At 49.1% G+C, this 140513-nt stretch overlaps 5 protein-coding genes and 2 pseudogenes across 8 annotated transcripts in view; 4 read left to right on the top strand and 3 right to left on the bottom strand.

The window, feature by feature from the left end:
* Window positions 1–19125: 19125 nt before the first annotated feature.
* On the bottom strand, window positions 19126–54839 carry TCEANC2 (transcription elongation factor A N-terminal and central domain containing 2). The gene is made up of 5 exons (XM_043962579.1): window positions 54734–54839; window positions 46305–46457; window positions 41125–41266; window positions 33303–33496; window positions 19126–22861 (listed from the first exon to the last, which is right to left on the bottom strand). The coding sequence occupies exons 2-5, from the start codon at window positions 46404–46406 to the stop codon at window positions 22673–22675; spliced, it is 627 nt and encodes a 208-aa protein (XP_043818514.1). The 5' UTR covers window positions 46407–46457; window positions 54734–54839; the 3' UTR covers window positions 19126–22672.
* Window positions 52878–54632, bottom strand: LOC122754537 (annotated as a pseudogene).
* A 509-nt stretch (window positions 54840–55348) lies between the features above and the next one.
* On the top strand, window positions 55349–76933 carry TMEM59 (transmembrane protein 59). 2 transcript variants are annotated; one of them, XM_043962577.1, is made up of 9 exons: window positions 55349–55670; window positions 61810–61845; window positions 63448–63553; window positions 65270–65364; window positions 68239–68391; window positions 69784–69868; window positions 70561–70645; window positions 71346–71454; window positions 76286–76933. In XM_043962577.1, the coding sequence occupies exons 1-9, from the start codon at window positions 55473–55475 to the stop codon at window positions 76439–76441; spliced, it is 1023 nt and encodes a 340-aa protein (XP_043818512.1). In that variant the 5' UTR covers window positions 55349–55472; the 3' UTR covers window positions 76442–76933. The 2 variants fall into 2 exon arrangements, with proteins under 2 accessions (XP_043818512.1, XP_043818513.1); XM_043962578.1 differs by lacking the exon at window positions 61810–61845 and having other exon boundaries at window positions 55350–55670.
* Window positions 76934–90694: 13761 nt separating this feature from the next.
* LDLRAD1 (low density lipoprotein receptor class A domain containing 1) lies at window positions 90695–97335 on the top strand. Its single transcript, XM_043964635.1, has 6 exons — window positions 90695–90715; window positions 91249–91306; window positions 93123–93254; window positions 95339–95476; window positions 96156–96281; window positions 97094–97335. The coding sequence occupies exons 1-6, from the start codon at window positions 90695–90697 to the stop codon at window positions 97240–97242; spliced, it is 624 nt and encodes a 207-aa protein (XP_043820570.1). The 3' UTR covers window positions 97243–97335.
* An 8234-nt stretch (window positions 97336–105569) lies between these two features.
* Window positions 105570–121792, bottom strand: LRRC42 (leucine rich repeat containing 42). Of its 3 annotated transcripts, none has more exons than XM_044004866.1 (8): window positions 121531–121792; window positions 114330–114816; window positions 113318–113449; window positions 112792–112910; window positions 108841–108929; window positions 108569–108682; window positions 106621–106699; window positions 105570–106045 (listed from the first exon to the last, which is right to left on the bottom strand). In XM_044004866.1, the coding sequence occupies exons 2-8, from the start codon at window positions 114800–114802 to the stop codon at window positions 105771–105773; spliced, it is 1281 nt and encodes a 426-aa protein (XP_043860801.1). In that variant the 5' UTR covers window positions 114803–114816; window positions 121531–121792; the 3' UTR covers window positions 105570–105770. The 3 variants fall into 3 exon arrangements, with proteins under 3 accessions (XP_043860801.1, XP_043860802.1, XP_043860803.1); XM_044004868.1 differs by having other exon boundaries at window positions 105830–106045; window positions 108595–108682; XM_044004867.1 differs by lacking the exon at window positions 106621–106699 and having other exon boundaries at window positions 108595–108682.
* Window positions 115300–116606, top strand: LOC122754539 (annotated as a pseudogene).
* An 11649-nt stretch (window positions 121793–133441) lies between the features above and the next one.
* Window positions 133442–140513, top strand: part of HSPB11 (heat shock protein family B (small) member 11) — an 8764-nt gene continuing 1692 nt past the window's right edge. Inside the window, exons 1-4 of the mRNA XM_043962512.1 lie at window positions 133442–133722; window positions 136762–136868; window positions 139023–139091; window positions 139996–140039. Coding sequence (XP_043818447.1) covers window positions 133625–133722; window positions 136762–136868; window positions 139023–139091; window positions 139996–140039 — 318 coding nt within the window. The 5' untranslated portion in view covers window positions 133442–133624. The remainder of the gene's footprint in view (window positions 133723–136761; window positions 136869–139022; window positions 139092–139995; window positions 140040–140513) is intronic.

Here is a 140513-nt window from a genome sequence, read left to right on the forward strand (position 1 = left end):
TAAAGCTGCCTTATTTAGCATTTTCCATATATAACTTATGTAACTGAGCTGGAGAGTTAACCCTTGTGAGCTGCCTCCAGAATCTTGGAATGTCAGGGCTGGGAAGGATCAGGGACAGAGAAAGGTATGAGGGAGGATGGCAGAACAGATACTGTTAGGAGAATGGAGATCTGGGAGGGACCTTGGAACAAAGAATATTAGAATGCAGGATGCCAGAATTCAAAGGGCTCCTAGAATAATAAGAGAAAATAATAGCTACCACATGAGAATTCCAATGAGGTTTATATTTTGCCACCAGCTGCTCTGCTATTGTCTTCATCATGTCCCTTCACAGGGTACTCCCTCTGACACCCCCTTCTTGGCTTCCTTTTGTACAGTCTCTTCCCCCATTGGATTATAAGCTCCTTGAGGGCAGGGGTTGTCTTTTCTTATTTGTATATTCATCACATAGCACAATGCCTAGCACCTAGTAAGTGCCTAATATATGCTTATCATATCACATAGATTATCTCATGTGCTCCTCACAACTGTGATGGAAGTGCCATTATTGTACCCATTTTACCATTGAGGAACCTGAGGCCAAGAGAGAGCTTGAGTGAAACTTGTCCAAAGTCACACAACTAGTAAATGACTGAGGAACTTAAGTCTTCCTGACTCTTAAGTCCCATGCTCTATCCACTGCCTCCACCCAGCTGCCTAATTAACCAACAAGTAGTTATTAAGTGCTGGCAATCTGTCTGTCCAGCCATCCATCTACCTACCCACCCATCCATGCATCCATGCATCCATCCATGCATCCATCCATTCATTCATTAATCCATGCATCCATACATATATCCATCCATCCACCCTTCTATCTATCCATCCATCCATCCATCTATCCATCCATCCATCCATCCATCCATCCATCCATCCATCCATCCATCCATCCATCCATCCATCCATCCATCCATCCATTAATCCATGCATCCATGCATCTATCCATCCATCCACCCTTCTATCCATCCATCCATCTATCCATCCATCTATCCACCCTCCCACTCATCCACCCATCTATCCATCCATCATGAGCCAGACACTATTCTAAGTTCTGGGGATATGAAGTAAAAAATTAAATAGTCCCTGCCCTCAAGGAGCTTATATTCTATTGGAATGCCATAGTTTATGGGACAGATGTTCTTTTGCTGCTTTTCTGGCTATGCTTTTATTAAGTGACTTTGCTTTCAGTTAATTGTACTCTGGCAGACTAGGAAAAGTAAGCACATTGGTGGGGGCTTACAAGCTAATTGTTGTTGTTGTTGTTGCTGTCATTCCTTAACAAGAGGCAAACCCACAGAGTATCTTGAATCTGGGATAAGTTTTCTGGGAACTCCACAGGTAAGATGGGGCATCCCATCAGCTACATTAGTGTAGGCATTCAGAACATGATTATGAATTGCTCTTTGCTCTGAGAAGATTAATTGGACAGTAATGTGAAGCACTGATCCAAGGAAGCAGAGCACCAAGGTTAGGAGAAAACAAAATTAAAGAGACAGAGTCCCAATAGAAGGTCCTTTGGAAACCCTGTAAGAAGCAGCTCATGTACATGACTAACTTCCAGAGCCTGATGTTGAGCAGAATTTAAAATGCATGTTCCCAAGAACCAACCAATTAGTCTGTCTTGTCAAAGGACCTTAGGACCCATAATGAGTTGGGGGTGGGCAATGGCACCAGGGCCAGGGGATGAGAGTTGGGAAGCTCAGGTGCCAGTCACCGCTCTCTCCTCTGACAAATTCTGATAATGACGAGGATGAGAGCCACCTGTGACATTTATCTGAATGCTTCCCACTCCACAAACCACCTCAGAACTTTATCATAGCCCAGGAATGAGGTGACTCGCCCAGGTCACCCAGCTAGTTAAGGTCAGAGGCAGGATTTGAACTTGGGTGACCCTGACTACCACAGCCACAGAGGGTCTGGAGACAACCAACAGAGGGAAGACTCTGATTAGGGGGGGAGGGATCCCTTCTGGCAAAAGGTGGGGTTTTATCATGGAAGCCAGAAGGTGGAGAAGAAGAAGAAGGAGGAGGAGGAGGAGGAGGAGGAGACATTCTAGGCATGAGCACAGCCAGAGAAAAGTCAGGAGATGGAGGGTCTTGTTCAAAGAAAAGCAAAGAAGCCACTGCTTGTCACTGTGTGACAGAGTCTTAGCTGGGTGAGGGGTGGGGATGTGAGATATAAGAACTGGGAAGGTAGTGGGGGAAGGGAGGAGTGATTTAGGATGAGGGGATCCCAGGGCTCACCTAGTCCAACTCCCTTGCTTTACAGGTGGGGAAACTGAGGCCCAGAGATGGGGGATGATTTTGCCCAAGCTCACAAAAGAAGGGGGCAGAGCCAAGATTTGAACCCAAGTCCTTCAAGGGCAAATCCAGCCCTCTTCCCACTATACTACATATTACCAAAGAGCATTTTGGGGGCAGGCAATCAGGGTTAAGTGACTAGCCCAAGGTCACACAGCTAGAATCTGAGGACAGATTTGAACTCAGGTCCTCTTGACTCTAGTGCTCTATCCACTGAGCCATCTAGTTGCCCCTTAATATCAGCAATTGACAAAAGAGCTAACTGAGGCCCAGGGAAGAATATGGCTTACCCCAAATCACACAGCTAGCAAGTGACAGGATTCAAACCTAGTTCCAAAACTTCAGTTTAGTGCTCTCTCCCCTACACCACACCACAGCACTACCTCCCTCCCAGAGAGCCTTGTTAATTCAGTTCAGTTCCATTCAATTCGTTTGATTTGATTCCATCTAATTCAATTCAGTGCAATACATTTCCTAGGCTACCATTAAAAGCAAAGCACCATACTTAGGGCTGACTTAAGAAGCAACACATTATAGTAAAAGACTTTGGGATTGGGACTTAAAGGACCTGTGTTCAAATTCTGGCTCAGGCGCTTACTTCCTCTGTGACCTTGGGTAAATCATTTCCCCTCTTCTGGGCCACAGCTTCCTTCTCTGTAAAATGAGGAAAGTGGGCTAGATGACCTTCTGGTCCATCCCAGCTCTTATTCTTACAATCAAAAGATGCCATCAATCTTGGGCTCAATGGAAGTGAAGAGCTGTCCATGTAGAAGGAATTGTTATTATCATTACTATTCCACACAGGTGAGGGCCAGGGTCTGGTGCAGACACAGGGCTTACAGGGCAGCAGCTTTGGGGATGGGGATCATATGCAGAAAGGCAGGGAGATTTCCCAATCCAGACTCATCCAGCATCACTGGTCCCTGGGGAAGCAGCTGAGCAGCAGAAGCTGCAGGACAGTTTGTCCTGAAAATAATTCTTGGCAGCATCACAGATAGAACCCCAGCATCCTGAAGTGGCCCAGCATCTCATCATCCATAAATATTTTGTACACTCTATTGTAGCAGGAAGAAATATAGAATTAGAATGGCCAAGGCCCAGGGAAAGGTATTAGTATATAGACTGTGGAAGTTGGGAGGGTCCTTAACACTTAGACTGTTAGAACTGAGAGGGAGCTTAGAGCAGAGAATATCAGCTTGGAGGGAGCTTAGAACAGGGAATGTCAGGGCTGGGAGGAGCCTTAGAACATGGAATGTCTGTATACAGTATCATCAACATTGAGTGTTGATCTACTGTGATGGACTATATTCTTCTCACCAATGCAATGGTACAGAAGAGTTCCAGGGAACTCATGATAGAAGAGGATCTCCAAATACAAAAAAAAAAAGAATTGTAGAGTATAGATGCTGAACAAAATTTCTTTTGTTTTTGGTGCTGTTGTTTTTTCTATTTTGAGGTTTTTCATCATTGCTCTGATTTTTCTCTTATAACATGACTAATGCAGAAATAGGATTAATGTTATTATGTGTGTGTGTGTGTATATATATATATATACAACCTATATCAGATTACCTGCTGTCTGGGGGAGGGAAGGGAGGGAGGGAGGGAGAAAAATCTGAAATTGGAAAGCCTGTATAAAGAAAAGTTGAGAACTACCTTTACATGTAACAGGAAAAAAAATAAAATACTATATTAATTTTAAAAAAGAACATGGGGGCAGCTAGGTGGCGCAGTGGATAGAGCACCGGCCCTGGAGTCAGGAGTACCTGAGTTCAAATCCGGCCTTAGACACTTAACACTTACTAGCTGTGTGACCCTGGGCAAGTCACTTGACCCCAATTGCCTCACTAAAAAAAAAAATAAAAAAAAAAAGAACATGGAATGTTAGGGCTGGGAGGGGTCTTAGAACATGGAATGTCTGGGCTGGGAGGGGTCTTAGAACATGGAATGTCAGGGCTGGGAGGGGTCTTAGAACATGGAATGTCAGGGCAGGGAGGGGTCTTAGAACATGGAATGTCAGGCAGGGAGGGGTCTTAGAACATGGAATGTCAGGGCAGGGAGGGGCCTTAGATATCAACCAGTCTTTCCCACCCCTTTGCCCATTTTACATCCAATGGCTTATGAGAATTAGACACTATCCTAGGCACAGATCTCCCAAAGGAATGATCTGCTCAGGTAGAAAACCTGGGAAAGTCCTGACTCCCTATTGGCTATGTGGACTCTACCCCTACAATTTCTCCCTAGTCCTTCCTTTCTAGTCTTTTTTTTTTTAATTTTTTTTTTTAAATTTTTGCAGGGCAATGGGGGTTAAGTGACTTGCCCAGGGTCACACAGCTAGTAAGTGTCTGAGGCTGGATTTGAACTCAGGTCCTCCTGAATCCAGGGCCGGTGCTAGTCTTTTTTATATCATTCTTGTTTCTTTGTTTGTTTGTTTGTGGTTAACTGACTTGTCCAGGGTCACACAGCTAGTAAGTGTCAAGTGTCAGAGGTTGGATTTGAACTCAGGTCGTCCTGAATCCAGAGCTGGTGCTCTATCCACTGCGCCATCTAGCTGCCCTGAAACTCAAAAAAAAAAAATTTAATTAAAAAAAAAAAAGTGGCAAGAAAACACAAAAGAACTATACAAGAAAGTTCCTACCATCACTGATAACCACACCATTGTGAGCCAGACATCCTGGAGAATGAAGTCAAATGGGCCTTAGCAAGCATTGCTAACAATAAGGCTAGTGGAAGCAATGGACTTCCATCTAAGCTCTTTAAAATCCAAAAAAATGATGCTGTTAAAGTGCTTCACTCAGCATGCCAGCCAATTTGGAAAACTCGACAGTGGCCACTGGATTGCAAAAGGTCAGTCTATGTCCCAATCCTAAAGAAGGGCACTGCCAAGGAATGTTCAAATTACTGAGGAATTGTGTTCATTTTACAGGTCAGCAAAGTCATGCTTAAGATTTTGCAAGCCAGGTTTCAGCAATAGGCGAGCTGAGAATTACCAGTAGAGCAGGCTGGTTTTTGAAGAGGCAGAGGAACTAGAGACCAAATTGCCAACATTCACTGTATTATGGAAAAAGCAGGGGAGCTCCAGAAAAAACACCTACTTCTGCTTCATTGAACACACTAAAGCCTTTGTGTAGATCACAACAAAATGTGGTATGTTCTTAAAGAGATGGGAGTACCAGATCATCTAATTTGTCTCTTGAAGAACCCATATGAGCATCAAGAAGCAATAGTTAGAACTGAACATGGAACAACTGATAGGTTTAATATCAGAAAAGGAGTACAGCAAAACTGTATATTGTCAACTTATTTATTTAACTTATATGCAAAGCACATCTTGTGAAATGCCAGGCTGGATGAATCAAAAACCAGAAATAAGGTTACCAGGAGACATATCAACAATCTCAGATATGCAGACAATACCTCTTTGATGGCAGAAAGTGAAGAGGAATTAAGATGCCTCTTGATGAGGATGAAAGAGGAGAGTGTAAAAGTTGGCTTGAAGCTTAACATCAAAACAACTAAAATCTTGACATCTAGTCCCATCATTTCCTGGCAAATAGAGAGAGAAGAAATGGAAGCAGTGTCAGATTTCATATTCTTGGGCTCAGAGATTGCTGCAGGTGGCCACTGCAGCCATGTAATTCAAAGATGCTTGCTTCTTGGAAGGAAACTATGGCAAATCTGGACAGCAGACTAAAAAGCAGATACATCACTTTGCCAACAAAGGTCCCTATAGCCAAAGCTATGGTTTTTCCAGTAGCAACATAGGGCTGTGAGAGTTGGACTATAAGGAAAGCTGAGTGATGCAGAATCGATGCTTTTGAATTCTGGTGCTGGAGAACACCTTTGATAGTCTCCTGGATAGCATGGAGATCAAATCTGTCAATAGTTTAAAAAATTAATTTAAAAAAAAAGAAGAAAAGAAGAAAATTAATTCAGACCATTCACTGGAAGGTCAAATACCGAAGGTGACACTTAAATACTTTGGCCACATAATGAGACGACAGGATTCATTGGAAAAGACCCTGATGTTGAGAAAGATTGAAGGCAAAAGGAGGATAGGAGAGGATGAGATGGAGAGAGATCCATGGAAGCAATCAACATGAACTTGGACAGACTTTGGGGGACAGTGGAAGATCGTGTGCTGTGGTCCATAGGGTCACAAAAGAGTTGGACATAACTGAACAACAACAATGATGAACCACTCTGACCATCCTCTGCTCAAAATCATTGAATGACTCCCCATTGTTTCCAAAATAAAGCTGAAGAATCTCACAGTTGGAAGGGAGCTCAGAGGTCATTTAGTCAATTTATCCAGAAAACCAACCTCCTGACAGGGAGTGATGGACTAAGGATGAAGAGAGAGACTTCTTTCAGACATAGTCCAAGCAAGAATTTGTTTTATTTGCCTCTCTCTCTCTCTCTCTCTCTCTCTCTCTCTCTCTCTCTCTATATATATATATATATATATATATATGTGTGTGTGTGTGTGTGTATACACATATATACACACATGTATATATATACATGTGTATATATATGTGTGTATATGTATATACACACATATACATATATACGTATATATATTTTTTATGAGTTTTGTTTTCTTTTTTATTTTCCTCAATAAGGAGGAAGGAGGGGTATAGGAGAGAGAGAAAATAGATCTTTGTTCATTGAAAAAGTAAAATTTAAGTTAAAAAAAATTAATCAAGTGTGGTACCTTCCTTTGTTTATTTGCTAGTAAACTGAGAAGGGAAAAAAGTTAAGCAACTGCCTACTGTGTGACAGGCATTACTAATCAATGGGCAGGCATTGCTAATCAATGGAGATGCAAATAAAAAGTGGAAACAGTCCCTGTCCTCAGGGAACATACATTCTAATGGGGAAAACATTTCCCCAAATAGGAATATACAGGATATAATCCACTCCATTTTTTTAAATGGGAAACTAAAACAAAAAACCAAACGCACACACACAAAAGAGGAAACTGAGGCTGACTGGTTAGGTAATTTGTTCCCAGTCACATCGTAGCAATCAGGAGAATCAGAATTTGAACTGGGATTCCGAATCCAGCCCATTTTCCCTTTCTGAGACCTCAGACTGTGTTCTGGGAGGGAAGGAAGAGACCGTAGTGTAGTTTGTCTGGAGTGCAGAGTGCCTGGGAGAGAGTAGCATGAGGCTAGATTTAAAGTTGTCGAAGCTCTTTGGCTTCATTGTCTCATCTGGACCCCACAACATCCCTGGGAGGCAGCTACTATTGTTATTTCATGCCCATTTTATAGATGGAACACCACTGTAACCATTCTGTTTGCTTTGTGACCTTGCCAATTAGCAATGAGAGGTAGGAGAAACCTTGATGAAGCATGAGGCAGGAGGAGTCCTTGGCTTTATCATGCCAGCAGCAGACTCTAGACTCCCCCAAGGCTGGATTTGGGACAGGATGAAGGACAATCTCTTCCTGCCCACCCTAACTTCCTAAAGCAACCTAGAAATGCTTGGCTACTTAAATACTATCTGATGAAGGGCCTGGAAGGATGAACCCACCTAAGAGAGCCGCTCCCCCGGCCTGAAGGTGGCTTTTCCACCTGGGAAGTGCTGGGAGCTCTCCCAGCCCAAATGGGTGTAGATCGGAAATGTCAGAGGACAACGCAGTGAATGATAATCCCCTGTCCCGAGATGCTCTAGACAACAGGCCTTTATGCCTTTGGGGGGTCCCAAGGAGGGCTCCCAGGTCATAACAAGACACAACGAGTTTGTCCTCATCCCAAGATTGAATCTTAGCCTCTTCATTTCCCTGGGTCTCAGTTCCCCCCCCTGTAAAAAAGTATATTGTCTCCCTCATTAGACTGGGAGCTCCTTGAGGCCAGGTATGTACCCCCAGCACTTAGCACAGTGCACACAGTAGGTGCTTAATCAATATGAGCTGTTTTGTCAGTGCTTGTCGATGATCACCAAATTCCTGTCCAGTTCTGACACTCTAAGTTCTAAAGTTCCTTCCATCACTAAGCTTCAAAGGCTGGTGTGTTCTGGGGCCCCTCCCATGACTAGTACTCTAAGCTCCCTGTTCTCAGGGTCCTTCCAGCCCTCACATTTTGTTTTCAGTGTCCTAACAATCTCTGTCTGTGACCATGGGGAAACCTTTGCCATTCTCCAAGCCCAGTGTCTTATTATACAATCACAAGCCTGTCTCTGAACCACCAAATTACCCAAGGAACATCCGTTTCCCAGCAGAAAAGCCCAAAAGCATCAGGGAAGAGTGGGGTGGAAGGGAACGTAACCAAACTCAGAGGGGCTGGAAAGATGTAAACCACATGGAAGAACTATTTCAGCGTGTTCGTGAGGATATAAATACTGATTATGTTTACTAGACGTTCCTGCTATTAGCCTCTGGGTACATTTTCCAACATAAATAAGAGAAGACAGCCTCCACCATTAAGGCTTATGTTCTATTCAGAGACAACAAAATACCTGGGCATTGATCAACACACAAACATAATCTCCTTCCCCTACCTAAGGAAGGAATAGTGGAATATCAAGCTGTAATGATAATAATGAATATTAATAATAATAATAATAATAATAATAGCTGACATTTATATAGCTCTTTAAAGACTATAAAACACTTTATTTACATTATCTCATTGGAGCCTCACAAGTACCCTAGAAGACAGGTGCTGTTATTATCCCCATTTAACAGATGAGGAAACTGAGGTATGGAGAGGCTAACTGACTCAATCGTGGTGGCACAACCAGTAAGTGTTGGACCCTAATTATGTTTCTGAATGCCAGTTCCACATCACCCACTACTTGATGACTATTTCTACTTGAAAGTCCCATTGGTATCTCAACTTCCCCATATCCCAAATGGATCTCATTATCTTTCCTTAGGCATTCATCCCTTCTGCATACTCCCCTATTTCTCTTTTTATTTATTTATTTTAGTGAGGCAATTGGAGTTAAGTGACTTGCCCAGGGTCACACAGCTAGTAAGCGTTAAGTGTCTGAGGCCAGATTTGAACTCAGGTCCTCCTGACTCCAGGGCCGGTGCTTTATCCACTGTGCCACCTAGCTGCCCCCCCCCATTTCTCTTGAGGTATTCCCTCCCACCCTCCCTTCCTCCCCTGCCCCAGAAGAAACCTTGCCCCTTCACCTTCCCTATTCTTTGGTCCAGGCTCTAAATCATCAAGGTCAATCTCTCTGCCCTTAATTCCACCCTTTACCATCTCTTCCAGGACTATGATCCTTGGTCATTCCCTCTCTCCTCCCTCCCTCCATCCCTGCCTCTGCGTGTGCGCGCGCACGCGTGCATGTGTGTGTGTGTGTGTGTGTGTGTGCGCGCGCGTGTGCATGTTCCTTCTTTGCTTCCTTCTAACATGCCCAGATCTCCACCCTTAAAAATACACAACCAAAAAACTCCATTTGACTCTGCCATCCATCCCCTCTAGCTTATTTCCTCTATCTCTCCTCCTTTTCACTGCCAAGCTTCTAGAAAGAATGGTCCTCTTCTTGCTGCCTCTGCTGCCTCTACTGCCTCGCCTACCTGCTTGCTACAGCAAATGCAGACTTTTCAAATGCTGTGGATAAGTTCATTCACCTTGGCAGTATGATTTCTAGGGATGTACACATAGCTGATGACGTTGATGACACATGGCCATGGCTAGCTCAGTGTTTGGGAGGCTCCAAAGGAAAGTGTGGAGAGAAGAGGTATTGGGCTGCCCGGCAAACTGAAGCTCTACAGAGCTGTTGTACCAACCTCATTGTTGTACACCTGTGAAACCTGGGTAATCTACCAGTGCCATGCCAGGAAACTGAATCGCTTCCTTTTGAATTGTCTTAGGAGGATTCTGGAGATCAATGGGCAACCTAAAATACCAGGCACTGAGGTCCTTTCTCGAGCTGAATTGCCAACTCTGAGGGGCTTGGCCACATTGTTCAAATGCCAAACGTAGGTTTTCTTGCAAGATTTTTACAGAGAGCTCACACATGGCAAGCCCTCACACTGAAGTTAGAAGAAGCAATGCAAGGACACTCTCAAGGTCTCTCTGAAGGAAGTGATTGTGAGACATGGGAGACACTGGCAGAGGAACATCCAACATGGTGTGCTCACATCAAAGAAGCTTCTGTGTTCTATGAGCAAAGCAGAAATGCAAGAGCTCAGGGCAGCTAGGTGGCGCAGTGGATAGAGCACCGGCCCTGGAGTCAGGAGGACCTGAGTTCAAATCCGGCCTCAGACACTTGACACTTACTAGCTGTGTGACCCTGGGCAAGTCACTTAACCCCAATTGCCTCACTAAAAAAAAAAAAGAAAAAGAAAAAGAAATGCAAGAGCTCAAATGAAACATGAGTTGCACCAATTTAGAGATACCTCCACTCCAAAATTTGTTCACATGAATTATTTGTGCCTGACCTGTAGTAGAGCCTTCCAAGCTTACACTGGTCTGATTAGCCATGAGTGGACTCACCGTACCTAGACCTGACACAGTGATGTCATCTCGGTCCTTCTCGAGAACAAAGGACAGCGACCCTCTACTCCCCCACTCCTTTGGGCTTCTGAGCCCAGCACTGGAATGAGGCTGCTCTCTCCATAGTTACCAATGAACTTCTCCATCCAATTGGCTTTTTTCAGTCTCACAGTTTTTGAGAGTTTCATCCCTGGTCTTCCTGAATGCTTTCTCCTGCCTCAGATCTCAGGACATTGTCTCCTGGTTCTCTTCCTACCTCTTTGAAGGCTTTTCCCCCATCTCCATTACTGTTCATCTTCCATCATCTCCCGCCTCACAGATACTTATCTGTGTCCCTTGGGGCTCTGTCCTGGGTCCTCTTTTGTCTCTACCCCATTTCACCCTCATTGATCCATTGATCGCATTAGCTCCAATGGGTTCACTCTACATAGATGACTTCCAGATATAGTCAGCCAGCCCTAATCTCTCTTTTGAGTCTAATTACCAACTGCCTGCTAGACATCTCCACCCATCTATGCCATCAGTTTAAACTCAATATGCCTCAAACAGAATTAAGCATCTTTCTTCTAAACCCATCCCTTCTCCAAACTTCCCAATTTCTTTGGCATGCACCACCATCTCCCCAGGCACCCAGGTCCACACCTTCATAATCATCTTTGCCTCTCCCTTCTCCCTCATTTCCATAGGAAATCTGCTGTAAATTCTTGTCATTTCTACTTCCACACCTCTCCTACCTGTCCTCTTCTCTCCACTCCCACAGTCACTTTAGGGCTTCCTCACCTCTCTCCTGGACTGTTCCAATTACCTCTTTCTGGTCAGCCAGATCTCTGGGTCAGCCCTCCACTCCAGCCTCCACACAGTTTGCCAAATTGATACTGCTCATCATATCACTCCCCCAATAAAAAACAAATACCAAAAACAAAAAACAAAACCTTTTAGTGACTCCCTCTTGCTTCTAAGATAAAAGACAAAAACTTGGCCTTTAGTCCTATTTCACCTCTTTCGGACACCCGATGTTCCAGTCTAGACCGCTAGCTATTCTCCAGCCTCCAATCGTTTGCACATGCCATTCCCTGTGCCCGGGATGCCATCTCTCTTCAATTCCTTCCTTCAGAAGTTCTATCATCTTCCTTCTGAGGTCCGGCTCAGGCTGTACTTTCAGTGAAGGCATTCTTTTTTTTTTTTTTTTGGAAATTAACTAGAAATAGTTTAATAAACTTTATATAAACTAGAAATGTATATTCCTATTATTTCAGATGATAAATTCTGGCCAGTCTGTTCAATTATCTTTTTCTAGAGTTTATGGCCATGTATTACACATATTCAGAGCAGAAATCTTGCTTAGTACCATAAATTCTTTCCTCAGTGAAGGCATTCTTGATCCTCAGCCTCCTTCTGCGTTAGTGCTTCCTTTGTCCTCACATTATCTTCTGCTTACTTATCTAGGAACCTGTAGTCTCCTGATCTCCTTCAGGGCACGGGCTTTTTCATTTTTGACTTTGGACCCCCAAATGTGAAAAGCCTCTCCATATTGTTGTTGTTGTTGTCGAGTCATTTTTCAATCATGCCTGACCCTTCATGACTCCATTTGGGGTTTTCTTGACAGAGATACTGGAGGGGATTGCCATTTCCTTCTCTAGCTCATTTTACAGATGAGGAAACTGAGGCAACAAGGGTGAAGTGACTTGCCCAGGGTCACACAGCTAATGTCTGAGGCCAGATTTGAATTCAGGAAGAAGAATCTTCCCATCACCAGAACTGGCTTTCTATCCACTGTGCTGCCTTAGGCCTTTCCAAAGTAGGTGATTAACAAATGGTGATTTGAATGGAATTCTTTGATGCCACCTCAGTTGTATCCTTTCTTAGCATTGTGCCATTCATACATTTGATATAGCTAGGTCCCCCAGCCCTGCCCCAGGGCTACAAAGTCATACGGCCCAAGTGGTTCCCTCCTTTGCTTTTGGGACACAGAACTGAAGAGGTTCCGAATGAGTCAGCTCCCCATGACTGTCCATGTTGGTGTTACTAAAATAAATGGGATTTCCAGAGCCTCATTTAACGGATCGACTGCTTCTCATCTCAATAACTGGCAGTAACAAACCAGGCCCTCACCCTGGTCTGATTGTGACAAACTCTTGTGTAAAACAAGTTACAAATCTCAAAGTGAGGCTCCTAAGGGCCAAGGCTACAACCAAAGACAAATGGGGTGGACAGGAACAAGTTTAAGAACTTGATTTTCTATAAATGAAAAAATCCGGCTGCCCCATCTTTCACCTGTGAGCAGGGGAAATGCATTATCAGTGACTCTTGGCATTTTTCAGATCTGAATCTCTGGAACAATATTTATCTGCTCAACTCGAACCATTATTTGTTAAAACAAGAACAATAACAACGAAATGCACCTCCTTAATTTATTGCAACTCAAAGGTTTTATGTGTGCGCTCATGTGTGCACATTAGGATGCTTAATTACCTAATCTGCCCAGAAGATAGAGAGCTTTGGTCCCTGCCCAGGTCTTAGGAAACTTACAGTCTAAAGACCACAAAGAAAGCTGACCTGTGTGGTTTGGGGTAATACATTGCTGGGCCTTAATTTCCTGATGTGTAAAATGAAGGGAGAGGAGGGGACGGACTCCAGGGACCTTTTCAGTTCTGGATTTAAGATTCTATGATCATACAATAAGCCAGAAGGCAAATAGCCTCTTGGGAATCAGGAGATTTGGATTCCGGCATAAGCTCTGTCATTTACGAACAGAATGACCAGGAGCAATTTCACTTCCCCAGCCTGAAACCTGGCTTCCCCACCTGCCGGGTGATGATAACAAGACACTAGCTCCTTCATAGAGGGATTGAAAGGAAAGTACTCCAGGGAGCTATAAACTATCAATGGAGTGCTTTCTATTTAAAAAAAAAAAAAGTTAAAATGTATTTCAGAGGAAGAGAGACCTGGAACTTGGGTTCAAATCCTAATTTTGTCTGTTTACTGTGTGGGAATCTTTTCCACTATAAAATCAGGGTAATGATGCTGGTACTACCTACCTCTCTGGACTCTTCTGACAGAAATACTTGATAAGCTATAAGAAAATCTGCAAATGGTAGCTTTTATTTTGTTCATAAAAATAATAGCAGTTAGTATTTATATATTATTATATAGTATTTATTATATTATTATATAGTATACTATATATATTATGGTATTATATAGTATAGTAGTATAGTTTTATATAACTTTTTTTTTTGGTGAGGCAATTGGGGTTAAGTGACTTGCCCAGGGTCACACAGCTAGTAAGTATCAAATGTCTGAGGCTGGATTTGAACTCAGGTCCTCCTGAATCCAGGGCCATTACTCTATCCACTTCGCCACCTAGCTGCCCCCATATATAACATTTTAAGATTTGCAAATCACTGTACAAAATTTTGACTCATTTAATCCTTATAATAGCCCAATGAGGTAAGTGTTATTCTTTTCCCCGTTTTACAAATGAGGAAACAGGCTGAGAGGTTGAGACTTGCCCAGGGTCACACAGCCAACAAGTTGTCTGAGGCAGGATCTGAACTCAGATCTCCCCTGACTCCTTGTCTAGCGCTCTATCCATGGTGCCATTTGCTTTCTCAAGTTTCCCAGGGCACCGTGGAAAGAAGATGGAATCCAAGTGAGGCAGCAGAGCCCTGAGGTTCTCTGCAAGGGCAAGGACTTTGGGTCTGCCAAGCCCTGTCCCAGATGATGTCCACTGTGCTTAGAGCCAGGCTGCTGCTGAAAGCTGCTTGCAGTTAAATACATGTATCAGTGGACTGGCCTCTTTCCCTTCCCTGGGATACCCTGAAGGGCAGACATCCTGCACATGCATCAAGGGGGAAGGAGCCACAAATAACGGGCAGACAGCTTTCTAAATCTCAAAAGGCCATCTTGGCAATCACTCCCCGTCCGAACCATCACCCCTGAAGGATCTCGGCCGGAGAGCAATTTGTCTCCGACATAACTGAGGCTTCTGACTTCGGGACCGAAGAGCCCCCTCCCTGGCTTCCTCAGAGCTTGGCTTGCCCCTCCAGGAAGACGAAATAAGCCAAGGAAGAAATGAAAGAGAGAAGGGGTCTCTTCTCTTTCTGTTTTCTACTCAGGGACAGGCAGGAGAGGATGGGAACACAGTTCTCATTCCTACCTGCTTGGGAGTTTTAGAATTGGCTTTCATCATGATTATCATGGGGGCTCCCGATTCTGTTCGACGGATGTATCATCTACAACATCTGCGCCTTCGTTCAGGACGCTGAAATATCGAGCAGAATCAGCTCCCGGGAAGAACTCTGTGACATCACTTCACTGCAGGTTCAGGCATTCCACCAACCCCCAAATCCAGCCGACTGTTCACACTCGAGCTCACACCCTCAGCACACATTTGGGTCCCAGAGACATCCCGGGAGCCTTTGTTAAAGGCCTCCCTGAAACCCAGAAGGAATATACAGATGCCCCTGCTCTCGAGATGCTCACATTCCATCAGGGTAGATAGTACAACATGACAATGCCCAGTTGTCGCAGCCAACCAGCATTTATTCCTTACAGATCCTGGAAAGCAGTTATTGTCACTGTCTGTCAAAGAGCATTTATCAAGCGTTTGCTATGTGTCACTGTGCTAAGCACCGGGGATACACAGACAAATATTAAACAGTCCTTACCCCCAAGGAGCTTACAATCTAATGAAGCAGGCAACATGCAAACCATTTGGTATCTAGGATATGCATATATATGTATCTATACGTGCATGTGTATATAGTATAATAGAAAGATATTTCCATAGGACATGCACTGGTGGTAGAGGAAAACAACTGGAATGACTGGAATGACGCCACCTGCTGGAGACTTACTGTAGCAAGGCTCCACCATGAGGAGAAGGTGTCTGAAGGCAAGACATGCAGCTCTTTGGCGTCAGAAAGTGACGTTTGCATGGGGGAGGAAGAGGGGGCAAGGCTGGTGCTCTCGGGCTCTCTTTCCTGTGGACTCTGGTGGAGAGCGGAGCGAAAGATGTGCTCTCCCTTTAATAGATAGGAATCTAGGCCTTTCTTTCTCTCTTTACCAAATTCTTATTCTCCTTAATAAATGCTTAAAAGACTAACTCTTCTAAAGCTTATAATTTATTGGCGACCACTCATTAGATATTTTAGACGGACTAGCTAGAATTTTAGCCCCTTACACAACCTTAGATGTTATACTTCCATTTTGGGGGGAGCAGGGAAAAAGGGAGGACTAAGAGATAAGGAAAATGGAAATATATGATTAAAGGATAGGCTGTCTCCTGAAAATTTCAGATGCTAATAATATTAGCTGGGCTTTCTATAGTAAAGTGTTTAACATGCATTATCTCATTGATCTTCACAACCAGCCGGGCAGGTAGGTGCCATCATGGCCTCCATTTTATAGCTGAGGACATAGAATGTTGGAACTGGGAGGGATACTAGAACACAGAATGTTAGGACTGGGAGGGATACTAGAACACGGAATGTTAGGACTGGGAGGGATACTAGAACACGGAATGTTAGGACTGGGAGAGTTACTAGAACCCAGAATACTGGAAATGGAAAAGACTTTTAAAGTATATTTTCAAAGTTGTAGAGACGCTTTAAGCACTGAATGTCAAAGCTAGAATGACCTCAGGATACAGAGTGTTAGAGCTTCAAGGGGCCTTAGGACACAGAAGACTCTAGCATCTCTATGACTGCACTGTTGTCCATGTTCTGAGTATACACTAGTCTGCTTCCTTTTTTTTTTTTTTTTTTTTTTTTAGTGAGGCAACTGGGGTTAAGTGACTTGCCCAGGGTCACACAGCTAGTAAGTGTAAAGAGTCTGAGACTGGATTTGAACTCAGGTCCTCCTGACTCCAGGGCCGGTGCTCTATCCACTGCACCATCTAGCTGCCCCACTAGTCTGCTTCCTAACAAGGGAAAACCTCTGCAGACTCCAGATTCACCTTGCCCCTCAAATAAACAAATGGAGATTTTAATGGGGAAAAAAAGGGTCTGATATGACAGAGGCAAAATGAAGGAAAGTGAAGGTAGGAGAAATGTCCCATGGAGGACCCTAAAAAACAGACTTGAGACTCTTCCTAAAGAGGGGAGCTGGCTCCTTAGAGGAGGAAGCAGTTGGTTCTCCAAAGAAGGATCCTTAGGTAAGATCATATAAGAGGTCATTCAGTAGGGTGGGAAGAAGAGTTGGAGTGGTCAGCAATGCCCCATTGGGGGATACTGAGGCAGTGTTTTGTCAACCTAACAACAGCAAAGGAGTGGTCTGTTGTCTTCCTGGGACATGTACCCAAGAAATAACCTGTCAAAGTGAATGATTCCTTCCCACTTCTAGTGATTCCCTTGGGCATCGAGTCACATGATACCTAAAAACTAAATATAGCTAAAGATAATGAAGTCTTGAGCAAGAAACTCAAGGTCCACCAGGTACGGGTTATTTTTTCCTGACTGTTGGACACTGAAGATAAGGGGTGCACGCAGGGGAGAAAAGCTGATTTGGGACGAGGGAGAAAACTGCTGAGGCATATCCACATAGAGAGACCACAACGAAGGAAGAACAGCAGGAGTTGTTACAACTACAGTCACAAAGTCAGACCAGGAGGGAAGGGAAACTCCTAAGATTTAGAAGACACAAGGAAACAATTCTAATGAGGACAAAAATGAGAGTTTCTGAAGGAACTGCTACGGATGCACCAACCAATTCAGATCTGTATAGTCATAATAATAGCTAGCATTTATGTAGCTCTTGAAGGTTTGCAAAGTGCTTCCCAAATTATCTCACTTGATCCTTACAACCACCCTGGGAACTAGGTGCTATTATTAGCCCCATTTTTACAGATGAGGAAACTGGGGCAGGGGATAAATGACTCGTCCAGGGTCACAGTTATTAAATACCTGAGGTATGATTTGAACTCAGGTCTTCCTGACTCCAGGTCCAGTGTTCTATCCATTGAGCCACCCTAGCTACCAGAAGACCAAAGAAAGCCCTAACATCATGAGATATGGCAGGATGAAGTACTATAAAAATGAGCAAAAGCTCAGAACAAATCAAAGATAGAAAATAAAACTAAGGTCAGAAAGGATTTTTTTAAAAAATAAAAGTATTTTATTATTTTCTAGTTACACGTAGAGATAGTTTTCAACATTTGTTTTCATAAGATTTCCAATTTCAAATTTTTCTCCCTCCCTCCCCCCCTCCCCAAGACAGCAGGTAATCTGATATAGGTTATATATGTATAATAACATTAAACATATTTTTGCATTGGTCATGTTATAAGAGAACAATCAGAGCAGAAAGGAAAAACCTCAAAAAAGAAAAACAACAGCACCAAAAACAAAAGAAATAGTATGGTTCAGTGTATCCATATTCCACAGTTCTTTTTTTTTTTTTTTCTGGATTTGGAGAGCCTTTTCTATCATGAGTCCTTTGGAACTTATTGTACCATTGTATTGGTGAGAAGAATCTAGTCTATCACAGTTGATCAACACATAATGTTGATGATACTGTGTACAATGTTCTTCTGGTTCTGCTCATCACTCATCATCAGTTCATGCAAGTCCTTCCAGGTTTCTTTGAACTCCTGCTCATTGTTTCTTACAGCACAATATAAATTCCATTACATTCATATACCACAACTTGTTCAGCCATTCCCCAGTTGATGGGCAGCCCCTCGATTTCCAATTCCTTGCCACCACAAAAAGAGCAACTGTAAATATTTTTGTACATGTGGGTCCTTTTCCCTTTTTATGATGTCTTTGGGAAAAAGACCCAATAGTGGTATTGCTGGGTCAAAGGGTATACACAGCTTTATAGCCCTTTGGGCATAATTTCAAATTGCTCTCCAGAATGGTTGGATCAGTTCACAGCTAGAAAGAATATGTTTTTAAAAAGCTATAGCAGGGATAGAGCAGGACCAAAGCAGGGATGGGACTGGTGCTTGGGGCACATGGGACAATGATAACTGACATGTGAAGGCAGAGCCCTTTGATCCTATTTCTCTGTTGATGAGAGTGACCTTTGAACTAGAAATGACTCACAGGAAATTGATACCCCACATAAGAAGATAGGGAGAGCCCACTTAGCCACTGGCCCAGATGTAGGACATGCTTGCATCCTCAAACAAGTGGCAGCTGTGATTGCTGAGTCACTGGCCAGGATATTTGAAAGATTGTGCGAAATGGAAAAGTTACTACAAGACTAAAGAAATGTCCTGATTTTTTTTTTTTTAAAAAAAGGGAAATCAGGGGCAGCTAGGTGGTACAATGGATAGAGCACCAGCCCTGGATTCAGGAGGACCTAAGTTCAAATCTGACCTCAGACACTTGACACTTACAAGCTGCGTGACTCTGGGCAAGTCACTTAACCCCAACTGCCTCACCAACCAAAAAAAAAAAAAAGGGGAAATGAACAGAGTTTGCTTGGAGCTTGACTTTGATCTCAGGGAAAATTAAAGAATAGCTCATTAAGGTCAATCAGCATTTATTAAGCACCAACTATGTGCCAGGCACTGTGCTAAGCTCTGGGGAAACCAAGAAAGGGAAAAAACCAATTCCTGCTCTCAGGCGAACCGCTTCACATTGGGGAGATGACATGCAAATGACTAGACGGGATAAACTGGATGTAAAAGCAGAAAGACACCAGCACTGGGGGATCTGGAAAGGCTTCTTGTTGGAGATGGGATCCTACCTGGGCCCTGAAGGCAGAGGTGGTTAGGTGGCACCTTGGAAAGGAAATTGTCAATGTGGTTACATCAAGGACAGACCATATCAAACCAACCTTATTTCCCCTTTTCACAGGATTATTAGCCTGACAAATGAGGGGAATGATAACTTTTATTTGATAAAGTATCTCATACTCTTCTTGTGGAAAATAGAAGAGGTAGACAAGAAGACTGGGCCGAGGTCATGCAGGTGTTCTGTCATGTTGTCCTTTGTCCTGGTCAGTCTGCATCTGGAGGCTTGTGTTTGCAGTATCACACTTCAGGAAGGACTGAACTGTGGAAACCTGGAGAGCATCCGAGGAGGCTGACCAAGATGGCAGAGGGCTTGGCGATGGGGGCATAGAAAGAACTAGGCATGGTGGGTGCCCTGGAGAAGGCTCGGAGAGCACGTGAGACATCTCTGCCTAGCTGGAAGGCTCTCATGTGGGAAGCAGACCCACCTTGTCCTCTTTGGCCCAGAGGCTGGAGCTAGGGGCAAATGAGTAGAAGTTGCAAAAAGGGAACTTTCGGCTTGAAGTCAGGAGAAACTTCCCACCCGTTATCCAACTGTGGGCTGAGCTGCTGAGGGATGCGGTGGGGCCTCCCCTAGCTGGAGGCTGGCTGTGATTTTCATGTTTGCTTTAGTGGGTGTAGGTGGGACTAAGTAGCCTCCGAGGTCCCTTCTAAGATATCAAGCTTCTGTGACTCATCTAGTCAAACACATCCATTTTACAAAGGAGGAAACTGAGGCCCGGAGGCATTAAGCCACTTGGCCAAAATGACCCAAGCAGTGAGTAGCAGAGCCTATGCCCTCTGGGTGGTGCACACCCAGTGCCCTTCCCATCACAACACGCAGCCTGTCGACTAGCCCAAGCTTTACCTGACACAAGAATCCCCTCCCTTAGCACCATTCCTGGCGGCTGATTTTTCAGGCTCTCCGGAGGCTGCCTCAACTGCTCCAAGATTCCCCCGTACACAACACGCCACTTCCTCATTTATATAAAATAGCTTATTCCTTAGATTCTTGAAGTTCTGGGCAAAGGTCATGAGGGGCCTCTGGTGAGATAAGCTTGGGCCCGGGCAGCCCAGGCTACTCCACATACCCTGTTTGGCTTGGTTGCCTTCCTAGGGCAGATGTTATCATGGGGACTCTTTCAGAAACATCTCAACCATATGGTGGCTGTTTGGTATTGACAACCCAGAAGGAAAGTCAATTATTGGCTCACATCCATAATCAACACAGTTATGAGTCACCCTTGGCCCAGCAGCCCTCGCCTCCCTAGTTTCAGCCTCTTCACAAAAGGGTCACTGATAATACACTTCCGAGTGTGTGTGTGTGCATATGCATGTGTGCGTAGGCGCGTGGACATGTGCTGGTGACCAGCTGCATCTCTGAAGCCAAGAGGAAGTGGACAAACTATAGCCGGAAGGGCTGAAGTTGAGACACAAAAGACAATCAGAAAGCAGCGCCAGGCAGGCAGCAGAAGAAAGGCTGGGACTGGGGTCCTGAGACCTGGATCTGAATATTGGATTCAGGACTCACTGAGGACCTCAGGGTCTTCATCTGTGAACTGGGGAGTAGGATTCTTGTGAGATGCGGGCAGTTGTGAGGGGAGTGGCTGTGGGTGTTAATAGATAAATTCGAAGAGTTAGGTGAGGACTAGATGAAGACATCCTGGTAAAGCTCTTACATAAATGCTAGCCGCTAACAGCCTGGCACAGTGGCTCGAGTTGTCCTCCAAACCAGGAAGAGCTGGGTTCAGGTCCTGCCTCTGACACTGACTGGTGACCCATAAGAAGTCCCTTCAGTTGGGAGAGGAAACACCTCACTTGAGTTCCTTAAACCAATGAGATCTGAGTCTAGGCCCTCTCTGTATCCTATCTGAGAGGAGGGGGGAGGGATGGAGAGCTCCCCAAAGGAATCCTGGAGTGGCACATCCAACACACTGGTTCCACCTTCAAAGAGAGGTGCTCACATTAATCAACATTAGAATCAATGTGACCAATTCAATGTGATTGGAAAAGCATTTATTAAGCACCTGCTCTAGGCAAAGCAACTCGACTCAAGGGAACCCAAATCACTTCTGCATCTGGAAAAGATCCACAGGAAGGTTGTGAGAGGCACCTTGAGAACCCTCCAACCCAGACCCGGTCCCCAGCCTTTGTCCTCCCGTCCCAGGAGCCTATTTTGGCAGTGTTCAGGACGGTCTTTCTGCAAAGCTTTAGAACTACACAAAGATTCTCACTCAAAGAATTAAAAGCAAATCTGAAGGTGAGCCCCCAGTGTCCATTCTCAGTCCAAATGCTTCCCAAGGAAAAAGCCAATGCTTCTGTGACTTTAAACCACCTGGCTTGTCATTATACTCTTAAAAAGGCAAATTACATTTACATAATCACTCAAGGAGGCTGTCGTCCAGTCATCATTTGCTAAAATAGGTTTTCCCTCAACCACCATGTCAAGAGAGAAACTTCCTTAGCCGCCTTCTATATCTCGGTAAAGTCTCATAGACAGGCATTCAAATAAAGCACAAGGTTTGGCTGCTTGAGGCCACACGCTCATTAGAAGCCCCAGCACGGGGGCTTCAGAGAGCAGCACTGAAGACCTTCAAGGGAGAGCTGAAACCTTCAGATAAGTACAATCAGGAACAAGGGGGGCGTTGGTGGGCTCCTGCAGGCTTGCCCCTGGGGTACAGTAAAGGGAAGACAGATGGGTGAGTTCTGAGAGCACCGGGGCTATCTAAACTCTGGGGGACGTCACCAAGGCCTGGCAGTAATTGAGTTTCAGTTACCTGCAGGGTGGTGGAATAAGGGAGCGGCACTATTGGCCCATAGGAGAAAGGAGTTGCGAGGCCTCCTTGGCAAGCCCACAATAAGCCCCATCACCCTCCTGGCCTAGTTTTGTGACCCCAAACCTGGCGCTCGAGGGCCCTGGGGTGCCATTGATGCTTTTTGACAGCGGCACTTGTTATGGATAATGATGTCGGGGCCCATCCCCTGTTGTTCTTTGTGCCCTCCTTCCTTCAGAATGAAATGGTACTTGGAGAAGGCCGAGGGGCCGGGTCTCCCCCTCACCCACATTCAAAGGGGCCTTTGAAAAGAGGGAAGCGGCCGGCGTTCAGTGGGCCGGTGGGCGCCGCTCCCTGGGGCGGGGACGACTACGAAGGTCACTTTTTGTAAGTCCGCACCAGTGCGTTGACTGGGAGTGAGCAGCTCTTGACCTGAGCTCGAATCTCAGCTCGGTGCTTTAATGTAAAGACCAGGGCTCTCACTGTCCGCCGATACGGCCCATTAATGAGACGGGAGCAGAGATGAAAAGCTTCACGCTCGATATTTTCAACCAGTGGGTGATCCATCTAAAAAAAAAACACAGCAAAATTATCAAATGAGGACCTTCCGCTTCGTGAGGATTAAAAGCGGCGGAGACCAGAGCTTGGGGGCTCAGAGGCCTTCATTAATCAACTCAAATTCAAGGAAATCTACTTCCTGTCACAAGAGAAACAGGAAGAGCAAATTAATTCCACCCTGGCAATTAAGGAACAAGACCATGTGCTAGGTGACAGGGACCTCATTCCCACCCCCAGCTGGGTGGTAATATTCGCCATTATAACAAGAAACTTGCCTGAAGTAAGTAACTGGTGCTGAGGCCTGTCACTCTGCAGCTCAGGAAATTACAAAGGAGAACGAGAAACCAGGATGACGCTGCTGATCATCAGGAGATCGGGGTCACTCGGCCACAGGGACCGGGGTGGGGGGAGGGTGAAATACATCAAGGTTGATCTGAGAGGCCGCTCGGTCCGCCTAGGCCCTGCCCAAGAATCCCCTCCCCAACACCCCAAGGGGCAGCGGCCTTTGCTGGAGGACCTCAGGAGGGGGCCCACTACAAAGCCTGACAAGAATCACATTTCTGGGGTGCTCTCAAACTGCAAAGTGACTCCCCACAAGAAGTCTGAGTGGGAGACCTTGCAAGTGCTATCGCTGCTCTATTTCGGGTGAGGATCCCAGAGTCACCTGCCCCAAGGAGCCTCCTCTCCTGATTGGTCCTCCAAGTCACCTGCACTTCCAGCTCCCGTACAGGTGCTCACCTCCTTCCCAGCACCTCCATACGCACTGCCTTTCCTCATCAGAATGGGAGCTTCTGGGGGGCAGGGATGGCCCCCTGGCTTATTTCTATATCCCTGGGGCTCAGTACGCCCAGTGCCTGGCTCATAGGCACTAACCTGCACGCTCCAGCATCACATTTATGAAGTACCTACTATGTGCCAGGCCTGGTGCTGAGCCCTGGGGATACAGAAAGGGCAAAAGACAGTCCCTGCCCTCAAAGAGCTTACAGTCTAATGGTGGAGATGACATGCAGGCAGGACACGCAGAAAAGGCTCTGGCATTGAGGGGGACTGGGAGGAGGAAAAGTTGTTTGTCCTTCTTTCTGCTAGAAGACCGTGACATCAGGGTGATGTCAGGACTAGCAGTGAATTGGATTGAAGTGAGAAAGGGCTGTTCAAGGTCACCAACATTGCTCTCTCTCCTCCAGAGCCATCTGGGTCCAGTGGCAAGATGTACATCAGGATGACTGGAGATGGCCCCGGATGTTTGAGGCAATCGGGGTTAAGTGACCTGCCCAGGGTCACACAGCTAAGTGTCTGAGGTAAGATTTAAACTCAGGTCCTCCCAACTTCAGGATCTGTGCTTTATGCACTGCATCGCCTAGGAGGGAGAGATTTTTATTTATTACTTTTTTGTGTGTGAGGCAATTGGGGTTAAGTGACTTGCCCAGCATTTGAACTCAGGTCCTCCTGACTCCAGGGCCGGTGCTCTATCCACTGCGCCACCTACCTGCCCCTTGAGGGAGAGAATTTAAAGGAAGCCAGAAGGTAGAGATGGTTGGACATTGGGGACACTCATTGAAAACGGGAGTCAGGAGATGCAGTGTCATGTATGACACCTCTCTCTCTCTCTCTCCCCCTCTGTTCCCCTCTCCTTCTTTCCCCTCCCCTCCTCTCTTCTCTTTCTCTCTCTCTGTCTTCTCTCTGTCTCCTTCTCTCTCCTCCCACCCCTTTCCTTCCTCTCCCTTTTCCTCTTTTTTTTCATCTGTCTGTCTGTCCATGCACCCATCAATCTATCTGCTGGACTTAGTTAACTACTCAGTCCTGACCTCAGGTTCTATGCCTTTTCCTGGATTTCACACAGACATCTTCCTCCTTCTTGAACCATTTTGTTTCAAGTTTTGTTTTGTTTTGTTTTTCGGGGGGAGGCAATGTCACTTTAAATTAGGCCACAGTCTGTCTTCCTATAAGGTCTCCCTGTTGCTTTGATTTCTGCCCTCAGAATGAGACCTCCCCTCCCTACACAGAAAGGGTCAGGAGGCCACAAGGAATCTTGCCGCTCTTGAACACCCAAACACATGACTGGGATGTCATTTTCTAGATAAATGTGATTTGCTATTTAACATTTCACAGGGGAAGCATCACCACCATAGACAACTGCTCACAGAACCTGAACCCTTCCTGCACGAATGCCTGACTTGTGGACAATTCTGCTCTGCGTGTTTGTGCAAATCAGAGCCTATTGGTCCTAACGCTTGGTCACTTTAGAAACCAGTGCAAGGCAGGAGCCCAACGTGCTGCTTAAGTGATGCTGTTCCCAGCCACTCCAGAAGCTGTCTGGGCTGGGGCAGGGGAAGTCTGGGGGCCCCTGGATGGCCTGGCCTTGCTCTCTGTGCGCCCTGAGGGGCTGGGCCAGGACTGGGTGACCGCGGCGCTCCTCCTGCCTATGATCCACCCCAGGTCTGGCCTGCAGGACCCTGGCCCTCGATCTCATTCTCCAGTCTGGCCAGACCTCCTCTGGCTGTTCCAAACCAACGGAGACCAGAATGCACTCAACCCCGCCCCCACTCCCCGTTCTGACACCTGGACCAGCTGACAAGGGCAGCCCTAGAACTGAGCAATGGCACGGGAGGGCCCTGCTCAGCCTGGCGCTCACACAGCAGCAGACGCCGGAGAGCCCTTCCCCAGGGACTTCTTTTCAGAAGTTCATGTGATCACAGGCTCTAGGAATGGAAGGAAGCTTAGTGACCATCCAGGAGGCCTGAGCTCCAGCGCTGAGTCAGGCAAAGGTGGTCAATGATCCTGGGCTGCATCCTCCTCCAGGGCCCAGTGAGAGACTCACACTGTGAACTCCCCCCCCCCCCCCCCCCCCGTGCACTCACAGAGTTCTCCAGGTGACCCAATGAACGAATCTGGAGCATTCAGCAGTCACTAAGGGAAGAGGCATGTGCATGCACATCCACACGCATGTACGTGTGTGCACATGTGCTGGCATGACATGCACACTGTGGCTCCCATGAGACAGGAGCTCACTGTAATGGGGCTTGGTGTCAAATGGTGATCCACAAAAATGTGGAGAAAACATCTTAGAAACATCACGAGAATAAAAGGATGTGTTTTATAAACAACAAAAACAATAAAAAATGTTCTGGTTCCTGGCCCTCCTCTGAGAAGCTCTCTTCCCGCCCCCCAAGAGCTCACTGAGCCTTCAGAATGCTCACCCCACTTTTCTAGGCTCACCCCACTTTTCCTTCACTTAGCTGGCAGTGCTTCTGCTTGGCCTCTTGAAAATGGCTTTGCAATTTCCCAACACTTAGCACAATGCCTAGCACATGGTCTGTGCTTCATAAATGCTTGTTCATTTATTGAAGACGTTCAAGGCCCCCGTTCTTGCTCCTGCTCAATCCTTGACCTAATTCGTTATCCATTTATGCAATCTGCCACAAATATAGACTAATGGCTGAGCTCCGGAAGCTGCCCATCTAACTGCATGTCGCAGATGGGGCAACAGCAATTTTTCATCCACCTGGTCTTTACTGTATGGATAGTCAGAGTGATGACGGCTCTTCTCCGGGAGGCTTTGAAATGTTGTGGGGCTTGACGTCATCCATCAAGAGGAGCATCTGGAGAACCTCATCATCCAGTGAGAATTTCTGTCACTCAGGACGCCTCCAAACACAGGAGCAAACACTCTTGGCAGATCTCTATCAGCTCTCTGCTTCAGATCATGCCTGATGTTTATGATCAGAGGGTCACTGAATACGCTTGTTTCTGCTGTCCTGTCATCATGGCATCTCCAATGATTCTACTGTATGGAAAACACCTTGTTGAAAAACAGCCTTTGGTTCCAATCAAATGCTTTCACAAAATCAACAAACAGGAAGTACAATAGGATCTTGTCATGTTATTATCTTCAGTCAATTGTGCAATGGCAAAGATGATGGGGCAGCTGGGTGGTACAGTGGGTGGAGCACTGGCTCTGGAGTCAGGAGGACCTGAGCTCAAATCTCACCTCAGACACTTATAAGCTGTGTGACCCTGGGCAGGTCACTTAACCCCGATGGCCTCAAACATCTGGGCCATCTCCAGTCCTCTTGATGTCTATCTTGCCCCTGGACTCAAATGGCTCTGGAGGAGAGAGTGAGGGTGCACAGCCTTCCCTCACTTAAATCCAATTCAGTTCAAGTCATGACATTGATCACAGTCCTCCTGGAGAAGGAAGGACAAACAACAACTGCAACAATGGCAAAGATGTGATCCACTAGAGAATCTGCTGGCTTCCTAACAGCATCATCATCTAGGATGCTCTTGACTCTTGTCTAGTGACTCTCATAAAGATTTTGTGTAGGTGGGAGAGGAGGCGTGCGGCTCAGTAGTTACTGATGTTCTCTTGGTCCCTAATTTTTTTTTTTTGTATTAATGAATCGATCCTTGATGACAAAACCAGTTTGTAATAAAAAAAATCTCTGCAGATCTTTGCTATCTTTCTTGTGTTTGTAGTCTTTCTTTCATTTTTATCCTCAGATACCCTGAGGATGACTTTGCTTTCTTTAAGGTGGTTTTATCCTCCAGATTCTCTCTCATTTACGAAGCGATGCTACCCATAATCACCTGGCATCCTTTTTCAGAGCAATTTAGAAACAAGTTTATATTCTAAACCAGTGTTGCCTTTTGTGGCCATTTCTCCTTTTTTTTTATGATTAAGTCAAAAGTTTGCTGACTAAGGAGCTTTTTAAGACTATTTGGCTTCCTTGTGATAGCAATTGATTTTTTATCAGTTAAACTTTTCTGTAAAATCATTGGTGTCAATGTCCTTTCTGCTGTCTATTATTGTCAATGGCTTCATTACATAATTTGGAATTGAGTTGCTTCAGTATTGTGCTATGTTTTTCTCATTCTTTTTTCCTCGATACTGATTCTTTTTTTTTTTTTTTTAGTGAGGTAATTGGGATTAAGTGACTTGCCCAGGGTCACACAGCTAGTAAGTGTTAAGTATCTGAGGCCTGATTTGAACTCAAGTACTCCTGACTCCAGGGCTGGTGCTCTATCCACTGTGCCACCTAGCTGCCCCTCGTTACTGATTCTAATTCCTCTTCTGATGAGCCAGAGATCTGGACATACACAAATATCTGACTCAAAGATGATTCCCACACCAAGAGTCTTTTCTTTTTTTGTTTTTGTTTTTGTTTTTTTTGTGGGGCAATTGGGGTTAAGTGACTTGCCCAGGGTCACACAGCCAGTAAGTGTTAAGTGTCTGAGGCCGGATTTGAATTCAGGTCCTCCTGACTCCAGGGCCGGTGCTCTATTCATTGCGCCACCTAGCTGCCCTAAGAATCTTTTCTTGTCTACTAAAATATAACCAGGGCAGCTAGGTGACACAATGATATAAGAGTGGGCAGCTTCTTTGGGTCTTTGGCCTTTCTTATTCCTTCGTCATGATTAATGCTTTCTCCTGTTTTTTGGCATCTTCAATTTTGCATTGAAGTCCCTTCATGGTGATTTAATTTGGGGAGTCCTACTGAGTTCTTCATAGAATTTCTCTACCTCTTCATCCTGTGCACCTGATGTTGGCTCATAAGTTTCAATTATTTTCATGGTGTTCTTTCTGCAAATGTTTACCACAAGTACTGCAACATGAAGAGACCAAATGTCAACTCCAGTGTTTGTCTTTGAGTGTGGGATAAAAGTCACTCCCCTCGAACACCTTTCTCACAAGGATGACCTATGAGCCATCCTTCCATTGCCCTGCAGTCTCCTCCTTCATTTCGATTTTGATCATGTTTGGAATGTTAAGGTTGATAGAATCGGCTCCACCTCCCAGGTTTCTGGACAAGGATCAGCTAAATTCAAGTGAAGCCCTGGAGATGGTCTAAACATGTTGGCTCTTGAGCCCCTCTTTGGCTGCTCTGACTCTATCACTGCCAAAGCAGAAGTGGGCTGCCCAGGATCAGGCATTATCTACTGCATGTCTGTGGGTACAAGGGTGACCATGGCCAAAGGACGTATTGCCATGTGGCCAGCCTCCTGCTTCTGACGGACCTCTCTGTACTTGGCTAGGCTGGGCCTTAGAAAGCAGACCCACCCCCCCAACTCTCCCTGGAGCTTTCCAGCATGGTGGAACATGCCACAGCTTTTTTTTTTTTGGGGGGGGGTGTTGAGGCAATTGGGGTTAAGTGATTTGCCCAGGGTCACACAGCTAGTAAGTGTTAAGTGTCTGAGGTCACATTTGAACTCAGGTCCTCCTGACTCCAGGGTCAGTGCTCTATCCACTGCGCCACCTAGCTGCCCCATGCCACAACTTTTTGAACTCAGGGTCACCTCCATGCCACAGGAAGCATTAGAGGAGGGCATGGTGGATGCTGTTTTTAAGAGATACGTTATATTTGGGCATCTGGGCTACAACGATGAAAATATACATACCCCATACAGACAATGGGAATATTACAAAAATACAGAAATGAAAATACATGCACAGGTTGAAAATAAAAACATGTGTGATGTAGTACAGTGAAGCAGCAAGCAAGAGAGCTAGGGTTCGAGTCCCAACTTGGCCATTAATTCCTCGTGTGACCTCAGCAGGCAACTCTTGGTTGTGCCTCAGTTTCTTCATATATAAAATGAGGTTGTCCTTGGAGGGATGACTTCCAAGGCGCCTGCTAGCTTGAAAATTACAGCTCTTTGAAATTTGGGCTAACATACCGATACTTGGCTAAAATATGAAAATGATATATTGCCATTATAAGCCACGAGGGGTATCTGTCTGTGGCCAGCACCGTGTTGACTACATGGAGCTCACCAATCCCACATCTTGGATGAGATCAAATATCACCAAAAGAGCTTGACTGAACTATCCGTTCAAAGCTAAACGTGGGGGAAAAAGATGCGTATTGTCCGGATTGTGGCCACAGTTGGCCAGCCTCTGGCCCTTACCCATCAGGAAGCATTGTGGCTATCTTAGCCAGACACTGCCAATGGGTAATCAGCTGGGCCCAGAGTTAAATAGGAGGACAAAGAAGAGGAGCTAGATTGCCTTTGGGAGATGGGAATTTTCTTTCAAGGGTGATGGGGTCACAGATTTTAAAACTGGAAGGGATCTCAGAGCTTGTCTAGTGTTAATGTGCTCACGTTACAGATGAAGAACCAAGACCCAAGGAGGCTATGACCTGCCCAAGGTCACACAGATAACAAGGGGCAGAATCAAGGATTTGAACCCGGGCCCTCAGACTCCAAGTCTCATACTTTTCCCAGTGCCTCTCTGCTTCATGCCCCTAGTAGCTCCCTGAAACAAAGTCATCTTTTTTAACCCCAATATTACACACGTCTTGTATGGCGACAAGTCATAAGGAATGCTATAGCCTTTGAAGGCCGTGAGTAGCTGGTGATACATCACACTCAGGGATGACCAAGGAGAAAGAATGCTTTCTGACTGACTGGCTGAGAAGACCACAAGAAAAGCCCCAACATGGTGGGAGGACACTCTGCAGCAAACTTAGAGAGAGACAAGGCCAAGAGCCACTGCGTGGGGCCAGGATGGATGAGTGTCCAGCTGCATTGCCGGAAGGAATCCCCCCATGGGTGAGAACACACATCCATCTGAATACCTGAACAGACCTTTCTACACGGAGATGGCATGTTCTGGAGCTTGGGCACACATCTGACCTCAGGCCTTATTGTGCTCACGACCAACAGAACCAAACAAGCCCCCACAACGGGGGAGAGAGCGATGCCCAGAGAAGCAGGAAAGCCGGACTCAAGCCTCGCCCGCGCTGGGTCCCAAGCCTGAGGCCTCAGGAAGGCCACAGTGCAGAGCCCTGGTCTTCACTCAGCAACCATCCATGAAGCAACTACTGTGGGTCCCAAGGACAGAGTGTCTGCCCTCAAGAACCCACGCATGAGCAGAGGTGGGGAGAGGAGGGGCCAGAGAGGGGGAGAGCGGACGGGTTCCTGGGTGCCCCCAGCTCCTGCAGCTTCTCTTCTGACATCCTCCCTGCACACGAGCAGAGCCTGTGGTACATGTCTAGAGGGGGCTGGCCCAAGTGGAACAAAGCGGAGCTGGTAGGCCCATGTGGGGCCTGCTCCTCTGACCCTGGTCTCATTAGCACCAGCCGCTAACCAGCCACGCTGTTTCTTAACGCCGACGATACAGGCTCACTTTTAGAACCACATCGTGGGTTTGTTTTTTTTAAATGATCACAGGAGAGAGGTGGGAAGGCGAGTGGATAATGAGGAAGGGGAAGTAAGAGAATGACCCAGCAGGAGACTTTCATATGAGGAAAGATCTAATAGGTACGAGAGAATAAAGAAGAGAAAATAAAGGAAGAGAAAGCCAGGGCCGTGAAGACGGGTTTTCTATTCATCTCTTCTACATTTTGGAGAACAAGAAAGCAGTCACTGACGCGGAAAAGGAACAAATTTATATTAATAAGGGATGTACTTTTTTGGTGGCATGTATATTAACCTGTAGCAATCACAGCAACAGGATGCGGCAGAGATGAGCAATGTAGAAACACTCCTCACGACAAGAACAAACAGCATCTGTGAGAATACTGGACCGAATCAAAGAGAAAGGCTTTGCAGTCCTTGGGCTGAGAACTGATCTCAGGGGGGCGTGCTCCGGCCTGATTAATTACCTTTATGGAGATCTGGCGTCTGATTCAGACAGACTGCATGCTGGTTACTGTCAGAGGCCCCATGCAAGACTGGAAGGATCACTGATTCATGCCAATGTAGAAACACCGCAGATGAGAAGAGACGCCAAAGTGTTTGTGTCTGTATTCCGTGACATATGAAACCGATGAAAATACGATCAAATGCTCTTTAGGCAAGAGAAACAGATTGAGACCGGTTTGCTTCTCACCGAGGATCAGCCTCAGATTCAGACTTTTAATTTTTAAAAATTTGTTCTTTGGAAACTAATCCATTCAGTTCTGCTGAATATGATCTTTCCCCCCCCCCCCCCATTAAACTGGAAAGTGTGAACAAATGCATAACTTTTTTAACTTTGCTTTGTAACACTTGAGTGCTGAGCACTTGATGTGCCATTTAAAGGATAATTAATGGATAAACTAAAAGGATAATTATTATGGAGTTTAATATAGCAGGCAAACTGCTCATTAATCCTTACAGCAAGGCTTCGTTATAATCATTTACTTAAAGAGATACCACAGGGAGCTGATATTTACCACCACATTAACGATATATTATTCACCCCTCCTGTACATTTCTCTGATCAATTTTGATTTATTGCAAAAATACACTTTGTCTAAAATACCAAACAAGTCTTGTCAGCTAATCGATATCCCAGAAAATTAGACAGACACTGAACTTCCAAGTGATTTGATCTTCCTTCTACATGTGTCCCTATTATAAAAGACATCTTGCGGAACGCTCAGCCCATAACGAGTATTCAAGAGAACCCTGGGACTTTAGGGCGGGAATGGCCCTGGAGAGTGTCAAAGCCCTAGTGTTACAGATGGGGAAGCTGAGGAGAAGCCCGCTCAAGGCCACTGAGTAAGTGATGCAGGGGCAGGGCCGGCAGCTCCAGAGTTCTCCCAATGGTGCCACCATTGTCAGACGCCAAAGAATCCACCCCAAAGTCATCACGGACTCTCCAGCCAAGTCTGCCCTTCATTTTGCATTACCCCTACCAATGAGTGAGGTGGGCCTTGTCCGGCTCCACATTAGGGGCCAGCAGCAAAGCTGAGCTGCAGACCCTGGTCCCCAGTCCCCTGTTTCTGGCAGAGGAAGAATGAATCAGAGGCATTCAAACACCTCTTCCAGGATACTCAGGGAATGCAGGCTTCCTTCCACCAGGGGTGCCTCAGACCATCACCTTCATGCCAGCCTCATGCTACCCCAGGCCTGCTACGAGCTACTTAATGCCCTGCATGCCTTACCAAGCTAGGGAGAGCTGTCAATATGGTCCAAGCAGCCTACATTTAGACACAGTCTCCCCTCTCTATTAGATAACTAATGTCTAACTCAGTATTTCCAGATAACTGGGCATGGAATGCTTGTGGGCATGAAGCATTACTGATGGAACCCCTAAGTGCTGGTCCAGGTGGGGAAGTCTTGGCCGGCAGCATGAAATCTCCTTGGCACCAAGGTAAAATGTGCAGGATATTAAGTCTATTTTCACACCCAAACTGCTGCATCTGATGACAAGGCATTTCATATGTGATATTTAGAGCCACAAGTATCTTAATCATTGGAATATTCTCCCAGAACCCCGATCCACATTCCACAGACCACCTGATCTGGATGCCACCTGCAGAACATGATTTAAGAAACAGTGGACGATTCTGTTTTGGGGAACTTGTGCCTTTCTTGAAAGCCCATTTCAGGGTGCTGGCTACAAATTTATGAAGCTGCCTGTAAACCTCAATGTCAAGCAAGCACCCCAGGGCAGGGCTGCGCCTTGGCACCAGCTGCTGCTGCCCAGGGCTGGGTCGAACCCTCCTGGCAGGAACATTACCTCCAGCTCCAGTGCTTCAGAAAGCAACTTCTGGGCGTTTCTCCGGAGTGCTTCAGTCTGGGGGTCACTGCGGACTTCAATGGAGGGCTTGTCTGAATGCTCTTCGATGAACGTTTTCCATTCAGTGTAAATTTCATTGGCAAGATTGGCCACCTCTCCGTCTGAATGTTTGCGCATCTTGTTCACGGTGTGACCTAGAAGAAAATGACAAGTCCAAGAAGCAGGCCCAACATCCAGGCACACGACCAGAGAAAGTCACTTGGATATCCTCTATGCCACCTTTTTGTGGGTATAGAGGGCTCCAAGGTCAATTGGTTGATATATGGGACCCCAATCACCCCAGACCCATTTTACAAAGAGTAATCACCACTCTAGGGAGTAAAAGTTTCAATGGGCTGAAAGCACTCTTGGACAAATCCATGAGCAGGACTGGTGTGCTCATCTACCACTGAGAAGCACTTCATCTGAAAGCAGGGAGCCTGGCTCACCCACATCACGGGCCCCAGGCACTGAGGCTCTGAGGCCCTGAAAATCAGGCTTGGGGCGTTTAGCCTGCTTCATCGCTCCTTTTCAGTCCCAGGTGCAGGCGATGGAGTCCCTGGACCCAGGAGGTCAAGTCATAAAGACCTTGGAGCCAGGATTCCTGGCCAGATGTGTCTGCTGATTCAGCAGGGGAGTCCTGAGAAGCCAGGCTGCTGGGAAGCAAGTTCAGAGCTCGGGGAGACTGATGCTATCAGAACCGAGCTCAACTGTGAACCTAACCCCCAGCCCTGGAAAGAAGCAGGGCAGGGGAGGGTGATGCCTCCAGGTGCTGGGAAGACTATCTGTAAATATTTCTATCTGGGTCTCTTTCTAGGGACTAATTCTTGGAAGGGGGAGAGAATCCAGATATTTGATATCATCTCCAGTGATCACATTTCAAGTCTTTGTGGAAAACATTTCTAACCTCAAGAGATGTGTCCATGAGGCCCTTTCATAATTCAGGTGCCAACACCAAACTGTACTTGACCTAACCAGGAGGAATAATCTGAAGTCTGCCAGGAGTGCTGCCTTCTGGGAAGTGAGGAACACCATGATGTGTGAAGAACTGCATCTCTGGTGTCCCAGGAAGCAATGAGGAGATGTGCGGTGGTGACTAGAAACAGACGGCAGCCATGATCAATCCGACTGACATAAAACATAAGTAGCGCACAAGACAGCATGGAGAGCACTACGTGGGTGGCCTTGGGTCTCTTTCCTCAGCTACTGGCCTTCATCTGGGGTGCTCCCGGAACAAATTATGATAACGACTATGATGGAGTCCTACTGTGCCAGATGAAACCATGAAAGAGAGAGTTTCAGAGAATCCTGGGAAGATGTCCATGAGCTGATGCAGAGGGAAGTGAGTTGGAACATTTTATAGTAAACAACAACACAGAATGAACCGGGGCTTCTTCAACTCTTTCTACTCGCAACCCCTTTTCACCTGAGAAATCTTTATGTGACCCCAGGTATAAAGGTCTATCAAACAGGTCTGCATAACCTTGTACTGTTACCAAACCTGTTGTGACCCCCTCGTCCCGTTATGTGACCCCACACAGGGTCTTGACCCACAGCTTAAGAAACTTTGTAATAAACAAATAGGTAGGGGGCGCCACAGTGCCACAGAGCACCAGGCCTGGGGTCAAAGAGCTCTGAGTTCAAATCTGGACTCACACTGACTAGCTGGGTGTCTCTGGACAAGTCACTTCACCGTTTGCCTCCGTTTCCTCATCTGAAAAACTGCTGGAGAAGGAAATGGCTGAAACCCCTCCAGCATCTCTGCCAAGAAAACCCCAAATGGGGTCACCGAGAGTCAGACACGACTGAACAACAAAATAAACCGACAACTCTGATTTACACGATGACTGACCCTGATTCAGAGGACTGATGTTGAAGAGCACGCCCTGCCTCCCTACAGAGAGGGAATGGACTAGGTTTTAACACGTCCAATGCCGTCATTTGTTTGGCTTGGCTTGGCATGTTAGTTACAAGGGTTTTGGTTTCCATCTTTTGCTTTGCTTTGTTTTCAGGAGAAGAAAAGGTGGGAGGAAGAAAAAAATAAATGTTTACTAACTGAAAAATGAGTATTATACTTAAGAACCAAAAGATGGAGGGATTTTAGTGGACTGAGAGTAGGATGGGAGCCTGCCCTGCCATGTGCTGTTCCACAGTCCTCTGTGGCACTGAGAGGCACGGAGCATGGCACAGGGTGGGGAGGAGGGCTGGGGGGGGCCGGGCTGCTTATTGTTGGCTCTGCTCTGGCTCAGGTTGTGGACTCCGCCTGATAGGAAGGGTAGAAGAATGATGGATAGTCAACAACCACAAAACTAAAGTTCTAAAGGCCCTAGGGGCGCAGCAGGATCCTCACACTTCCTCAGCCTGGGTGCTTGTCTCTTCTGGGAGCAGCCACCCCGCCCCCAACCTGCCTCCTTGTCATTTCCTTCTCCTTGGCTGCCAGGCTCTCGGTCCCTCCCTCTCTACTCTCCCCCTCAACACGTCCTCAGTCTCCTTCTCGCTCCTTGACCGTGGACATTCACACGCCCTCGCCCTCGGTTCTCTGTTCTTCTCTCACCTGGAGAGAATACTGACTTCCCTTTCTGCCCTGAGCACCTCCCCTGCACCCCATTACCGTGTGGACGACTCCCAAGTCTACGCAGCCAGACCCAGTCGTTCTCCTGACATATCCCTAACTGCCTCCTGGGTACCCAAATTCACAAGCCTAAGATCAGACTCCCCATCTTCCCCCGGCCCAGGACCACCACTAGAGCCTCACAAGCCAGTTCCCCATGGCAGCTGGCTGGCACCGTGGATTGAATGCTGCGCCCAAAGGCAGAAAGAACTGAGTTTAAATCCAGCCTCCAATCACTTGACCTCTCTGTGCCTCAGTTTCCTCACTGGTAAAATCGGGATTTTATGTTTTTCTACCTCACAGGGTTATGATGAGAATCCCGTGAGATGATATTTGTAAAGTACTTAACACAGTGCCCGGCACACAGTAGGCTATCCTTCAGTCGTGTCTGACTCGTGTCTTGGCAAAGACACCGGAGCGCTTATTCTCTTATTCCCCAATGTCTCCCAGGGATAACATCGTTTTTTCCAGTCACTTTGCCTGGAATCCTCAGAGTCATCTTGTTTTCCTCCCTCTCCTTCACCCCTTTTCTGTATCTAGTCATTGTGTGTGGGGGGGGAGTACTCAGGGAAGACTAGCCCCTCTGGTGTGAGGGCTGCCCGTCCACCTTTGGTGTCCACTGCTCACCCAGCTCTCACCGGTGGCTCTAAGAAGCTGTCACATGCCCAGCAGCCACAACCTGGCACACTGTCTTGGCAGACGGGCTAAACCAGGAAAACTGACAGGGATAACGGGAAAGGGAGTCCAAGCACAGGAAGACGTTCCCTGATAGAATGGAAACATGAGGACAGTCTGCTCCCGCGGCCATGAAGGCAGCTGAAGCTGGTGCTGTGGGGTGCTCAGAGCCTGGCCTGACTCCAAAGACCCCAAGTTCATCCCAGGCCATGGCCAACTGTCCTGATGTTTGTGCTGCCATGGACTCTGATGACTCAGGAAGAGAGAGGGAGGCTGCCCCACTGAAATCCAATTCCAGCAAGAGTCGGGCCATCACCTGTGACGTCGCTGGTCCACAACCCGAGCCGTCAGCACCTCCCCCCTCCACCTGGAGGATTCACCTTCTCCCTTCTGTCCTTTGCCAACTGCTAGTCCCGCCCCATCGCCTCTCACAAGGGATATGTGAGGGCCTCCCAGGCTGGGGCTCAGGCTTAGGAAGATAAAATGTGGGTAATGTTCTGTCCTCCCACTCAGGGAGCTCAGGACAGAGCAGCAGCACCTGTAGCTGTATTACAGATACTGGGCGGTGCCTCAGGGCTTACAAAGCCGAGAAATCCTGAGACACAGACAGGAGGCAGGTAGCGCTGTCCCCATTTTGCAGATGAGGAAACTGGTTGTTCAAAGGCAGGGGGCAGATTCCACTCTGCTCCCATTCATTCATCCAACATCTCTTAACCACCTACTCTGCGTGGGGCACGCAGTCAGCTCTTCAAGAACCAGACAAGACGGCTGGCCCCAGCCCTCAGAAGAGCCGCCAAAGCTCATTACAGCCGCCCTGTCCCTGCACCTCCCACGAGTCTCCTCTCAAAAATCTCTAAAAACTCGAATGTTGGAAATCTGGATTCCATCATTGTTTGGTCTGTTTTTCCCAGAGCGACAGCAGTGACTGATCTGTTTGCTGGAAGGGCGGGCGGCTGTGCCCAGGCCCCATCGTGTGATTTCCAAAGTGCTGGGGGGACTCCTTGGAGTCCGTCCCAAAGCCTTCAGGGTAGGTGGGACAGAGAGGCCTGTCCCCCCTCACGGCTCACAGAGGTCAAGTGTCAGGAGCTGGATGTGAGCCTGAGGTGGCCAGATCTCTCTGGAAGCAAGAGGAAAGAAAGGCCTGAGTACAGGAAAAGGAGCTGCTTGGGACAAGAGAACTAAGCGGTGAAGAGGCAATGTGCTATTCTGACCTTTCCTGGGTGGATGCAGCCCTCCCTTGGCGGGGTGAGAGGTCAGCTAAGGGAGACTCACACTGACAAAGTGCGGAAGCTCCTGATGCACCTGGGTCTGGGCAGGAATCCCTTCAACAACACACCAGAGAAGGATCAGCCAGGCTTGGCTGAAGACCTCAGCTCCCTCCCTCCTTCCTGAGGCAGCCCAGCCCATTGGTGCAAACTAACAGACACCTGCCCCTCTGTAATTCGACCCTCAGCCACGTGGGCAGTGATAATCCCAAACCAACCATGTGACCAGGGGGCTTTCGGATTGGCCAGGACTACACCTGGGCTTGGGGACTAGGAAAATGACTTCCCTGCAGTGTACCCCAAGAAGCTCACAAGCTTGGCTTGGGGGTGTTTCTGTTCAGTTGGGGAGACCTCGTTTTCTTCTGGGAGCCACACAAGAGCAGTCACTTGGGCCTAGGGAGACTCTTAGGGAGCCCAGGGACCAGAGGCTGAGATGCCAGGTAGGATCTAAGGAGGACTGGGGAGCTGGCAAAGCCTAATATCTCTGGCTGGATCCAGCCCAGGACCTGTCCAGCCCTCCCTGGTCTCAGGTCTCACAGCTGGGCATCCAGCCTAGCTCACGTGCCCACTTCACAGACCAAGCCTGGGATTCTGCTCTTGGCTACAGTCCGCAGGACAGGGCTTGGCAGGCAGAGCTATGAATACCTGCAGGCAATTATTCCAAAAATGTCTCCAGCCCAGTATCTGCCAATAGGACCCAGAAACCCCAGACTCCTCCAAGCCTTAAGGGGCGAGGGTGGGGGTTGGGGGATGAGAGGCAAGGTGTGAGCCAAGGTCAAGGCCTTGCCCAGCGTCCAGCCAACACTGGGGCCTCCTTTTCTTTGAAGTGAATTCCCAGAACACCAGACACACCCACATCCATTCAAAATGGCATTCCTGAATTAACCCCAAAGACTTTTAAGAAATGATCCTGAGGGTCAGAGGCGGCCCCTCCTCCCTGAGACCTACCCACATCACTCAGAATTGCGCCCCAACACAAATCCCGGGGTACCCCCTCTCCTGGGCCAAGGCTTCACCTGTGGAGGCTGGCCGCCCCCTGGTGGCCACAATGCAGGACAGCGGCATAGGCCAGTCTCCCTCGGCCCAGCTGCGGGCCAAGGTCCCCCATTTCTCAGCTCTGGTTCCTACTGAGAACTATAAAATTTACTGAGAACTGATTCCCCACCCAGTCCCCACTTTCCCAGACAAATGAACTGCCTGGGGCTGACGGTCTTTGTCATTTCCAGACTCTTGATGGACTTAGGGACCTTCCCCCAAGCAACTTATCCCCTCCCAAAGTTCCCCACCTGACTCCCAGGACTTTAAGTTCTTATGTAAAAAGGGTCCATCTACATTAACTACTTTCTATTCAGTCAGTAACACCTATACTTAACTTAAGAGCAATTCTGTTATTTCTGTTGTCAAAGGTTCATTTACATTAAGTAGCTGTAGTCACTCTGGAGCAATCTTTTGGTTCCCTTTTTGTTGTTACCCCATAAAAACCCGTCCTCGGTTCCCATCTTTGGGTATTCCTAGCTTCCGAGCTCTGTGATACCACAAGCTATAGTTCCTCTGCCCCATGAAAGACTTTATTTCTCCTATATGGATTGTTTCCTTAATTTCCAGGTTAACACTACTAAAGGGGAAGATTCTTGAAGCCCCAAGCAGAAGCCGCGTGCAGCACCTGGGCTGGACCCACTCAAATAAAAGGGAGCCACGCCCTGGGGGAAGAAGGTCCCTGTGGGGAGGTGTGGGCACATCCCATTGGGGCCCCTCCTTTTACAGAGGGGGACATGAAGGCCCAGAGATGGGCATGCTGAGGTCACAGGGCAGCACTGGAGCTCAGAAGGCCTGCCTCCAGCTCCAGAGAGCTGGCCCTCCGCCTCCCCTCGCCCTACACCTTAGCCCCCAGCCCCTTCCAGGTGAGCCTGGCCCCTGTCTCTGGCTGTGCCCCCTGCCTGGAACCCCCCCCCCTCATCTCTGCCCCCCACCCCCTTAACGTTAACACCTGCCCTCTTTAGGCTGTCCCATTTATCTTGTATCTGTCCGGATGGCACGGAGTTATTTAGAGGTGGTCTCCCCCCTTAGATAGGGAGCTCCTTGAGGGCAGGGACTGTGTTGTCACCTGTCTCCACAGAGCTTAGCACTGTCCCTGGTGCATAGCAGGCACTTAATCAATGCTTGTTGATTGACTGACTGACTGACAAGCTAGAGAACACCTCTGAGGTCGTCGAGCACAACCTGTGATGGGTTTTGCAGAGGAAGAAGCTGAGGCTGAGAGAGATGATGAGACCTGATAAAAGTGAAGCCGCCCAGCTGCACTTGGCCCTCTCTGGGTGGCACAGGCCTCCCAAGTCCAGAACCTCTTTGGGCCTTGATTTCTTCCTCTGGAAAACGAGGGCTTTGGACCTAAAGGGAGGAAGAAATCAAGCATCTATTGAGCACCCACTGTATGCCTTATGCGGGGGCCCTGCTAAGCATTTTGCAAATATGACCTCATCTCACTCTCACAACAGCCCTTAGGAGGAGGGTGCCATTAACTTCACCCCCATTTTACAGCTGAGGAAACCGAGGCAAACAGAGTGAAGTGACTTGTCCAGGGTCACACAGCTAGTAAGTGCCTGAGGCCAGATTTGAACTCCTGACTCCAGGCCCAGCACCATTCCCTGAGCCTTTAAAGGCTACCATTGTATGATCCTAAAGAAAGGTATGAGCCAAACCCTGTCCTCAAAGAGCTCACACTCTAGTGAGACAAAAAGTGATACAAGGGAGAGGGAGCCACGCAGAGGAGAGGCCCAGGTCTCCTTCCTGCCTCGGGGCAGGGGTGAGCAGTGGGAGAGGGAAGGGAAGGCCTCATGGAAGAGAACAAGATGGAAACAGCCAGAGAAAGCTGCCCTGTAAACTACGTGCCAGTCTGAGATGAGGATGGAACAGGGGATGGGAGTGGGACTGGGGAGGGCCTTGAACGCCAGGATCGAGAGTTTTTATTTGGTTGATGGCTTTGCAGACAAGGGTGGGGGTGGCCCCAGACCCTAACTTGACATTCTGGGCTTCAGACAGAAATAGTGGGGTCAGTTTTGTTCCTACACCTCTGTATTACAGCAAACGGGTCAGCTCGCTGATACAGCTAGCGACTCCTTTGTGTGGTCGCATCGAACGCGGAGCCACCCCTCTCAGTTGCTGGTTGTTAGGGCTCAGACAGAGGAGGCTGCAGAGGACACATGAAGAGCCCCCCATAGTCAAATGCACTGACCTATTTTGGTTGACCGTAGCACGTCCTTCGAGGGTAGTTTCTTCTTTAACTCCCGTAAGGCTTCAATTAAATTTTCTTGGGGTTGCCCAGGAAGCTCCAACATGCTTTTCCATCTTTTGATGTCTTCAACAACCACCACTCTCTGGGAAAGAGAACAGTCATTTGGAAAATGTCCGTCGGACATCACCTGAGCTAACGGGGCTCTTACCCATTGGGGAATCACTGATTCTGACCTGAACCAGGGCCCGGCATTCGGGGGGGCCCGGGAGAAGAGGAACAGGCCGACCTAGATGTGACGCCAGGGGTTGTCTCCAGGAGGCCCCACGTCTATGGGGACCTTGAGGAAGGAGGGCAGAGCAGTCCTGAAGAACCGTCTAGGCCATGGCAGAAGCTCAAAGCACGACTCCTCTTGGGAGCATATCAGAGGTCTGGGAGCAGAGCTGGAGAAGGCGGCAGACAGCCCCGAGGAGGCCTGACGGGACCCAAGGTATGCCAGAGGAAGGGGCACAAATCAGCAGGTTCTAAGCCCTTCCTGGAAATATTAAAAGCATCAACGTGCAAGTTATCTATGTAAAGACAATGTGGGATGGCTATTTGTAGAAAGAGGTGAGGACAAAAAGGGACAGCTGCACTGTACCATCCGGACCTGGTGTGGAAGATGCTCAAAACACCCAATCTGACAAAAAAGGGGGTCTTTCCAAAGCAAAGAAGGGGCTGCTTCCTTTAGATCCACTGGGGAGCAGAGGAGAATCGAGGCCAGGCCTGGTCACTTTACAGACTACTCCCACGTCCTAGACCGAAGGAAGGCAGAATTATGGTCTCAGAGTATCTTGAGTATAAGACAGTTCCCTCTCGGATCAGCTGGCTTCCCCAGGAGTGGGAGCCCCTTGGGGCCCAGCACCTGGCACACGGGGGTCTGATCAATGTTTGTTCACTGGGTGGTGTCCAATGGGCACAACAAATGAAGAGGCCAAAGGAGGCTGGCAGACGCTCACTCTTCTGACAAAGGGGTGTAAACCACACCAGACGGACAGACAGAGCATTTCCGAGACAGGCCAGGCATTGCATGAAGGGCTGGGGACACCCCCATAAGCAGACAAGACAGTCCCCACCCTCCCTGTGGAGGGGAGCAGAGAGGGCCCCTGATGGGATCTGGGGAGAGAAGGTGACTGCTGAGGAGGGAGAAACAAGGACAGAAAGGGAGTGCAGAGGGAGGATGGGCACGGCTGGACCCTCTTAAATGGTGGCCCAGCCAAGGGAATCACCAGCCAGGGAGTGGTGCTGTGGGCAGAAGCTTCTGGAACTCAGGGGGCAGCAGAGCCCAGGTCTGAATCCAGCCTCCAACACCTAGGAGGTGCAAGAGCTGGAGCAAGTTGAGGAGCAGTCACCAAGTTCCTCCTGTGGGCGGCACAGGGCTCAGTGCTGGGAACACGGGCCCCTGCCCTCAAGGGGCTGGCATTCTAGTGAACGGAGACAACACGGGCATGGGAGCTGAAAACAGGAGGAGGCTAGAAGGGAAGGCACCTGGCAGCTGGGCAGGGCAGGAGCCTCTAGGTCCCATGAGGTCACGTCTATGGAGCGCTTCACACACCCTGATGAGCTACAGAAGAGTCAGTGATGGCATCTGTCCTCCTCTCCAAGGGGGAAGACCCAGCTGTGCAACCTAGAGCGGGTTTAGCATCCAGGCTCAGCTATAAAACGCACCAGCCAGAAATGGCTAAAGTCATAAGAAGGGCCACGGGGGACGGTGCTGAGGACAGGCCGGGCCTAGAGAAACCGTGGGTGCGTGTCCATAAACTGCATGAACGTGCTCTCCCACCAGTGGTGGGCGCGTCTGCCTTTGTCCTTTGTTCTTTGTTCTTATCGGGACCCCTGTGCCTGGATCACTACCATGGATGCACTGCAGACGGAGCACAGACCCTGAGGGCTCCACGGAAGGGAGGGGAGAAAAGGAGCCCCAGCCACTGTAGGAAGGATCGCCACTCGGGGTCAGTGGCCTTGGGCCCGTGGCCATTGCCAAGGCTCCCGGATCCAGATCCTGAGTCTGAGTTGAGGCGATGGTTGGGGGAGGAGGGGGCTTAGCATGCCTGGCACCCCCACACACACACCCCGGCTCTCTCTCAGGTGCCTCACTGCTTCAGCTGAGCTGGCTCGCCCAGTTGGCCGTTGTTTAGGATAGCAAGCCCCTCCTCCCCAGGGGTTGCTTCTCCACGGATGGACGTGGACCTACGGTGTGGGGCGTGTGGTGGGGCTACTCTTGGGTGTAGCAGGGATTGGTATTGGGGGTCTGGAAGAAGGTGGGCCCCTGCTCAGCAGCCTCCACTCTGCCCCTAGAATTCATGCTGCCCTCAGGCCAATGCTCCATGGCACAGCCGAGGGCGGCCTCGGATATGACACAGGAGGGACAGAACACAAGCGCACACGCAGGCCCAGGCTTCTCTCTGGGGCCCTAGGCTGCGGTACAATGCAGGCAAGGACCGTGGATGATGCCCGCTTTTCCCAAAGGGTTCCTGGGCATGCTCTCCCTAGGTCACTCCCTCCACAGGCATCGGCCGGCCCACCTGGCAGCTACCTTGTGGGCAGCACATGGGAAGGCCCTAGGCCACACGCCTCCTCTTCTAACTGCTCGGTGCCTAAGCAACATTCTCTTCCACTCTTCTTATAAACAGACTAGAAATATGCTGTGGTCTATTGTGCCTGCCACTCAAGCCCCCCTCAAACTCCAAGTCGCTGACAGCTTTTGTTCTTCACAGAATGGGGCGTCCTAAGACTCAAAACCTCACAGATCAGGAGAAGCTGGTGCTAAAAATGGCCTCTGTCCTGGGGAAGAGCCTTTGATCATTAAACATGCTGAAAAGCCTCCCCTGCAGGACTGGCCCTCTCTCTGCCACCTCTTCAATAAGGGGCCGCTATTTGGACTGATTGGCTAATACAATGCCTCTCCTTGCCAAGGCTTTCCCTGGCCCATCTACTGGGCACTTCCCACTTCCGTATGTGCCATGGTTCTCACTTCGTGAATCTCGCTGGGGAGGCCCTGTGACATTCAGGGGGATGGACCATCCACAAACAAGAGCATCCGTCCCCATTCGCACTGTGTGTGGGATGCCTCTCTGGTTTCATTGGACATTATTCCTCTCCTACACTTAGCAATTCCAGCCCAAATATCTCCCATCTCTGTGCCTTGGGCCCAAAGGGGATCATTTCACTGACTGTCCAGCCAAGCTTAGCACTTAATAAATACACACGCACTGACCAATTTCCTCCATGACCGTGGCCAACATCAGTGTCCATGAGGCCATGGCTGCAGCACCTCCACTCTGTACATCTGTGCTCTCCTCTTGGGTGGCTGAGTCAGTAACATTTTCTATGGCCCGGTGCCAGTCTGGAAAGTCCAACCCGCCTGCTGCCCGTTACACCTCCTGTCTGTGAAGGTGGAGGCTGGGATAGCCTGGGGATAAGCCAGAAGTCCAATGATGCTTGCTGGTCTCAGACTACTGATGGGCAGTAAAGGATCCCCTGCAAATTGTTAATCCTCTAAAACTGGATCTGAGAATACAGGTAATTCTGAGAGCTGTGTTCTCACGGTGTCTGTCAGGTAATGACATGGATTCTGCACAGAATATGCAAAACCATTCAGTCTGTGTATGCTGCCTTCCTCAGGGCAGGCACGGGCTCCCAAGGGGCAAGGGTGGCGAGAATAAAAGATGGCAGAGGCCCCCTCGCTTGGGAAGGTCTGCCAAGTGCTCGGCTCCATTCCACCTGCTTGATCCTCAGAAGACAGACACTACAGCCAGTATTGTACCTGGCTCACCGATAAGGAAACAGAGGCTCACAGGGCTTATGGGATCTAGAGTCAGCGGCCCAGCCAGTGTCAAAAACCGCCCTAGAGGCCTCATCTCCCCTAACTGGACATCTGGCTTCTTTCTGACCAGCCCATCCTGCCTCCTTTTGTCAGACTACAACAACACTGACACACTATGACAGTGACAGGCACACCGGCAGGATGGGGAGGGTGACAAGGGACATCTGGGCACATCTCTTAGTATTATTCACATTTTCCTCTTCCCCAATGGAATGGAGACAAGTCATAGACCCCGAGTCTAGTGACCACCTGACCTCCCGGATGGCTGAGGGATCAGCTTGAAGTCACAGGTCACAGGCAGCTGGTCCTTAACAGGCTGAGGATCCGGGGTTCCTTCCCCACAGAAGCTTCCAACCAGGCTCCATATTCTGCCTCCCTTCCCAAGGGTTACTCTGAGTCCCAGCTGTTCTCAATCAAAAAGCAGAAAAAATCCTCTCTTGAGCTGCTTGACAGGACCTGAATGATTATTCCTGTGGCCTTTAGCTCACCTTCAATTCAACAGCAAACATTTGCTTAGTCCTGACCATGGGTGGGGCAGGCGCTGGGCCTGCACAGATGAAAGCTCCCCCCCTCAGGGAGGTTACCTTCTCTGGGGAGTACAACCTGTTCTCAGACAAGTAAACACAAAGAATCTACAAAGCAAATACAAGGTCATTGAGAGGAGGACAGGAGCTTGCTAATGGCTGGGGGAGGGGAACAGGCCTCCTGAAGACACAAAAGGCAGAAACATCACAGAGAGGGGCCATTGTCAAGCCAGTCCTACTGGGGCACAGAGGACAGTGAGGGGATGATTCTAACATGGCACCCAAAGGCTAGTGGGAGCCAAGCTTCCAAGGGCTATAAATATGGGACTGGAAATTGTCAAGTATGGCGTCCTTTGTTTTAGGACTAGAAATCTGGCAGCTCAGAGAGGGGAGAGATGAGCGGGAGAAAGACTAATTAATTAGAAGGCTCCAGACAAGAGATGATGAGCAGGGGAGGGATGCGAGAGACACAGGAGAATCAACCAGACTTCACACCTGATTGGATGTAGGAGCTAAGAGAAATGGACGTCAAGGAGGACCCTGAGGGGGCTAAGCAAGGTGACTCTAAGAATGGTGGTGCCTTCTCCCTAGACTGGGAAGGAAGTTTGGAAGAAAGAGGGTCGTGGAAGAAATGAAACAAGGTCCTCTGTTTTACTGGGTCGTTCAGAAGATGGAGAGAGGAGGGCTACTACCGGCTTCCCCAGAGCTCAGGGTTGACTGGGCAAGAGATTCTATCATCCTCCCACAGCCATATTCAAGAAGATCCAGGCAAGTGCTCCCGGCCCATCTCTCACCTTCAGAGATTCAAGAGTGGCCTGCCTGTAAACCTTTTCTCCAGAATCTTTCTTCTGAGGGCTCCGGGGAGGCAGAGGTTTTCGAATGACGAACTTATCCATTTCCAGGAAGCTCCAACACACCGAGTCAGGAAGGAGGCTGTCTTCTAGAACCTACAGAACAATAGCAAGACAGCATCGGGTGAGGGAGGGTTTACTAGAGCAGCCGCACAAACAGAGCCGCATGCATACAACAAAGACCTACAGATGGGTCACTGCTCATCTAAGAGATCCCACAACTCTGCATTGGTTTAAGGCGGAATGAACTAGGGCTTTCTTCCCAACTGTACCAGGGGCCTGGCTGTGTGACTGTGGGCAAACTACAAACAAGTCACTTTTCCCCTCAAGCCTCAGTTTCCTCATCTGTAAGGTAGAAGTGGTACTTGTACCCCCTGATCTCATGGTACTATATCTTTTTGTTTTGTTTTGTTTTGTTTTTAATTCTGAATAGAATTTTATTTTCCAAAATATATGTAAAAACAAAATTTTAATATCAATTTTTAAAAAACTTTGTGTTCCAACTTCTCTTCCCCCCTCCATTTCCACCCCCCACTCACAAGAACTCAATCAATTCAAAATAAGTTATACAAGAGTAGTCATGGAAAAATTCCCATCTTAGCTAGTTGTGAGAGAAAACAGTCAAAAAAACCAAAACTTCAGATTAAGGAATTGTCAAAGAGGAAACGAAAAAAAATTTTTTAAATGTGTTTCCATCTGTTTTCAGATACTATCAGTTCTTTCTCTGCAGATGGGCTGCAATCTTCATAAGTCCCTCAGGGTTACATTGGATCATTGCCTTGCTGAAAACAAGCACATGCTTCCCAGCAGATCATCCCCCACTATTGCTGTTATTTTGTATACAGTACATTTCACTCTGCAGGTCTCTCCAGGTTTTCCCCGATAGCATCCTGTTCATCACAACCTCTATATAGTACCTTAAGCTTGACAGAGAATCTTCTTCACAAAAGCCCTACAAAGTAGGTACCATACATTTTGCCATTATAATCAATCATCATAACTATTTCCCTCTATCCCACTCCCTTCCCATGACATTTACTCTATCTTCTTTTTACCTGTTCCTCCTCAGAGGTGCCTTACTTCTGACTATCCTCTCCCTCACTCTGCACTTCCTTTTTTCACCCTTCCTTCCTTGTCCTCTTCCCCTTCTATTTTCCTGCAGGGTTAAATAGATTGCTCCTCCCAATTGGGTATGAAAGCTATTTCCTCCATGAGCCCACTCCAGTGAGATCAGGGTCCCTGGGCTAATTCTGTGTTCTAAATTTTTCTTCCTCCCTCCCCCCTCAACCCTCCCTATGAGATCAAGCAATTCAATATGTCATACTGGTGCAGTCATGCAGAACATCTTCATCTTCCTTGAAAGTGTTTTGCTTTTTACTGCTCTCTCCCCTAATCTGCCCTTTCTGCCTTCCCTTCTCCCTCCCCTTTTCTCCCTCCCTCCCCCCAGGGCAAAAGTATATTACTATACGTACTTGAATATGTATGTTAGTCCTTCTTTGAGCCAATTCTGATGATATTAAGATTCACTCACTCCCCAACTCCTTTCCCCTCTTCTACTCTCCTCCATAAGCTTTCCTCTTGTTTCCTTCATGTGAAATACCTCTCCCCAGACCATCTCTCCCCTTCTCCCTCTCCCAGTTTATTCCTCCTACACCTCAACCCTATTTTAATGACGTCATCATGGATTAGCTAGGTGGCACAGTGGACAAAGCACCAGCCCTGGACCCAGGAGGCCCCCCAAGCCCAAATCCAGGCCCAGACATAAGACACCCCTCCCCATCTGCCCTACAAAGAACAAAACATAAATGCTTTACAGATATCATCCCTTCATATTCAGTTCAGCCCTATCTTCTGTGAATTTCTTGTGAAGAATTTTTGTTTTGTTTTGTTTTGTTTTTTGGTGAGGCAACCAGGGCCAAGCGACTTGCCCAGGGTCACAGAGTCATCAATTGTCAAGTGTCCAAGGTCACACCTGAACCCAGGTTCTCCTGAGTCCAAGGCCGGCGCTCCATCCACTGCACCACCCAGCTGCCCCTGAATTTCTTACTGAGATAGTTCTTATGATTTCAAAGTATTATCTTCCCATGTAGGAATGTAAACAGTTTGATCTTTTAATATCCCTCATGAAGTCTTTTTCCTGTTTACCTTTTTATGCTTCTCCAGGATCTTGTATTTGAAAGTCAAATTTTCTATTCAGTTCCGGTCTTTTCATCACAAATGCTTGAAAGACCTCTTTCTCATTGAAATCCCATTTTTGCCTCTGAAAAATTATACCCAATTTTGCTGGGTACGTGATTCTTGGCTGAAGTCCCAGTTCCTTTGCCCTCTGGAATATCATATTCCATGCCCTTCGGTCCTTTAATGTAGAAGCTGCTAGATCTTGCTTTATCCTTATTGGGGCTCCACAGTATTTGAATTCCTTTTTTCTAGCTGCTTGCAGTATTTTCTCCTTGACCTGGGAGTTCTGGAATCTGGCTATAATATTCCTGGAGGTTTTCCTTTTGGGATCTCTTTCAGGAGGTGATCAGTGGATTCTTTCAATTTCTATTTTAGCTTCTGCTTCTAGAATACCAGGGCAATTTTCCCTCACAATCTCTTGGAGGATGGTGTCTAAGCTTTTGTTTTGGTCATGGTTTTCAGGTAATCCAATGATTTTCAAATGGTCTCTCCTAGATTTATTTTCTAGGTCAGCTGTTTTTCCAAGGAGATATTTCACACTGCCCTCTATTTTTTCATTCAATTGGATTTGCTTTACTGTGTCTTGGTTTCTCATAAAGTCACTAGCTTCCATTTGTTCAATCCTAATTCTTAGGCAGTTATTTTCATCAGACAGTTTTTTAATCTCCTTTTCCATTTGGCTTTTCAAACTGTTGACTTTCTTCTCATGACTCTCCTTCATCGCTCTCATTTCCCTTTCCATTCTTTCCTCCTTTTCTCTACATCTTCTTTCTATTTCTCCTATTTTCTCTTCAAAGTCCCTTTTGAGAGCTTCCAGGGCCTGAGACCAGTTCATATTTTTCTTGGAAGCTTTGGATGTTGGAGCTTTGACCCTGTTATTATCTTCTTCTTCTGAGGTTGTATTGTGGTCTACCTTACCCCCAAAGAAGTTTTCGATGGTCTTCTGCTTTCTCTGCCTGCTCATCCTGGCTTACTATTTCTTGACTTTTAACTCCTTCTTTAAGTGTGGCGCTGCTTCCAGAACACACTGTTCAAGCTACAGCATGGCCTGGGGAATGGTTGGGCTTCTTCTCAGCCTGCCTGGCCTCACTTTCATTTGATTTTAAACTCTCCACTAGGGTGTGTGTGTGGGGGGGGGGGGCTGCTTTTCAGCTCCACTCCTGTTTTCAGCTTCAGAGGGTCCGAGGTTTTTTGGGTTGAGGCGGGGCAGGCTTTAATCTCACCTGGCCTGTTCTCGTCCAGAGATAACCTCAGGCCTATTTACTAAGAAACCAACCAGCCAAGCTTTCTGTGGTATGGTTCTCAGCTTCCGATGAGACTGCTCCCCTGCTCCCCTCCCCCACCTGGGTCTCCCGCCGCTCAGGATTTCTTCCTGGTTGCCCGCTGGGGTGGGACAGTCGAATCCTTCCCCTCAATCCACTGGTACCCCTGCACTTACACCCCCCAGGCCAGCCGTTCAGTCTGACCGCGCTCAGTTCCAGAAGACGGCAGTGCTGCAGCCGATTCAGAGGCACTGGGGCAAATTCCTCTGGCAGGTGTCTTGTGTGTCGGCCCGATTGTGGGGTTGGGCTTTATTCATGGCCCAGCACAGCCCCCTGAAATCTATCTATAGCTGGAGAAGACTCTCAGCCCGTATTTTTGTGTTTTTCTACCCCAAGGGTTCTTTTATTGCTATTTTTGGGGTTATTGTATCAGGAGCCCTGTGAGCTTGATGTCTTTCCTCCACCATCTTGGCTCCGCCCCTCATGGTACTATATCACATAAATATGAGAGCACAGTGTGGCTAGGCCTCACTTTGGACAGGCGAGGAAGTCCAGCTGCAAAGGGGTGGAGACTCATCCAGAGGAGATGGTAAGGAAGCAGCAGAACCCAGCTCTCCCGACTCTCCGGCCAGGGCTCTTCCCATCCTCTCAAGGGCTCCAACGAGGCAATATGCAGAGGCGCCCGGCACCCTTTCAAATGCCAACTGAATGGCTGGTGGGATCACTGACCTTAGGAGCTCTGGGTCTAAGAGACTACTTCAGCACCAAGCTTAATTCCTCACTGAACCTGGAGGTATGGGCACCATGTTCCTATTACACAAAGCACCAAACACACATCTATTAAGTGCCTTCTATGCGCCAGTAATCATGCTAAGGGCTTCACAATAAGCCAAGGAGGGAGGTGCTATTATTTCCCCCATTTTATAGTGGAGAAAACTAAGGCAAATGGAGGCTAAGTGACTGGCCCAAGGTCATCCAGCTAGTGTCTGAGGCAGAATTTGAACTCAGGTTTATCCTGACTCCAGGCCTAGTAGGTATGGCGCAAGAGCTGCCCCTAGAGAGGTTTACAAAGGCAGACCTACCCTAACTGAGCCAGTCCATCTAAGTCCAGTGCACACCTTCCATGGAAAGACATTGTCAAAGGCAGAACAGAGGATTCTTCCTTAAACCTCATCAAGGTAACAGTGAGAAAACAGAACTCCAAAAACTTCTGGAACTCAGTGTTGGTGATGTGTTAAAGGTTTATTTATTGTCATTCTTGGGAGAACGGGTCATTCCCTAGTGGAATGGGCAACAAAATGGAGGCTCCAAGCCTTTTCATCTCTTAATGCAACTGGCCCCTCCCCTTCTTCCCCAATTACTCAACCATTACAATCCGTGTGCCAAAAACTAGCCAATCGGAACACAGTATTCCTTAGCCAGTGGGGGAGGCGACACAGGGACAACCCTTCAACTCCTCCCCCACACAGACACAGCTCAGGAGCAGATCTAATTGTGACCAGCCTAGGGTTTCCTGAATCGTGTGATTTTGTTTGCTTGGGGGAGGGGGGTGGGAAGGAGAGGCAGACCTTTTCCTCAAACAGGTCAGGATTGAGAGGAGCCCAACCCCCATTTCCTCAGTGACCCAGATGACATGACAGTGTGCACCTCCACCATGGAGAACGGTCACCCCTTCTGGAGGGCAGATGCCCAGATGGCTCCTGCTGACCACCACCTGACACTCACCCACCAGAGAAGTGATCTGTCCATTTTACAGACAAGGGCACAGAGGTTTAACTGACTCCCCGAGGCTCATACAGCTTGTAAATGGATTCAAATCCATGTCTCTTCTGCTTGGTTTCCACTATGAGATCACAAAGGATGTTGGGACAACAACCCCATCCCCACCAGGGCAGGTCATAGTGGACGCTGCAATGGGCTTGGAGCCAAGATAATTGGAGTTCAAATCCTGCCACAAATACTTCTTAGCAATGCTTTGGGTCTTTTTACTGGCTATCCTCTAGGCTTAGAATTCTCTTCATGTTTTCTGACCCCATTGGCTTCAAGTCTAAGCCAAAATCCCACCTTCTGCAACAAGCAGAATTGTGTGAATGTCAATTTCATGGTACACAGGGCAATGGGCCTGGAGTCAGGAAGACCTGGGTTCAAATCTGACCTCAGACACTCAGGAATCACCTGTGGAAGTCAAAGATTCTGTGTGGTAACACCCAAGTGGACAGGTCACTTAATCTGTTTGCCTTGATTTCCTCATCCATAAAAGAGGGACGATAATAGCACTCACCCAACAGGTTGTTAGATCATATGATATTTGTAAAGCATCTTACAAGCCTTAAAACACTATACATAAATGCTGCCTGTGATCATTTTCCCTGAAGGTATCTTGTTTGCACATAGTTGGTGACACATGAGCTATTAAACGGTGAGTTCCTTGAGGGTGGGACCATGTTTTTGCCTTTGTCTCCTTAGCCCTTAATACAATGCCTGGCACATAGTAGGCATCCAATAAATGCTTGCTGATTGGTTGTCACTTTTTTTTTTTTTTGGCGGGGCAATGAGGGTTAAGTGACACAGGGTCACACAGCTAGTAAGTGTCAAGTGTCCAAGGCTGGATTTGAACTCAGGTCCTCCTGAATCCAGGGCTGGTGCTTTATCCACCGCACCACCTACCTGCCCCCTTGGTTGTCACTTCTGAGGAAGTCACTTCTGGGCAAGGTTACCTCAGTTTCCACATCTGTAAAATGAGAATAATAACAGCAACCACTGGGGGCAGCTAGGTGGCACAGTGGATAAAGTACCGGCCCTGGATTCAGGAGGACCTGAGTTCAAATCTGGCCTTGGACACTTAACAGTTACTAGCTGTGTGACCACGGGCAAGTCATTTAACCCCCATTGCCCTGCAAAACAAAACAAAAACAAAAACAAAAAAACAGCAACTATTTCCCAGGGTTTTTGTGAGGCTCAAACTATATATCTGAGGTTTTATTTGTTTTTGTGAAAGATTACAAAAATTTATTTCAATGACAGACACTAAGAAAAACAAATGAGGATTTTTCCCATCTCTGTTTTTAGCCCAAGACTAAAAAGAACATATACAAGCTGGGTGTCCTGAATCTCCTTCCACGTCATATCCCTGCTGTCCAAGGAAAGAAACCATGGGATCGTGCAGCCTCTGGCGCTTTCATCCTGTCTGCCTCCATTTCCTCTTCTGTAGGCTCTCATGCATGTTACTGCAGGGCCTCTGCCTCTCGTGAAATGACATGATCTTCTTGATATGGAAGAGGTGGGCTTCTTCAGCATTTAATGCCTCTTTCAGTTTTTCCTGTATCTTCTTCCCCCTCACTGTCTGAAGCATTCTTCCTGTGTTCCTTCTTTTTCTTCCTTTCCTCCTCTTCCTGGCTTTCTTGGTGAAGCTCCATCAGAGTTTTTAGTCTGCTCATATGCTCTTCTCCCACAGCATCACCAGGAATATATTCATCAACATTAGCAATTTCCTTCCCAGTTTCTCCAGTACAGGAGGAAAGCTTGACAAAGAAGTGATAGTACTTGAACCTCTATCTACCTTCTTTCCAATAGGAACCCCAGATATGTGCAGCAAGCTCAAGCTTGTCCTTTGATTATTATCCAATGCCTTGAATATTCTGCAGTCTTCTGTTTGAGCTAATAGGAACTCAGAGGGGGGTACTTCTGGGTGTTCTTGACCATCACACTTCTCTAAGATGCCTGCCATCTGTTCTTTGTAATCTTTTTTTCTTGCCTCTAAATGGTCTATACTGCAACTCCAGTTTTGCTGGATCTGCTTGGAGATGCACTTCGGACTCCCAGGCAAACAATTGTTTGTGCCATTGAAACTATCTCTGGACTATGGAAGGAAAATGTCTCCTGCATAACTAACTGACTTCAGGATTCTTTCCCACACTGGCATAGGAAGTCTCTCTCATTGTTCTTTTTAGATCATAGCAAGCAGAAATGTCTTCACAAATCTTGAGACTTTGGACCGTAATTCATCTTCTAGAATCAAAAGTCTGTCCAGGCATATCAATGTCATCTGCAAACTTATCTTTATCTTCATTGTTATTGTCTCTTTACTCTGAGAACTGGGTTTTTCTTCTCACTAATGTTCTGGGGAATTCACTTGTTCTAATACCTTTCCTAAGTCCAATTCCTCCTGAAGCTTCTGAGAAGTCAGCCTGCGTTTAGTCAGAACAACTTTGGCACATTCTTCCATAATCTCTATGTGTAGTAGCCATTCCACCAACCCCTTTTACCATCGTAATCAAACATGAGTTGAGGTTGGACGTACTCATCAGATGCTGTTGGTTCCTGTGAATTTGGCACCAACAGGCTTAGATCTCTGAAAGCAGCCCCCTTTGTTGTGGGTGAGAGCTCCACCGTGTTTGCACGCTCCTCTGCATTATTTCCAGCTCACGACAGTCTCCAAATGAACTGTACTCTTTTAGTTTCTCAGGTGGGGTCTCTGATGCGTTAGGGTGGATCTTTGTGAGGAATCCATACAGAGGAGTATGAGGACTGAGTCCTTTTCCTTCTTCATCTGCTTCATCTGGAGCGTTCCCAAGCTCTCTCTGTTCTCCCAGCTCCTTCTTCCTTCTCCAACATGCCCTTGTCATTGTCTTTGGCTCTTCCAATCTCATTCATTTGATCGCTTCTGCATCAGCAGCCCACGTGGCCCCGCTGCCCCTACCCCGACCTGAACACGCTTCTCCGATGTAGATAATATTTGTAAGACGCTCTGCAAACCTTAAAGCGCTAAATAAGTGTTGCTTCGGCAACGGACCGCTACTATCCAGAGTATATACTATGCCTCTCTGGCCGGGAGATGCCCAACACCACTCCCCATCCCCAACCGGGATCCGAGCAACAAGCAACCAATCGCCTCTGGAAGTCAGGGGCTCCTAGCAACGCGCAGCCAATTACCTCTGGAAATAGGGCAGCCTCTAGTAACGCGCAGCCAATCACGGTAACGACGAGTAGCCAATCGCCTGTGGAAGCCAAGGGTCCTTAGCAACGGGCGGCCAATCACCTGTGGAAGCCAAAGGTTCGGAGCAAAGGACAGCCAATCACCCACGGCTCCCAGGGCTCTCGAGTCGCTGACCCCCCCCTCACGCCCGCCTTCCTCCTCCCAGTATTCCGCAGGGTCTGGTCTCCCAGAACCGCCTGCCCTCCTCCTACCCCTCCCTGGAGAACGTCGAGGCAGCCCCGAGGGCCCGCTCGAGCTCAGGCCGACCCACCAGAGAAACGATTCCGCGCGCGGGCGGCCTCTGCCTCCAGGAGTTCTCGTTCTCCGCGGACGGCGCCGGCGCCGACTCCGGAAGCAAGATGGCTGCTCTTCCTGCCGGGCCCTGTAGTTCTGTCGGGGACGAAGGCCCCGCCTTCCCCCGGCCGCCCGGGGCGGGGCGGACTTCATTGCCCAGCGTGCCCCCGCGGCGACCTCGGGTGGTGAATCTCGCGAGCCCGGCCCGTTTGGGAAATTCGTTAGGTAGGAGGAGGCGGCGGCCGCGGATATTGGGAAGTCCCGGAAGGCGGAGCGGAGGCGGGGCGACGGAGGCGGAAGCGGCCCAGGCACCGGAAGGAGGCGGGGAGCAGGAGGCGGAGGAGGAGGAAGGAAAACAGCCACTTTCGGAGGAGGAGGAGGCGACCGAGGGGACAAGACAAGATGGCGGTGCTGGGGGCACCCCGGACCCGGGCCCCGCGGTTCCCGGGGCCTCCGCTCCTGCTGCTGCTGGCTGCGGCGCTGGGCCTGCCCCGGGCCGCCGGCGCCGCCTCGGCCGAGGCCTTCGACTCCGTGCTGGGCGACACGGCGTCCTGCCACCGAGCCTGCCAGCTGACCTACCCCCTGCACACCTACCCCAAGGTAGGCCCGGCCCGCGGGGGCCCCCTCCCCCCTGGCCCTTCTCTGGGCACGTCCCCTCCCCCCTTGTGCGACTCCTCCCCTTGCCTTCCCTCATTCCCTCTGCCTGGTCCCACTCCCTCGCGTCGCCCTCCCCCCTTTCCTGGCCCCTTCCGCTTTGTCTTCTCCAGCCTTTCACTCCGACCCCTTTCTTGATGTCCTCCCCCAACTGTTTACACCCCCCTTTCATCCTGCTCCCCTGGTCGGTCTCCTCCCCTCCCCCTTATCCTTTTGCTCCTCCCACTCCGTGCCCCTCACTGACTCCTCCTCTGAGCGTCCTCCCCCGGGTTTGTTTCCTTCCCCCCTTTGTCTCCCCACCCCCCAACTGCTCCTGTCCTCATTTAAACTGGAGGCGAGTGGGGGGCTCACATCTCCCTTGCTTTTCGCCCTCATCTGCCTCAGATTTGTACGGGGGCGGGTGGGGGGGGACTCCTCGGGGAGGAGTCTTGTCTGCCTCTCCATCTTTGTCTCAGGCCTGAGAGCCAGTGAGGGCCCGGGGCCCCAGCCCTCTCCTCTTGCTGCTGTTGGCCCAGTTCCCCCAGACCATTTGCTGGCCCCCTCTTACCTGGCTGTCTTGGCTCCACCCTCTCGCCCTTCTCGATGGCCTGTTGCTGCAGTTTTTCCTCAACTCCCTTCTCTTTTCGGGGCATCTCCTGCTTTGTCAGCATCCTGAGTTGGGCCCCACCCTTGCCCCCTCCTCTCATCCTTTGCCTACTCAGAACTGCCCGCTGGCAATCACTCCGGTGTACGTGGTGTCGCCCTTATTTTTTTTTTCCAGGAGATCCAGGTCTTTGGAAAGAAGTGCTGCTTCTGGGGATCTGGCGTGTTTTGTGTCCTAACTGATACAGTGTTGATAAGAGTTTGGGTTTTCTAGAGCAACCCTGTAAGTTAAGCAAGGCGAGCGTATTCGTATCCCTTTTTTACAGAAGTTGAGTCACCCACCAAATCAGAATTGGGCCCAGGATTCTCAGACTCTGAGATGGAATAACAGGCATATAGGAAGAGCTGAGAGAGATTCTGGTGGGCAGCCTGCTCTTAAAACACTGGAAACTTTTTGGTTTGTGCGTTATATTCTTAGCACCTAACGGAGCATCTGGCACATACAACCTCCTGGGGGGGGAGAGGAGGTCACAGGCAGGCAAAACAATTCCTGCTCTCAAGGGCCTGGCCTGGGTTTTATTTGGGAGAAACAAAATGGTCGGACATTGTGTGTAAAGCTAAATAGAAAATGGACACAAAGTAATGGGGGGAGGGGAGGACAAATAGGTTGACAAGCACTGTCTTCTGGAGGAAATGGGGATTTTGTTAGCCTGGGTGTGGAGAGGACTTGCATTTCAGGGACGGCCCTTAGAGTACTTCCTTGAGTGGTGAAGTCCCCAGCCCACCACTTCCCCCTTTCTGGATTCCCTCTCAAGGTTCTCTGGTTACCAGGGCATTGGGCACCAGCTTCCCTCCCATTAGCATGGAATCTACTGCCATATCCCCTTCCTTTCAGAAAGTCAAGCATTTATTATTGTTGGGCCCCTGTTACATAGGAGGCGCTTTAATAAAGACTCACACTTCCACATCCAGAGGGGCAGCTAGGCGATCAAGTAGGTAGAGTAGCAGACTTTCGACCTCCTGACCCTGGGCCGGTTAGTTACTGCCTCAGTTTCTTCCATTTTAAAATGAGGATAATAACAGCCCCTGCCTCCCAGGGTGGTTGTGAGAATCCAGTGAGATAAAGTACTTGGCATAGTGCCCTGCCCATAATAGGCGATTAATAAATACTTGCTCCCTTTCTTCCCTCCATAAGCAGTTAGTGACAGAATGGGATTCTGAGCATCTGAGGCCAGTGTGTTTTCACCCATGACACACAAATGAGGATCCTCCCAGACCCTCAGGCTCCCTATCTAGAGTCTTCCTGGACTCCTCCCTCTATACACCTCTGACTCGGCCCCACCCACAGTCTAGCTCTTTCCAAGGTCTGTCAGTTTCATCTCTGCAGCATCTCTCCAGTGTGCCCCATTCTCTCCTCTCCCCTACTCAGCACTAATGCAGTAGCGACTGGTGGGTCAACCTGCCTCAGTTCTTTCTCCTCTCCGGGCCATCCTCCATTCAGACACCAGAGATTATCCTACGGCTCAGAACTGACCGTGTCACCTCCCTACTTAATAAACTCCAGCAGCTCTCTCTTGCCTCCAGGATCAAATACAAAACACTATTTGGCTTTCATAGCCCTTCATAACCTTCCCCCACACACACACCTTTCCAGTCTCCTTATCCCTCACTCCCCAACAAATACTCTCTGTTCCAGTGACACTGACCTCCTAGCTCTTCCATGAGCAAAACATTCTGATCTTTTAGCTCCAAGCATTGTCTTGGACTGTCTCCCATGCCTGGAACACTCCCTCTGCTCCAACTACTGACCTCTTGGCTTCGTTTTTTACATGAAGCCCTCCCACTCCCTCTTAATTGTAGTGCTTTCCACCTGTTCATTATTTCCTATTTAGCCTGTGTCTAGCTTGTTATATCTGTCTACTTGTCTCTCCCCCCCAGCCCCCCTTACATTGTGAGCTCCTTCTGGGCTGGGACTATCAAGCCTTAGCAGTGCTTAATAACAGGTGCTTAATAAATGTTTACTGATTGGTTAAGTAGGCATGCAGCATCAAAAACAGTCTGATATCCAGGCATAAAGGAAGTTGTTGGTCAACAAACATTGATTAAAGGCCTACTCTATGCCAGGCAGGGGCAGATCGTTGGCACATGAAGAGAGTGCCAGACCCAAAGTCAGGAAGACTTCTCTTTCTGAATGCAAATCTGGCCTCAGACATTTAGTAACTATGGGACCCTGGGAAAGTCACTTAATCCTGTTTGCCTCAGTTTCCTCATCTGTGAAATGAGCTGGAGAAGGAAATGGCAAACCACTCCAGGATCTTTGCCAAGAAAACCCCAGATGGGGTCAACAAGAGTCTGACACAACTGAAATAACTGAACAACAACATCTCTGCTAAGCAAAGCTCAAAAGAGGCAACGTGAGGTCAGAGAGCTCACATGTAGAAACTGCCTAGCTTTGGGACCCTCTCCAAGTCACTTATTTCCCCAGAAACCCATATGGTTAAAAAAGGTCCCTGTGCTTCCATCCAGAGCTCCCCAGCTCCCTTCCTCTCTGTGAGCTGCCAACCTGCTCCTGCCCTCAAGTGGCTTGTGGGCCAGTGGGGGAGGAGGCAGTTAAGGCCAGGACATGAAGCATGAAGTACCTTAGAGGTCCACAGATACATGGCTTCTAGGATTGAGTGAGAGCTGGGCCTTTAATCACGCTTCATCTCCCATCATTTTAGAGGACATGATTGCCCCAAAGCTGCACGGCCATTTTAGCCAAAATGGGAATCGACCCAGGTCTTCTCCTGCCAGATCCGTGTTCTTTGAACTGCACATTTCCTTCCTAATTTCAACAATTCCAATTTTGTTGTGTAAAACATGATCATATTAGTCATTTTGTGCAAGAAAACTGGAATAAAAGGGGAAAAATGAAAGAAAGTGAAAAACAGCCTGCTTCAGTCTATGTTCAATCAATATCAGTTCTTTCTTTGGAGGTGGATGGTATGTTTCATCAATAGTCCTTTGGGATTGTCTTGGATCATTGTATTGCTGAGAACAGTTAAGTCATTCACAGTTCTTCATCCAACAGCGTTCTCCTAGTTCTGCTCACTTCACTATGCATCAGTTCATACAAGTCTTTCCAGACCTTTCTGAAGTCATCCTGTTTGTCATTTCTTGTGGCCCAATAATATTCCATCACCATAATATACCACAGTTTGTTTAGCCATTCACCAGTTGATGGGCATTCCTTTGATTTCCAATTCTTGGCCACCACAAAAAGAGCTGCTAGAAATATTTGTGTACAAATAGGTCTTCAAACATGGTTTTTTTTTTTTTTTTTGCGGGGCAATGGGGGTAAAGTGACTTGCCCAGGGTCACACAGCTAGTAAGTGTCAAGTATCTGAGACCGGATTTGAACTCAGGTACTCCTGAATTCAGGGCCGGTGCTTTATCCACTGCGCCACCTAGCTGCCCCCCCAAACATGTTTTAAGTATGAGGAAAGGCGAAATACTTTTAATCATTAGTTGAAAGAATCTAGAGTATTTTTGCCTTTTTCTGTACCATTCAATAAATATTCATTAAGTACTTGTGTATATTCCCACGAACACCCCTACCCTTAAGGAGCTTGCATTCTGATTGGGGGATGGACCACAAGTAGATACAAGATGATGTGAGGAGGGAAACGGGAACAGCCTGGGGAAAATAGTGGCAGCACCTCACCTGAGGCTTGAAGGATCCTAAGGATTCTGGAGCGAGAAGGTAAGAGGGGATGAGTATATGAAGACATTGAAGCCGTCTATGGAATGTGGCCTTGGATTCTAGGAACAGCAAGGAGGCAGTTATGTGCAGTGAGTTTAGAAACTAGTATCTGAGGCCTCCACACTGGAGCCACATGGTGGGGGCTTTTAATGTTAAGCCAAGTGAGTGTGTGTATTTGATCTGAGAGGTATTCAGAAGCCACCAAAGATTCTCACATGGGGGTGACATAGTTAGACTTGGCTTCTGGCAACTGGCTAGAGAGGGTGGTTTGGAGAACAGATACACTAGAAGGGAGAGACTGGGCTTTTGGGAATTTTTTCCTTTTAACTTTCCTTATATAGTTACACAGCCAGTCTTGATCAAATATAGATGGCAAGAATAAAACCCAGGGTCAGTGTCTATTAGGTAGGTTTTCTAGAGCATATTTTCTGATACTCAGCCTGGTGTTCTTGGCCTTCCCCAGTCTGACTTTCAGCCTACATCTCCAGCTTTGTCTCATAATTATTTCTCTTATGCTCTTTACTAGAGTTGGCTTATTGGCTATTTCCCAAATTTACTTGGTCCCTGGTGCCTGGAATTCACTCAGTCGTCACCTCTCTCTCTCTCTCTCTCTCTCTCTCTCTCTCTCTCTCTCTCTCTCTCTCTCTCTCTCTCTCAAAACTGTTGTCTTTCAGCTTTGTATACTTTCCCAATTCCTCCCCATCCTACATTATTAATGTTGTTCTCCCCCACCTAAAAGTACCCCATATTTGTTTATCTCTAGACGTATATTCTACTTCCCCCCCCTGTCCTTTTCTCTCTGTATGTATATACATTTATTTTCTCACCTACCCTCCATGTCCCCTCCCTATATCCCCCCACCCCCACCTGTTGTAGACTTTTTGAAAGAGGGAACGATTTTCCAGTTTTTTGTCTTCGTATGAGTAAAGCGTGGCACCAAGCGTTGTATGTTGTAGGCGTTTAATAATGGTTTGTCGGATTGAAACCAGTTTGGCATTTTTAACGTGAGTAGCGAGCACCAAAAGAATGAAGAGCTCGTGTTAGGGTTTATAGGCAAACGTGGCATCTGATTCCCTGGTACAGAGGATCTAGCCTTGAAGGGTGGCTCACTCCTTTGGAGTGAGAATCCTACTCGGTTTGAAGCCTCATCCATCATCCTTGTGCTTGACAGATCAAAGGTGGCACCTAAAGCTTCTGCCTGTTGTTCTAGGTGCGATGATAGAACTTAAGAAAACAGGTCAAGACCCTGGAGTCAGAAGGGACCTTAGAAACCATCCCCTTCCACCTGGGCATTAGTTTGTTAGGTTGGCCAGTTACCAAAAAAAGAAAATCCATCCATTTTGAAAGGTTGTATAAAGTTCCTTCTGCTTAGGACACATGGAACAGGATATTCCAAAAACAGTGCAGTTGAGCCTCCTCCCAGCAGATACGGCACAGAGCTGGCAGCACTGTTGAGAGGGAAGGCCATCTTCCATGCCACATCCTTCCTTCAGGGAGAACAAGCATTTAAGCACCTACTGTGTGCCAGGCTCTGCGCTCAGCACTTTTCAAATATTAGCTCATTTGAAGGAATGGAATTAGAATTGAGGCCTACAAAAATTCTTCCTCAGAATTGTGCCCTGTGGATTGCAGCCTTGTCTTAGCTGGTCGTTGCTATTGCATGAAACCCCTAATCCTCCTGCTGAGAAGAAATGCCTAAGACTTTCCTGTCTTTTTTGGTAACTAACTGGTGTGTGTACATGCCATCTCCTTCCTCACCAGGGGCCTGCTGCCAGTTCGTACCCAATGGATCACACAGTAAGTGGAGGGTTTGGGTTTTCACATTAGTTTGTTACCCGTATCGTATGTTCCCTATTGTCAGAATCCCTTCAGAGTTTTTGAGGTTGGTGTTCTCAGATCTACTGTCTTCTTTAAAGAGAGGGACAGAGGTAGTAGATCAGTTAGGCAGTTCACATTATGCAGAATTAGAAAATTGGGTATCCAAGCAGGCTTCAAAGGATCTTCCTCTTTCCTTGAATTCACATCTGCACAGTGTCTGATAACTGAAACACTCTGTAGAGTGTGAACTTCTTTCACTGGGTGATAGTCTAAACATATGCCGTGTGTTTTCCCAAAAAAGTACCTAACTTGTATAAAGCTTGGGTGTTGGCCTATAATTTTGGTTTGGTGTTATGTAGTATACCTATACACAGACATTCTTTCCAGATGATGTGGGATGGACTTAGGGTCAAATTGATCATGAGTTGTCCCAAAAGAATTACAAGACTCAGTGACTCAGTTTCCCAAGTTTTATTGCAATACTGTGGGTGACGACAGGGAGAGAACCAGAAAGGTGGAAAGGTATCTCTTGAATAGGGAAAGGAAAGACAGTTACATTTATAGTATAGATAAATTGATGATCAGTCTCATTATAATAATCTCCACCTTAGGGAGGTACAGGGGAGGGCTTGTCCTAATTTGGAGTTCCTGGGGTCCCAAGCCAACCCCTGAGGAGGGTACCTTTTGCCATGGAGGTGTGTTTTGGGGGGTTTACATGGCATAAGGTGAATCTGGGGACAAATTTGGCCTTTTCTGTGCATGTTCTGTTTCCCATGCTTAGTTTCAAAACATCTTCATTTTTCTTTTATTTCTAGTCTAAGTTTCTATAGCCTGTCATTTTTTCATTGTTATAGTCTCACTTCTTCATGGTCTCTCTCCCTCTGTTCCCGTTATGGGCACCGATTTATGTGGGTAAGAAAACTTAGCATCCTGACTTGTAAGATATCCATTAACTGGGGTCTGAATCCTTTTTAGAGCTCATATCTGAATTAGAGCTTGGGTCTTGGGTTTTTCTATTAACCCCTTTTTACCTCCTACATCACAGAGAGACCCCATTATTAGGACTGTGGCCCATATCTAGACTCATGTCAGCCATTGTTATATGTCCTGCTTTTGTCCTGGCTTTAGTAATACTATGTAGCACCTCTGGGAGGATGCCATTGGGTCCTTCAGCAGAGCATGCTGTGCCTGGCCTCCAAACTAGCTTTTAGGGCAGAGGTGACCCTCCTGTTGGCCTCTAGTCGGCTTTGCCAACCCCTGAGGTTCAGCTCTCCCATTGCCCTGTTTATACCATTGTTACTTGATGCCCCTTTCAAATAGCAGTGCTTCCTGTAAATATGCACTTGGCTCTAGAAGATGGAAAGGAAAAGGAATAATGTATTTGTTTGCTTCAGAAGGAAGCCTTCCCAGGCAGCACAGGCCTTGTGGTGTTGCTCCCAACTCCTGCTGTCTGTTTTTCTTTCAGTAAAATACCTTCCAGCAAAGACTTTCTAGCAGATGCTACTAACTGTGTTCTTTTTAGCCTTCTTTTCCAGGGCTAGTCTTGCCCTTTTGGTAATCTCTGGTTTTCTAACTCCACAGGAGGAGGAGCTGTATGCCTGCCAGAGAGGCTGCAGGCTTTTTTCAATCTGTCAGTTTGTGGATGATGGGACTGACTTCAATCGGACCAAACTGGAGTGTGAATCTGGTAAGATAATATGCTAATAACGCTCGTATTCCTTTTTTTCTTTGTCATATTGATTTACTTAAAGAAGACCAAGCATCTCCTATTAAATAGTCTTACATACACTTTGTAGTTGTCACAGAGTTTCTGTAGTTGCTGCTTGTAACTGCCGGATTGCTGGGGGTTCTGTGATTCTGTCTCGTTTCTGGGACAATGTTGGCTTTGTGCTGTAGTTAGGATGCCTTTATTTTACCAACCATTTGGCTTAAACAAATGAAGTGGCAATTACCGCACTCCTGATTCATCACTGTGTCTTCCTAGATGGTATAATTTTCCTCAGATTTTTCAGTCATAGGTTGGTTGGCACAGGCTCGTGCATTTTGCTGAATTAGGCCTTTGACTAAATATTAAATAGTGTATTCTTTGTGGGTCATTCCAGGAAAGAAAAATAATTTTTGTCAGTTAAATCACTAATTTCAGATTTTGCTGAAAAAGATCTAACAGGGCATAAATGTAATCAGAGACAGTGGCAGTGGATTACCTTTCTGAAGGTGATGTCATAATCTTGCTCTGTTCATATTCTCAGTGGCCCAGGAAAAAAAAGAAACTGGTTTAATGGACAAAATAAAAGGATTCTGTCTGTTTTATGTTCATCTTCCAGTAGACTTTTCAGTTTTCATCTGAATACTTCTCGTCACCAGCTTAGAAAAATGATGATCTATGGACCTTTAAAATATGCCCTAATTTCCCCTCATATTTAAATGTCTCGTTTCATTGTTTTATTTTTTGATCTGTCTTAAATCCCTTTTTCTTTGTTCAATTTTTTCAGTCTCTGTCTCTATCAAGTAAACGGTGTGGTAACAAGGTCACAGTCTGGGGGATGGGGTATGAGAGTGTGTAAGCTTTCACATCCCAACAAGGAGGAAACACTGACACGTTTGTGGGGCAGGGAAAAAGCCCTAGGCTGATAGCCAAAGACAAGCCTGGGGTTGAGGCCTGGGTTTGCCACCAACTAGCCAAATGAATGACCTTGGTCAAGTCCTTGTAAACCTCGCTGAATCTTTTCTCTGTAGACATTCATAATAATGTCTTTTTAAAGCTTAGAAAGCACTTCATGAACAATCTTGCCTTGATTAGTGCAAATGTTATGGGCCCCATTTTACAGAGGAAAATATCCAGGTGCAGTTAGTGTTGGTCACGATTCTGACCTGCTTTCCTCCACTTAGCTTGTATATTTGTCCTGAGGGAAAGAAAGTGCTGGGCATGTCAGAAAGGGCAGTTGAGCAGTTCGATATCATCAGTGATTACCAGCTTACTGCACTGGAGAGCCTTCACAGCAGTCCGATGTGCATTCTGGTGGGATGGCTTCAGATGCCAGTGGGCCGCATAGAACTGCTGCCATTCCTGCTTTACAGGGGAGCAGCCGAGGCTTCAGAGAGGAAGTCAAATGACTTACTCATGGTTAGATGGCTATTAATTGGCAGAACTGCGACAAAAGCCCTCTTAGTCCTCATCTCTTGATATTTCCCAGGGTGGCCTCTGACTTCCCCCAGCCCTCGTCTTCATGCTGGTGCATAGAAACTTCTTAATCGGTGCTTGTTCATTGAAATGTGGGGCTTAGCAAAAATAACCATGTGGCAGTGCTTTAGCCTGGACTACCTTCTGCTGTGCTGCACGCTTGCAGCCTGGCATGCCTTCCCTAAAGCTAGACTCTCTCCTCTCTCTCTCTCTCTCTCTCAGCCTGCACAGAAGCGTACTCCCAGCCTGGAGAGCAATACGCTTGTCATCTGGGCTGCCAGAGCCAGCTGCCGTTCGCCGAGCTGAGACAAGAACAAGTAAGCCCCTCTGGAGTGCGCTAGCGTGGCTCCTTGCCACTAAATAACATCGAGGTCTCAGCAGATGGATAATGGCCTCAGGCTCCACAAAGGTGTCGCAGCAGGCCAGAGCAGTGGCCGGCTTGATTAAGGTGGTACTTAATGGGGAGAAATGGAAAGATCAGTTCCAAGATGCGGAAAAAGCCCTGTGGATTTCTTTTAGTGGGAGTCAAGTACTGTGGCATAGCTACTTGAAGAAGAATCATTTTAATTTATGTGAATAGAAATAGTAACAATTTATCAATCAAGATAAATTGTTAAATAATGTTTTGGGGCAAACTTAATACTTAAATATTACTCTTAATAGAAATGTCCTGAATTAGGCAAGATAAAGGCCCACCGTGCCATGCTTTTGCCAGACCACATCTACGGTATTGTGTGTAGTTTTTAGCATTCTGTTTTAGGGAGAATGTGAGTATGTGTGGTGTGCATGCAGAGGAAGGCAAACAGGCTAAGCACAAAATTTGAAACTGTGTCTGAAGTAACATTTTGTTTGGCAAAAAGGCAGGTCTCAGCGACCCAGTGAAGGAAGCAAGACAGGTGTATTATTCCCTAGAAAAGTTGTTTGTCTTGTCTGCCCAGTACTAAATAGGTAGGTGCTTAACAGTTATGGGGTGGGGGGGGCAGTGCTACAGTGGATAGAGCACTGGCCCTGGATTCAGGAGGACCTGAGTTCAAATTTGGCCTGAGACACTTAACACTTACTAGCTGTGTGACCCTGGGCAAGTCACTTAACCCTCATTGCCCTGCAAAAAAACAAAAACAAAAGAGAAGGAGGGGGGCAATCCAGAATTTAAATACTACCCAAATGTAATTTTTCTATTACTGTAGACTCTCCTAGGTATAGATATCAGAGAAGGCCCTTTATGAACCATAAAGTGTATATAAAAATGAAATTATGTCTTATTTGTATTGTTGCCCACCTCCAGTGCCAAGAGAGGTGACCTTTGCCCTGCTCCACTCACGTCTGTCTTCTGTCTTGTCTATTTGGGTACCAAGTGTCTGTCCCCAGCCCTCACATGTTGCCCATCCTCTTCTGTCTGTGTCCAGCCCCCATGTGTCTGCCCACTCTTCTTTCCCCTGTCTGCCCCAATGTGTTCTTCTTCTTGGTCCTGGCCAGGCCCCTATGTAACTGACCCCTACATGTTCCTCCTCTTGGTCTTACTTATCCATCCCCAGCCCCAACATACCCTTGAACCATCTACCGGCCCACTTCCTTCCTCCCTTCCCCATGTCCAAGGACAAAATTTGATTTACATAGAGGTCTGTGGACTAGGCCATTTGAAAAGTGAGAACTGTCCGTATTGCAAAGCACTGATCATTAAGTGATCCAGGTCAGTACTTGGACAGCATGCAGAGGCAAACACAAGAGTACTCAATAAATCTGAAGACCCCAGTTACTAGGATGTTTGACAAAAACCACTGGGAAGACTAGAAAGCTGTCTGGCAGAAATGAGGTATAAATTAGCACTTCTCACCATCTACCAAGATGCAGCTCACATGGATACAGGACTTAAAACAAAAAGGTCACAGCATAAGCAAATTATCTAGGATAAAAGGAGAAATTCCCTTTCATATCTATGGATAGGGAAGAAGTGAATATCTAAATAAGGAATAGAGAAAATCACAGAATATAAAATGGCCAATTTTTATAATATAAAATTTTTTTTTAAAGATTTTGCACAAAATAAAATTCAAAATTATTGAAGTTAAAATTAGAGTAGAAACATACCTAGAAAAAAATCTTTGTAACAGGTTTGATAAAAATCTTCCTTACAGATTATTCAGATTCACAAAACTTAAGAGCTATTCCCCAGTAAATAAATAGTCAAAAGATATGTTGTTGGTCAATCATGTCTGACTCTGTGACCCCATTTGGAGTTTTCTTGGCAAGGATACTGGAGTGGTTTGCCATTTCCTTCTCCAGCTCATTTTATAGATGAGGAAACCGGGGCACATGGGTGAGTGACTTGCCCAGGGTCACACAGCTAGGAGGTGTCTGAGGCTATATTTGAACTTAGGAAGAGGAATCTTTCTGACTTCAAACCCTGCCTTCTATCCACTGTGTCACGTAGCTACCCAACAACAACAGAAATTCATAGTACGTCTTTTTATAGTAGCCAAAACCTCAAAACTAGGGGGGAACAAATTATGATAAAATATAGTGGACTATGTACACATGTACACACACACACACATGTCCATAAGAAATGATGAATTGAAAGAATTGGGGGATTATCTCTATGAACTAATACAGAGGAAAGTGAGTAGAACTAGGAAAGGTAATGTATGTAATGACAATAACATTTTCTAAAACTGGAAAGGCAACAGGAATGCAGTGATGATAGAGGATTCCAGAGGACTGAAGCATGCCTGTACTGCATCCTGCCAAAGAGGGATGCACTTCAAATGCAGCATGAGTCATGCATTTTGGATGTGACTTTTTTTTTAATTGTCCAGTTTGGGAGGGGAGGGGAGTGGGGGAGAGAGATAATAAATGCTCATATAAAGAATTTCTTATGAATCCCCACTCTTACTATTTGGAATTCAGTTTGGGGAACTAATAAGTAGGATGCATTTAACAAATGATGGTAGATTTACCAATTACCAATTTCCCATTGGTGGATTACCAATTTTAAGTGACTAAGTTTAAAATGTAGTTTTTATTTCTGAACACAGACAGCATGAGTGGATAGTGAGAGGAGGCGGTGGCCTGGGGTTCAAGCTCTGTGATGTCTCCTCTACCCACACCCATATCTGCCAATGGCTTGGATGGTTTTTTTGTCTGTATGTATGACATGTAGCCAGTGTTTCCAAATTGGCATCTCCTTGCAGCTCATGTCCCTGATGCCCAAAATGCATCTGCTTTTCCCTTTGACGCTGGTGAGATCATTCTGGAGTGACATGATGGACTCAGCACAGAGCTTCATAACCTCTTCATGGACTTTCTATCTCCAGGCCGATGATGGGAAAATTGTCATCTTCCAGGTGAGAACATGACTCGAGGCTGACCCTGTCATACCTTCAGGAAGTAGCAGGTGCTACTTTAAGAATTGGAAGTGCTTTGGTGCAAGAAGGGACCTTGGAGGTCAGCAGATCCCTGGAGTGGTCTCCTTTGTACCCCTTTCCCTGGGATTCTGCATGAAATGATCTTGAACCTACTTCTGGAATGAATGGCCATCTGCCTGTGAGCACCAGGATGGTGACTTTGATCCAATCAAATCCTAGCTGCTCCAACTTGAGGTTCTGTCACTATAAACAGTCTAATTCTTAGCCTCCCCTAATAAAAACAAGACACCCAAGATAAGATGGGAAATTATTTGATTGGATTTGGACAAGAACTTCATAGGAAGGGTTTGGCTTTGCCTTTTGTTGCTTCAGGGAGCCTTGTAGATAGACAAGGAATCTCCATTATTTCTCAGTCTCTCTCTGAATAAAAGGGTAAACGAAGTAAACATTTTATCATCATTATCAGGAGGGGCCGAAAGTAAGAGCAACAAGAGTATTTTGTTCCAGTCAAGGCCTTGTTGTTCCTTCTATTCTTTTCCTTTGGACACTGGTCGGTTAGAAATAGAATACATTCTTACAGTTTCAGTCAAAGGTCCGAAGTGTGAGAATGTCCAGCAGCAGCCACAGGCAACTTTCTTTTATTTTTTTTTTTTTTTTTTTTTTTTTTTTTTTTTTTAAGTGAGGCAGTTGGGGTTAAGTGACTTGCCCAGGGTCACACAGCTAGTAAGTGTTAAGTGTCTAAGGCCGGATTTGAACTCAGGTACTCCTGACTCCAGGACCAGTGCTCTATCCACTGCGCCATCTAGCTGCCCCCCACAGGCAACTTTCTGTAGATGTTCCCACCACTTGTTTGGGCAGGATCAGCTGACCAAGCCACTAGTAAAGAGGAGCCAAAATAGGGAAAGGGCTCGGGAGGTTGTCTAGTCGATCACCCATCCCAGTGTTAGAGGTGAAACAAAGCCGAGATCCCCTTGGTTGTCAGGAGCAGAAGCAGAGTTGGATGCACATCTGGCTTCATGCCTACGCTCTTCCCACTGAGCTGAAGGAAGGGCGAGAGCCCCGAGAAGCAGCAGGCCTGCTCACCATTCGCTCAACTGTGATATGGGGCCAGTGTGGCTGTCCCCGCCGTGCTCTGACCCTGTGAAATTGAAGGGAGTTGGCCAGGATTGACCCTAGACTAATGACAGCACAATCTCAGGCCACTGTGTTTAGCCTGGACTAGAGGTAGCTCTTTGGGAGGCAGCTGGATGGGGGCTTCACTGGGGGCTCAGTCATGGCTGGAGCATTTCCATTTGTGATTTCTGCAGTCCCATCAGTGCCAGTGGGCTCTGGTGTCCAGGCTGCTTATGTGTCCCTTTGATTCTCTTTCAGTCTAAACCAGAAATTCAATATCCTGCCCAGGTGGATCGCGATCATTCTCCACATGGGAAAAACACACCTTTAAAGAAGATGGCCTGTAAGTTTTATTTCAAGACTGGCATAAAAGCATTGACATCACCCCCTGCAGATAATCTGCCTTAAGGGAGCGATTATGGCCCAAATCATGCCCATTTGTATCTGTCTAAGAGGGACTTTCACAGCTTCCATCTGTGTTCAACTTCTTCCCTGCTTTGGGCTGAGAAATTGTCCGAGTTGCCAGAGTTCACTTTGATCCACATTTGTGGGTTCTTAACTCTAGAGCCAGAAGCATCTTTTTAACTTTACATTTTCCCCTGGAATAGGGATATGGGGGTGGGGGTGGGGTGCCTTCCTGAGGTTCTCCTAGGCACGAGGGAACCCACACACACACCATGCTGCCTTTGTAACACATGATTAGCTGCTGCATTTGGGTTTCTCATTCGCTGGAACTGTGTTGGTTCCTCACGGGATCTCCCTATTGTGCCATTTGGTCACACATACTGTGGGACCTTTAGGAAGAGGCTTTTTGCAGGTGCATCTGGAAGGGACCTCAGAGGCCTTCTGTCCCAGCCCTTCATTGTACAGGCAAGTGAGGTGGAACCAGGGCAAGGGACTTGGCCAGGGTCACACAGTGAGTCAGTGACAGCTGGGATTCAAACCCAGATCCTCTGGCTCCAAGTCCGACTTCTCAGGCTTGTGAATGGTGGCAGACGATGGGAGTCTGACATGACTCATGCCTTGGTTTTTCAGCCAATCCGCAGCCTGCAGGCTCCCCAGCCCACAGAGGCTATTTTGAAGATGGAGAAAGCGACAGCTTTTTAAAATGCCTCTCTCTGTATGTATTTCTAACTTCTTTATGGGTCTGAGGGCTGTTAACATTCTATTATTCTCAGGCTACTCTAGCAATCAAGCCATTCCCTGTTTCCTTATATGTCCCCTTTTGTTTAGGGTTGTTTTGGTTTCTTTAAAAGCTAAGATACTGAAAAGGCCAAGAAAAGGCTTTCCCACCCCCAGAGGGTTTATTGCTTAAAAGGAGTCCTCAGAGGGTTGATTTCTTTGGAGCAGTAATGCCCCCCCTCTTTAAGGTAGACCTACACCTCTACTCTTCTGCTTCCCCCCTTTTCCTGCACTAGTGCTGCTGAATTCCAGCAGCGGAAGGTGAATTTTTTCACTATGTAAAATGATTTCTTTCCTTGAAACACCTGAACGCCCCTCCGCCTACCCCAGTGAAAGGCTCAAGCGTATTCATTACAAAAGTTGTCGTTCAGCAGATGGTGATTAAGCACAGACTACCTGGGTGGGTGTGAAGCTGAGCCCTGGAGATCCAGGTGCAGAGTGAAGTGGCCCCTCCTGGAAATGCACTTACAGGCTAATAGCAGTACAGGGTGGTCTAAGCCTCTCATCAGGCTGTGCTTCTTCCTGCCCAGACAGGTCTGCCCCCTCCCCCCACACAGCCAGGCTAGGTCTGCTCTTAGCTAGGCAGAGGCCTTCTGGGTCGGGGTATTTATGTGCCTCCCCTGCTGATTGATTGTCAGGAATTCCGGCTGGATCGTGACCATCACCCTCGTGCTTTCGGTGCTGGTGTTGCTCTGGATCTGCTGTGCCACTGTTGCCACGGCGATGGAACAGTATGTCCCACCTGAGGTGAGCAGGAGGCGAGGGGGTGCGTGGAGCAGGACTGTCTGCCTAGAGAGAGGGGGAGTGGGGGTGAGGGAGTGTTCTGAGGTGCCAAGGAGGAGCAGGGGCCACCAGAAAAATGACAAACCGCTTGACACAGATGTCTTGAAGCTGGGCCCGCCTCTGAGATCCAATCAAGATGTGTAAGCAGAGAGCCTCCTCTCAGGTGCCAGCTGATGAGTGATAGGGCACAGTGGGACACTGAGGGGGGCAGTGGCAAGGTCTGAGGTGCCGGTCCTGGGCAGGTGGCACAGCTGGTTCAATAGGGCAGGCAGCCGGCCAGCCAGTGCAGTTGGACTGGGGTACAGAGCACAGGAGAGAGGCCAAGAACAGAATACAGGGTTGAGACGGTGGAATGGGGCAGGCATAGCCTGTGTTTGCAAAGGCCTGGAGGTGGGAGATGGATTGTCCCACATAAGAACAGCACCTGGGCCATGAAGCTCAAGCTTCAGGGAGGCAGACTTTGGTGAGACTCGGCAGTGGTTGAGCCCAAGATAGCTCCAAGGATGGGGCCTGGGAAGGCTGGGCCAGACCCTGGCCAAAGAAAGCTGCAGAATTTTGCCCTTGCTCATTTCTTCAGGCCCTTGGTGTTTCTCACAAGAATCAGCAAGGCCTAGTCAGGTGATAAAATCTGCTCATTTACTACAAAAACACCCCCACATCTAACACTGAAAAGACATTTCAAGTGCTGTTCCATCAAATCCTGCCCTTCTGGAGAGCCTGAGATAGAGCCACCATGGTCTGGGGACCTCGTACCAGAGTCCTGAAGGAGAGGCCTTTCTGCTTTGTTTACATGGGGTTTCCACCTGCTGTACTGTTGCTTGGAGAGCCCTAGGACACAGCCACCAGGTACAGATGAGGAGCGTGGCTTTGGGGGGGCTTGTGAGTCCTTGGCCAAGAAAGCCAGAGACATTGTTAGCACACTCTCCTCTTGTGAGCTTTTGAAGCTCACCACAGCCACAGTGTTCTCCATATGCCACAAAGGCCACGGTCCCTGCCCCACGGAGCGTCCCATACAGAAGGGGATAAGCTAAGCCTGGAGCTAACTGCTTCCAGTTAGAAAGCGATGATTATCAGGGTGAGACAGAGGGGAGGGAGGCTGTTGGAGGTCCTGAAAAATACATCCTGGGCTGTAAGCCCCTCAAGGAAGGGGGTCGGCACCTCGAGAGGACCAGGTCAGCCCCGGATCTCATTGCCCTGATGTCTCTTCAGCATAAGAAGGATGATTCTGCCCAGTTCACAGATGGAGGAAGTGAGAGCTATGTCAAGAAGAGGGGGGCAGGGGCAGCTAGGGGGCACAGTGGATAGAGCACTGGCCCTGGAGTCAGGAGGACCTGAGTTCAAATTCAGCCTCAGATACTTGACACTTACTAGCTGTGTGACCTTGGGCAAGTCACTTAACCCTCATTGCCCAACCAAAAAACAAAGAAGAGGGCAGATTCGAGGGCGCTGTCCAGTTTGACTGGGGTGCCTCTAGGTCATCTGGCAACCCCCTGCCGAGGTGCCTCGCCAGGCCCCAGGGGAGAAGCACTGGCTACAGCTGCAAGCCAGGTTCACTGGTGAGAGTGGGAGACAGCTGCCTCGGGCCGCTGGTAAAGAAAGAGGAGGATCCGAGACTGGTGGCCCCCAACCTCTCCAGCCTCCCCCACTCCCCCCAAGCATTCTTTCTCTTTCTTCATGGGAAGAAGCTCCACAGCTGAGCTTTTAAGGAAACTGTGTCCCAGGAGGCCGTGGTGAAAGTGCCGCTCACTGGACACAATAGAAGCCAAGTGACCGGTGTGGTCTCACGCCAGCTCCTTTCCCCAGCTCCTCTTGGAAGGCTGAGGTGGGATTGAGATTACTGCTCACGCCTTGGTCATTGGACAGGAACAGCTTCAGTCTGATGCCCAACACCCCCAGCCTGGCTTTTAAGATCATGTTCCCTGCTGGCCTGGATGTGGGAAGAGTAGAGGAGTTGGCAACGGTGCCACCCGGCGATTGTCTGCATTTGTCCTTTGTCTTGACCACATCCCTCCTACTTAATTAGTGTGTGTGGCTCCGGGAGGGCGGGGCACGTGAAAGGTTTCCTGTCCACGGCAGCAGTGGTCTTGGAGTCCACGTCCCAAGGTTCTCCCAGCTTGGCAGATTTTGTACTTCTTGCCTTTCCCTCGCCTCCTTGCTAGTGCTCCCTGACTCCTGACATCGTGCCTCGGCACCAAACTTGGTTGTGACCTTGGTCTTCCATGCACACAGTGGCAGGGCTGGGCATTGTGCCCAGTGATGCTTAGCTCGGACTCCACCCTGCTTTGGCCTCCTTTCATAGTCTTCAGCTTTCCTCTGCCCAGCATCCTCCAGAGAGGACAGGAAGAGAACGGTTCAAGGGAGGCTTGGAGCCAAGCCCATAGCGGGCATATCAGATCTCCCAGAAGCATGGACCGACTGCTGGCCACCTTCCTGCTGGAAGGTGACGTGGAGTTGTGGAGAGAGAGAGCCTTGGGCACTAGGAAGAGCTGCGTGACAGTTTCCTCATCTGTGAAATGGGACGCACGTTAGGAATAGGAGTTGGCATGAGTGTTCATTGCTGGGGGGGGAGATGCCTTCCGTTACCACTACAGATGGAAACTCCTTTTTGTCTCACGCAGACAGCCCACGACTGCAGCCACCAGGCTCATGAGGCTCTCGATCTTTCTAGAACCGCCAGCCAACTCCAGGGGCCTTCTCTGCTTCTTGTAGACAGGGCCTGTCAGGGCACAGCAGTGCCTCCACTCACTGAGAGGAGGGCTGTGCTTGTCCTACGTAATGAGGATGGATAGTTGGATTGGATTTTTATACCCACTTGCAGAAACTGACATCATTGTCTGTAAATTTAGGAGATTTGAACACAGGAGACTTTCCAGTAAATCAAACGTTTATTAAGTGCATCCTGGGTTCCCAGCAGCAGAATGTAGGTGTAAGCATCTAGGTGGGGCCAGGCCTTCAGTCACATCTAACCTCACACACTTAAAATCACTTCACCTGTTTGCCTCCATTTCTTTGTTTGCAAAATGGGGATCATCATAATGCCTACCTCCCAAGGTTTTCTTGAGGATCAAATGAGATACTTTCTGGAAAGCACTTAGCACACCCATGCTTGTCCCATCGAAAGTGCTATGTAAACATCAGCTGTTATTATTATTAAGTACAACAAATGCAATGATCCCTACTCCCATGGAACTTACATTCCAACAAGGGAGACAAGTACACTCATGTCTGTACAAAATAAAGATGGGGAGGGACCAGGGGAAGCATCGTGTAGAAGGGAGTGCTCAAGGGGGATCCCACAGGGCCAAGGTCATCTGGGCAGGGGCCAGCCAGGACGGCTGTGGGGAAGGGGCTGGTCTGGTTGGGTCAGAGTGTGTGATGTACAGGGAGCAAGGGAGCGAGGTTGGAGACAAGAAAGTCAACTGAAGTGGGGAGAGTTGAGGCAGGGAGGCCAGTGACCTAGATGAGAAGGAGGAGGGCTTGAATGTGCATGGAGAGAAGGGGTCAGGTGTGAGAGGTGGCGTGTAGGTGGAGGCAGCACAGTTTGGAAATTGATGAGATAGGTGGGCTGAGGGCGGGGATTCAAGATGGGAAGAGCCATGTCCTTCTGCCTTTAGCCGCCCAGCCTTCTCTCCTCTGCTTTATGTTGTATTACCTAGCCCTTCACTTTAATATTCTGTGTTATGTCCACTGCCCTCTCACCCCGACTTCCTGCTCCCTCGCCCCTTTGTTGCATCACCTCTCAGCCCTTGCTAGCGTCCAAGGCTTCTTTCCTTGCTGTTGAAGCTGTCCTTTCACATTTCTGAGGTGTACAGCCTGGCACGGGGTGGGGGTGGAGTCACTTTATCCTCATAGCTTGGGTGCGAATCCTGAGCCTGATCCCTGTCCCTCCTGCCAAGGCTGCCCAGCTCTGCAGCATTAGAACTAAGGAGAGAAGCCAGGTGGGAAAGCTTCAGGTGGCCTTGGCAAGGGTGAAGAATGGGAATTTTCTTTGGCTTGTTGACTTTTTCATTCATTTGGTGCCTCCTGAAGGGCTCAGAGTAGAACTTGGCCACTTGTTCTCTGTGTTTGTTGTTAATGAAGGTTAATGATTTTTAAAGTAATTGAGCCAAGACTAGATTGAAGATTTCCCAGCTTAGAGCTGGTTCTTTCCACCGTACTTTAGTGACCTCTCCCAAATGCCCTTTGTGGCAGAAAAAAAGGAGTTTTGTCATTGCAAGGCAATGGTGCTGTTCTAGCCATCGCCACCACCAGTGCTGACTGAGCTTGGAGTGCTTTCTGTAGGTCTTGTGTTTATTCATCTGATACTCCGAGATACAGCTAGGCCTTGATTAGTGCAGATAATGAAGCTCATCATTCACATTCACACTGAATATTTCTGGAACCAGTTAACTCATTTTACATCATTACAACTTCCAGTAGTGAGAATGGGAGTACGTGCAGCCTCTTCGCTGGATTCCTCTTGGACTTTGCTGTGAAAGGGTGAGAGGGAAGCCAGGTGCCCCATCCTCATTTCACAGATGGGCTCACTGAAGTGCACCCCGATGGAACCAGTCTTTGAGTCAGATTTCTAGACCAAAGTGTTGTGAATCTGGGTATCTAGAAATCTTTTAAGTAACCTGAGAGAAGGGAGGCTCTTTAGGTACATTTCACTGCCCAGGCCCCTGGGGGTGCTCCCTCTACTGCTCAGAGGGATCAAATGCTCTGGGCCATTACTGCTGCTCTGTGTAGCTGGGTTTGGCTCCACTTGCCCACCAGCACAGTCTGTCATTTCCTAAAGTGCCTTGGTTCATTTCAGAAGCTGAGTATCTATGGAGACTTGGAGTTCCTGAATGGACAGAAGCTGCCCAAGTGCCCGCCTTCTTCCCTTGTGGCGCTCAGATGCCAGGCTGAGGAGCGTGAAGAAGCTGGGCCTCTCCCTGCCAAAGTGAATCTTGCTCATTCAGAAATCTAACATTGTTTTTTTAAAGAACAATTAATTTAATAGACACTCTAACTTTTCGTTCTTTTTGTGGCTTTTTTTTATTGGTTTCTTTGGATATGGGGCTTAGGAAATTAGCTATGAAATGCAAATAAAGTTACCAATCTGGGACAGTGGTGTTGTCTGTCACTTCACTGTCTGCTCTCCAGCAATTGAAGAGAGAGACATCTGGGATCTCCTGTCTCACGATCTGTAACTGCTTTTCATTGATGTTTGCAATGTGCTTTTATTTCCTCCTTGACTAAATTCTGTAAGCATGTTCCCCTGCCCCCGAACCTTCTCCCATGATCCTGGCAGTCACCTTTAATAATAGAAGGTATGTGGTGGAAGATAATGTCAATGCTCAGAATTGGCTCCATAAACATGTGATTGGAAACGAAAAGTCAGCATGAGGAGCCTTTCCGAGGCCCTTCGTTTTCACTTGTAGTGAGCTGATGTTATTAAAGTTGTGTTTGTTTCACTCTACACATATATGTTGTGTGAATACATTCCAGACACCCAGTGTTTTCCAGGTTTCAAAGGATTTTGCCCGTCTCTGTCACAGCAGTACATGAAGAACATGAGGCCTGGGATACCCAGGCAGTGGTTCAAGCCTGCCCGCTTCCACTGGGGAGGGGAGCTTCCCAGTTGGGAGAGGCCCCTGGACTCTATAGAGTTTGTGCTGGGAGGGACCCCCTCTTAGAGACAAAGGGGGTGACTTGCTGAAGGCTTTCTCTTTTCCAGGGGTTTGGTCCTTGGGGGGCGCTCCAGGCACCCTATCTGATTCAAGTGGGATAGATACTGCATGGCAAGAACTGGCCGGCCAAGGCTCTTAGGAAAAGGAGTCTCCAGTACTGTATACACGTGCCTAAGACCCTGGTGCACTGTAAAGCGCTAATAAGCAGGCTAGGTTTCAGACAGTCCCAAGGCAGAAACTAGTGACTGTGACTCAAGCAGAAAGCAAAGTGGGAGATGTATCCTAGGGAGGAAAAGGCCAACTTTTGGTGTGCTTGTAAGAGAGAAGTTAGAAATGAGAGCTCTTAGAATCTATCTCCACCCCACCTCTCACCCTGCCCAGAGGGAAGAAAGAGCCCTCAGGGAAGTGATTTGTCCATCATCCTCCTGGGCTTAGGGACTGACTCCAGATCTGGGGTGGTTCTTGTTAGTACAGATTTAGTGTAGCCCCTCAGCCCTCAATCTTGCACGAGGCTAATTGAAGGCTTTTGTGGCTCCCAACTGAGGGCTAGAGTACCAGGCAACGGTTTTTTTTCTATGCAAAAATACATTCCTCTTGAAGCTCATAGGATTTTAGTATTCAAAGAGACACATAGGTACAAGTTGTATAAACTGTCTTGGGACTTGCCCAATCTACTACTATGAGTAATCTGCTAACCTTTTATTCCCACCTGGTCCTTCTTGTTCTGGGGTTCGGCTTGTCCTCTCCCCACCTCTCCTCCTCCCTCCCTCCCTCTCTCTCTCTCTCTCTCTCTCTCTCTCTCTCTCTCTCTCTCTCTCTCTCTCTATATATATATATATATATATATATATATATATATTCCAACCTCACCCCCATTATTGGAATTTTCCTCCCAAGGCATATCTAGTACAGCCTCCCCCTGTCAATCACAGGCATCTGTCCCCTCTGCAGGGTTTCTACTCCAACCTCTGCCCTATTTCCCACATGGGGGGAAGGGGAAGTGTGACCTCGTGGGCTCACCAGGTAGCCTATCTGATGCCATTCTTTTGACCAAACTAATGGCTCTCTATTGAGTAGGCATTTATAATGTGAAGGACAATGTTTGAAACTTACTCTACATAATTTGAGAACAGTCTTCTGTTTTATATCTGCCCTTCAGCTCCTCCACCCATTAAAGTGTCTCACATTATTACAGAGCGCTTTTCTCCCAACAGCCCTCTGGTGGGGGCAGTGCAGATGTTAGCAGCTGTGGATGCATCCTCAGGTGCATCATACTTATCCACGGGGACAGATGTGAACACATAACTAGTACAGAAGGGAACCCTGGATTTAACCAACATCTCTCTACTTCCATATCCAAAGACCACTTGAAACCCCTAGAAGTTGTCAAGTTAACATTATTCTTGAACTCATCCTTTTTTTACTTCTTAAGGACAGATTTTCGTAAGGGTCCTTGCAGAGAATAGCTACTCTCTTTTGGATACCTATATCCAGGATAGTAGGCTGTGGGCAGAATAGAGAACTCGGGAGCCTTCTAGTCTTCTTAAGTTTTGTTTTTTACCCTGTCTTAGAGACATTCCCAGGGTGCCCAGTGCTTTCCCCCCCCCCCATACTTTTTTACAAAGCCACCTGTCAGGAAACCTGAAACTTAGTGTCAGTTAAAGTGTGAACAGCTAAAAAGACATTTATATTTTGTATGTATCTTTTTTTTAGCACACTTTTTTTTTTGAAGGGCAATGGGGGTTAAGTGACTTGCCCAGGGTCACACAGCTAGTAAATGTCAAGTGTCTGAGGTCAGATTCGAACTCAGGTCTTCCTGAATCCAGGGCCAGTGCTCTATCCACTGCGCCACCTAGCTGCCCCTAAAAAGACATTTAAGAGAGGGTCCCCTTTGGGGAGAGTACTTGATTTTCAGCAGAGGTCTAAAGCTTTAAGCTAATGCATTGAATTTATAAAGGTAGAATTTAGGAAACCAGCCAATGGGTTGAGAGTTGTTAGGAGTTATGGAGCAGAGGGGAAGAAGGGGAGTAAGTACATCAGGTCCCTCCCAGTACAAAAAATGTTCATTTTAAATAGATACTCTAGCTTTTACTACAGTGGCTTTTTTAAAAGGGTTTCTTTGGCCAAGAGGTCTTCCAGCCCCTCCTTGTATCTCAGTATAAGTCAAGTACAGTGTTTCCTAGGTGTGCTTGAATGGGTTCCGGGGCTGCTTGGGTTCTAGTAACTGGAAAGGACTTCAAGAAGTTGTTTGGAGGCTCTGATCCGTGTTGTTCAATGGTATCATTGAATGCTCAGATCATATAACTAAACAAATCATTGGATGCTGAGAATCTATGGCATTGTTGCCATGATATTCACTATGTATTTGTATTTTTTGTGTGGAGTTCTATTTGTATTCAACTCCAATTCCTCAGAGGCTGTAGAGCTCAAAAGGACCTGGGCAGGTAATCTAACCTACCACACCATGTTACACAGGTTTATACAGAAAACCAAGGCCCTGAGGGGAGAAGCAGCATGTTGCAAAATTGGGGTTCTAACCAGTCCTGCCTTTTCTTGGTTTTTTTAGTGAGGCAATTGGGGTTAAGTGACTTGCCCAGGGTCACACAGCTAGTAAGTGTTAAGTGTCTGAGGCCGGATTTGAACTCAGGTCCTCCTGACTCCAGGGCCAGTGCTCTACTCACTGTACCACCTAGCTGCCCCTAGTCCTGCCATTTCTAATCTGGGGTCCTCTTGTATTCTGGGTTGGACTGAGAAAGCTTTAAAAGTCAGCCTCTTCTTTGAGGGTGCTTGCTTTGTCCCAGGAATCATTTCCAACTCAAGGAATGAAGCTCTAGGAGCAGAATTTGAGAAATTCACAAAATACAATGTAAAAAACCTTGGATTTGAAAGAGTGGGTGCAGATTGAGCTCTTCACTGTTTTGTATTATGCATCAATTCTGAAAGTCACTTAGGAGCCATCTTAACCTTTGAGCTGGAGCTCTGTAGGCATTGGTGCCATATTGCCCAACTCTGTCTGGGTCCTTGTATGTCTTTTGTTGTGCCTTTGCTCCCTATAGTGATGACGGTTTCACTCTGGGACAAGGCTTGGTTGAAGGAATGAGGCCTGTTTAAGCCTGAAAAAGGGAAAACTCCATCCCTTTGTGTTTAAAGGGAGGCCAGAACTAGGACCAATGGGGAAATTTGCCCTGCCCGGCTTATCTGCAAGGGAGTGGAGGGGTGGGGATCAGCTTTGTCTGTAAAAACAATGCATCAGTAATACTTTTCAAAAAGAATGACTCTCCATGTTAGCAATCTGGGGGTGTTTTAGGAGAGGCTGGATGGCCCCCTTGGTCCAGGATTCCTGTTTTAGTCCAGGTTGTCCTCAGTGTTCTGAGGACCCTTCCAGTTCCTGAGAGTCTGATTGTGGAGCTACAGGTTTCCTTCTGTTGTCACGGTAAACAGCATTTTTGTTCAATTCTTCTGTTCTGAATGATTTGGGTTGATGTTTACTGCCTCCTGTGTTTCTAGTGCTTGAATTGTTTTGAAATGCTGGAATGGAAATAATTGTAGATGGGAGGGAAATCAAAAATTGATTAAGAATAAGATGCTTCAACAAAATAAATAAATAAAATTCGGATTGCCTGCACCCGACTTGTTAATGCTGTAATGTTAACCTCTAAAAGTGATTCTCTCCACTCCTTGGAGCCACCCTGGCTCCCAGTCTTCTCTATGTAACGATTGGAATGGTGCCACCTGCTGGAGACTCACTGTAGAAGAGTTCCACCCATGAAGCGAAGGTCTTTGAGGGCAAGACTAGGAGACTTTGCTTTGGCATCAGGAAGTGACGTTGGCTAGTGGGAGGAGGAAGGAAGAGACTGGCGCTCGGTCTCGGGCTCTTTCCTCTGGACTCTGGTGGAGAGCGGAGCTAGAAATGTGCGTTCCCTTTAATAGATAGGAATCTAGGCCTTTCTCTCTCTCTTTACCAAATTCTTATTCTCCTTAATAAACGCTTAAAAGCCTGAATCTTGCTAAAGCTTCTAATTCATTGGCGACCACTCATTGGATATTAGACAGACTAGCTAGAATTTTAGCCTTACATCTATCAGATGAGAGGAGTGGACCACATGATCTCCAGGCTGTCTTCAGACTCTTCGGCTTTTATTCAGCAAACCTGAGGTTTTAGTTCACTGCGAGATTAATATCTATGAGTAAGAATGGGATGTGGCATCCAAGAATGTGACTGATGCAGTCTTGTAAGTATAAGACAGCAGTGTGGCTGAACTACAATTTGTTTAAAAAGAAAAAAAAAAGATCGGGAATCGTAGAGGCAGCAAGTTCAACCATACAATGGCCACAGCAGCCAAGAAAGCTATGGCCACCTTAGGCTATGTTAAGAGCTGCGGGCAGTGCCCTGAACCTGGGAAGTGACTCAGTCTCGCCAGGTGTCCCATAATTGGCAAGACATTGGAGTTGATGACCAGAATTATGACGGATCTTGGTTTAGTTCCTTCCACATGGAAATTAGGGAGTGGACACAATAGCTGTCTTCCTAGTAGTTTAAAAACCCATCCTATGAGAGAAGCATTAGGCTTAAACTCTCCGTGTGTTAAATGCCACTTCATCATGATAATTGCAAGGAGAGAGCACACAGTGCTGTGAGGTGGTTTGGAATCGGGTCAGAAAAGGCCTTAGGTGGCCCCTGGACTCTGCTCTGAAGGAAGCCAGGGACCCTAAGGAAGAAGGGCCTGCCAGATGCAGGACACCACTTGTTCAAAGACAGGTGGGACTACAGAAAGGGAAGCAACGTGAACTGACAGGAAGGTAGGTGAAAGGCACATGTGGGGGAAGCACTGAGGACATTCCTACTTTATTCTAAAAGCAATAGGGGTAATTGCTGGAGATTTTTCTGGGTGACATGGTTAGATCTGTGTCAGGAACATCATTCTTGGCATCTCTGGAAGACAGATGGCAGAGTGACTCATTCTGTTTGGCTGAGTTGCCAAGAAAACTCAGTGTGGAAAAAAACCCTGCTTAAACCTATAAGAGCTGCCCTAAAGGAGAAAGCCCCTGCCTCTCACTAGAGGTCCTCATGCAAAGTCTGGATGATCACTTGTTATGATCACTTGATAGGTCACTATCAGGGCTTCCTGCTGAGGTTAGATCAGACGGCCACTTGAAAAGAAAATTTCAAGCAAGATCAGTTTCTTAGGCTAGCAGCAACCAATAAATTGGGTCAATGGCCTCTCAGTGACCAAAGACAATTGAGTGACAGCTGACATGATCTTTTATAACAAGGTGACCAAGCAAAACCTGGAACATAAGGGTGTCTTCTGATTTTCTATCAATGATATCTGAATTGACACCTCACTGTTTGCATCTCTCCTGAAACCAAGATGTATGATTCAGGTCACAGCACAAAGCTGCTCAGGTGTTGGGAGTTGCTACGATACTTTAAATTGATGAGGTTTGACCTTTTAGGTTAATCAAGTTTCTCTAGAAAGTGAGTGATGGGTGGGGTTGCAAAGGTGAAAGGAATTACAAGACAAGCTTGTGGCTAGTGGGTGAAGTTTACAAGGGGAAGAAACCTCATCCCAAAAGAGAATTTTAAATCTAGCTTGATTAAGTCTTAGCAAGATAGAATTAAAATCAAATTTTAATTTTACACCACTTGAGGTTCTTTGACACCCCCAGCACCCCCCCCCCTCTACCCTCACAACCACACTACCAGATACCCTGGCCCCAGGCTGCCATTCCAGCCTTTTTTTTCTTCCATACACTCCAGTGCAATTACTCCTTTTCCCTTCTCTGTCCGTTTGTATCGACTGTCTCTCAAGTGCCCACGCTCCCTTCATTTTCACCCCTTAGACCCCCCAGCTTCCTTCAGCTCAGCCCAAGCACCATCTTAACATACGCCCTACCCCCACCTCCAGCCCCTTATATCTTAGGTATATTCTCTAATAGCCATCTTCCCAATACAACATAAACTCCCCAAGGCCTGCAATTTTACTTCATAGGCAGGACAAGAACTATCATCCCCATCTGACAAATGAAAAAGTCCAACTGAGGAAGGAGGATCACACAGTTAGTGAGAGCTGAGGGAGGCTCTAGCCTAGATAGTGGTTTGTGCCCAACGCCACACTGACTTGCCTTTAGTATCTCATAGCACTCACAAAAAACCTTAAGGAAAGTAAATCCTTTTTTTATACCAGCCCTTGAAAATTGGAGGGGGTTCATTTTTTTTTTTTTACCACATCCTGAAATTAGCTTTCCATGTAGCAAACGTATCAACTAGCAAAATACCTCTTCAAGGGGGCATGATGATGGCGTTCGATGCTCCTTGGCTTGACTTTACTCCTGGCAGTGCAAAGCAAGCTTGTGCTCCACAATAAATGAAGACTACACCTCCTTTGAGAGCAGCCTCCAGGAAATGGCAGTTGGTTGAAGATAAAGCCACTGTTATGTGTGAGATCTAATCAGGAAAGCCAAGGGCTCCTTGCCCCAAAACCAACAAGTGGCTCTTTTGAGTGGGGAAAGCGGCCTTTGATTCTTGGTGGTCCCCCAACCTCTATCTCTGTTCAGTCACCAAGACCTCTCCAGTCATTATCCACATTTTCATTCATTAAAGAAACATCTTTAACACCTGCTGTGTGCAGCTAGTGGGCACTCGATGATTGAACAATTGATTGATTCAAGGTTACATTGCCAGGCACTGGGGTGGCTAGAAAGTTGGGACACTCACAGTCTAGTTACCAGCACAAATAGCTACAATACACAAAGTTCTAGGATGTGCATGTTTTCAATACTAACACTGTCTTGGTGTTGCTATGTGTTAGCAAGAAATGGAACATGATTCCCTCAGAAGAATTGGGACTTTCACACAGAGCCCGGAGAAGCAGATGGTTGTGCACAGATTGTGACATAGGACTGTGAGGAGCTCCAAAGACCAGCAGCAGAAGACCATCACGGAACCCTATAAAATGGGCAAGAAGGAGAGGTGGAGGGACAGCTAGTGTTCTCCACTGATGCCCTCCCTTAGTCTAGAGAGGACCTCCAATTCTTTGGATGGCAAACTTTTGAGAGGACATAGGCAAGTCATATGATGAAAAGACAGACTTGGATGGGTTGCAATGGGCATCCTGGGAGGAAACTTCCCCATCTGAGGAAGTCCAGATCCATTTGAGTTAGTATATTGTTATTGCTATTCCAATTATCTTTTCCTTTTTTTTTTTTTTTTTTTTGCAGGGCAATGGGGGTTAAGTGACTTGCTCAGGGTCACACAGCTAGTACGTGTCAAGTGTCTGAAGCTGGATTTGAACTCGGGTCCTCCTGAATCTAGGGCTGGTGCTTTACCCACTGTGCCACCTAGCTGCCCCCCAATTATCTTTTGATTTCCTACTATGGCATTCTAATCCCCTATGATGAAAGTGATGTGGGGGGTGGGGTGGGCAGTGTTGTTATTTCTAGAAGATATTGTAGGTCTTCATAGAAAGAATCAACTTTGGCCTCTTCAGCGTCAGTGGTTGGAGCATAGATCTGTTAGGCTGTGTTGTCGAATGATTTGCCTTGGATCCAAAAAGATATCATTCAATGATTTTTGAGTCTGGCCTTAGAGTACAAAATGAAGCAAGGCAGAGACCACTCAAGTTTTGTCAAAAATTACCTGCTGGTCATAAGAAACTCTTTGTCAACAACCCAAAAGATGACTTCGCACATGGACATCACCAGATGGTCAATAGAGAAATCATATTGATTATATACTTTGCAGCCAAAGGTTGAGAAACTCTATACAGTCAGTTAAAACAAGACCGGGAACTGACTGTGACTCAGATCATAAGCTTCCTATTGAAAAATTCAAACTTAAATTATTTAAGAAAGTAGGTCAGACCCTAAAGGCATACACTAAATAACATCTCTTATGAATATGAAATGGAGGTGATAGATTTAAGGGATTATATTTGGCAGAAAGAGTACCTGAAGAACAATGGGCAGAGATTCACAATATCATACCGGAGGAAACAACAAAAAATATTCCAAAGAAAAAGAAGAGCAAGAAAGCAAAATGTCAGTCTGATGAGGCTTTACAAACAGCTGCGTAAAGAAGGAAAGCAAACGGGAAAGGAGAGAGGGAAAGATATACTTAAATAAACACAACTCCAGAGAATAACAAGGAGAGATGAGGTTTTCTTAAATGAGCAATGCAAAGAAATAGAAGAAAACAATAGAATGGGAAAGACAAGAGATCTCTTCAAGAGGATTAGAGATATCAAGGAAATGTTGCTGGAAAAAATGGGCATGATAAAATACAAAAAATGGTTAGGATTTAACAGAAGCAGAAGAGGTTAAGAAGAGGTAGCAAGAATACAAAAGCAGGGGCAGCTAGGCTGCGAAGTGGATAAAGCACTGGCCCTGGATTCAGGAGGACCTGAGTTCACTTGACACTTACTAGCAAGTCACTTAACCCTCATTGCCCCACCAAAAAAAAATACACAAAAGAACTATGCAGAAAAGATTTTAACCTTGTCAATACTTAACCCCAATTGCTTTTTTAAAACAAAACAACAACAACAAAAACCACTGCTGATAACCTCAGTGGTGTGGTTACTAATCTAGAGCCAAATATCCTGGAGAATGAAGTCAAGTGGACCCTAACAGTAAAACTAGTGGAAGTGATAGAATTCCAGCTAAGTTATTTAAAACCCTAAAAGATGATATTGTTAAAGTGCTGCATTCCATATGCCAGCAAATTTGGAAAACACAACAATGACCATTGGATTGGAACAGATCAACTTACATCCCAATCCTAAAGAAGGGCAATGCCAAGGAATATTTAAATTATCAAACAATTGCATCCATTTCACATGCCAGCAAGGTTATGCTTAAGATTCTGCAAACTAGGCTTCAGCAACATGTGAACCAAGAATACCAGAACAGAAAAGGCTGGTTTTCAAAGAGGCAGAGGAAATAGAGGCCAAATTGCCAACATTTGCTGGATTATGTTGAAAGCAAGAGAGATTCAGAAAAACATCTACTTTCTGCTTCATTGATTACACTAAAGCCTTTGTGTGGATCACAACAAAATGTGGCAAACTCTCAAAGAGATGGGAGGACCAGATCATCTTGCTTGTCTCCTGAGGAACCTGTATGTGGGCCAAGAAGCAACAGTTAGAACCAAACATGGAACAATTGATCAGTTTAAGATTGGAAAAGGAGTATGACACGGCTGTGTATTGTTACCTTATTTATTTAACTTTTATGCAGAGTACATCATGTGAAATGCCAGACTGGATGAATCAAAAGCAGGAATTAAGGTTGCTGGGAGAAATATCAACAGTCTCAGATATGCAGACAATACTACTCTGATAGCAGAAAGTGAAGAGGAATGAAGAGACCTCTTCATGAGGGTGAAAGAGGAGAGTAAAAAAGCTGACTTGAAGCTTAACATCTAAAAAAACCCAACAAACCCCAAGATCCTGCCAACTAGTCCCATTACTTCCTGGCAAATAGAGTGAGAAAAAAATGAAAGCAGTGTCAGATTTCATATTCTTGGGCTCAGAGATTGGAGCAGGTGGCCACTGCAGCCATGAAATTAAAAGACACTTACTTGCTCCTTGGAAGGAAACTATGGCAAATCTGGACAGCAGACTGAAAAGCAGAGATATCACCTTGCCAGCAAAGGTCCCTATAATCAAAGCTATTGTTTATTCATTAGTAATTTTTTTAATTACTTTAATTTAATTAGTAGTTTTTTTTGTTGTTTTTTTTTTTAGTGAGGCAATTGGGGTTAATTGACTTGCCCAGGGTCACACAGCCAGTAAGTGTTAAGTGTCTGAGGCCGGATTTGAACTCAGGTACTCCTGACTCCAGGGCCGGTGCTCTATCCACTGTGCCACCTAGCTGCCCCTCATTAGTAATTTATGGCTGTAAGAGTTGGCCTATAAGGAAAGCTGAGCACTGCAGAATTGATGCTCTTCAATTGTGGTGCTACAGAAGCCTTTTGAGAATCCCTTGGACAGCAAGGAGATCAAATCAGTCAGTACTTCTTTTATATTTTTTTCTGTCGTTTTTTTTTTAGAATTTTATTTTCCAAAATATATGTAAAAACAAATTTTGACATCAATTTTTTAAAACTTTGTGTTCCAACTTCTCTTCCTCCCTCCCTTCCCACCCCCCACCCACAAGAACTCAAGCAATTCAAAATATGTTATACATGAGTAGTCATGGAAAAACAGTTAAAAAACAAAACTTCAGATTAAGGAATTGTCAAAGGAAAAAAAATTTTATGTGTTTCCATCTGTTTTCAGATACCATCAGTTCTTTCTGTGTAGATGGATTGCAATTTTCACAAGTCCTTCAGGGTTATATTGGATCATTGCCTTGCTGAAAATAACCCCATGCTTCCCAGCAGATCATCTTACACTATTGCTGTTATTTTGTATATAGTACATTTGATAAAATGTACTATAGTACATTTGATAGTATCCTGTTCATTATAACTTGTATATAATACCTTAAACTTGACAAATAATTTTCTTCATAATAGCCCAGCAAAGTAGGTACTGTATGTTTTGCCATTATAATCAATCATCATAACTATTTCCCTCCATCCTATTCCCTTCCCATGATATTTACTCTATTTTCTGTCTTCTTTTACCCTATTCCTCCTCAAAAGTGTTTTACTTTTGACTGTCCCCTTCCCCGCTCTGCATTCCCTTTTTTCACCCTTCCCTCCTTATCCTCTTCCCCTCCTACTTTCCTGTATTGTTAAATAGATTACTCTCCCGTTGGGTGTGAATGTTATTCCCTCCTTGAGCCCACTCTGGTGAGGTTAAGGTCTTTGAGCTAATTCTGTATTCTAAATTTTTCTTCCTCCCTCCCTCCTCAACCCTCCCTATGAAATCAAGCAATTCAATATGGCATACTTGTGCAGTTATGCAGAACATCACCTTCCTTGAAAGTGTGTTGCTTTTTACTACTCTCTCCCTGAATCTGCCCTTCCCTCCTTCCCCTCTTCTCCACCCCCCCACCTTATCTCCCTCCCCTCCCACTTTCCCTCAGGGCAAAAATATATTACTATACCCACTTGAGTATGTATGTTAGTCCCTCTTTGAGCCAATCCTGATGGTATTAAAGTTCACTCACTTCCCCACTCCTTCCCCCTCTTCCCCTTCCCTCCACAAGCTTTTATCTTGTTTCCTTCCTGTGAACTACCTCTCCCCAGACCATCTCTCTCCTTCCCCCTCCCCCAGTCTATTCCTCCTACCTCTCAACCCTATTTTAAAGATTTCATCATGGGTTAGTTAGGTGGCACAGTGGAAAAAGCACCAGCCCTGGACCCAGGAGGTCCCAAGCCCAAATCTGGCCCCAGACATAAGACACCCCACCCTGTTTGCCCCACAAAGAACAAAATATAAATGCTTTACAGATATCATTCCTTCATATTCAGTTCATACCTGTGTCTTCCTGTGAATTCCTTACTGAAAAAGTTCTTAGGAATTTGAAGTATTATCTTTCCATGTAGTAATGTAAACAGTTTGATCTTTTAATATCCCTCATGAAGTCTTTTTCTTGTTTACCTTTTTATGCTTCTCCAGGGTCTTGTATTTTAAAGTCAAATTTTCTATTCAGTTTAGGTCTTTTCATCACAAATGCCTGAAAGTTCTCTTTTTTATTAAAGTCCCATTTTTCCTCTGAAAGATTATACTCAGTTTTGCTGGGTACATGATTCTTGGCTGTAGTCCCAGTTCCTTTGCCCTCTGGAATATCATATTCCATGCCCTCAAGTCCTTTAATGCAGATGCTGATAGATCTTGTTTTAGCCTTATTGGAGCTCCACAGTATTTGAATTCCTTTTTTTCTAGCTGCCTGCAATATTTTCTCCTTGACCTGGGAGCTCTGGAATTTGGCTATAATATTCCTGGAGGTTTTCCTTTTGGGATCTCTTTCAGGAGGTGATTGGTGGATTCCTTCAATTTCTGTTTTGCCTTCTGCTTCTAGAAAATCAGGGCAATTTTCCCTGACAATCTCTTGGAAGATGTTGTCTAAACTCTTATTTTGGTCATGGTTTTCAGGTAGTCCAATGATTTTCGAATCATCTCTCCTGGATCTATTTTCCAGGTGAGTTGTTTTTCCAAGGAGATATTTCATATTGCCCTCTATTTTTTAAAATTAATTTGGATTTGCTTTACTGTCTTGGTTTCTCATAAATTCCCTAGCTTCCATTTGTTCAATCCTAGTTTTTAGGCAATAATTTTCTTCAGACAGCTTTTTTTGGGGGGGGCGCTATGGGGGGGTAAGTGACTTGCCCAGGGTCACACAGCCAGTAAGCGTCAAGTGTCTGAGGCCGGATTTGAACTCAGGTACTACTGAATCCAAGGCTGGTGCATTATCCACTGCACCACCTAGCTGCCCCCTCCTTTTCCATTTGACTTTTCAAGCTGTTGATTTTTTTTTTTATCATAGCTCTCCTGCATTGCTCTCATTTCTCTTTCCATTCTTTCCTCCACCTCTCTAAATCTTCCTTCTATCTTTCCTACATTCTCTACAAAGTCCTTTTTGAGCACTTCTATGGCCTGAGACCAATTCATATTTTTCTTGGAAGCTTTGGATGTAGGGGCCCTGAGGTTGTTATCCTCTTCTGAGGGTACGCCTCAATCTTCCTTTTCACTAAAGAAACTTTCTATTCTCAACTTTCTTTGCTTGCTCATCTTGCAGTTTATTACTTGACTTTTAGCTCCCTCTTATGGTGGGGCCCTACTTGCAAGCTACACTGTCAAGCTTTAGAGGGTCCCAGGTGTTTCAGTTTGAGGGAGGACAGGTTTTTCTCTCACCTGGCCTGTTCTCTGGTCCGAAGGTAACCTCAAGCCAACTTGCTAGTTAACCAGCCAGCAGAGTGCTGTGGTGGTTTTTACCTTTGACGAGCCTGTGTCCTTCCCCTACCTGGGCCTCCCACTGCTCAAGATTTCTTCTTGGTTCCCTTTTGGGGTGGGATATCCGAGCTATTTGGGGGCTGGGAGATGGGAGTAGCAGGGGATTGGTGGGGAGGCTTCCTGAAGTTCCTCCATCAGTCCAGACTTTCAGTCCTTCAATAATTCAATTTCATCAGCACTTAACAATGTGCCAGGCACCGTGCTGGGATGCAGAAACAAAACTGAAACAGTTCTCACCCCTCACTGTGCTTATACTCCAACCTGACCCAGGGCTCTGAAGAGTCCGGGGTCAAGGACTGAGCTCATGTAATTCTGTGACTGTCCACTAGGGGTTGGAACACCAACACAGATGTCACTTTCCCCTGTGACCTGGGAGATGGACCAAGGCTGATCTGAGCTAATCAGGGCTGGGAAAGGAGGGTGGGTGGAGAGAAGCACTGGTAGTGCCAGAGAACAAAAGAGCCTCCTTCCTTATTGTCTTCTCCCTTAGTGACCAGGTAACAACCCAGGTTCTGGCTACCAATCCTTGTCTAACCCACAGGACCCAAGGAGGAAACGCAATCTGAGAGTCCTGACACTTCTGCAAGCAGGCCTTGCCTCTCTCCCATCCAAGAGCTCCAGGCTCCTGCGGACACCGAGGCTGCCATGAACAGAATCTTTCCTCAGGTAACAGGCTTCTATTCACTTCATCTAAAGGGCAGGCCTTGGGGTGGAGGAGGGGGGCAGTTCTTAGTGGGAAGGAAAATAACAGAACTGTCCCACACACCGCCAAGACATGCCCAGGAAGCCCAAGGAGAGGGCTCCGGTTTGCCCCAGCCAAAAAGAAAACCACATCCCCATTAGTGAAGCATTGGCATGGGCCAACTGGCTAGGAAAGGGGGGTGGGGAAATCTAGCTCCACAGTCACCCCCGCCCCTTGTAAATCCTCTTTGTCCATTTTGATGAGGAAGAGTAACTAAGGAGAAATGTGTACACTAGCCATTGGGCAGCAGGGAGGGGACTGAGAACACAGAATGGACGAACTCAGGGGAAACATGTAGAACGTGGAATGGGGACGTGGGGAAGGAGCCTAGAACATGGAATGCCCAAGCTGGAAGCAGCCTAGAACACAAACTGTGCAATTAGAGGCTTATGCCAGGTGAGCTTTTCTGTCCCACAAATCTGTGCTTCTCAGCCTCTGTTCCACTCTCTTGCCTCAGCCAAGGACCTTGGATGGAAACCCAGAGGGGGAAGGCAAGACCACTGACAGTGAAGAAGGTAAGTGCGCCTGGTGTCATCCCTGAAAATGCCCTGGGGCACTGGGGGGCAGCACAGGGGAGGTATCACCGAGGCCAGGCCAAGCTCCGGAAGATTAATGGGGCAGGCGCAGCTGTCCCTGAGGCTTATCTTTCTGCTGACCCGCCTGGGCCTGGGGCTGGCTGGTGCCTCTGGGGGTGGTACCGTTGGGTGGCAAGCATGGGAGCTGCCTATCTTGGTGGAACAACAGTCTTCCGGGATGGGGCCCAGCCCTCTGAAATTCCTAAAGCCTTTCACGTCCATTATGTCACTGACTCTCCACAGCAGTCCTCGAGGTGGGAAGTAGAGGCCTAGTCTTCTCTGCAAAGAGCATTGAGTCTCAGAGAGGGGAAGGGACTCACTCAGGGGCTGCCCAATCCAGGCAAATGGCCAAACCCCAGATCCACACCTGGTCTGAGGACTGCATAGGCCGCCGTTCCTCCCTGCCTCTCTCCCCTGCTGCCCCATCCGTTTATAGTACTCCAGGGGTATGGGGTCTGCTCTGTGTTCCTGGTCCCCCCAGATAAGGTCTTCCAGCATCAAAGCTTGATTCAAGTCACTCTGATGGATTCATTTTCAGAACGTCTTTGAAACATTCCCAGCCTCAAAGGGGAAGTGGGACAGTCTCGTGGGAGAGGGGCCCAGGCCAGCTGACCTTTATCCCTCTCCCAGCTCGGCCTCTGATTTCAGACTCTCCAAACTTCAGCATGGCCCAGCTTGGCCACCTCCCCACCAGCCCTGTGGGCTCCCTTCTCCATTAGAATGTCAGCTCCTTGGGGGAAGTCTTTTGTTGTGGTGGTTGTGGTTGCTGCTTCTTGTGTTTTGTATCCCTGGTCCTTAGCCCAGTGCATGGCACATAGTAGGCACTTAATAAAATAATTTTGCCTTGCCTTGCCTTGCCTTGAGGAAGGGGGCATTAGAGCTGAGTCTTGAAGACATTCTTTGAGATGGAGTTGAGGAAACAGAATGTGGTAGGCCTGCCAAGGAGGTGCCACTGGGTTCTCCCAGGTTGTGCCCACAGAGCAAACTGAGGCAGCCCTAACCAAACTGGGAAAGCTTGGCTCACAAGGGATGGGTGTGTATATGTGCGTGCATGCATGTATATAAATGTGTGTAAGCACATGTGTGTGCATGTTGATGTGTGTCCCAATGAACAAACAATGAATGAATGAAGCATTTATTAAGCACTTAATATATGCAAAGTGCTGGGAATACAAACAGAAAAGCCAGACAGTCCTTGCTGTTGGTCCGGAGCTCACATCGGGGAGATAACACATGATGGCTCCAAGTGAGATGGAAAGGTCCTATGGTCCTCAGCGTGCAGTGGCTAAGCAGAGGATCAGGGGTCAGACCTCTTCTTCCAGGACTGCATCTCTATAGGGGCTGCTTCCCAGGATGAGGGCTGAGGGCACCGGGCTGGAAGCATTGCTGTCCCTAAGGCTCTGGGGCTCAGGGTCCTGGGAATGCTAAGTATGGGAAAGCTCAGGTTGGCCACAAGGGAATGAATTGTTTCAGCACCAGTGAGGCTGCAGACTGTATGGACACTGCAGCATGGAGGGGCCGGGCCCTGTGTCAACACAGGGATGCCCACCCAGAGGAGATGGAAAGAGAGTTGGTGGGGGAAGCTTTGACCTAGCTTGGGACTGATGTCACAGGATTTGGCCTGAAAGCTCCCAGAGGATGAGATGTTGAGTAAACAAGAGCTACAATAGCCTAGCATGGTGCCCAGCAGTCACTGAGCACTTCCCAAGCTCCCCTGTGCCTGTGACAGTCACACCTTCTCCTTGTTCCTGGACAGACTGCTGTGGCCCCTTCTCCTGCTGCACCCGAAGGGGTTTCTGGCTCTCCGCCTGGACCTTGCTCCTCCTTGTCTCTCTGACTCTCGTCATCTGGCTGGTCAGCAGCTTCGCGCTCCCACCACCATCTCCGAGTAAGGCTTCCTGGCAGGATGTATGGTGTCCCCTGAGAAGTAGTGGGGGGGGCGCCTTGGGAGAGAGGAAGCTCCCCATCCCCACAGCTCCTCCAGGGGAGGCTAGATAGATGACCACATGTCAAGGATACTATAAAGGGAATCCCTACTCGAATACACGTTGAATGAGGTAGCCTCAAAGCTTATCATTCCAAACATGGCCCTGGGGAAACCTGCTAAGACCTGGCCAATGTGATCATTGCACTATAGCTTCCCTGTCCACTAAGCAGCGTGTCCCTCAAGCTTACATCATCCTCTGGGGCCCTAGCATGGGTCCCCTAACTAGATGACACCCTTTGGAGGTTAAAAGGAATTCCTGCTTAAGGTTTGGGTCAGACTTCCCAGCCTGCCACTCTACATGCTTCTCCCATTGAGGGCAAGAAGCATGCCTTGTTATTAGAAAGACTGGACTCGGGGCAGCTAGGTGGCACAGTGGATAGAGCACCGGCCCTGGAGTCTGGAGGACCTGAGTTCAGATCCTACCTCAGACACTTAACACTTACTAGCTGTGTGACCCTAGGCAAGTCACATAACCCCAGTTGCCTCACCAAAATAAAAAATCTGGTTTTTGGTTTTTGGTTTTTTAGTGAGGCAGTTGGGGTTAAGTGACTTGCCCAGGGTCACACAGCTAGTAAGTGTCTGAGTCTGGATTTGAACTCAGGTCCTCCTGAATCCAGGGCCGGTGCTCTATTCACTGTGCCACCTAGCTGCCTCACCACCATATGTGTTTTTGTTCAGCCTTTAAGTTTAAGATTGGATTTTTTAATGTTTTTTAAGTAAAGTTTGTCATATTTAAACACTAGGTTCTAGCGTGTTACATAGATCTCCCTCTCAGCTTTGTGCCCTCTTCATGTTTAATGGGCATGTTGTCTATGCCTTTATTCAAGTCATTGATGACTGAGTTAAATGGAACATAGCCAAGCACAGATCCCTGGGAGCACTCCACTGGAGACCTCCTGCCAAGCTGACAGGGCATTACTGGCCATTCTTTGGCTTCTGAATCCCTTGTAATTGTCCTATTGTCCAGCCCGAGCTTCTTAAACTGTAGGGCAGTGATTTTCAAAGGGGGCATGTGTGCCACAGGCCTCTCTAGATGGGCAAGTCTTGGTTGTTATGATCTTGCAGCTAAAATAAAATGTATAATGTATCTTTGTGTTTAATAGACATTGTGCTTACCCAGCATGTTTGGCATTTTAAACGTAAACAAAACTTGCCCATTATGCATATGCGCGAACCTCATAGTCAGGGACAGTTGCTCTTAGTGGAGGGGAACTGGGCATTCGTGGAGAGTGTCCTGCGTGCCCTGTGGCAGTGCCAGCTTCAGAGCTCAGTGGCCCAAAGAAACCTGTGCCCCATCCTCTGCTCTGTAGCGTCTACCCTGAAAGATGCCTGCTCCTCCTTTTTCCATCTTATGGGAAACTGCTCTCCCCACTCTCATTCTCCGGCCCTCCCTGTTCCCCTGGGAGCAGGAGTGGTTAATGGGGGTGAAGCCCCTCTGCGGAGCCTGGCTACAGGGCCAAACAGGAAGGCCCCACGGGGCAGAGCAAAGCCACCAGCTCTCTGAGGACTCCAGGGACCAGCAGGGCTCCCCACCTTGATCCCTGGTGCGGGGCCTGGGCTGTGATGGGAAAGCCTGGGTTTGGAGGCATAGGAATTTAAATCTCAGGTCTACTGTGAACAGGCTGTAGGGGCTTGGGCAAGTCCTCTAGACTCTCATAAGATAGGGAGAATATCTTCCCTGTTCATCTACCTCATAGCACGGTTGTAATATTACTTATGACAAAGGGCTATGTGAAAACAGAAGTATATAATGTCAGAGCTGTGAGGGACCTGAGAACAGGGGGTGTCAGGACTGGGGGAGGGGGAAGCCTAAGAACAGGGGGTGTCAGGGCTGGCTCTGACTGAAGGTGGGCAAGGCGACTGCTGGGAAGGAGTTTGGCTCACAGGCACTTCCTCCAGAGCCCTCCCACCATCAGTCCGACAGGCGGGCCCTGGGTAGGGGCTCAGGCACCCTGGATTCTGACTGAGCCGTTTCCTGTCCTCAGTGACCAGGGCCTGTGTGACTGCGTCCAACCGGACAGGTTTCCTGTGTGATGACCGGGAGACCTGCATTCCTGCCAGTCAAGTGTGTGACCGCGTCCGCAGCTGTGCGCATGGAGAGGACGAAGAAGAGGCCTTGTGTGGTAAGTGTGGGTTCAAAGGCCCCTGCCCATCAGTGAAAGTAAGAGGGGAAGAACTCCAACAAGCCAGCCCATTCCCTGGGGCCTTTGTCAACCACCACCCAGTGAGGGGGCGAGGGCCCGACTTTGCTTGTTTCTTTGGCCAGACCTGTGAACTGGTGTGGAGGCTTCTGGGTAAGGAGACTGCTCAAAAGCTCCTGCTCTGCACCACCTGGAAGAGCACTAAGGGGCTAGGTGACCTGCCCATGGTCACACAGCTAACGTGGCAGAGACAGGACTTGAACCCAGGCCCTTCTGACCCCAAGGCTGGTGTCCTGACCCACCTTCCCATGTGGTCTCTCCTTAGGTCACACTTAGTCCCTTATTACAGATTAGGAAACTAAGGCACAAGGTTACCCAGGTAACACATAAATATCTGGGTTTGGATTCAATATTCTCCATATCCAGATGCTCTCTTAGCTGGGGAAGCTCTCACCCATCCTGAGTATGGGGCAGGTGGGACACACAGGGAGCTGGCCCGGGCTCAGGTGGCCACAGGGAAAGTCAGGAGTCTGGCAAAGCCACCGGCAGGACATTCAGCACCAGACGACAGAGCGTGCCTTGTTCTGAGTTACTTGTTTCCAAACAGAGCCAGCTGTACTCAGAGGCAGGTCACCCCGCCCTGTTCTGTCGCCCCCTCTAGGGAATGTCCCCCACGGCCTCCCTGGCTTCTTGGTATTCCAGTGCAGTGACCCCTCCTCCTGGATCTTTGAGGATCAGAAATGCGACGGCTACAACGACTGTGGAGATTGTTCTGACGAAGGCTCCTGTGAGTATCAGCACCCCCCACCCCATGAGATTTGAGCTCTGATAAAAAATCTGCCACCAGAGGCTGCATTCAGAGCCTGCTGGCACAGCCCTCCCTTCCTGGGCCCAGCCGGACTAGGCCTGTCCTGTCCTCTAAAGTCTGAGCTTTTGCTCCGGCTGTTTCCAGTGCCTAGAATGTCCTGGCTCCCCTGTCTTCTCTTGACAAATTCCCATCTGTCCTTTGATACTCACCCCCCCTGCTTCTTCCTCCACCTCCCGTCACAACCTGGAAAGCTGGGCAATTTCTCTGGAGGCAAAAAAGCAGCAGCTGTGGCCCCTAATGTCGACCAACCTCCTTCTGGGATTGGAAGGGGTCCCACCTCCCCTTTGGGCCAAATTATCCAACTTTGGCCCCAATATCTTGCTTGCAGAGTTAAAAATTCCCAGAGAATTTGATAAACTCTTATTCCAAAGCTCCCTCTAAGCGGGTTGGGTTTTCATTTCTGATTATTACCCATTTGGGGGGATTATCCAAGTTACTCTTAGCCTTGGGACTCTTGGTTTGGGTAGGAAAGGGTCGACTCTTCCCAGGAAGGGAAATGATGGGATACAAGCTACAGAGATGCAGCGCGATAGTGAATCTGCACGGACAGAGGTTTGAGGATGGATTGGTCAGCTGGGCCTGGGGCTGGGGGTAGTGGCCAGTGGCCGAGATAGAACCAGGAAGTTTAGGTGAGGGCCTTGAATAGTGGAGTAAGGAGTTTGGCCCTTGTCCTTTGGGTCGGGAAGCAAACAGGCTGGACATTGTTGTGTCGCTCTCTTCCCTCTCCCTAGCGGCCCGCTGCCCGCCCTGCGGGCCAAGGTGGTGGAGCTGCCCCTCTACCTTCTACCAGTACTGCGGCTGTGTCCCTCGGAACCTCTGCCGGGACCATGTACAGCACTGCTCGGACTGGTCGGATGAGTACATCTGCCCCAGGCCCTGAGGAGGCTTGCCTGCATGCCGGCCCTGACCATCTAGTGGTCTCGCTGTCTGTCTGCGGGTAACAGAAGACCTCTCCCCCAGCCTGTGGAAGGAGCCCGACAAGTGGAGTGAAGACCCCACCCCCCCATGCCACATCCTAATGCCTGGGGAGGTGCTAAAAGAGCACCCGATTTGGAATCAGAAGACACGGGTTCGAATCTCACTTCCACTTACTGTGAGATGTTGGGCCAGTCACCAGCCCCATGGAGCCTCAGCTGCTCCTCTGTGAAACAAGGGAGCTGGACCGGGAGGCCTCTTCCAGCTCTAGATTTGGCAGACGAGGGCCCAGCTGCCTGGGCCCACAAATTGAGCCAACAATTACGGATGTTACTGACTTGGAAATGAGGAGGTCTGGGGGGGGAGGGGAGAGGGCTGATGGCCCAGGAGGAGCCTCTAGACTGGACCGTTCTGAGGATTCAGTAGGATCACGCAGGCCCATGCACTTCATGTACTCAAAGGTTCTTCCGGGGGCTGCCCCCTCCGGGAAGCCCTCCTCACTCCTCCTGCCCTCGGCGATCTCCCCTCTCTGAGCTGTGGCAGCAGTCCACCAGGGTTGGCTGGGTGACCCTGGGTGAGTGAGCCTCAGTGTCCTCGTCTGTCATAGCACAAGGTTGGCCTGGGTGAGCTCCGAGGGTCCTTCTGGCTCTCAGTTTCTATAACCGCCAGTCCCAGAGGGCCACCTGCATCTTGGGAAGCTCCTGGTAGGGACATCTCCTTGGTGCAGTCATTGCTCATTGGTCACACCAAAGGGGGAAACAGCTGCCCTGCCAGCTGCTGCCCAGCTGTAGGGGCGGGGAACCCTCTGTTCCCTTGGTGTTCACGGAGCGGGGGAGGGTGGGGGTCACAGACTAGTTGCCATGGCAACCTGCCCAGCGCATGTCAGCAGTCAGCCTCCCAGAGATGCCCGGCTCCCTCCTCCCTCTCCTTCCTTCCCCGCGTTCACCCCCCCGCAGAGGATCCGGTGCAGGGAGAGCAAACGGGCCCCGGGTGCTGGGTGTTCTGTCAATATTTACCACCTCCATGCTGGGCCAAGCCCTGGGTCCAAGATGGGGAATAGCTCTTTGCTACCCAAACTTGAGGCAGCAGATCAATGGCACTTAGCACAGGCTCAGGTTACACGCTTTGGTTTCCGCCTGAAATCTAACCCTTCTGCTTCTGGCTCTGACTTGGAGTCTCACCCTCCCAGCCCCCACCTTCCCACCTTGGGCAGGAGATGTAGATTCATAGGACTGAGAGCCCAGGGGCACTGGGGGCTTAGGCACTCTCAGGGCCAACCCTCACATTCTACAGAGAGGGAACCTGAGGCCCAGAGAGGGGAGCTCGGGTCCAGGGTTGCAGGGGTACAGAGAGGCATCTAGTCCAAAGCCTTGGCAGCACGTCAGAGAGAGATGAACATTGTGCATTGTGTGTATCCACCTATGTTGTGGTGGTGGTGGTTTGTGTCTGACTCTTGGCAACCCCATTGGGGGCTTTCTTGGCAGATACCAGAGGGGTCCCCATTTCCTTCTGCAGCCTGTACGGGCATCAGTGGAGATGAGAGAGAGCAAAGACAAGCCAAAACATTGATAGCAACCGAGCTTGTAGCAGCCATGAACTGGCCTTGGCTGAGCCGATTGTGGTCCAGGAGTGCACAAGCGCCGTGGACTTGGGGGAGTTGTTGTTGGAGATCCTCCAGGACAAAGACTTTCATTCTTGTCTTTGTAGCTCTAGCCCCACAGTGCCTAGCACACAGTAGGCCCTTAATCATAGTGGGCTGTTTGATTCCAACTAAACCAACTTCAGGGAGAAGGCTGAGTCTGGCTTAACATTCGCAGAATCAGATTCAGCCTTGGAAGGAGTGTCAGAGGTGACCCAAACCACCCCTTCCTGAAACTGAGGACCCAGACTTGAATCTCACTCTGCTGCTTATTACCCATGTCAACTTCACCTTTCTGGGCCTCGGTTTCCTCACTTGTAAGATAAGGGGCCTCTCAAGTCCCTTCCAGCTCTCAATTGATGGCTCTGTTATCCCTGACGAGGGTCATTGGACCTCAATTTAAAAGACCCCCCCCAATCCAGGGGAGCCTCCACCTCAGCTCCTAAGGCACCCCATTCCACTCTTTTTTTTTCAGGGCAAAGAGGGTTAAGTGACTTGCCCAGGGTCACACAGCTAGTAAGTGTCAAGTGTCTGAGGCCGGATTTGAACTCAGGTCCTCCTGAATCCAGGGCTGGTGCTTTTATCCACTGAGCCACCTAGCTGCCCCTACCCATTCCACTCTTGTAGTATTAATTTGTTAGGCAGTTTTCTTGGTATGACAGAGGCAACTCTCCTGCCTATCAAACATTTGGGAAGTCTTTATTAAGGCATTGGGCCTAGGCTGGAAGACAAAAGCAACAGTCCCTGTCCGCAGGGAGCTTACATTCTATCCCAGCAAACAGTTCTGAAAGGCGTTTGGTAAATGTCTGGTGACTGACTGACTGTCAGAAAGCAACATTGGTGTGAAAAGGTAGTCAGACCTAAGCCCTACCTGTAAAACCACAATTAGGAAGGACATGCCATAGGTGCCCCGTGGAGAATCCCTTCCGCATCGGAGCCACTGAACCAGAGTGTGACCCAGTGAGGCAGACTCTCAGAAACCGCATGGCTCACCTTCCTCCTCCCTCAATGAGGGCAACACTGTGGCAGGCCCAGAGTGGGGAAGACAGTTACCTAAGGTCACATAGCTAGTCCTAATGAGAGCCTTAACTGATTCACTCCATAAAAACATCCAACTTATGGGGCAGCTAGGTGGTGCAATGGATAGAGCACCGGCCCTGGATTCAGGAGGACCTGAGTTCAAATCCGGTCTCAGACACTTTACACACTTACTAGCTGTGTGACCCTGGGCAAGTCACTTAACCCCAATTGCCTCACAAAAAACCCCAAAAAACAAAGAAACAAAAAAACCCCATCCACCTTAGAGAAGGAAAGGAGAATCTGAAAATACAGGAGAAGGCCGTGAGAGCGGCAGGAGGGTCTACACCTCCAGACCTTAGAACACAGTCTCTAGATCTTTTTACTTGGGGGCGGGGTTTGAGATTACAACACTGTGTTATAGCAGAATTGCATAAAGGTCCCTGGTGCTATGGGAGGGGCTAAATTGGGCCAGTCATTCTGGGGAGTGATTTGAAATTCTCCTTTTTTAAAAAAGTGACTAAAATGCCTGGACCCTTTGACCCATCTCTCGTGCTGGTAGGTGTAGACTGCAAGGAGATCAAGGATAAATGCCACCCCCACCTCCCCCAGCCACACAGACAAACATTCATAGAAAGGCAAAGAGTTCCAATCTCCCATCATCAGCTAACTGCCTTTGGGGGGGGGGCCCAGCAGGACACCCTGCAGGCATCTCAACCCAACGAGTCCAAAACTGAGCATTCCCTTTCTCCCCAAACCCTCCCTTCTTCCCAGCTTCCCCACTGTCAAAGGCGTCCCCCTCCTATCCCATAGCATCAGGAACGTGGCCCCTCCCCCTCCCATAGCCAATCAGTCTCCATTTTGTGGAGTCACCTTCATCCCGTCTGACACACATACATATAGGTACACGTGTGTACACATATATGGTGTGTGTGTCCTTTCTACCCACACAGCAACTTCCCTGGTATGGGCCGTCCCTCACTACTCCTCACCTGGACTCTTGGGAAAGCCTTTGGGTTGGTCTCCTTGCTCCATGGTCCTCCCCACTCCTGCCCATCTTCCATTCACTGGTCAAATTGATCTTCTTAAAGCACAGCTCTGAGCATGCCCCTCCCCCCATTCAGTTAACTCCACTGGCTCCCTATTACCTCCGGGATCAAACGCAAAATCCCCTGTTTGGCTTTCAAAGTTCTGTGAGGGTCATAATCCTCACACCTGGCCTCTCCCAATCTTTCCAGCCTTCCTCCATCGACTCCTTTCCATATTCTCTCTAATCTAGTTTTACAGGCCATCTTCCACCTCCGGGCCTTTGTACCTGCTGTCCCCTCCCCCATGCCACCCCTCCTCACCTCTGATCCCTGGCATCTTCCGAAATCCCTCTACTTCTAGGGCCTTCCCTCTGAGATTACCTTCTGTTTACCCCTTGTATGTGTCTGTGCACACATATAGCCACACATTACATACATGTAGGTGTGAATAGAAGTGTATGCAGACACACATAGACATATATACTTTGTCCATAATTTGGCTCTATGCTCATATATTTATGTATAAATATATATTTTACTTGTTTTATATATGTTATATATGTTTTCTATGTATGTATGTATATATATATGTATATGTTGTCATTGTTGTTCAGTTCTTTCACTCGTGCCCCATTCTTTGTGACCCATTTAAAGTTTTCTTGGCAAAGATCCTGGAGGGGTCTGCCATTTCCTTCTCCAATTCACTTTACAGATGAGAAAACTGAGGCAAACAGGGTGAAGTGACTTGCCCAGGGTCACACAAGTAGTAAATGTCTGAGGATGGATTTGAATTCAGGTCTTCCTGCCTAGGCTACACACACACATACACACACACCCCACACACACCTTCTTTGTATATAATGTTTTCATGTTTAATACTATGCCCCTGGCACACACATAGTGAGTCGCTTAATAAATGCTTGTGGGCTAAGGAGGAGCCCATGTGGGGATTTCTTATTGCTGTAAGAAATGTGAATAGGAAACATTCAGAGAAGCGAGAAAGACTTGCATCAGCTAATGCAGTGAAATAATTCAGACTAGGAAAACAATAGAAGACACAATGAATTACTTCATGGAAAGGACAATACGATGAAAATGAATGCTGTGTAAGGATCATAACCAGACGGCCACTCACAGAACCTGGGGGTGGGAAGGAGCCTGTGAGCCCACTTCTACCAGCTGGCGTCTTAAGGAAGGAGGTGCTAGAGGTCACGTTCCCTTGTTAATTGCTTCTCCTAGTAAAGAAAATCCCCTTTGCTTTAGACATATTGTCATGTGCTGCTCAGGAGATGCACCTGGGATTAGGCATCTTTCCTATAATCGGATCTTGAGTCTGTGTGATGGGGGGGGGTGGGGGCGGGAAGTGTCACTGACACAACTCACCCAGAGGCCCCTCCTCACCCTGGAAGACTAGACAGGGAGTTGTTACAGCCACCTTCTGGTGACTAGATGCCCCACACTCAGCCAGGCTGGTTGTCCCACAAGACGTGCAATGCTCATTACCTACAGAATGTAAGCGTTCTGAGGGCAGGGCCTGCTTCATTTTGTCTGTAGCCCCAGAGCTGAGGCCAGTGTCATAATAAATGTCAATCACTAATACTGGCTATGTGAGACCAGTCCAGTAATTGAAGTTATCTGCCAAAGTTGGTATCCTGCAGGCATAGAACTCAAAGACGACCCCCCCCCCCCCACCCTGAGGTTACCACTATACATAGTACAGGTCTTTGCTGGGCCTGGGCTTCAGTGAAGTAGTTCAGGCAGGAGTGCAATCTGAGGTAAACTGAAGCACAGAAAATTTAAATAACATCGGAAGATCAGGGTGATTCAGACACTCAGCCAGAAGCAAACTTAGAACGAACAACCAGGAAGTCCTCATTTATTTTGTAGATAATTTAATCATCGGGGACAGCTAAATGGTGCAGTGGATAAAGCACCAGCCCTTGATTCAGGAGGACCTGAGTTCAAATCTGGCATCAGACACTTGACACTGACTAGCTATGTGACCCTGGGTAAGTCACTTAACCCTCATTGCCCCACAAAAAACAAAAAAACAAAACCAAAAAGATAATCTAATCATCACTAGGTCAACAGATTATCCTGCTCTGAAGGTTGGTGGCAAATACTCCAGGATCACCCTCATTCATCAGGACAAAGTGAGGAGAGCCCAAAGGAGAAGCTTGAAAAGTAAATCTTGCTTTAAATTTGTATGAATGGGGGCAGCTAGGTGGTGCAGTGGATAAAAGCACTGGCCCTGGAGTCAGGAGGACCTGAGTTCAAATCCGACCTCAGACACTTGACACTTACTAGCTGTGTGACCCTGGGCAAGTCACTTAACCCTCCTTTTGCCCTGCAAAAAAATCAAAATAAAATAAAATAAAATAAATTTGTATGAATGGGATATCCAGTGTGAGGACCCAGGTGAGATTCAATTCTAGGAGCTATTGTGAGAAAAAAGAGATCCCAAGAATTGAGGGAAGTGAAGCTGGAACAGGGAGCTTTGTACATGGGGACTCTGCCCCACCCCTCATACACTGGCCAAGCGTTCACAGAGTTCAAGGGGAAAACAATAACATTTATTTCATTATCATTGACTTTCTTTGTAAGCCTGTGTATTTTATTTTATTTTTTCATTCATTTATTTTTTATTTTATTTGAGGGGTCCAGGACATGAGAACCCCCCCCCCTCCCCCGGTCTACACAATGATTACAATACTACAATTGAGAACAACAATAAGAGGCAGTTGAATTTAGATGAACTGCACTGAACAATCGTGGTTCCGGACAATAAAGGAGAAACCACAAAACCTTCCTCTCAGTAGAGAGGTGGGAGACTGTGAACGTGGCATATGCTGTCAAACTTGGTTGCTTTTGGCAGTGGTTTTGTTCATCTAAAAAGCAAATGCTTTTTACTTCTGTGATCAGTGGTGGGGAGGGCCGTGGGTGTAAGAAAGTGAGTGACATAGAAAGGGGCATCTGTGGGAAAGATGCTTGAGAGGAAAAAGGTCAGAGTTTGATCTTGGCTCTAAAAGGATTCTCTGGGAGAAGTCGTCAGAAAGGGCACCTGAGGGGGGCAGGAAGACTTGGCTTCTTCAGCCCAGCTGTAGAATGAACCCTCTGCAAACGTCATCAGCCCTCGAGCTAAGATTATGTAGGTGGATGGATGGATGTAAATGGTGGATGCAGCCTGGGATAGTCTGAATAGTAATGTCAATGGCCACTTTCGTTCAGAACTCCATAAGAGACTCAGTAGCATGGAGTGGAAAGAATGTTTAACTTGGAGATCTGGGTTCGAATTCCAAGTCACTGAACCTCTCTCTGGGCTAGAAGATCTCAAAGCACCCTTCTGGTCCCATGACCCTGAATGAACCAGGCCCAGGCACACGGTATGCAAGAGGTCTGCAGGCAGCTAGGTGGCTCCCTGGGTAAAGCATGGAAGGTCTGTGTTCAAATCCTGCTTCAGATAATCACTAGCTATGTGACCCTGGGCAAGTCATATCACTTCATTCTGCCTCTGAATATTGGGCACCCACCTCATAGGGCTATCGTGAAGATGAAATGAGACAACATGCAAAGCATTTTACTGGACCACGATTCCATTGACCTAGAACAATTCACAATGAGAAAATGCTCTGCCAGGGGACAAACACCTGCTTTGCCACCTTGGAGAGCTGCCTTCTCAGGCAGCAGAGACTGATGGGTTAGAGTCAGCCAGGACTATGGCAATAGCTACTGGGTGTTGGGGTCTGCCTGCTGCCTCTCTCCTTCACTTGGGTCTGACCGTGTCACACTCACCCAGTCACCTCCCATGGCTCCCTATTGCCTCAGAGCAAATACAAGATGTGGTTTGGCGTTCAAAGCCCTTCCTGAGTGGCCTCCTCTCACAACTCTCCAGTTTTACACCTCACTCTGTGTACCCTGCAGCCCCGTGGCAAGTGGCCCCCTGGCTGTTTCTCACCTAACACTCTCCATCTCCAGACTCCAGATGCTTCCCCTGGCGGTGCCCCAGGCCTGGAAATGCTCTCTTCTCCTCTCCTCATCCCCATCTCTGGGCTTCCTTCAGGTCCAGCCTGCTACAAGGCAGCTTTTCTGATCCCTCCGAGCTAGCCTGTCCTTCTCTATTTCCTTTCTTCACAGACGTTGGCCTGTCATCTCTCCCCTTAGGCTGTACGCTCTTGAGGGCAGGGCCCATCTTCTGCCTTTCTTGGTAAAGTCCCCAGTGCTTGACACAGTGCCTGGCACCTAGCAGGTGCTTAATCATTGCTAAGTGGTGCACTGAATTGGACCTGGAGTCAAGACCCGAGTTCCAGTTTGGCCTCAGACACTTCCTAGCCTCAGCCTCAGTTTCCTCATCTGTAAAACTGGAGATGATGATGGTGGTACCTGCCTCACCAGGCTTTTGGGAGGGTCAAACGAGATGTCAATGCTTTCCAGGCCTTACAGCACTGTGTAAACGCTAGTTATGATGGCTGTCCCTGGGTGGGAGCGAGCGGCTGGGCTGGAGGAATGCAGCGGCCATGGAACCTCCCTGGGGCAGGCCACCCCTGTCTGGAGGCAGCGGGACATCTCCCCCCAAGGCTGTGCTCCCACCTCTAATCCAAAACCACTGGCTAACAACAGCAAAAAGGTTTATTTGAAAAATTACTATGTATTGAAAATATACAGTAGAAACGCTGGCCTCCTGCTCCGGACACGAGCACCGACACGTCAGCTCACTCCACTAGGCCGTGGCCTGATTCCAAGCCAACGGCCCAGGTCCCCTGGCGCCCCATGGCACCAGCAGGGCTAGAAGCCGCCATCCCCCCTTGCCGGTCAGTAGGAATTAAGCAAGTCCCAGTCTTCCACGGTGAGGCAGACATATTTCTGCCTGGATGACGGGGAAGAGCTCGGCGCGTCCTTGTCGGGCTCTTCCAGGGCTCTCTTCTTGGTGCTCTTGAGTTCCTGGCTCGCGGCCGCCTCCCGCTTCAAGGATGGCCCGTGGCACTCCTCAGCCTTCTCCTTATAGAACTGGAGCTTCTCACCCGAGGTCGTGTGGGAGTCTGCTAAGGGACACTTGGCAGGGCCTTCTGTCCGGGGTCGCTTTCCATCTAGGACAGAAGCACACGGTGTGTCCCCCAACCTCAGCCCAGGCTCCAGGGGCACAGAGGCCTAGCCCACCCAGCGTGACAGCCCCTCACAGGGGCTCCAAGACCTCCAGAGGAGTAACAGTGAGCTCACTACCTGTCACCGCATGGAGCAGCCGCCAGCCTCCTCAGAGGCCTGCTCTAATGCCTTCTTATTGTGGTTTGTTACAGTGTTAAGGAAGGCCCCGGCTACCCTCCAGGCCACTCTGGCCTCGGCCTACGCCATCTGGACAGAAGGCGGACCGAGCCTCGTGGACTGAGCCCAGGCCACAGGGGGATGGGAGCGCAGAGGTCACAGGGTCTTCCTGACTCGGCCCCGCATCTCCCAGAACAAGCAGGTCCTCTGGCGGGAGAGCAGCTCGGCTACTTACTAGCTGTGGGGGCGCCCTCGGGCCTCACAGGGTCCTGGGCGATCACCCCAAGATGACCTCCCACTCTGACATTCTGTGGCTCTGGCTTTCCTGCTGAGCAACAATAATCAACAGCTTTAGCTGCTCAGAGAGCGGGGCAGAGGCCAAGCTGCGGCCGCAGGTACGTACAGAAGCGCGATGCCGCTGTCCGGGGCTTGTCCTGGCCTGCTACGGCTCCGGAGATCACGCGCTCCCACTGCAGAACAATCTGGGGCAGAGAGCACCATGCAATCTACCACCATCCTCCCCATGGGGGTCCGGCAGGCAGCCCCTCCCCCAGCCTCCACCTCCCCCCACCCCATAGCTGTGTCCCCGGGGGAGGCCCAGGGGGGCAATGGGAGCCAGGGACGGCAGAGCTCCAGGAGGGGCACCTCGTCCCAGACCCCAGGACCAGCCAGAGGTGGCCCTGGGGCACAGGGGGCCTCCTCACACCAAGCCTGGAGCCACAGGTCACTGGTTTTGTCTCTCCCAACAGAACATAAGTTCCTGGAGGGGAGGGATGTCCTTCTGACTTTGCCCCCCCAGGCCTGGCACAGAGGCAGGTACCACAAAGTGCTGCAGGGAGGGTGCTGCCTGACAGAGGAGAGAATCTGAGCCAGGCACAAGGGAGGACCCAGCATAGGGCTGTGTAGATATGAGGTACTTGCAGCCAAGTGATTCAGTGAGAAGAGTTGGGGAGACCTAAGTTCAAATCCAGCCTCAGACACTTCCTAGCTATGTGACCCTGGGCAAGTCACTTTACCCATTTGCCTCAGTTTCCTCATCTGTAAAGTGGGGATCCCTCCCAAGGCTGTGGTGAGGATCAGAGGGATGGATATTCATAAAGCACTTAGCACAGTGTCCGGCACACAGTAGGCACTATATAAATGTTAGTTATTGCTATTATTATTACTACTAAATAGCTCTGAGACAAGGCAGCACATTGCAAAGGCTCGGATGAATAAATTATGGGCCACCACAGCGATTCTTGTTCATTAGAAGCAGCCCTTGTGTGGGAGGAAAGGAGCTGCAGCTAGAGTCAAGGGTCCTGGCCCTGACGCCATCTTTGTCTGTTGGCTGGGCAGCATTTATGAGGTGCCTACTGTGTGCGAGGGGCACAGAGCTAAGCACCGAGGAGACAAGTATATACAACATCCCCAATGACCTTCGAGGTGCTCCCAGTCTAATGGAGGAGACAACGGGAAAAAACCCATTTACAAACAAGCCGATGATGGGATACATGGGAGGGAATGACTAGAATTAAGGGGGGCTGGGAGAGGCTTCCTGCACAAGGTGGGACTTTAGCTGTGTCTGCCAGGAGGCTGAAATGAGCAGGCAGCAGGACCATGGGCCTAGCCCAGGAAAAAGGCCAGTGGAGGGTGTGTCCTGGCAGGCGTATGCATGGGGTATAAGAAGTCTGCAGAGGCAGGAGGGGGCCAAGCTACACAAGGCTTTAAAAGCCAAACCAAGGATTTCAGATTGGATCCTGGAGGTAACAGGGAGCCACAGACATTTGCTGAGGAGGGAAGGAGGGTCAGAGTGGAGCTTTAGGCTGGTCAGGGCCAGGCTTCTGCCCCAGACCAAGCAGGAGGTGGTGAGGGTGTGCACCAAGGTGGCGGCAGGTGAGAGGCCATCCCGGGGGTAAGAGCCCTGGGTGTCCAGCAGGACGCAGGTGCCTCTCAAGTAACTAGAGAAGCCAACAAAGGGGAGGGTCTGAGAGGACAGATGGGTTCTGTCCTGGACATCCAGGCTGAGATGTCTGAAGGACTATGGGAGGGGGACGATGCAACCTGAGCATCCTAAAGTGGGGCAGCTGACGAGACACCCCCAGTGAAGTCGTGTGGAGGGGGAGGAGAGGGGCCAGGGACCCGCTTCCCCATCTACAAAATGGGCACAACATCCCATCTTCACTTGGCTATGAAGAAGAGCCATCCATGCAGCTCCTTGGATCAAACACTCACTCAGTCTGCCTGAGGGGGGCAGAGGCTGTGCCGGGCCCTGGCAGGGATTCTAAGAGCAGCTAGGTCCTGGCCCTCACGGGCCTTGGAACACACTAGCTCCGTGCTCCAAGGCTGCCTGAGGACGTCCCCGAGGGTACCTGGTCTGCCCAGCCCTCCGTCTTACAGCTGCTGTGGTCAAATTCCTTCAAAGGCACTTTGGAGTGAACGAGGCCAATGTGAGTCTGCAGTTTGTGCATGACGGCCTTCACGTCCTAAGCAGGGAAGACATGAGTGAGTCACGGGCAGACTCGTGCCCACCACGCCCGCCAACACCCACCCACCAGGGCAAGCTTCCTTCTGCTCGGCATAGGCCCTCCCCCAAACCAATAGCTGACACCTCGATATCCCCAAAGCAGGGGCGTGCTCTCACCTGAAGGCCTGTCCCAGAGATGTCCAGGCAGTTCAGTTTTCTGAAGGAGAAGAGATACCCAATTCCTGCATCGGTGATCTCTGGGTTACCTAGAGTGAACCACAGTCAGCTTATTTCCATGAAAGTAAAACTGTGCCAAATGCCGATTATGAGCCCGAGCAGTGCCTGTGTATACAGTCAGCAAGTCACAAGAAAGGCAACAAAGAGCCCCTCCTCTCAAGCTGCTCATGGATACAACATGAAAATAACTAGGGAGATAACGAACACCTGATAATTCTTAGGCTCCTCTCTGGTGGGTGCTGACGGTCGGCCCTTCACCACCTGGCTCCCTCCTCAGGGGCCCACTCCCTGCTCCCTGCACCCAGTGCTCTGCTCCATAGGGGGTGCCCCCATCCCTTGCCACCTGCCCCAGAGATCCCCGGTTTGCCGAAAGGAGGCCTTATCTGGTCCTCCCACAGGCTGTGGCCTCCCCTTCTGAGATGAGCTTCCATTTGCTGTGTATGACCTGGGCTGTGGCCCCTGGGGGGCAGTGACTGTTTCAGGGCTTTGTATGGGCCCAGAACATAGTAGGTGCTTCACAAATGCTCGCTGAGTGGCTGACCTTAAGTGACAATGTCTGCTTCGGAATCGCATGGAGGAAGAGAATCGTTAGTGTGACTTTACTGGCCTCTGCTCTGAGACTCTAAAGGTCTTGGGAAACAAGGAGGGGCTGGTGGGGGCAGCAGTGTCTCCGCTAGCCCTGGAGCCGGAGGCCTGAGCCCCAGCTGCGCTCAGTCCCCTCTCTAAACCTCAGTTTCCTCAACCATAGTATGGGATCGCGATGCTCGCACAGTGTAAGGCGCAGCGTGCTCTGCAGACTCCTCACAGACGCACCCGCCCTGCTAGGGGGCGGTACACGGCACAGCTTAATCCAGGTTTCCCAGGGACTTGGTGCCCGGCACATGCCCAGGGAGGTTTCTTTCTGTGCCTGCCTCCCGAGGGCCCAGCAGGGTTTCCCGAGGAGAAGGTGCTGCCAAGAACCAGGGGAAGCCCCCGATAGCCAAGCAATGACTGGAATGAGCAGGACAGGAACGTGAAGGGGAATGCAGGGAATTGTAGGCATATCTGTCTGAGCAGAAGCAGAGGAGAGCGGGAAGAGCCCAGAGGATGGCCCACAGTGAGGACACAGGAGCTTAAGAGGCCAAGGCCTGGCCAGGAGGGAGCCTGATGGAGGCAGGAGTCCCAACCCCCCCTACCCTCCTCCAGAATGGCCATCAAGCCCCAACTAGAGCCCCCACAGCAAGGGTCTCCTTCCACCCTAGAACTCGAGTCAGCTAGAAGCCCAACAGGGGAGCATACAACTCCTCTGTGCAAACTCCAGCGGGGCAGGCAGACACCCACGGTGTGGCCCCTGGAGGGCTGGGGAGCAGCAGGGAGTGCCCCCACAGGGCCTCAAGATCGACTGCTCTGAGCCCAAGATTCAGGTACAAAGTGCAGCAGGACACAGACCCCCCAGTTCAGCAACAGAGCCTGGAGCAAAAAGTAACCCTCAGAAGACCCTGGCCCCTCAACAATGGCTGGAGGCTCTAAACAAACTTCCAAAAAAGAACGGACAAAATTCTGGACTGAGTGAAAAGTAGCAAGGCTTCTGAAATCTCTGCCTGCCGGGTTCTCGGTGCCATCGATTGTTCTTTAGTGAGTTTCTTATTCAAATACACGGTTTTTCTGACGGACTCTGTGTTTCACGTCTGCCCTTTCTCGCCCCTACACACCTCTGGTGACCTCTGGCCTGCAGGCAGGTGGCGGACCTTGCCTTTACCTGCTGTGATGAGGCTCCCGTGCCTGACCGCTGTGTAAGGCTGAGGGAGAGACTCGAGACATGGCCAGGTCTGAACTGGATTTTACATGTCCTGTGTTTTAATGCTCTGGCTCTCTTCTGTTGCTATTAACTTATAGCAGTATTTTAACAGGCATTATGCCACCTAAAAAAAAAAATGACCCTACAAAGCTAATCTAGGAGAGAGTAACTCCCTCACAAGGAGTGCACACAAAGGAAACAGGGATTTCCCACAATGACTGAAAAGGTCCTGGAAGAAGGAATCGTAGGAAGAGTGACTCAGGAGAGGAGGTGGCAGCCTCAGCCAGGAAATGGACTCTGAAAATCCTAAAGCCTGGACACTCTTTCAAGAATTCCTCAATGAGAGGCCGCTGGCTGGCACTATAGTGGATAGAGCATCAGCCCTGGAGTAAGGAGGACCTGAGTTCAAATCTCACCTCAGACACTTACTAGCTGGGTAAGTCACATAACTCTAACTGCCTCCCCCACCCACAAAAAACAACCAAAAAAGACGAATTCATCAATGAAAACTTCCTAGGTATCTTACACCAGAAGGCAAAGTCAAGACAGAAAGACTCCACTCATCACCTCCTAAAAGAAGCCACAAAAGCAAAAACCCAGAACGTCAGTGCCACGATCCAGGGCGTCTGTACTGAAGAATAACTACCCAAGCGGCCAGAGCTGGAGAGTGCAGGTGCCAGGAGCCGCAGGTCAGCACCGTGTAAGCCATGTCAGCCTCCCACAGTAAATGAAAGGCGATCCTGGAATAAAATCTCTCCCAAAAGGTAGCAGGAGAAGGATACAGCCAAGGATGACTTCTCTTGCAAAGCTGAGCGTGCTTCTGCAGGGGGAGAAGGGCCCTTGCACAGAAAAAAAGACTTCCAAGCATTCCTAATGAAAAGCCCAGAGCTGGGCTGCGACCGTGAAACGCAAAAGCAAGAGAAACCCAGAAAGGCAAGTGTGTTGGAGCGACTGCAAGAGCAGTGAGATGAGGAAGGGCCGGCATGCTAATGGGGAGAAGAAAAGGAATCACTTCAGAATCTTAATAACAGGGTTAATGAAAGAAGAAAAACAGAGGACCTAGGAGGGGCAAGAGAAAGATGGTGGAGAAAGGAGCAAGGGGGGACTCGTTCCTTTTCCTAATTGGTGAGAAGAATTGCAGAGACATGGGAAGGGGTGGCCAACAAACAGGCGGGCCTCATTCTTATCGAACATGGCCAAGGGGAGGCTGGAAACCTGATCCACAGCTATCAACCCAGAACGAGGTGTACAAGAAATGTACTAAGCTCCATTAGCAAACAGGCAGGGAGCGAGGTGGAATGAAGAAGGCTCATGTGTGGACAGAGATCAGTCATAAGCAAAACAAACTTACTGCTCCCCACAGAGGGAACAAAAGACCAAAAGATTTAGAACCTAAGAGAATATTCATCCATTGGGCAGTGGCTGAACCACCTCGTGTGAATGCAACGAAACATTACTGGGCTGGGGAGAGAAGCACCAGAGACCCCACCAGGGACTCTTCAGGCGGGGGTGGGGGTGGGAGGGCTAGGAGGACCATCCCTCCAATGACACAAGGGATGGAGCCACACTGGCACAGCAGAGACTCGCTTGGCTCGACCCCATTTATTTGGTACAAAGGGTCTTCCCTGTGTTTAATTAGGGGAGGAGTCTGAGGGGGAGGAGAGGTAGTGATAGTGAGAAGAAGGAGGGGAGGAAGGAAGGAGAGAGGAAAGGAAAGGGAGGAAAGGAGAGGAAAAAAGGAAAAGAAAGAGAGAAAGGAAAGAACCAGGAGGGCACTGAAACAGCTAAGAAGGGTGCGAGGAGAAGAGAAGGAAGCTCAGGTGGGAGGCAAGGCAGCTTCAAATGTGAGGGGGTAGAAACGAGATCACACATCACACCCACAAGCCTTCTGCTTTGCCCGGAAGTGCTCTTTTTTCTGTTGCTTAAGTTCAGAATAAAAGGGGACAAAAGGGGCCCCAGACTGAGTCTCTGCACCAGCCAAATCTGGTCCCAGAGGCCAAACGATGCACCCGGGCCCCCATGTCAGTCCCAGGCACCAATCTGTGCTAGGGGGAGAAGGATTCAAGGCTGGCGGTTTCTAAGGCACCCTCCCACCACCACACCACCCAACTTACAGGACAAGTCCAGTAAGGCAAGGTTTTCTAGCCCTCTTCTCAGCACCCGCACGGGAGCGGTCATTCTCCGGACACCAGCATCCGAGAGGCAATTGTCCTTCAGGCGGAGCTGAGTCACACTGTGGGGGCAAGACCACAGACGCCAGGATTTACTGGGGGGCTTGGAGGTGCTCCCAAGGGGCCGCCCTGACCCACCACCCTCGGCTCGCCTGCCAGGAATGGCCCCAGCATCGCCGGTCAGGCGTCTGTGTCCTGCCCTCAGACTCCTGGGGTTCACTCTGCGTAGGTTTATTCCCCACACATGTGCCCGGGGGCACACGGCAGGGAATACCAAATGGATTGTTTTTCCAAATGAAGATTGTCAAAAGTGATGTGTTTGGTCACTTTTTTATAAGTGTTCAAACGAGGTAAAAAGTGACCCCACCCCCACCCCCTGCCAATTCCTCAGCCTGACCCATGCAGTCAGACTAGACTGACGGGGCTCTGGGCTGGGGCTGGCGGGGCTGGCAGGCCCAGCAGGCCCCACCTGGACAGGGCCTCATTGGTGAGATGCTCCAGGAGTTCATGCTCATCTCCAAGCTTGCAGCAAGAAAGATCCAGGCAGCTCAGCTCACGGAAGGACTTGATCTCTTCGAGCTTTTCCGAAATCACCAGGTACCTGCCAAGCACAGAGAGTGGTCGGCCCACCTTTGCTCAGTGCCTTCTGAGCGTGAATCCTCTGTGAATCACAACTACTGCGCTGTGCTGCCTGCCCCGTGGCCACGGCTGCCACAGGCCTGCCCTCGGCCCTTCCCCCACCAGCAGCCCCCTGAACGTGGTCTGCTGGTGGTGAAGGAGACAAGGAGCCGAGGCGAGCCAAATGGTCAATATTACTGGTTGGCAGCAGCCCCACCCCACCTCCCTCCGCCCAGTGCTGGCGGTTACCCATGAGGTCAGCCAGAGAAAACGAAGAGGGCTCAGGTGTGTGAAGGAAAGGCCTCCTTCACCTCGGAGGACTGGGGAGCATCTGGGGCCTTGGGGGAGCGGATGACAGTGCAGCCCAGGGCAGTGCAGGCTCCCTCTGTGGCCAGCAGGCCTGGCCTATGTAGTGGCCTGCATCACAAAGCCCCCGGCTTTCAATTCCCTTTCCAATGTGGTCCAAAACCCCTCCTCCCTTCAGCCTGGGATTTTCATGATGTCACCCCAGACCAGAAATACCCAGATGTGACCTCTGCAAATAAAAACAGAAACCTCTCCATTTGCCCCCTCCCCGTACCTCCCCCCACAGAACAAGGGTCGACCTCTCCTTACTGATAGCCATCGAGGCCCCTATGTTCTGAAGTCATTTTATCTCCCTGGTCTCAGTCTCTCATCTGTAAAATGGGGGGGGGGTGCAAACTTATCCAAGAAGCTCAGCATTCTGGGGCATTGAGTCTAGCCTGCACCTGATCGGGGCTGCCCTCCCATGATGGGGAGCTGTTCTATTTTTTAGGAAATTGTTCCTAATGGTCCAACCCAAACCTGCATCTTCTCCCCAAGTGTTCAGACTCCCCACTCACCTGTTCCGAAGACAGAGTGAGCAGAGCACCAAGCGCCCATAGGCCTCCGTAAACTTCTGCAATGCGCGCAGCCCCGCGCCAGGTTCTGTGAACTTGTGCCTGGCTTCCGCGGCAGAGAAGAGCTTCTCAGCGATCTGTTCAGGGAAGCCGATGAGGGAGTCGATGTGGTCGACATTATCGGAGATGAAGCCCAGTGCGAGGCTGAAGAGGGACTTGGCTGAGTAACGGAGGTTCCCTTCCCTTGTGTAGGTGAAGATGAAGTGGTCCGTCTTCTCCTTCCTGGCCGCGTCATCTTCCCTGTTCATGCACAGCTCCACGGAGAAACCTTTGGGGAACAACCTCAAAGGCCTTGGCTCCCGCAAGCTGCTCGCAACACCATCAAGGGCCAGGCTTACCATGTGAAGGCGGCCATTTTCCCTGACGTAGATAGGACCTGGGTCCGGGCAACTCTGTGATCTGAGGTAGCAAGACATTCCCCTGGCTGCACCTACAAGAAGCAAGACCCAAAGGGAAGAAATTGGACCCAAGGGAGGCCGCTGGCCTCAAGGGAGGCTAGACCAAAGGGAGGAAGCTAGACCCAAGGAAGGATGCTGGCCTCAAAGGATGAGGTTGGTTCACTGGCAACCACAACTCTATGGCAGGTGTGGTCCAGGAAGTATGTCCTATATAGGACAAGGGGAATTCATGCTTGGGGTTCCAAGGCCTCTCTCTTCCTGGTGCCAATGAAAAGCTTGTCTAGTTGCTGGGAGGATAGTCCAGTAGTAGAAGGGTTTATGATGCCCTGTCACAGCAGCAAAAGCCGATTCCAATCAGGCACTTGCCAACAACATCCCACAAGCACTCAGTAAGCTCCATCCACGGCCAGATTCCAGGGGAGCTACAGAGAAGACCTGCCCTGGAGGCACATACGACTCAGTGGGGAGAAATAAAAACGACCCAGTCAATCAAGAAGCATTTATTACTCCCCAACATGTGCCAGGTAAGGGAGACACGAAGATGGAAACACAAGAGATGATCCCCTCCTACAGAGAAGAGCCGTGTCTGACTCTTCGGGACCCCGTCTGGGGTTTTCCTGGCAAAGAGACTGGAGAGCTTTGCCAATTCCTTCTCCAGATCATTTTCCAAATGAGGAAACCGAGGCAAAGAGGGTTAAGTGACCTGCCCAAGGTAACACAGCCAGGAGTGTCTGAAGCTGGATTTAAACTCAGGAAGATGAGTCTTCCAGCCTCCGGGCCCAGCTCTGTGCACTGTGGCGCCACCTAGTTGCCCCAATAAGTATAAAAACACTACACTGACAAGACCTAGAGGTTCAGAACATGAAAAATGTCCCAAAGACCTCTGAAGGAGAAAACAAAGCCAGTGCCAGCCCTGGATGCGAGGAGGAAGACCTGGCTGGGTTGCTGCTTCACCACATGACCTTGGGCAGACACCTGTCTGCGCTTTGGCCGGGACTGGCCCTGGGGGTCCCTTCCCAGTCTGCAATCCCATTGTTTTACAGCTGCTGAGGGGAGGAGTGTGGTCTTGTTCCCAGGCAAGGCTCTACAAAACCCTAACTTCTCTCTTTTTTTCTCCAAATGGCCTGCCATTTCCCGTTCCTGGCAGTTTCTGTTAAGACAGAGTCTAGATTTTCTGGCAGAGAAGGCCGCTGAAGCCTGAGCTTGCTGGGGGCACCGCCATAGCCGCTGTCACCGTGGTGAAGCTGAGCAAAGAATCCAAGCAGTGGCTGCAGCAGCTCTTCGGGGCAGCCAGTTCGCCATCCGCTGGGGCTTCATCCCCCTTGTGCTCTACCTGGGATTTAGGAGAGGTGCAGATCCCAGGACGCCTGAGCTAACTGTTCTGAGCTTGCTTTGGGAATGAAAGACTGTTTGAACATCTGGATTGGAAGCAATCAGTGGACAAGAGAAACCCTGATGGTGTGCACTTTGGCCAGGACAATGGAGCGAGCAAGTGGGACTCTGAAACTCATCGTTTGGATGCCCCCGGGGTCTCTCTGCTTGGCGTGTATGTGGCTAAATAGTTCTAATAAGGAATTCTTGAAATAAATCACTTACACCCTGGGGGAAAAAAAAAAAGAGAGAGTCTAGGGAGGGCAGCTAAGTGACACAGTGGATAAAGCACTGGCCCTGGAGTCAGGAGGACCGGAGTTCAAATTCGACCTCAGACACTTGACACTTACTGGCGGTGTGACCCTGGGCAAGTCACTTAACCCTCATTGCCTCGCCAAAAAAAAAAAAAAAAAGACAGAGTCCAGGGATGGGCCCTGAAAGCTATAGTGGGCAGTAGAAGCCAAGGACCAAAGAGCACAGATGCCTTCAGCAAGGATCCCTCCACCCAGGGGAGCTAGAGACAGCCACACTTCTGCGAGAACATGGTGTTCGAGAAAGGTGAGCAGCAGCACCCCCTCACCCAGGGCTCTTCTGCTACTGGCCAAACTAGGACACCTGCCCATCAAGCCCGGGAGCTTGATCCTAATGGGGGAAGGGGTAGCATGAGGGCTCTACCAGAGACGGAAACAAATGAAGGAGATCCGAACCAAGTGCGCCCTTGTCCTTTCCGGTCCAATACTGCGCTCCCCTCCACGTGCACATGCCGTGACCCAGGACACCGGCCTTCTCACTGCTCAACAAGCCACCTCCCAACTTGGGGCCTTCACAGCACTAGTATAGTGCCTGACATACAGCTGGCGCTTAATAAATGCCTGCTGATTGGGATATCCCCTAGCGCTCTCCTCCTTAGCTCGGCCTGGTCTTCCTTAAAGAGTCGGCCCAAAGCCCACCTTCCATAGGAGCCTCCCCTCCCATCTACACTGTACAAATCTCGTACACACAGTTGTCGTCTGCTGTTTCTTCCCAGACAATGTAAGCTCCTCCAGGGCTGAAGGCTGACACAAGGGGCGGCATGGTAGGGACAAAGGACAGGCCCAACAGAGGGAGCAAAAATGCCTTCTATCCCAAGAGGCTTCCCGGAGGCGGCGGCCCTAGGAGGAAAAGGCCCAGCCAGTTCTGGCCTGGTCGGACCACCGACTAGGCATCGGCTCCCTCTGCATATCCTGGGGTCTCCTGCCTTCTTCAGTGTCTCAGAAGGGCAGCGCCCTCGCTCCCCTCCCCACCCCCAGCGGCATGCGCTGGGAGGGGCCCTGGAGGCCCCAGGGGAGCAGCAGCCTGCCCTGAGCCACCAGCCAGGTGAGGGTCTGTGGCAGACGATAAAGACTGGCAAAGAGCACCGGGCGGGGACCCGGAACATAGGACCCACAGCGGGCTCTTTCTCATTTCAGTCGTGCCTTCGTGGGTCTTTCTGAAGCTCCTTCCTTGCACTCTCTGCTGTGCACGACACCTCAGCCAATGGAAACCACCCCCAGCACAGGACCAACATCCTTTTGGAGGCCTGAAGCGGGGCAGGGGAGGAGCTGGACTCAGTGAGGTCCCTTTGCAGGCTAAGGCCTACAGCTGGGCCTCTCTGAGACAGGAGCCATCTGCCCATCCAGACAAGTGCAGAAGCCTCACAGGGGTCCAGGCTGGTCTCCATTGGGCTTCACGAGGGACATCTTACTCCGATGGGAACAAACCAAAGTGTCAGGTGTGGAGAACACTCTCCCTGCCTCTCTCCTTGCCTGATACCTACATCTGGACATCACCTCGGCCCCTAAACCCAACAGTCCAAACAAAACCCATTCTCTTCCTCCAAACTTGCCGCCTTCTCACCTGGCCCACTTCTCCTGAGGACACGCCACCCTCCCAGGCCTGTTAACCTTGGGCACATGCTTGACTCTTCCAATTGATTCCCAAGTCCTGTGGATCCCACCGCCCAGACCCCTCTCACATCTTCAAGGCAGTCAGCATTCATGCAGTGCCTACTATGTGACAGACACTGGCAAGTGGTTTCCCCCCAATATTATTTCACTTGGGGCTCATAATAAGGCTGCAAGATAGATGCTACAGCTATTTGCAATTTTATTATTATTTTTTTTTTGTGGGGCTATGGGGGTTAAGTGACTTGCTCAGGGTCACACAGCTAGTGTCAAGTGTCTGAGGCCAGATTTGAACTCAGGTACTCCTGAATCCAGGACCGGTGCTTTATCCACTGCGCCACCTAGCTGCCCCCCTGCTATTTGCATTTCACAGACGAGGAAACTGAGGCAAACAGAGGCTAAGTGATTTGCCCAGGGTCCTCCAGCTAGGAAGTGTCCAAGGAAGGACTGGCGATCGGAGCATCCTGACTCCAGGTCCAGCTCTATCTGTGGCTCTAACAGCTGCCTCATTCACCCTGTGCTCATCCTGTCTCTCCTGAACTCGCCTGCTCATTGGTCTCCCGGCCTGTCTCCCCCATCCTTCCATTGCGTGTTCACCCAAATCACTTTCTAATGTTTGGCTCTGACAGGTCTCCTTCTCTGTTCACAAAAGTCCAGGGCCACCCCAGCCGCTAACCCAGCCTCCAAGCACTCGGCCTTTTTAAAGGATCGTGTTACCAGCTGTATTTCCATATCACTGGTTTCCTCTGCAATGCTACCTATGTATTTTGTGCATTTATAAAAACAATCCACAGAGAAGGGTCCATGGGTCTCCCCAGCCTGCTGTATGCCGAAGGGGTCCCCAACACAAGAAAGGTGAGGAGGCCCCATTCTCGGATAAGATGCAAATTCCTCAGTGTCAGCCAGCCTGGACTCCCAAGTGTTCAGCAAACCCCAAAGCTCATCTCCCATAAGGCCTTTGTCCCATGCCTCAATCACACTCCTTCCTCACATCTGCTTTTCAAGTCCGCTAACAAGCACTGACGACACACCTACTGTGCGCCAGGCACTCTGCTATTCTCTGAGGGCACAAAGAAAGGCAAAGCCCAGTGCCTGCTCTCAGGAACTCCTGTCTACCGGGGAGCACACGCTGACGTGTCTGCATCATCCTGGTTATGGACAAACAAGATAGAGACAGGACGACCTGAGGATCATCCGGTCTAGGAAGAAAGGCCTGGCAAAGGCTCCTCGAGGGAACCTCCATTGTGCTCAGCCTTCCTGGGCTCCCCAGCCGTGCTCCTTGCTGTGATCTCAGCAGGGGGTCTTCCCGGCAGGGCCCAGGCAGCCGCTGGTCTGGTGAAGAAGGCGCGAGTCCAGATACCACCCCAGACACTCAGCTGACCCCTCTCTGGGCCTGGATTTCTTCATGTGGAGCACCTACTTCTCAGAGGCTGTCAAATGGGAGAACCAGAGAAATGCTGGGCTCATGGAGGCAGCTGGGACCGGCGGGCGAGATCTCTGGCAGCCACCATCACCGACCACAGAGTCTGTTCTGCCTCCGGGGCCTGGCCCATGCCGAGGACACCGGCAGAGCCCGGGGGCCGGCCAGTCATCGGCTCCTCCGGAATGGTCCGGCTTCTCTTTGGCCTCAGCCCCAGGCCCCTTCAGTGCGGTCCTTCAGAGGTCTCGTCCCATGACCCAAAGCCATCAGCACTGGGATGGAGGAGATGGGCCCGGGGAGAAGCTGGGGTCACTAGGAGAATTCCGCTATATCCCAAAGGCTGGCCGGCCCATGGTCTCCTCCTGTGTAGCTCTGGGCCCAGCTCCCTGTTTATGTATGTAAAGTGTAACCCCCCCCCCACACACACACACACACTCACACACACTGATGAGCACAACTTCATATCAGAATCTGGACAACAAGCCCTCCACTCCACTGCCCCCTCTCCAACCATGCAGTATTAGGGTAGGTCGGTGTCTGTCCTCCCTGCAAGAGGGGCTCCTCGGGCGGTATCCTTTTGTGTTGTTGTCCTGGTATCCCCAGCCCCTAACACAGTGCCCCCTAAACGGCAGGCATTTAATGAGGCTCTAAGTGAAGAAGCCCAGCCCCCACCCCCACTGCTCTAGAACATCCCACCTGAAGAGAAAGTAGACAAGATACCTTAAGGAACCCGCTCTTTGAGAGAAAACAAAGCTGCCTTCTCTGCCTGCCACCACTGACCTGTGCCCAGCCAAACACCCCTGGGAGGGAGGGTGGGGGCTGAGGCTGGAGGAGGGGAGGGGGGGCCTCGGTTTCCCTGTCTCTAAAATGAGGGTGCTGGCTTCCTTCTTCCGGCTCCAGTTCCCTCCAAGGATGGAGGCTCGAGGGGCCTTTCTCTTCCACCAGGACAAAAATGGTCCACGTTGGCACACCAGGAGAGAGCGACTGCCAGCTGCAGACTCGTGGCTTGGTCTCAAACCCAGAATTCCAGGGAAAATGTCCACCACCGGCCCCAGGAGGAGGGGGCCTCCTATTCCTAAAATGGGGGTTCAGTCCTCCTTCCCTGTGAGCTAATAGACCCCCCCAGACCTTGGGGTCTGTGCCCCCCCTTTCCTTGACTCCTCGACCTCACAGGCTCCTCATTACTTGGCTTTCTGGATCCCAACCTCCAGAACCTCCCTCCCCCCTTTCTCCGGGGCTGCTCCCCAGTAACCAACTCTGGCTCCACCCTCACCATACCCTCAGGACAGCCCGGAGCCCACATTCTGGTCCCAGGCTGGGCTCCCCTCCCCTCCCCCACCCCCAATGCCTCAGTTCAGCCTCCCAGAATCCCCAGCGCCCTGAGCTCAGGGAGGGGCCCTGGGTGGTCCCTCCAGACCCTGGGCTCCCCCCAAGTCACTCAGTAGTTACTTTGTATCCAATGTAGGGTTTCAGGGCGGCTCCCCGCCCCCGCCCCCCGAAGCTCCCCGGGGGCAGGGCCTACTCCAGGGTCTTCGGATCTAGCGCACAGTAGGTGCTTAATGAATGCTGGCCAAAGGACCCTCAGTCCCACGCCAACTTAAACGCATCTGCCCACCCCTAGGACCCTCCGTCCCTTCTCTCCTCTCCCCTCCCTGCCCCACCCCCCCTTTTCCAAATCGCCACACCCATTCCCCTCCCCCAAGACCTCCCCTCCCCAGCCTCTCTCAACGAACTCCCGGAGCTACCTCTTATCCACCCCCGACTCTTCTCTTTAGACGCCCCCTCCCCCCCAGCCCCCACGGCTACGGGGCGAAAAGTGCTTCAGAGATGCCGGTGGACACTGATGAGGGTGGGCCACAGAGGGCCTGGGTTCAAATCCTACCTCGGAGCCCTACTAACGGTATGACCTTGGGCGAGTCATTCCACCTCCCTGGGCCTCAGTCTCCCCGTCTGTAAACGAGGCGGTTGGCCTCCCCGGTGGCTGGGTGGGGGCCCTGGCCCCGGGCCCGGGTGTGGCGCCCCTCCCCCCTTACCTGCGCCCGGCCGCCTCGGAGGCGGCTGCTGGGACCCCGGCTCCTGCGCTCCCCCCGCTCTTCCTCCTCCTTCGCGTCCTCCTCCTCTCTGCTCCGAAGGCTCCGCCAGCTCCGGCCTCCGGCCTCCCGCCTCGGGCTCGCTCCGTCCGTCCGTCCGTCGGGTCCCGGGACCGGGCCGAGGGCAAAGGAATAGGGGGAAGGCAAGGGGAAGAAGGGGGGGCGCGAGCCCGGGAGCGCGGGCGCGCGAACCGGGCAGGCGCGGGCCCGGGAGCGCGGGCAGGGGCGCGGGCGCGGGCGGGGACGCGGCGGGGCACGACAAACGCGCAGGCGCGGAAGGGGCTTGGGCGAGACACCGAAGACCGAGGGCTGGGGGAGGCGCGAGCACGACCGCGGGGGCGGGGGCGGGGGCAGGACGGGGCCCCTATGGGAACCGCGCGGGGGGCGGGACGCGCGTGCGCGAGACGAGGAGCGCTCCTTTTTCCTGCCCCCACCCTTCTCTTGCGGGCGCGCGCCCGGGGGGCCGGCGAAGAGGGCGAGCTTCCCACGGGGCTTAGCGAGACAGGGGGCCGGAGAGGGGGCGGGGCTGACGACGGGTGAAGGGGCTAGGCTGGGAGGGGGCGGGGACGGGCAGGAGGCCAGGCGGATCGAGCCGAGGGTCCGCGGCAACGGCCGGGACGTGAGGAAGACCGGGGCTTGGCTGGGGGCGAGTGGCGGGATCTGATGGGGCGGGGTGGACCGAGTCAGGACGGGGAGGGGCAGAAGGGAGGGCCGGGGCGGGAGCAGTGGGTGCCCGGGCATGGGAGGAGGGGCCGGAGGCCGGGAGGGGCGGAGACTGAGGCAGAAGCCCTGGATCCTGGGGCGGGAACTGGCAAGGAGGGAGGAATGGGGGAGGGGGGCGGAGCGAAGCAAAGGGAGGCACGAGGATTGGCGAGAACGGGTGGTGGGCGTGGCTAATGGAGGTGCGGGGCGGGGATTGGTGAAGATGGAGGGGGCAGGACCAAGGGAAAGAAAGTGCGCGCTGGGCGCTGGGGGGGCGGGGTGGAAGACGAGAGCCGCTCCGAGGGCGTGCCCAAGCGGACTGGAGCGTGGAGCGGAGGGAAGCGATTGGCGACAAGGACTGGGGGCGGGGCGCACGCCGAGGACTGCTTTGAGCATGGGGGTGGGGGAAGGGGGGACAGACTGAGGTGGGCTCGTGCTTTAGATGGGCGTGGCGAGCACGTGGTTGGGGGAGGGTCCCGAGGAACCGTTGAGAGCCTGGGACCCCAGAAGGGGGGGTGGGGGTGGGGGATGGGAGGTAAGGGAGAGGGAGGGGCCTGAAGGAAAAGGGGCAATTGGATGAATGGATGATGGATGGCTGGATGAATGAAGCGAGCGTCTGTGTAGTGCGGAGATGCCAGCAGTAAAGTCCCTCCCCTCGGGGAGCTCAGTCTATGGGGGAGGCGACACGTCTTGGGGGACCCCTGGTCCTCAGCGTGCGCGGTCAAGCTTTCTAATGTCGTTGCGCCGTTTGGCGCGAGGGCCAAGGACTTTGGGAAGAAAACTGTCCTTTCTGAGTCCCCTGCATGGGCAGGGGCTGCAGGGTCCTGGGGAAAGGCCAGCAGGGGGGCGCTGAGCTCTTTGCTCTAAGGCTGGGTCCCCAGGCATGCACCTTCCGGGAATTAGCTGAGCAACTTATGAAAACTCATTCCAGCCCCACCCCTCCTCCCCTGACTCTTTTAGTCAGGACCCCCACCCCCCCACCCCCATTTGGGTCTTCTTGGCAAAGATGCAGGAGTAGTTTACCATTTCCTTCTCCTGCTCATTTTACAGATGAGAAAACTGAGACCTACAGGGTCACACAGCTGGTATCTGAGGCCAGCCCTCTATCTACTTCAGCACTTACTCAGAAATTGAATGTGTATTAACTTTAACCTTAGGAAACTTAGGTCCAGAGGGGTTAAGTGACAGCCCAGGCACAGGCATAGTGAGTAGCCAATCTAGGTTTCAAATCTAAATCCTCTAAAACCAAAATCATCACTTTCCACTGCTGCCTTTAAAAGGAGGAACCTTGAGATCCCCTTTCTTTGTGTCTCCAACCCTCAACACAGAGCCTGACACATAGTAGGTGCTCAATTAATGTTTATTACCAAAATGTATCCTGGTATATTAAAAAGAGGCCTGGATTTTAAGTCACAGGACCTGGCCCTGCTACTTACAAACTGTGTGACCTTAAACAAATTGCTAAACCTTTCTGGATTCTAGTACCTCATCTGTAGAATGTGAGGGGCTAGATTAAAAGGTCTCTAAGGTCACTATCCCTTTGACACCTATGACTATTGTGAACCATGGAAACAATCAAAAGTAAACTGGGGGTGGGGGCAGCTAGGTGGCCCAGTGACTAAAACGTAGGCCCAGGATTCAGAAGGACCTAGTTCAAAGCCAGCCTCAGACACTTGACACTTAATAGCAGTGTGATCCTGGGCAAGTCGTTTAACCCTCATTGCCCTGCAAAAAACCAAAACAAAAGTAAACTAGGTATGAGTAAGTATTTCATTATTTTGAAAGGCTCATGGGCACTTGGAGTCATTGGCTGAAAGTAAAACACACATCTGGCCCTATATCTAACTGCAAGCCAATTTTCAGAACCCCAGATTCCATCAGTAAGTCAATTTATTGGTGGTTGAATCCAGCTGGGGAGGACTCTGGAAAAGAAATTGCCCTGAGGAAAAGAGGATAGAGTTTCTCTCCTTTATCTTCCCATTGACTAGTTGATATCCTTGAGAATCTCAAAAGATCTGGAGTTCTCAAAAGAGATAGCAGTGGACCTAGAGCAACAATGCCTGAAGTCAGCATCTGCATTGAGAGCTACGATGAGCCAGACACATTGAGGAAAAGTCTCCATGAGGTCACCAAGCCTCAGAGCCCGACAGAGTTCCCAAAGGGGAACTACATGAGCACTCTACAAAAGGAGGAAAGAATTCCCAAGAGCTCTGAGTTTACACTTTGGCCAAATGTGCTCTCTAAGTTTGAACCCACTCTCCCCAAGCATTTTGTGTGTGCAAAGGGAAAGCACCTTCCTACTTGGGGGTTTTCTGTAACAACTGTTCTTGCTACACCTGCTTAGTAAAAAGTATTTTTTAAAACCTAATTAAGTCTGGCTGATAATCTATGTGGAGCAGACCCATGGGGGCTCAGCAGCAACTATATGAGAAACCTTAGCCCCTCAGAATTGTCCTTTGCACATTGAAAATAGTCAGCCACCTTCTGGGGACCTAGCCTCCCACTGGGAGTAAGAGTTGGGGAATTAGCCAGGGAAGACTTGCTACATTATCAATCCATCACCCTCTCCAGAATATTCTGAGAGTTGGGGTGGGTAAGTAGGTGTGGGGAGTAAGAACAAAGAGGTGAAATAGAAGGGCATTGAGATGATAATCAACAGGGGAACCTTGGAGTCATCCTGGCCTTCATTTAATATTATCCGTTCGTTTATTTGCCTGACATCACATCCCTGCTGTATACAGAGCAGTGTACTCAGCATCATGGGGAGATGCAGGTTTAAGTGAGGCTGTTCCTTCTCCTGTGGAGGTTAGAGACTAGCCAGGGCATGTGACACAACCAGAAACAAAAACAGTGTGATGAGAGCATTAGAGGGGAGAGTGAGGATGGAGATGGGAGATGGAATATTGTGTGCACAAGTGTACATCAAGCCTAGGCTGGGGGCTTTGTCACACTCTTGGCTGAGCATTGCCACGGGCCCCTCATGGGAAAGATCAGTCCTAGGCTGTACCTGTATGCCTGTCCCACCCCTCTGGACACATACACATTCTGCTTCCCATCTCCATACCTTTGCACAGGCTGTGCTCCTGCCTGGACCGAACTCCGTCCTCAGCTCTACCCCCTCAGCATGCCCAGCTTCATTCTAAGCTTAGACCAAATACCATCTCCTACATGATACCAGTAGCTCTCCCTTCCCTGACCAAATTACCCTAGATGTATTCTGTTTCTACTTATATGTGTACATATTGTTTTCTATAATCAAATATAATCTCCCTGAGGAGAAAGGTCATCTCACTTATATCCCTGGCAATTACCGCAGTGCCTGCCACACAAGAGGGACTTCATAAATCACCATCATCACCAGTAACATTTTTTCTTTCTTTTTTTTTTTTTGTGGGGAAATGGAGGTTAAGTGACTTGCCCAGGGTTACACAGCTAGTAAGTGTCAACTGTCTGAGGCTGGATTTGAACTCCAGTCCTCCTGAATCCAGGGCCAGTGCTCTATCCACTGTGCCACCTAGCTGCCCCCATCACCAATAACATTTTGTTTTTTTTGCGGGGCAATGGGGGTTAAGTGACTTGCCCAGGGTCACACAGCTAGTAAGTGTCAAGTGTCTGAGGCCAGATTTGAACTCAGGTACTCCTGAATCCAGGGCGGGTGCTTTACCACTGCGCCACCTAGCTGCCCCCCACCAATAACATTTTAATAGTGCTTTAAGGTTTATAAAGTGCTTAACAAATGTTATCTCATAGCTTTGCACATGAGGAAATCAAGGCTGAGGGACATTAAGTGGCTTGTCCAGAGTCTCACAGCTTATAAGTATCTGAGGCTGAATTTGAACTCAGGTGTGACTCTGGGTCCAGCAGTCTCTCCACTTCTCCTAGATGTTTAAATGCTTGATCATGTGACACATTGGAGTCAACTAGTTCAGCCTAAAACAATATAGAGTGCATGAAGGAGAATCACAGGAAATAAAGCTGGAAAGGCTAGGGCCAGAGGAGAGAGGGCCTCGAATGTCAGGCTCAGGTGTTCAGATGGTAATATAGACTGCAGTCAATAAAAGAACATTGGGGTATCTAGGTGGTACAGTGGATAAAACACTGTGTCAAGTGTCTGTGGTCGGATTTGAACTCAGGTCCTCCTGACTCCAGGGTCGGTGCTCCACTGCTCCACCTAGCTGCCCCTTGTGTGCCTAGGATTAAAAGAGGAGACGGTAGTTCTGAGGCTTTTGCCAGAGTGATAAAAGTTGGAACCCAGGGATGGAAAGAAGGAGAAAGATTCAAGACACCCTCATTGGATCAAAACTCCAAGGTCACCCAGGCAATAAGCATCCAGGTGGGATTTGAACCCAGGTCCTCTGCCTCCAAAACCAGCACCCTGTGTGCAACACCACGCTGCTAAAATGGGCCACATTTCTAGATTATTCGAGTTTGCAAAGAAAGCACTCCCCTCACCACAGCCCTGGGAGGTAATGCAAGATGAGTACTCCCCCCATTTCCCAGATAATAGCAACAACCATAGCTAAATTTTATATATATATATATATATTTAGTGAGGCAATTGGGGTTAAGTGACTTGTCCAGGGTCACACAGCTAGTAAGTGTTAAGTGTCTGAAGCCGGATTTGAACTCAGGTACTCCCGAATCCAGGGCCGGTGCTCTATCCACTGCGCCACCTAGCTGCCCTGCCAACGACATATTTTTAAATGACTAACATTTACATAGGCCTTTAAGGCTTGCAAAGCACTTTACAGGGGCTCTGGCTGGGCTGGAGGTGAACTATCTTGCCAGGGTTGCCTAGTTAGTGACCAAGTTGGGGTTCTAAGCCAGGCCCCTCTAGCCTCCAAGTCCAGAGCTTCTTCCCCCAGCTCTGCTGCCTCTCAGATGAACACTTTCTTGAAAGTCACCTGGGGGCCTAGAGTCTGAAATGACCCAGAGCACTAAGAGCCAACACGTGGGTGCACTGAGCTGCTGCTGCTGCTGCTCTGCTATTACTGTGGTGCTGCTGGTGCTGCTAATCTTTAGAAAACTGGAGGAAAGAAGAGGTGCCCTAGGACTGGAGTGGAGCAGATGTCTTCCTGATTTTCCAGAAGAGGAAGCATGTGTGTGTGTGCAAACTATAGAGCAGTGGGCAGCAGGCCCTATTAAAGGGAAGCTAGTACCAACAAAGTCCTCAAGACCAGGGCACAGTGACCCCTTATTTCCTTGGGTCAGGGTGACCTGTGGACTTCATCAAAGCAGCTGACAACCCCATGCTTCAAAGATGGGCCGCACAGGGCTTGGATCCCACTGATTCTGTATTAGTGAGGGCAAAGGAAGAGAGAAATGTTTAAAATGTTAGTAATTATCTAGAAAAGGAAATGGTGGCCACAAAGCCGGACTTCATCAAGAACAGGTCATGCCCTATTAACCTCATTTTGTTTCTGGACAGGGCTGATAAACTTAATACTTTTAAAACTTCACAACAGAAGTTCAGAGTTTTAGATATGATCCTTTTTTTTTTTTGTTCTTTGTATATTGAAATGCTTAAGTTAATTTTTTTTTTAACTGACTGCTCTAATAGGAAATTCTGTAGCTAGATTTACTTCTTGTTGTTTTGTTGTGTCTTATTCTTTGTGACCCTGTTTGGTAAGTTTTCTTGGCAAAGATACTGGAATGGTTTGCCATTTCCTTCTTCAGCTCACTCTGTAGATGAGGAAACTGAGGCAAACCAAGTTAAGTGACTTGCTCAAGGTCACACAGCTAATGAGTGTCTGAATCCTAAAATGAACTCAGGTCTTCCTGACTCCAGACCCAGCTCTATCTACTGAGCCATCTAGCTGCCACAGATACATTTACTTAGATTTTAACAAAGTAATTGACAAAGTGTCTCATACCATTTTTGTGAAAAAGATGAACAGATGTGAGCTAGATAAAATTCATGATAAAAGCTAAGATTTATATAGTGATTTAAAGTTTCCCAAGCATAAACACATTTTCTCACTTAACCCTCTGAAGGAGATCCCACTAGAATTACTGTCCCCATTTTCTAGATAAGGAAACAGGTTCAGAGATGTTAAGAGACTTGCACATGGACATAGAGCTTGGCAGTGTCTGGGGTCAGATTTGAACCCAATTCCTTCAGACTCCAAGTCTGTTACTGTATTTTGCCATAAGACCAGATTAGTCACACCCCTAAAGAGGTACCACTAATGGTCATTAAAAGTCAGTCTCTAGTGGAGTGCCCCAGAGGTCTATGGTTGGCTTCATACAGTTTAATCTTTTTTATCCATAACTTGTGCAGCCTCTTTACCTAGTCAGCAGATGGCACAAAGCCAGGAGAGATTAACCACTATGTCAGCTGACATAGGATCTGGACATTTTGGCAAACTAGAACGCTGAGTCAAACTTTTTTACTCTGGACCTGTGATTTCCAAATGTGGAGACTACCATCTTCCAGTGGAACTCAGTCACTCAAACAGCAAGCATTTATTGAGTGACTACTGTATGCTGCCTTGCGGCTATACCCATATATATGGGAAAGGCTTCGGGAGTGAACCCTGAGGAAAAATCAGGAGTCAGAGTCCCTTTGGCAGTTGGATATTGGACATCACATCCCTCTGGCAACTCCTGCAGCGGTACTGGTGCCAAACTGTATTGGCTCTGCCTCTCCTTTGGATCCATCAATGTCTTGAGAGGGAAAACCTGCTTCATGGGCAACAGCTTGTTTTCCATATTGATCTGCTCAGGCCAGCACCCTGGAGAGGACACTCCAGCTACTCCTCATGGGGTAGATACAACCATGGGATGGGGCAGTTACCGGTTATAAGTCACTCAGGAGCTGCGGCTCCCGTATCGGACTGCACAGCCACACTGTGGCCTGTGGCTCTTCAAGGTGTTGATCCATGGTCCTCCTCGACTGGTGGAGGCCTACTACTACTACTACTACTACTACTACTACTGTATGCTCCAGGTCCTGAGTATATAAAAATAAAAGCAGTCCTTGCTCTCAAGTTGCTGCTTACATCATTCTATCAGAGGAAGCAGCCCAATCACATGTAAGTCTGACATTATGGAACTGAAGATGGTCCCCAGGAGCTGGGGTGCTACACCATTACCTTCTGCGCTGAGGGGCCCTTTTGTTTTGGACCTTCCAGTTTGGACCAAGATCAGTCCTGGGGAAACTTGGCCCCTTTTCTCATCCCCATTGGCTCATTAAACCCTAAATTTGGTTGTGGCTCACATCTAGGGTTTCCCCAAAAGGGAAATATTTTAAAAAGTAGGTACTGAATGTATAGCATGAATCAGGTATGGGACAGGTAATTTATTCCTGTACACGCAGAATAAAATGCCTCAGGGCCATCTCCAAAACCAGGCCCAGGTGGCCCAGCCTGGAACAGGACCCTTTCCACTTCCCGCCTTCCAGGGCATTCTCCAGCATTAAGCCGACCCCCTCTGCCTCCTGCCCAAACTTCCTTACCTTCTCCAGCTCCGTCCAGCCATGATGTCACCCACCATGCGGCTGGATCTCAAGGGCAGATTTGGAGTAGTCTAATCACCTGCTTCCCTCAAAAGGCCTCTCTCCAGCCCCGGATACGCTGCTTGAACTCATTCCCCAACAGTTGGCCCCGGCACCACTCCTTCCACTCTTTCCATCCCAGTGATTTTGAGCCCTCAAAGTCCCCTCCAGGGGCAGCTAGGTGGCGCGGTGGATAGAGCACCGGGCCTGAATTCAGGAGCACTTGAGTTCAAATCTGGCCTCAGACACTTGACACTTACTAGCTGTGTGACCCTGGGCAAGTCACTTAACCCTCATTGCCCTGCAAAAAAACAAAAACAAAGTCCCCTCCAGATCTGCCCACTGCTCCCACTGTGCCCTCTGTATTTCCTGCTCCATAATGAATAAACTTCCTTTCATCTTAAACCTCTTCTTTTCTCACTCTTTCCATCTCTGGCAGTCACTAAGACCCAGGTCCTCTGGATGATACCACATCCCCATGGCCACACTTTCCTGTGTGACCCCTGGTGTCTCATTGCCTCCCTTTCCTGCCTCCTTCTCTGTGTTGTCTCCCTCCTTGAGGACAGAGACTGTCTTTATGAATTGTTTCCCCAGTGTTTAGCACAGTGCCTGGCACATAGTAGGCACATAGTGTTTATTAGATTAAAAGTGGTAACCCATTTCTAAAAAGGACCTGGACACTTACTAGCTATGTGACCCTGGGCAAGTCACTTAACCCCAATTGCCTCACTAAAAAAAAAGGACCTGGAAACCCCGAGTGGTTCCTTGTCTCTGCCCCATGGCATCTTGGTCAGTGGAGGCAGGGCAGCAGATGCAGAGTGGAGTGAGCTGAAGGCCTCTATGGGCCCTGTATCAAGGAAGGCATTGGGGGGAGTTTGGTAGGCCACCTTCCAGCCTCATGATCAAAGGGGAGGAGGCTGAAGGAGGCGGTGTCAGTCAAGGCTGGAGTCAGCAGCCGGGTGATGCTTTCAGAAGTGATGTTGTTAAACGGCCTCAGACACTTGACATTTACTAGCTGTTTGACCCTGGGCAAGTCACTTAACCCTCATTTACCCTGCCAAAAAAAAAGTGATGTTCTGGGAGGGCCATCTTGTTCTGTGGAGCTGAAACCTGGCAGGGTGAGAAATGCAAAGTGGAGGGACTCTGGGAGAAGCGGGCTGCCAAGCTCTCCCAGGGTTACCTGGGACCAGGAGGTGCCTTTCTGTGACTCCTCCCTGGGACGGATGAGTGATGGTGCTGAGTGAAGGGAAAGGGAGAAGGCTCTTCCAAACGGGGGGAAAAAAACCGCACTCAACACCAAAGTTGAATCCACTTATTAACATGCTATGTTCTCTATCATATGCTTGGCTAGACAACCAATAAAACAATCAAGCCCTGATTTGCTGATTTCTGAAGTGGAAAAGCTCACAGTGAAAATTTAAGGGTTGGTTGATATGAACAAACCCTGGAACAGCCCTGAATTAAATACACAACACTTAATGGCGACTTCTAATATAAGAATGGGAATAAACAGTAATTAGGGAAGGATGAGAGGGGGAGAGATTTGAGAGCATTCGAAGACTACAAGCTTCTCCTCGTGGGGAAAAATCAAGGCAATTGCGTCTGTCTCCATCTCAGAATTAAAGGAGAAGGGATGGTGTCTCTGCAGGAGAGCTGGGGCACTCACCTAACCTGGTATCACTGGCTCATTACATGGTCATAACCTCACTTATGAGGGGTGATGGTCTCAGTCCCTTGCTTTGGGTTGGGCCCTGGTGAGCAGAATGTCCTGACCCAAAGGCCGTGGCCATGTGGTCCCAAGAAGGACCTGCTTCTTCTCATCTGGCTTCTATCTCCCTGAATTCTTCATGAAAGCTCTTCCACGGTTCCCCAGTACAACAGGATCAATGCGGATGAATTCTGGGGAAATATCTCCATCTCTGTGGTGATGGTGATGCAGGGTTACTTCTATAACTCAGAGTCAAGTTAAGTTGCCAACACGTATTTAATAAGCAAGCACTTATTATGAACAAGTTCATATGCTAAGGGCTGGGAATACAAAGAAAGACAAATACAGTCCCTGTTCTCAAAGTGCTCCCAGGCTAATGAAGACATGTGCAAACCACTGTGTACAGATGTAAAGATTCAGACGGGGAACAGCTAGGTGGCTTGGTGGATAAAGCATCGGCCTTGGATTCAGGAGGACCTGAGTTAAAATCCAGCCTCAGATACTTGACACTTACTAGCTGTGTGACCCTGGCCAAGTCACTTAACCCTCATTGCCCTGCAAAAACAACAAAAAAAGATACGGCCAAGATAAATTGGGGGTAATCTCAGAGGGAAGGTCCTAGCATTAAGGAGAACTGGGAAAGGCTTCCTGTAAGAGGTGGGAGACTTGAGCTGAAGAAAGCCAGGAGAGCCAGGAGGCAGAGATGAGGAGGGAGAGCATCCCAGGCATGAGCAAAAGCCGGGAGAAATGCCCAAAGCTGAGAGATTGGAAGGTGTTGTTTGTGGCACAACCAGGAGGCTGGTGTCACTGAACAGCAGAGTAAGTAGAGGGGAACAAGGTGAAAAGAAGACTGGAAGGGTAGGAGGGGGCTAAGGTAGGAAGGGCTTTGAATGACAAATAGGGGATTTTTTGTTTGTTTTTAGTGAGACAATTGGGGTTAAGTGACTTGCCCAGGGTCACACAGCTAATAAGTGTTAAGTGTCTGAGGCTGGATTTGAACTAGGTACTCCTGACTCCAGGGCCAGTGCTTTATCCACTGTGCCACCTAGCTGCTCCCGAAATAGGGGGTTTTAAATTTGATCCCAGAGGTGATAGGGAGCCAATGGAGTTTATTGAATAGGAGAGGGTGGCATAGTTAGACCTGCACTTTAGGAGGGTCACTTTGATAAATGAGTAAAGGATAGGCTGGGGAGAGACTTGAGGCAGGCAGACTCCCCAGCAGGATACTGCAGTGGTCCAGGTGGGAGATGATGGGGGCCTGTCACTGAAAAGGGAACACATCCAGGAGATGGTGCAAAGGTGACATCCACAAGCCTTGGCAACAGCTTGATGCCGTGTGTGTGGGGGGGGTGAGAGTGGGAGGAATCCTGACCGCAGTAGTGGGGGCGTGGGGGCTGCGGAAACCTAATGGGCTCAGATCCGGACACGTGGCGTTTAAGATGTCTTGGGGAGGGGGGTAGGAGGGAGAAAAATTTGAAACTAGAAATCTTATAAAAACAAATGTTGAAAACCATCTCTACATGTAACTGGAAAATAAAAAATACTTTTATAACAACAAAAAGTAATGACAAAAAAAAGCTGTCTCCTGGACGCCCAGTTGGAGAAGTCTGAAATGCAGCTGGAGGTAGAGATCGGGGGTCAGCAGAGGGGCCAGCAAAGGTCGGCGGATACGAGAATCATTAGCATGAATGCTGATGACATTCTTGGCGGCTGATGCCACCAGCAAGCGAAGAAGAGGAGAGGGAGAAGAAGCCGGTGCGGCGGAGCCTTGAAAGCAGCCGACTCGGGCCCTGCCTGCTCAGTCCCCGGCCCCAGCAGCAGCCGGAACGCTGCTGCGCACGGGTCGGGGCGCGGGCGGAATCCCTTCGCTGAGGCACCACGTCGGACTCCCGGTTCAGAGAGGAGCCTTCCCGCCGTCGCTAGAGGACGCCTCTCCTCCCGCTTTAGTCGGACGGCTTCCCGGTTGCTGGGCAACGCCCCCTGCCCCGCCTCCTAAGCTTTGGCACCACCCCAGTTGCGGGGCAACGCGTCTCCGCCCTCCCTTCCCTCTGGCCTCCCTTTGGCGCCGCCCCCTGGTTGCCAGGCGACAGCCCCCCTCCCGCTCCACTAGCCGGCCTAGCCCCGACGCCGCCATGCGCGTGGTCGATCTGTGCCTGGCTTCCGAGGGCACCGAGGTCATCTTGGCCACGTCCAGCGACGAGAAGTACCCGCCCGAGAACATTATTGATGGGTGAGGCCCCCGAGGCTGCGGCCGGAAGGGCTGACCGAGGCCCGAGCAGGGAGGGAGGCGGGGCTTCCTGGACGGGGCGGGAAACTGAGGCTGGGCCGGGCCAATCAGGCTCAGAGTGCTGGAGCCAAGGAGGCAGCCGGGGCTTATCCATAGATGGGGCAAATGAGACTGGGAAGACGCCTGACCAGGCTCCCCCAGATAGGGTCAGTGGTAGGACTTGAACCCAGAGCTCGTTGCACTTTGTGTTTCTAGTGGTCAGGCCCCAGGGCTTACCTCGAGCCCTCCTTCCAGCTCTCACATCCCGCGGTGATCAAAGGCACCCTGGAGAATCAATCAGGAAGGGGTGAGAGCCGCCCTGACCTCTCTCTTCCTCCCCACCTTGTGAACACCCCCTCCCCATCCAACCAGCTTTCTCTCCCCCTCCAGGCCACAGAGTTCCATTCCATCCTTGAGTTTAACATTTTACAGAAAAGGAAACTGACTCTCCTGCATTTAGAATAACAGTACCAAGCCGTGTGTGGTACTTTAAGGCTTGAAAGCACTTTACTTTCATTTATCCCCCCAATTGTTGTCCTGCTTACTTCCCAGGGTTCTGAGGATCATCCAGGAAAAGGCATTGTGTAAACCACAAAGCACTTTATAAACGTTAGCTATCATGATTTTAGGCGGTTTGTGCCCCAGGTCACATGGTAGCCAGGCTGGCATTCAACCTTCCCGTTTCACAGATGAAGAAACTGAGACCCAGGGAGAAATGGCCTTTCTCTTAGTAATTTTGATGGCCCACCGATGCTTGTCCCCCTAGAGAATGAAACCAGGCCGATGGAGAGGAAGAAAAACTGCAGACCACCCAACCTGAGGGGTTAACAGATGAGTGGTAAACAGATCACATGCCTATGAAATGGTGAAGATGGAGGATTTCCGTTTTCCTGCCATGCCCCATAGCTCTCCCTATTTGCCAAAACCAGAGCAGCCAATAATTTCTTGGAGAAAAGTCATTTCTCCCTGGGTCTTAGTTTCATCGTCTGTGAAATGTCCCCCAAATCCGTCTACTAGACTGGGACCATGTGGATCAACATGGAAAGAAACGTCCCTACACAGGCTCCCCAGGCCTTTCCTGAAGCCATTCTGGGGAGCCCTGCCCAACAGATGGGGGGTAGAAAGGGAGGGTCCTGTTCTTTTTTTTTTAGTGAGGCAATTGGGGTTAAGTGACTTGCCCAGGGTCACACAGCTAGTAAGTATCAAGTGTCTGAGTCTGGATTTGAACTCAGTTCCTCCTGACTCCAGGGCCCGTGCTCTATCCACTGCACCACCTAGCTGCCCCAGAGGGTCCTGTTCTTGAATAAGCCAGAAGGCTGGACTTGAAGTCAATGAGGCCTAGGCTCCAAACCCACCACTGACACTTGGACAAGCACCTTAACCTCTCTGATCTTCAGTTTCTTTGTCTTTGTAATGAGAATATGGACTTGTTGGCCTCTGAAATCCCTTGCATATGTATTTCTGTATCTTATGATCCTAAAAAAAAGACCTAATTAAAGATCCAGTGTCTTTTTCAGTAATATCAATATAGTAACAATGAATATACTGCCCAAATTAATCACTGAATTTAGTGCTCTGCTAACTAAATTACTCAAAAGATACTTTATAGAATGAAACAAAATAATATAAAATTCATTTTAATAAAAGGCTCAAAGAATCAAGAGATCTGATTTTTTAAACAGGAAGGATATGAGTTGTCAAACTATGGATTTCAAACTTGACTCCAAAGCAGTCATTATTAAAAACTATCTGTTACTAGGTTTGAAAAACAGAAAAATAGACCAGTGGAGTAAACTAGATAAGCACAATTGAGAAAATAAGTTCCTGTAATGGGCAAATATTCAGCAAAAACACGTAATACAAACTTCTGGGAAACCTAGAAAACAGTTGGCAAAAAATTTATTTAGATCAGCATCTTACACCTAATACCACACAAATTCCAAATGAATGAAGTTCTTAATGTGAAAAACTGGAGGCAAGAAGGGAGGTTACAGTTATGTGGAGGGAAATATTTGTAATCTAATAAGGGATAGAAAAGATCATTAAAGGGTGAAGTAGATCATGCAGTGAGTGCCACAGTGGATAAAGAGCCTGGCATCAGGAAGACCTGGGTTCAAATGTGGCCTCAGAGATTTACTAGCTGTGTGACCCTGGGTTAGCCACTTAACCTTTGCCTTAGTTTCCTCATCTATAAAACAGCACTTCCCTCCCAGGGTTATAGGGATCACTGAGATAATTATTGTAAAGCTCTTAGCATATAGTAAGCACAAAATAAAGGTAAATATAGCTATTTATAAATTTTTAAACTTATGTACAATCAGTGAATCACCTTGCATTTCTTAAGTATCTACTATGTGCCAGGCACTGTGCCAAGCACTTGGGATCCAAAGGGATGCAAAAAATCCCCTCCAGGAGCTCACAATAACAGAGTTCTTGTGATTAGAAGTGATGCCTTGGTGGTGGGGGGAATCTTACCCTTGATAAAAGTCTGTATCTGAGAGGCTGCTTGGCCAGTGTCTAGGGAGCTGGCCTGGTGCAGGTCCCTAACTTACCAATAGGTTTGAGGCCTATTGGCTACCTGCAGCCTGTTTTTACTGGGGTATAGCTGCTGCATGTTCTCCAGCTTCTTTATGAGATGGGGTGATAATCTCTGTCAGCTTCCCCAAGGGGTACTTGTGGGGGCAGTGTAATGGGTAGAGAGCTGGACGCTCCCAGGCCCCCTCTGAGGTCAGTCGCTCAGCTCCTCGCTGGCCCAGGTAGCTCTCCAAGACTTTAAGTGGAAAAGAAGAGAGAGATGGTGATCTGTGTTAGTGGAGGGAGTTTTCTCCCTAGGAATCCCAGCAGCCAAGAAGCCCCGGCAATGGTCCTTTGTCTCAGGACAGAGCTTCCTCCATTGTCTGTCCCGTGATTTTGTGGCTTGTCTTTACAGTCATTGATGGAATGACATCCCAGAACAGGTCCTTGCTTGGTCTCTGAAAAAAGCTGACTCCCTTTTGTCTGCAGGAATTCCACCACGTTCTGGACGACCACGGGGATGTTCCCCCAGGAGTTTGTTATTTGCTTTCACAAACACGTGAAGATTGAGAGACTCTCCCTTCAGTGCTATTTTGGTAAGAGGGCAGGGGGCACTCCCTGCTCATTGGCCCAGGGCAGGGATCAGCTTTCGGCCCTCCCAGGGCAGGATGAGCTCCGTGGGGGGTGGCGGGTGACAGCGGGGAGCACATGGAATGACTTCCAACCCAATTAGGCCTTTTAAGCACTTTCTAAGATACTATGGTCCGGGCTCCATGCAGCCCACTCTGTGGAGGGGTTTGGCAAGAGCCCTTATTAAAAACATGGGAAGTCAGTTTGCCAGAGCCCTGAATTTCACGGCATTTTTGCTGCGCATTCATTTGGCATCAGCACCAGATTCCTGTTTAAAGCAGAGAGCCCCACTCATTTCCTCTGGCCACCTTTTGTTCTCTTGGGGGCCCCAGAAACAGACCTAACCAGAGGGGAATGTGGCTAGACAAGGACTTAGTGGGGATCTGTGGAATTCCTGGGGGCACATGTGTTGGGCGGGAGGGGGAGGGAAAGGCTGTGATCCTCCATCCCTTCCTCCCGCTGTTCTGCCCCCCCCCCCCACCAGGGGTGGAGGGAAGCTGCCCTTTTAGGCTACACGTCATCACAGAGATGACCCCAAGGGTTCAGCCATGAGAAGCAGAGAGAATGAATGAGAAATAGGGACTTCAGGGGGAGGACTGCTCACTTGGGAGCCTACTGAATGGGGTTCCAGGGACAGATAGTGTAGGCCTCAGAAAGGGGGTGTCTGGGCTCTCGATGCAGCCCCCTGGAGGGGTCATTGACAAGATGGCAGTGAATGAGATTCCTGAGGGATGGGAGTGAGGGTCCTGTGAGGCGAGGAAGGACAGGACAGGACAAGACAGGCTCCTGCCAGGCGCCTCTTCCCCTTCAGCTCCATCCACAGCCTTGTTTTGCTGGCGCCCCAACACCGCTGAGCATTCGGCTCCTCTTGTGTCCTGCTCCAGGACCACTCCCAGCCTGTCAAGTCAGGGCCTGCTTCCTTTGCCTTCGCTTCCTCCAAAGTCAAGTATGGGTTTTCAGAAATGCTTTACTAGTATTTACGGGAAATGGGATGGAAACATTGAGAGAGCCCAGAATGCCTCATTAGAGGGGTTCGGCACCTCATCGGGCCCCAGAGTCTCCTGTTAGATCTTGCTCTGCCAGCCTCTCTCACCCCCCGGGGCTGGGCTCCTACCCAGTGCCAATTGCTCCCTCCTAGGGTCAAAAGCAGGGCCTGCCCCTCCACAGTGTGGCTTCCCTCTCATTAAGGGTGTATGCCAGGCAGTGGCGGCTCTAGTGAAGCCCCACACACCAGAGCCTGATTGATTGTCTGGACTTCAGGAAGAAATGGAGAAAAGTGTTGGTGCTGTGGGTGTATCTCCCCCTTGGAGCCACTTGTTAGACATTTGCTAACACACCCCTGCCTTGCCCTGGAACCCCTGAGGCCAGCCTGGCATCCATCCCTCTTGGCCCTTCCCGCTAACCCCCCCTGCCAGTGCACACTACCCTCAGATCCCATCTCCTGTGGTTAAACATGGCTTTCCATCTCCAGTTTACAATATCATCAGTACCCTCATATACAGGAGAGACAGCATGTGCTTTGGAGTCAGAGAGAATATAGAAAAATCCCTCTGATATCTGTTTGCTGTGTGACCTTGGGCAAGTCATTTCTCCTCTGGGCTTCCCTTAGCCCTCTCTGGGTGAGGCAACATAGTAAGGATGTGGTCCCTGACACATGCTGACTGTGTGACCCTGGGCAAGTCACTTAACCTGACTAAAAGGGGAGGATCTATTGCTCACCCAGGGAGCTCTGTACACACATGAAGTCACAGATCCAGACCAGAAGCATCGCTTACACTGCTAACCTAACGGAGCTGTTGGGGGGAGTTCTTTGTTATCTGTAAAGGGGGCTTCCTCTTTGAGGACTAGGGAGCCCTGGCTACTGAGGATTCTTGTGAGCATGGAGGAGGGGGACTCATCACACCCCCCACTCACAAGTGCCCCGGCTGGGCCTTCTGTGGTCACCAGTCAGAGGAGCCTCCCCTCCTCAGAGACAGGCCCCAACCCCCGGTCAGGTGTTGCTCAGAGGGCCAGACCCCAAAAACGTGTTTGTGTGTTGTCATACCCGGTGGAGGGGTGGGATGACAGTGTGAAAGCATGAGCTTTGATGCCCCGCTTGGTCTTTCTCTTTGCAATGTTAGTGAAGAGCATAAGAATTGAGAAAAGCAACGCCAAAGAACCAGTTGACTTTGAACGGTGGGTGGAAAGAGGTAAGTGTGTCACTATCGCCACGCCCTCACGCCCTGGCCCTCCCAGACAGGCTCCTTCTGAGCCCCTGGTTAAGGATCCCCTTGGACAAGAGGCCCTAGCTGGGGAATGGGGAGAGATTTCAGAATCAGCAGACCCTCTTCAGCTGTCTGAATGAGGAAAGACGGCCAAGGCCCCTTCAGCCCCAGACGTTCTGCTCAAAGGACATTCTCTGTCCTCTGTTCCTTCTTGACTCTGGCATTCAGATTCTAAGGCTCCTCCCAGCCCGGACATTCCCTGTTCTAGAAATGCCCCTAAGTCCCTTGGGTAGCATATCTCATAGCATATGTTGGATTAACACATTCAGATTAAACTGCTACAATTACCCAAGTGAAGTAAAGATACTCTCCCTAGGTAAAGAGATCAGAGAAGGTCATGGGACACTTTGGAAACCCTGCAGATCCCCCCGTAGGGGAGTTGGGTTTGGTCCTCGATCCAGTGGTCAGCAGGAAGGGTGGGGAATGGCTCTGGCAGCTTTGGGTACCTGGGCCCTCACCACTGAGCTTTCCCTTTTCAACTGGGATCATCTTTGATTTTTAAAAAATGTATCACTAAGGGGCAGCTAGGTGGCGCAGTGGATAAAGCACCAGCCCTGGGGTCAGGAGGAACTGAATTCAAATCCGACCTCGGACACAACACTTACTAGTTGTGTGACCCTGGGCAAGTCACTTAACCCCAATTGCCTCACCAAAAAAAATAAAAATTAAAAAAAAAATGTATCACTTGGCCTTTGGGCCAGGGTTTGTGTTTGATCCTGTTCCTCCTCATGCCTCAGTGGTAGTCTGTCCCTGACCTCAGCTGGCCTTGGTCACCATGCTCATGGGGGTGCCAGCTCATGAACTCTCTGCTCTTGAACATCTCTTGCAGACCTGGTGCACACTGAGGGACAGCTTCAGATTGAAGAGTTTATGGTAAGTGCTTGCATGCACCGGGCAGTTTGCTGGCTGCCCATAGGACCCTGAGAAGGCCACCTGAAATTCATCTGGCCCCTCATGAGATTCAGCAGGTTCTCACCTTCTGCAGGGCTGCAGCTCAGGCCTCTTCATGCTTCTCGGTGCCCAGGAGAGCTCCCTGCATGGCCCAGGGACTTGAGGAATGTTTATGGCCTGGGTCATTCCTAGAATGGCTGCCGTACTAGACACAGCATAAAATAAACCAAAAGGCAGAGGGTCATGCTCACAGAACATCATCTAAGGAAAACGGAGCAGAGCTTTCATCCGGCCCAGAGCCCCAGAAGCCTGCCTTGTTTGGTCTCTGGAGATGGGATGGGTCCTGGAGGCATTTCAGAATGGGGGCAGGGTGGGAGGGGAGAGAGGGGCTGTGGGGCCCCAGTACATCTGGGACTCTAGATTTGGAGACCCTGCCTAGAATCTCCATGCTGTTCC

Source organism: Dromiciops gliroides, chromosome 4 (assembly GCF_019393635.1).
Source record: "Dromiciops gliroides isolate mDroGli1 chromosome 4, mDroGli1.pri, whole genome shotgun sequence".
Taxonomy (NCBI): domain Eukaryota; kingdom Metazoa; phylum Chordata; class Mammalia; order Microbiotheria; family Microbiotheriidae; genus Dromiciops; species Dromiciops gliroides.

What these genes read in the sequence shown, in the direction of transcription:
- TCEANC2 (XM_043962579.1), bottom strand. Translation starts at nt 46,406, where the DNA reads ATGGATAAGTTCGTCATTCGAAAACCTCTGCCTCCCCGGAGCCCTCAG. An exon ending in CCACTCTTGAATCTCTGAAG is followed by an intron (nt 41,267 to 46,304) that starts GTGAGAGATGGG and finishes TCTCTTTCCCAG; the next exon opens with AGAGTGGTGGTTGTTGAAGA. An exon ending in CTGAAGCACTGGAGCTGGAG is followed by an intron (nt 22,862 to 33,302) that starts GTAATGTTCCTG and finishes TTTTTTTTTTAG; the next exon opens with ATGGATCACCCACTGGTTGA.
- TMEM59 (XM_043962577.1), top strand. Translation starts at nt 55,473, where the DNA reads ATGGCGGTGCTGGGGGCACCCCGGACCCGGGCCCCGCGGTTCCCGGGG. An exon ending in CGTACCCAATGGATCACACA is followed by an intron (nt 61,846 to 63,447) that starts GTAAGTGGAGGG and finishes CTAACTCCACAG; the next exon opens with GAGGAGGAGCTGTATGCCTG. An exon ending in TTTTTAAAATGCCTCTCTCT is followed by an intron (nt 70,646 to 71,345) that starts GTATGTATTTCT and finishes ATTGATTGTCAG; the next exon opens with GAATTCCGGCTGGATCGTGA.
- LDLRAD1 (XM_043964635.1), top strand. Translation starts at nt 90,695, where the DNA reads ATGAACAGAATCTTTCCTCAG. An exon ending in GCTCCCACCACCATCTCCGA is followed by an intron (nt 93,255 to 95,338) that starts GTAAGGCTTCCT and finishes TCCTGTCCTCAG; the next exon opens with TGACCAGGGCCTGTGTGACT. An exon ending in CGAAGAAGAGGCCTTGTGTG is followed by an intron (nt 95,477 to 96,155) that starts GTAAGTGTGGGT and finishes CGCCCCCTCTAG; the next exon opens with GGAATGTCCCCCACGGCCTC.
- LRRC42 (XM_044004866.1), bottom strand. Translation starts at nt 114,802, where the DNA reads ATGTCTTGCTACCTCAGATCACAGAGTTGCCCGGACCCAGGTCCTATC. An exon ending in TCACTCTGTCTTCGGAACAG is followed by an intron (nt 113,450 to 114,329) that starts GTGAGTGGGGAG and finishes TGTGCTTGGCAG; the next exon opens with GTACCTGGTGATTTCGGAAA. An exon ending in ACCAATGAGGCCCTGTCCAG is followed by an intron (nt 112,911 to 113,317) that starts GTGGGGCCTGCT and finishes TTGCCCCCACAG; the next exon opens with TGTGACTCAGCTCCGCCTGA.